Consider the following 144,179-nt stretch of genomic DNA (forward strand, 5'->3'; position numbering starts at 1 on the left):
ATTGTTATTTTATTGTTTACTTTAGTTTATTTAGTATTTAAAAAAATCTTAACTCTTACTTTCTTAAAACTGCATTGCTGGTTAAGGGCTTGTAAGTAAGCATTTCACGGTAAGATCTACACCTGTTGTATTCGGCGCACGTGACAAATAACATTTGATTTGATGTAATCAACGTGGAAAACTAATTGTGTTTTCAAAAAGTAACCAACATTAGGGCATTTTGTCTTTTTTCCACCCAACTTTTAAACTAAATCCAATGACATTGTGAAATGTTTTGTTGATTTCACGTGGAATTCACGTTAGTTGACAACTCAACCAAATGCAAATACAAAACTAAATTTACATTTACATTTAAGTCATTTAGCAGACGCTCTTATCCAGAGCGACTTACAAATTGGTGCATTCACCTTATGATATCCAGTGGAACAACCACTTTGCAATAGTGCATCTAAATCTTTTAAGGGGGGGGGGGGGGATAGAAGGATTACTTTATCCTATCCTAGGTATTCCTTAAAGAGGTGGGGTTTCAGGTGTCTCCGGAAGGTGGTGATTGACTCCGCTGTCCTGGCGTCGTGAGGGAGCTTGTTCCACCATTGGGGTGCCAGAGCAGCGAACAGTTTTGACTGGGCTGAGCGGGAACTGTGCTTCCTCAGAGGTAGGGGGGCCAGCAGGCCAGAGGTGGATGAACGCAGTGCCCTTGTTTGGGTGTAGGGCCTGATCAGAGCCTGAATGTATGGAGGTGCCGTTCCCTTCACAGCTCCGTAGGCAATCACCATGGTCTTGTAGCGGATGCGAGCTTCAACTGGAAGCCAGTGGAGAGAGCGGAGAAGCGGGGTGACGTGAGAGAACTTGGGAAGGTTGAACACCAGACTGTAAATGTTGATCTGATGTCTGTCGCCGGTGGGACATGTATCCTTTTGGTATAAAGATTGCAGCACACGCTAATAATGACCACTAGATGACACTGTAGCACTGTGTTAACGGAGCATGTCATTGTAATTGTTTCTAGATGGCCCTGACTTGAAACGGATCCGTTCATGTAAAATAAAAACTGTGAAAAAATGGTGACTGCAGGACAGGGTACCAAAGGTAACATGGTATATACACCATTGTGTATATCATTAATCTAGTAGAAGTACTAGCAAGGATGGTGGATAAATTAAGATGTCTTACTACCATTGAAAAAAATTGTCACAATTCCGGTCTGCTAAAGGTGGCTCTCCTATAGGCACCAACGTGATAGCAGCTGGGTCTGGTCTGCTTAGACTGTATATGAACCAGACTGTATATGTCCATTTGGGACATCTCTTCTTTGTATTTTGACTGACCCGCATGCATACATGACTGTCCAGCCTGGTCTCATAGACCAGACGTAACATAGTAAATGGAAATCCGAAACACTCCATTGAGCATGATACAGTATGTTAAGTTTAGTTTGGTTACATAAGACAGAAGGTTAAGGCAAAAAGAAAGTAGAGTGGTTGGTCGGGGAGGATAGGTAGGCACGTAACCCGAACGTCTAGCAACCCAAATGTTACGTTTTTTTTTATCTCATCATAGACAACTTTAACATTATATCTAATTAGCAACTTTGGAACTACTTACTACTTTTTATCTACATTGCAACTACTTAGCATGATAGCTAACCCTTCCCCTAACCTTTTAACCTAACTCATAACCATAACCTTGATCTTAACCCTAACCCTAGCTAATTTTAGCCACCTAGCTAAAGTCAGCCACAACAAATTGGAATTAGTAACATATTGTAAGAATCGCAATTCGTAACATATCATTTGAACTATGTCTAACATATCATAGAAAAGGATGATGGACATCCGCAAATGAATACATACCATATGAAATGTAAGATTTGTACTACCCTGGATTTACATTTACTATGTTACGTCTAGCCCTGAATCCAGGTTGTACTGTCTGGCAAGTACTGGTCAAATCAACAATGAAAGATGTTCAGATTCAACACTATCTCAGTGTATCTTCCCCTCTGAACTGGTACCTCAGAGTGGAACCAGATTTTCGGTTGATTCACAACAGTCAACAAAATAGGGCAAAGAACTTACTTACCTTTTGTGAAAGTATATAAACACATCAGTTTGATAGGTATAGTTTAAAAAAAAAAATGAAAATTCTTCAGACTTCTACTTTGACTAAATCTAGACATCCACGATGAAAAAAACACTTTCTTTCTACCATGCATGTAGAAAAGCTTGAATCCCAATGATTGAATGATATGACAATTGTTAAGGGTTGTTTACCAGTGCATTTCCAGGCTGCTCCCTTGTTTTTCATTTCATTCTGTGGAGCGGAAAAACAGGGAAGGTGCCACAATGGGATGGCATACCAGCCATTCACACCTCCCAGCCTGTTTGTCAACCATCAGGCTGAAAGTACTATCTTTCTGCCTGTTGTTTCAGCTAGCAGATGGGGGGATAAAATAGTGAGAACGACCCTGAGAATCACTAATTAAGCTCCACCCAAGAAATCAATCATTGACCAGACCAGTGCACTGACTCAAACACAGAAGTGATCTGACATCATTCAGTTGTGGCTGCTTTGTGTGATGTATTGTTGTCTCTACCTTCTTGCCCTGTGTGCTGTTGTCTGTGCCCAATAATGTTTGTACTGTGTTTTGTGCTGCTACCATGTTGTTGTCATTTTGTGTTGCTACCATGCTGTGTTGTCATGTGTTTCTGCCTTGCTATGTTGTTGTCTTTAGGTCTCTCTTTATGTAGTGTTGTGTTGTCTCTCTTGTTGTGATGTGTGATTTGTCCTACATTTATATTGTATTTATTTATTTTCACTACATCCAAAATACTTTGTGATAAATTATCATATCTAAATCTGAAATGTCATAGATTACAAATTGCAAGAGTAGATCACTCTGGCGTCAATGTTAACAGAATGTGTAATTTAGGCGATTTAACACACAAGCTATGTTTCAAGTGAGAATTAGGCAGGTTTGATGCTGAAAAGGAAAGGGAATTCTTTGCAAAAAAAAAGGTAGTGTGTTACATGGCAAAAAAAGTAATTAACTACTGAAAACACTACAAAGATTTGATTTTAGTTCAACTACCACCAAGCTACAGCAAAATATAGTTCAATTACTAGTTGAACTAGATGTATTTCACTACTCCCCAACACTGTTAAATAGTTACTCTTTGAAAAAGCTTTAGTGAACCGTGTCTGTTCCAAGAACACTCTGAACCCTGAGTGTTCTACTCCTTGGAGTAACCTTCTGAGGGAAGCACCCACTTCTATTCCGATGCTAATCATCATTCTTAGATGCTGCCTTCCTTTTGAGAGCATGAATGCATTATTACACAGCTGTTTTAGAAGCCTGGACACATTTGTACAAACCGTGCAGCACTACATATATTTAATGTAATTTGAGTATCAATTAGTTCTAAATTAGAATTAGAGTTTGAGCCCATGTTTCAGACACATGGCTGGTTTTGGGGATCCAGGTTAAGTCTATTCCCGTACTTAAAATCACTTTCAATAGAGATTCTCCATTGGGCATGCTTTTTAGGAGTAGGTTTAATTTGCACTTGAGGCTTTTCAATTTGACAGGCACACTGTTTGTGCTGGCATTAGGACAGAACCATGTTTAAAATACAGGGTTGTCAAAACAACACATAGAGCAGGGTCGACCAAACTGGGGCCTGCGGGTGTTTGGTTTGGCCCGCTAAGTAAAAAAAATATTTAGGAATTCAGTTGGAGTCTCAATTTACTGTTAAAAGTTAGAAATTAGAATACACAAGTTGCAATTTCGAAATGTTCCACTTATTATGTCAGTCACTGGCAGTCACTCAATGTCAGCTAACATGTCAGCTAACATTTTCTAGATTGCCAGGTAAGGTAGTCTAGCCAGTTATCTAAAATGTTTTGCTTGTGAGGTTGCTGGGCCACCCCAACCAAATCTCACTTAGGGTCTCTGTGATGAGGCAGCCTTAGACTGGCTTCATCACCATTTTAAAAGGTCTTTAAAATGTATTTCAATATTACCTAAAAATGTGTGTGGTTGTGTGGTTTGGACAAAGTGCACTATCTACACGTTTAGGTGTTCCTGATCTTAATTGTTTGCTACCGAGTTGGTTGCGCAGGTGGAAGCTAGGTGTGGTGAGTTACATAATTAGCGTGTAGTTCACCCATGTGTTATGTTCTATTTGATGTACTGTAGCTCTGTATTTTTAAACTAAAGTATGACTAAATATGGCAATTTAAACTAATGAATGCAATTAACTTAAATCATGTTTTCCACAGTGTTACCTGGTCTAATTAATAAATGTAAGTTATTCTAATCAAATGCTCATTCTCATTGGTTAATAAGTGTGGGTAGGGTTGAGGAAAAAAGGGATGAATGCTGTCCTTTTCTCTCAGCTCAGGGTTGAATATCATTTTACAATGTGCTCCACAGGACGTTTGTTGTGTCCTGTATGCACAGCAGAGGAGGCTGGTGGGAGGAGCTATAGGAGGATGGGCTAATTGTAATGGCTGGAATGGAATTAATGGAACGGTATAAAACATATGGAAACCACACAGTTGACTCCGCTCCATTAATTCCAATCCAGCCATTACAATGAGCCTGTCCTCCCATAGCTCCTCCCACCGGCCTCCTCTGACTACAGGCAGTTGATATCTGCTGTCCTGGTATACTCTCTTTAGTCCCAGTAAGGAGATAGTTAGGCTCTGTCTAGAACTGCAAAAGGGTTAGGCCTAGTCTTAGCTACAGTAGGAACCCTATTGAGAGGCTAGTCTTTAGACTCACCGTCATCTGTCATTTTTGTGAGTTTTCGCATCCTGAATGTTGGTGCTATGGACAACTGTTTTCGAGACAAGCCATGTTTCCTGAAATCCTGCATCTGCAATACATTGTTTTTGTACAATCATGGGTCCTCCTTCTTCCCACCTATCACCTCCCTTGGCCACTCTGGGTCTGCTATGCTACAGGCGCTTCTGCCTGATGAGCTTCCCTGATGAACATAGAGCACTGCAAAGTACAGTAGGTGTGGAGTAGGAAAAACATTGGTACAATGACAGTAGGCCTAATATTTCCATTCCAGCTATTTTATTATACACAGCCACAAACAGTCAGTTAATGCAAGGGAGCTGAGGGACCAAATAAATAAAGTTAGAAGGCCTACTAGCCCACGTTTTATTAGGTATTCAATCAAGTTATAACATTTATGCCATAATGCTAATTGTTCATGGTATACATAGAATGTGAAAGGAAGGAGAGAGGGTCTGCTCAACAAATGCAAGTTAGGAAAATAATTTTCCATAGCCATGAACTGGCGAGCCATATTGTACCTTCCCTTGTATTTCCACACTACTCTGCTTGCGTTGTCAGTTGTCAAGGGGGATGTTGCCAAGGATGGCTTGCCAGTCGTGATGGAGAGAGCTTCCCTAGCAACCACTTCCCCTGCTGGCCAAATCATCATGTAACAGGGCTCATCCACCGAATGCTTTGGTGACTCAGAGACGTCTTCCTCTTGAGTGAGCGCTGTGAACTGAGGGTGGGGTGCGAGCATACAACTTCAGCAGCAAGGCCTATCCATTTGTCAAGTCCTGAGAAAGCACAAAGGACAGCTTGTTCTCTGTTGGAAGCCTGATTAGATCATTAACGACACAGCGATGGCCACCTCAAGTTGGCCAGAATATCCCCCAAATATGTCAGTGTGTGGTGCATAGGCCTACTGACCTGATATGCTGTAGACGTGAGGTTGCGGCAACATCGTGGCAAGATAACAATGAAAATGTCTTTGTAGTTTGGAGATTAAATAAATTCCCAATATACTATATGATCTTGTGTCTTAAACAACTACCCACAATAATTTTTCCGAAATGATCTAATGTTTAGCCTAGTGTTACTTGAATTCAAATTTTCTTTCTTTCAAACATTTTATTTTACATTTTCAATACATTACAAATACTAATCTGATAATAATCTTCATAAGAGCTGAAGGTAGAAGTTGCATGAGTGACCACAGATCTACAATCAGATACCATCTCCAGGTCCTAACGAAACTTCTCTGCCTTCTCCAAATGGAAAACGGACCTTAGAACAGAGTCTACTCTGTATAGAGGCAATATCCCACTTTCCACTGGCTCGCCCATATTTTACGCATGCGCAGCAGCTTGCTTTTGCTGTCGCAGTGGCAGCCACTACGCTGGTAACCAAAATATAAACTTTGTCAAGAGAAGACCTGCAGTTATAACAAATATAAGGGTCGTGTCGATGCTGGAAATGTATGTTGTCCGCTTGCATGGATTACTGCAGTTTTGTCAAGGAAACGTTTCAATCAATCCAATACGCACCACGTGGTTTGGGTTTGTCCAATTGGAGCAACGCTTTGATACTCGAAAGCGTGCCCTTTGTTCAGGATTTCGCCAAGTTATCAACAATATGGTCGAATTAACTTTTATACAGCAACATGTGGACAAAGAATATGATTTGTAACGGCAAGATGACAATTTCTGGATACGTCAATATCTTTTTTTCCTGGGGTAGTGAGTGTGTAGCCTAGACATTTTTTGGCAAACGTTTTGCCATGAGCTTATTCATCACATGACTTCCCTTCCCCCACCCCGAGAATGATGAAGAAGTCGGACATGTTTGAGGGAAATGTGTTGAAAAAAAAAAGTGTCGTGATGGAGGACAAGGAGAATTTTGAAGTAAAGTTTTTACTTTGCATAATGGATTTACAAAATGAGATTTTTAATAGTTAAGTTTTATGTAACCCTGGGAGTCAATTAGCAAACTATTTTTGTTGGTATTTACTCAAGATTAAGACAAATATTAATGTATGGTTTAATTCAAGTTTCGTTGTATTTAGAAGCTTTCAAATGTATACTTTTTGTCCGTATATATTGAAAATGGCGAGGATTTAGTGGCGTGACATTGAAGAGAACGTGTAACCTTGGTGTGGGGGATGGGTATTATCGTTTGGGAACCATTTTGTAGAGCTTTTAAAACTACTTTTACGAGTTTCTTTTTGTCGAAGGTTGGCATTGTGCTGATAATCCAGTATACTCTAGTTTGTTGGACTTGGTCGAATGAGTTTCTTGGTATGATAGGAACTGGTTGGGGATTTAGTTGTATAAGTTAAATGTAGATATAACAAACGTTAGCTGGTTTGGGTTTTCTCTGGACAGCTACTGTTGAAGATTTGAAGCTTTATAGTTATGATTTAGTTGAAATGTTCAAATCGTGAATGCGGCCTACTTGGGTGTTATTGAAGATGAGCAACTTTGCGCTAAAATTCTTAACAGTTGCGACCTTTGCTTGAAGGGCCTTTTAAAAGTAAATCTTATCTCATTTGATAACCATTTCAGCAAGAGTTGAGAGAATTGCTGTGTCATTCCATGGAGGGCAATTTCCTTTGCATTTAAAACCTCAGCTTCAGTGTGAGTTAAGCTATTTTGTCCAAATGTTGCGCTATTAATAGTATGTCAGGCCATGGTTGAGTTCTTACATTAGTAGGCCTCGGATAATGGTAGCCTTTCTTGTCAGAAATGATTCCTGGTAAAATATGTAGTTAGGTCAGACAGCACGCTGTTTGGAACTAGGCGTTATGATCATCGCCCTTTTTGATCCAACGCAGGGAGTGGTATTACTTGTACATTTTGTGACACCATCTCATGTATGCACAGTCAAGCTCGTGTACACTTCAAGATGGCGCTCCGTAAACACAACCAAAATGCGGCTACTCGAAAAGAAATGTTTTTAAGCGCTCGGCCTACATTTGGCATCTGATAGATACGTGCGACCGAACTCGCTAACCAATGGCTTGCTTTCTGTTCACTCTGGAAGTTCGCGCTAGAGGTTCAGCGACCAATCATTATCGTTGCCTTGCCCACGCTGACGTAATGTAATTTGATAAGCGAAAGGGCGGGTTGTTGGATGTCGCATTTCGTAATAGACTACGTAAAATAACCAATCAATGTACACATTTGGAGTGCTGGGAGGTCTAGCCAGTAATATTGCGAATGTAGTTTGATTGATAATAACATTATGCGAATAGGTTGGATGGGAAGCATATAGGAAAACAAATGGTGTTTGGAGGTGTGGTTACTCTGGTTGACATGTTCAACTGCGAATAGAAAACCATAGGGCGTAGTCTTATATTCCGTATCCAATAGAATGCATGGTTGGTCTATAAATTGTCGGGCATAGACGAGAGATGCCATTTCGCTGAAGCAGTGATCAGTTGGATTCGGTGGGGGCTGGAGGAAAGGACGGGCAAAACAGGAACTTGAATATTGGTATTTAAACAGAATCCGGATCCATCGCGATGGAGACGGCCATAAACCCGCCCCATGACAGGTACCGATCGGGCTAATTGAATTTAAGTTTGCGATCTGAAAGCATATTGTTGCATTAGGAATAGTATTCACTTATAAACAGATGCTTTCTGATTACCGACATGTTCACCGAAAGTGTTAAACCAAGACTGCTCAGTCGGCATAGAGCGTTTGTATAATTTTGCAACAAAAAACAATATTGGACAATTGTCAGGATGTGACCACTGTCAATCTGCAAAATATGACAATCATTATTTGGGACGCCTGTCGTTTAAATCGTACTGCACCGACGCCATCTTCCCAGCGTCTCGAGCAGCTAGTCCTTGCGGTAGTAGGATTGCCTAGCCCATCTGGCATGATAACAAGCGAACTAACGTTAGTTGGTGATATCGCTAAACTGGATTTACACGAGCATAACTGTCTATCGCTCTTTATTTTCTCTTCCTGTTGGTTAACTAACTGTTAATGGCTGGGTGAATGTTGGCATGTTAGCGAAGTTCTTTCACATTGTGATTGTTTGGTGGGCATATTATTGCTCGGTAACTGGCACCGCTAAGTTTGCGGTGTTAGTTAGCTAGCTAATTTACGGCTAGGCTACTAACTAGCAGACGGTCATTGCTCACCGGGAAGTCTACTCTGGTAGTTAGCTATTTTCCGTTAACTCGAAGTTGGCAAACTAAAGGATATAAGAATATAGTATAGCCATGATTGTTTTCCTTACGTTAGCCATTGAAAGCTCGTCTCGTCGAGTGAAAGCTAAGAAAGTTAACTGAGCTGTTTTCGTAGTCGCATAACAGTAAGTTACTTGCTAATGTAGCTACCTACTGCATCACCAATGTATTTGAGTAGAACTAACGTAGCGGTGACTCTGGTTTGGTAGACGAGGTGAGCTGGGTTGGTAACTAACTACTGGTTTGAAATATTTGGCGAGTCTCGTTCTCCTGTTTTTGGATGGAGAGGGATATATTTGGCGAACAGGGTGGTAAACGTCACATGTCATGGCTGCATCACGGTTATGGATAGTGCTGATCATTTAGCCGTCATATAATTTCAGCCTAACTCCGGGGCATTGCAATGGTTTTTAATCAGCATGTGCAAGTCAAGTATCTAACTGTTGGATGGGAATAGTTTCCCATCAGGTCCTAGCAATGGCCTCACAATCCACTCACTACCTTTCCAGTCACCAAACCTTGAAAATATTAAGACATCTACTTTCTTTTGTAACCATTCAAGTAAAATGTACATTAGATAATGTTGTGGTTAGTACAGACTTCCCTTTCCCAAACATTACTTTTTTAAAGGAGATGTAGCTCATGTTGATGTTTTTGTTGCTGACAAGTGTCAGTGATGTAAGTGTTTTATGTATTTGAAAGTAATAAAGTACACTAAATGTCAAATGTCTTTTCCTACTTGTATCATTTGAATACCAGCTGATATTAAGCTATGAGTAGAAGGGAGGGGATATCTGTGACTTGGATTGTCACGGTCATCATAGGCTACAAAACCCATGTCTTCATTCAAGAAACTCTGAAACAGTCTTCATTTTGTAGAGTTGGTAATGGAGCAAGTCACTACAGCATGGCTTCCACGTAGGTTATGTAATGGGCACTGTCTGCATCAGTTATTTGTTTGTGTTCGTGTGAAGGTAAGTTACAGGTGAATATAAAATTCTGGTTGAGTAGTCTCTGGTGTTCACTTATGAGGAAGATGCAGCTCTACTGATCTAGTCTGAGTGAAGGGGACATGTAGACGCAGCCTACAGTATAGAGTGGTTGGTAATGGGCTTTTTGATATGAACTTTTTCAAAATTGGTCAGTTCATCTTGAGGACCAAGCCCTGTTCGCTATCTTATGTAAGCACAACAAGACATGTCACCCAGTTGCATCACTGGAACATTTTCCATATTATTTTAGATTGTCCGTATAGAGGAAGTTAATTCCTGATAGCAATTATGAAGAGACCAAGAGTATTTGGCCATAAGTGGCTTCTAATTGCCGAGAAACAGTGCACCTTTCAATACACATAGTTAATGTTCACAAGGCATGGAATATGAATACAAGCTTTTTGCACAGTTTCACTAGTCTATAAAAACTCAGTTATGGTGTATGTAAATAAATCAGCTCATTTTTGTCAATGGGGCATTTGAACAGGGTTAGGTAGGGTCACTTGTGATCTGAGTGAATTGATCACTGCACTCTTGAGCCCCTCCATTTATGATTCTGGTTAAAACACGTGTTGTATCTATCACAATGCTAGATGCACAAACCACAATTGACTGTGGACTTGTACTTTGTTGGTGGGGGGTAGGTTCTAGTTACCATGTTTTATAATGTTAGCTTCGTTGCCAGGGAGACGAGAAATGGGCAGTTAAACGCATGGAGGTGTTGTCTTCCCCCATTTCTATAACATTGCTCCCCTCTAAGCGTCTGGGTGTTTAATGGCAGGACTACGGGATCATATCACCAGTATAATGGTCACTGCATTCCATTAAATCCACCGTTTCATTTAACAGGCTGTTTGTATGTAACATGTTATACTCATACCGAACATAAAGTGACATAACTGTTGCTGTGTATGTCCAGCCATCCTCTTATCACAGTTTCAACAGATAACACTGTTTCCATTGAGACCACTTACCCACAGATATTATCAGCCAGGGGCACTAAACCACAGCCAACAGAAAGGTTTCAACAGTCAAAGGGTTCATGGTGTAACAATGCAAACTACCGCTCAAAGCTAAATATACCCTTACATCCTTGTCGTGGTGTATTGCGTAAGCTTTTTGGCTACTTGGTGAACCTCACAAATGCCTGCCCGATGCCAGCTGTCTAAGAACTCCTGAAACCACACCCATATATATATATAATATTTCCTACAGCCTGTGAGTACTGGTAGTCTGGCTAGTACTTTAGTTTCTGTCAATGCCGATGAGGCAGTTGTGACTCAAAGCTCAATTGAAACGGAATCATGGTGAGAGAAGGCATTAGTCGCTGTTGACTGGATATTTTTTGCTAACCTGTCCTCATTTAAGATGTTTCGAGTGGGCTAGCTAAGTAGAAGGCTTGTTCAATGAGGGCTGCAGCGTCATCCTAATACCTTGTCCTTTCTCCACCTCCCCATTTTTCTTTGTGCCCCATTGCTCTATGCTTATTCCCTCCTCCCTTTCCGTCAACAGCTCCCTGGGCGGGGTCGACGTAGGCCTGCATGGCATCATGGCGATGGAGCATGGCCCGCCGGGCCCCGGAAAGCGCATCCGGAAACCATCATTGCTGTTCGAGGGATTCGAGGGCCCGCCGTTGCTCCCCCACGGGCAAGCTCCCCCCTCTGGGTCACCACGGCCCCTAGTGCACGACACGAACCGGCAGGGCCGCGCCACCAACCAGCTGCAGTTCCTCCAGAGAGCCATGATGAAGTACCTGTGGAGGCATCACTTCGCATGGCCCTTCCATGAGCCTGTGGACGCCTCCAAGCTCAGCCTGCCTGTGAGTGTCCCTGCAAGCCACTGTTCCAGAGAGGCCAGTCACATTGTACCTTAGCCAAACTCTGACGGACAGCGGATATTTCTCGATAGATAATCAAATAGTGTTATTTAATCCTATTTGCCCATTAGGATGTCACAGTTTTCAGAAGTAAATAGAACTAAGGTATTTCGAATATTTTTATGTTAGGTTGGGAACTTCTCAAAGTTTTCTAAAAGCCTTTCTTCCAAGCTTACAGACAATACAGCGCTGAATAGGCGTGGAGAGCTCTGTTTATTTATTATTAGCACGGCAGTGTTAAGTCAACGTGCTCCTCTCTGCCTCAGGACTATCACAAGATCATCAAACAGCCCATGGACATGGGGACCATCAAGCGCCGCCTGGAGAACAACTACTACCGCAGCGCCAGCGAGTGCATGCAGGACTTCAACACCATGTTCACCAACTGCTACATCTACAATAAGGTGTGTGTATGTGAGACACAAATGCTGTAACCACAGTTAACATTTTCCCTGTCATAAATGAGCCATTGACCAACTGAGGCTACTGGCTGGACACTAGAGGGAGTCAAAACGCCATTTGCGTTTAAAAGCTCGACATCGTATTATCTATTTATATTTGACGTCTCTGGAAACTGTCAGAGATACGGCACTAATAAACCCAGTCTTATAAACTGTCTAAAGATATCATCTTTTCTGATGGAGATGACGCTGATCTCACATCCTATTTTGAGAAGTTATGTGCCCTACATGTAATCTCCAGCCGGGTAACGCTTTTCCATGGTGACTGTCTCCCAGCCAACAGATGATATTGTTCTGATGGCCCAGTCCCTGGAGAAAGCTTTCCTTCAGAAGGTTGCCCAGATGCCCCAGGAGGAGATAGAACTGCCCCCTCCACCACCACGAGGCAAACCGGGCAAGCCAGGCAGAGGACGCAGGGCCACAGGTGAGCACCAGGGGAGCATGGAGGGGTGGGGGTTTGTGTGATTCTGTTTGTGTGTGGTTAATGAATGTGTGTGATTCTGTTTGTGTGTGGTTAATGAATGTGTGTGATTCTGTTTGTGTGTGGTTAATGAATGTGTGTGATTCTGTTTGTGTGTGGTTAATGAATGTGTGTGATTCTGTTTGTGTGTGGTTAATGAATGTGTGTGATTCTGTTTGTGTGTGGTTAATGAATGTGTGTGATTCTGTTTGTGTGTGGTTAATGAATGTGTGTGATTCTGTTTGTGTGTGGTTAATGAATGTGTGTGATTCTGTTTGTGTGTGGTTAATGAATGTGTGTGATTCTGTTTGTGTGTGGTTAATGAATGTGTGTGATTCTGTTTGTGTGTGGTTAATGAATGTGTGTGATTCTGTTTGTGTGTGGTTAATGAATGTGTGTGATTCTGTTTGTGTGTGGTTAATGAATGTGTGTGATTCTGTTTGTGTGTGGTTAATGAATGTGTGTGATTCTGTTTGTGTGTGGTTAATGAATGTGTGTGATTCTGTTTGTGTGTGGTTAATGAATGTGTGTGATTCTGTTTGTGTGTGGTTAATGAATGTGTGTGATTCTGTTTGTGTGTGGTTAATGAATGTGTGTGATTCTGTTTGTGTGTGGTTAATGAATGTGTGTGATTATGTTTGTGTGTGGTTAATGAATGTGTGTGATTATGTTTGTGTGTGGTTAATGAATGTGTGTGATTCTGTTTGTGTGTGGTTATGTTTGTGTGTGGTTAATGAATGTGTGTGATTCTGTTTGTGTGTGGTTAATGAATGTGTGTGATTCTGTTTGTGTGTGGTTAATGAATGTGTGTGATTATGTTTGTGTGTGGTTAATGAATGTGTGTGATTATGTTTGTGTGTGGTTAATGAATGTGTGTGATTCTGTTTGTGTGGTTGTTTTGGGGAAATGTGTTTGATATTGGCTCTCTCTGTCAGATAATGTGAATATGAATAATATCTACGTGTATATCTATCTACATATCAATCTATATATCATATAATATGCCATTTAGCAGATGTTTTTATCTAAAGCGATCTAGTGATGCATACATTGTTGTTATGGGCGTCTCTATCGGGAGTCAAACCCACAATCCTTGATGTTACAAGCGCCAGGTTTTACCAACTCAGCGACACAGGACCACATGAATACGTGTGAACTCCCATGCGTAACTACCTTTTCCCCTTCATTTGCCTCAGTACCAGGAGGAGTGACGACTGCTCACCAGGTCCCGGCAGTGTCCCAGTCCGCATACTCTCCCCCCACGCCGGACACCCCAGAGTCGCTGCTCTCCACCCCCCCACAGACGCTCCTGGCCAAGAGCCTACCTCTCACCCTCCACAGTACTCCTGCTATGCTAGGCTTATCCCCCACACAGCCCACAGCCAAGGTGCAGTGTTCACTTACCCCCTAAACTACAAAGTTGTTATACAATTTACCTGATGGCCATGCAAATGTTTGTGCTACTTTAGAGCACCTACTGCAACAATGTTAGCAGGAAATTGGCGACATCATCTGACATCGTCTTTTCTTTTTGTGTGTTTTTAAAGAAATATATTTATTTTCTTGGCCTGTTATCCAAAATGGTAAGCTTTCAGCCAATGACTAGAGCTCCTGTGTCTCTTGTCTCCCAACAGAAAAAGGGAGTGAAGCGGAAAGCAGACACCACCACCCCCACCACCATGGCCATGCCCATCACCGTTGGCGTTGGCGGGATTGGCATGGGCATGGCCGGCGGGCCCGACTCCCCGTTGACACTCACCTCGCTGGGGGTAGGCCATGGCTTGGGGCTCGGCATGGGTATTGGTATGGGCCGCGGCAGAGGCACGGCGGGCACCAAAGCACCTGCAGGGAGACGGGGAGTCAGTGGGCGCCCTATCAAGCCCCCGAAAAAGGACCTGCCGGATTCTGTGCAGCTCCAGCCGGTGCGGCGCGGCAAACTGGGCCAGCAGCTCCGGTACTGCAACGGGATTCTCAAAGAGCTGCTGTCCAAGAAGCACGCAGCGTACGCCTGGCCCTTTTACAAACCAGTGGACGCCTCCATGCTGGGCCTACACGACTACCACGACATCATCAAGCAGCCCATGGACCTCAGCACCATCAAGGTACATGCCTCACCACCACAGGAGGCCGGTGGCACCTTATTGGGGAGGACGGGCTCGTGGTAAGGACTGGAGCGGAATCAGTGGAACGGAATCAAATACATCAAACATGATTTCCAGGTGTTTGATTCCGTTCCATTTGCTCTGTTCTGGCCATGGCTATGAGCCGTCCTCCCCTCAGCAGCCTCCTGTGCTCCACCACACAGCCTGTTTGTAATCCTCACACAATGGACCCTAGGTAAGGGCTGTATATCAGAGCTGCATCAAGCACCGTGAAGGTAGACGGTCAGTAAATCTGTGATATTAACCTCCTTCACTCTCCCTCTGCAGAGGAAAATGGACAGTCGAGAGTACCGGGATGCCCAGCAGTTTGCCGGCGACGTGAGGATAATGTACTCTAACTGCTACAAGTACAACCCTCCAGACCATGACGTGGTAGCCATGGCACGCAAACTACAGGTACGGGTCAACACATTTTAACCTCTTGGGGCTAGGTGGGACGCTAGCGTGCCACCCGTGGTGCACTCCATCAACAGCAGGTGCATTTCAAGAGCGGCAAATTTGAATCCAAATAAATGTCAAAATTCAAATTTTTCAAAAATACAACTATTTTACACCATTTGAAAGATAAACATCTCCTTAATCTAACCACGTTTTACGATTTCAAAAAGGTTTTACGGCGAAAGCATAAATTTAGAGTATGTTAGGACAGTACATTTACAAGAGTTGTGTGTAATGTTTTGTCAAGTCAAAGACAGGGTCACCAAAACCATAAAACCAGCTAAAATGATGCACTAACCTTTTACAATCTCCATCAGATGACACTCCTAGGACATTATGTTAGACAATGCATGCATTTTTAGTTCTATCAAGTTCATATTTATATCCAAAAACAGCGTTTTACTATGGCATTGATGTTGAGGAAATCGTTTCCCTCCAATAACCGGCAGTCAAGTCAGCGTCACAAATTAAATAATTAAAATTAGAAAACATTGGTAAAATATTATATTGTCATTTAAAGAATTATAGATGTACATCTCTTGAACGCAATCAACTTGCCAGATTTAAAAATAACCTTACTGGGAAATCACACTTTGCAATAATCTGAGCACTGCGCCCAGAAAAATACGCGTTGCGATACAGACTAGACGTCATGTTGGGGAGATCTAAAATCGAAAATACTATGTAAATAATCCATTACCTTTGATTCTCTTCATCAGATGTCACTTCCAGGTATCACAGGTCCATAACGAATGTAGTTTTGTTCAAAAAAGCTCATCATTTATGTCCAAAAATCTCCGTCTCGTTAGCACATGATGTAAGCCAGCCGGACTTCTCGTCATGAACGAGGGGAAAAAATATATTTCCGTTCGTTCAAACATGTCAAACGTTGTATAGCATAAATCATTAGGGCCTTTTTTAACCAGAACATGAATAATATTCAAGGTGGACGAATGCATACTCTTTTATAACGTATTGGAACGAGGGTACCCAACATGAACTCGCGCGCCAGGTGTCTAATGGGACATCATCGTTCCATGGCTCTTGTTCGGTCAGATCTCCCTCCAGAAGACTCAAAACACTTTGTAAAGGCTGGAGACATCTAGTGGAAGCAATAGGAAGTGCCAAAATATTCCTAAGCCCCTGTGTTTTTCAATGGGATAGGTTTAAAGTCAATACAACACATCAGGTATCCACTTCCTGTCAGAAAATGTCTCAGGGTTTTGCCTGCCAAATGAGTTCTGTTATACTCACAGACACCATTCAAACAGTTTTAGAAACTTTAGAGTGTTTTCTATCCATATATAATAAGTATATGCATATTCTAGTTACTGGGTAGGATTAGTAACCAGATTAAATCGGGTACATTTTTTTTATCCAGACGTGCAAATGCTGCCCCCTAGACCCAACAGGTTAAGCATGGAGATGTCTTTTCTTGGCTGCGTTTCTATGCCTTTGAGCAGTAGTATCGTACAGCTGATATCTTCCTCTCTCGCCAGGACGTCTTTGAGTTCTGCTTTGCCAAGATGCCCGACGAGCCTGCGGCCCCTCCCGCTTCCATGGGTGGGCACTCCTCATCTTCATCTTCCTCCTCGTCCTCGTCTGAGAGTGACCCCAGCAGCGAGAGCGACAGCAGCCCCAGCTCGGACAGCGAGGAGGAGCGAGCACACCGCCTGGCCGAGCTGCAGGAACAGGTGTGTACACAGGTAGACTGACCCAGCCCTGCGCCCACCGCAACACCACAAACATACGCGCACACATCAACATTCAGACTACGTTACATCACAAAGTTCCATTACATTTTAGTGATTTAGCAGACGCTCTTATCCAGAGCGACTTACTGTTAGTGCGCTCGTCTTAAACCAGCTAGATGAGACAACCACATATCTGTTGTAGTAATACATTTTTCTTCAATAATGTAGTTGTCAGAAAAATCAAGAAAGTGCAGGTAATTAAAAAAAAGATCCACAGTGTGTATATATATATATATATTTCACTTTTTAAATACAAAATGATTTATGTAAACCTGAGCTGGAAGTGTTTGCCACAACAGTCACTGACCGTGTCCTCTCCATGGTCCCATCAGCTGAAAGCAGTTCATGAGCAATTGGCAGCCCTCTCCCAGGGCCCCGTCGTCAAGCCTAAGAGGAAGAAAGAGAAGAAGGACAAGAAGAAGAAGAAGAGGCCCGAGAAGCATCGGGGAAGCCGGATACCAGTTGAAGAGGATATACCCATTCGGCCGGCTAAAATGCCCAAGGTCACCAAGACGCCGAAGATGACGAAGACACCCAAGAGCAGCAAAGGAGGCTCCACACAGGGCAAGAGGAGCACTGGCAAGAAGAGCAACAAGAGCAAGTGAGTTCCCTCTACTGGCAAGTGGTGTCTAGCGATTTTAACATCTGTCATAATATGATTTATTTACTCCATACTATAACCATTCCCAAAAACTATTCCTGACAAAAGCAAACTGTTTACCTTCAGGCTTGAATCATTAAATCACACTCTCACGCTCAGGTCCTCCAAGAAGTCTCAGGCGGTGACGCTCAGCATGCACCAGATGAGCGCCGCCGCCATGCTCCCCCACTACGACTCCGAGGAGGAAGACGAGGTGTCGCCCATGAGCTACGACGAGAAGCGCCAGCTCAGCCTGGACATCAACAAGCTGCCCGGGGAGAAGCTGGGCCGCGTGGTTCACATCATCCAGGCGCGCGAGCCTTCGCTGCGCGACACCAACCCAGAGGAGATCGAGATCGACTTTGAGACGCTCAAGCCGTCCACGCTGCGCGAGCTGGAACGTTACGTCATGACCTGCCTCCGCAAGAAGCCTCGCAAACCCTACGGTGAGGGAGCTTTCCTGTGTAGCGCCGGACCTTTCCCCCCCAAATGTTCTCTGGTCCCTAAGTGTCCAGGATGGGCGCAACCATAGGGCTTTCATGTCACAATTTCACTCAAATGTCATACAAATTTCATGGGTTTCACTGGGTAGCATCATAGTGACTTAGTCTCTGTTTATTGGATCAGTTGGTGAATGCAGACATTGCATCATCTAACCCCCTGGTCTCCTCTCTGTTAGTAGGGAAGAAAGGTGGAGCAGGGAAGTCCCGGGAGGAGCTGGCTCTGGAGAAGCAGTTGGAACTGGAGCAGAGGCTGCTGGATGTCAGCGGGCAGCTCAACTCTGGCAAGAAGCCTCAGAAAACCAAAGGTGAGTCAGAATACATCTGCGTCAGTGTCCAAAGAATAGACACAGCAGACATGGCAACTACCCTGAACAAAAATAGAAACGCAACATGTAAAGCGTCGGTCCCATGTTTCACGAGCTGAAATGGAAGATCCCAGAACTGTTCCATAAGCACAAAAAGCTTATCTCTTAAATGTTGTACACAAATGTGTTTTTGCATTCCTGTTAGTGAGGATTTCTCCTTTGCCAAGATAATCCATCCATTTGACAGGTGTGGCATATCAAGAAACCGATTAAACAGCATGATCATTACACAGGTGCACCTTGTGCTGGGGACAATAAAAGGCCACTCTAAAATGTGCAATTTGTCACACAACACAATGCCACAGATGTCTCAAGTTTTTAGACCCCGTGCGTTTGGTATGCTGACTGCAGGAATGTCCATCAGAGCTGTTGCCAGAGAATTGAATGTTCATTTCTCAACCATAAAGCCGCCTTCAACGTCATTTTAGAGAATTTACCGCAGACCACGTGTATGGCGTCTTGTGGGCGAGCGGTTTGCTGATGTCAACGTTGTGAACAGAGTGCCCCATTGTGACTGGTGGGGTTATGGTATGGACGGGCATAAGCTGTTGACAACGAACACAATTGCATTTTATCGGTGGGAATTTGAATGCACAGAGATACCGTGACGAGATCCTGAGGCCATTGTCATGCCATTCATCTGCCGCCATCACCTCATGTTTCAGCATGATAATGCAAGGAGCCTTGTTGCAAGGATCTGTACACAATTCCTGGAAGCTGAAAATGTCCTAGTTCTTCCATGGCCTGCATACTCACCAGACATGTTTGGGATGCTCACTGCATGAGGCAGATGTTGGTCACACCAGATATTGTCTGGTGTTCTGATTTTGTTTTTTGAAGGTGTCTGACCAACAGATGCATATCTATCTGTATATAAGTCATGCAATCCATTGATTAGGGCCTAATGAATTCATTTAAATTGCCTGATTTCCTTATATGAACTTTATCTTTAAAATCTTTGAAATTGTTGCGTTTTATATTTTTGTTCAGTATACTTTCAGAGCATTCACAGAGATGTGGAACTACAAGCCAAAATTTATTTAAAATACATGTTCTCTTATGTATGGCCCTATCCACCTTCATAGTGGAAGAGGTCAGCTCAGGCCTGTGTAAAATGTGTGGGTTGTCTTAACGTTATATTCCAAGTGTTTGACCCTGTGTGTATCGGTGTCTCTCTCTCAGCAGAGAAGCCCAGTGCAGTGGAGCCCCACGCCGTAGCGTCTCGCCTCAGCGCCAGCAGCTCTAGCTCAGACTCTTCCTCCTCTTCTTCCTCGTCCTCCTCTGACACCAGTGACTCGGACTGAAAGCTCCAGAGGGATGGGCATTGAGCCAATGAACCCCAGACAGGACAGAGCAGGACTGCCAACAGAGCTGCAGGCGGGTCAGACTATAGTCAGAACTGACCCGGAATTAAAAAAGATAGAGATGTGTTGAGAGAATCCAGTTCCAACAGAAGTGGATGGAGAGAGACTTTTTTTCATTGCCCTAGAAACCTAGAGGGTTGACATAGATGATGCGCCGTCTCATAGGAAAAAGAGCCGATGGCAGGATCTCTACTGGCTCTAGAAAGATGGCAGGATCTCTACTGGCTCTAGAAAGATGGCAGGATCTCTACTGGCTCTAGAAAGATGGCAGGATCTCTACTGGCTCTAGAAAGATGGCAGGATCTCTACTGGCTCTAGAAAGATGGCAGGATCTCTACTGGCTCTAGAAAGATGGCAGGATATCTACTGGCTCTAGAAAGATGGCAGGATCTCTACTGACTCTAGAAAAATGGCAGGATCCCTACTGGCTCTAGAAAGATGGCAGGATCTCAAGATGGCAGGATCTCTACTGGCTCTAGAAAGATGGCAGGATCTCTACTGGCTCTAGAAAGATGGCAGGATCTCAAGATGGCAGGATCCCTACTGGCTCTAGAAAGATGGCAGGATCTCTACTGGCTCTAGAAAGATGGCAGGATCTCAAGATGGCAGGATCCCTACTGGCTCTAGAAAGATGGCAGGATCTCAAGATGGCAGGATCTCTACTGGCTCTAGAAAGATGGCAGGATCTCAAGATGGCAGGATCTCTACTGGCTCTAGAAAGATGGCAGGATCTCAAGATGGCAGGATCTCTACTGGCTCTAGAAAGATGGCAGGATCCCTACTGGCTCTAGAAAGCGAGGAGGATAGATAGTCCAGAACTCTGGGATCATCTCGTACTATGTCTTTCTCTCCATGCTTTGTGTATATACTATGTACAAATATATAAATATCTATTTTTCTTTTATAAAGAAGAATTTTAAGGAATCCCCAAATGTGGGGATAAAGTAAAGGTGTGGACAGGCTGTCTTTAGATTAACTGTTTTATGACAAGGAATTAGAAGGAAAAGTGTGTGTGTGTGAGAGAGAGAGAGAGTGGCACGGCCTCGCACAGTAAACACAGCCCTGCTTAGTTTCTCATCTTGTTGATGCAGGCGTTTGAAATAATTCTGCATTGTAAAGCACCTTGGTTCAGTATACATGAAGAAACTGAAGAGCATCAAGACTGCAACATACGCATGTACTTCTACAGCTTGAGAGCGTTGTCCGTGGTACACAAATGGTTTACGTGAACTAACTTTTTTCCGACGTTTCACTCTGTAAATGACCTGTTTCTATCTTGTGACCAATCTGCAAATAAATTGTGAGGACATCTCTCCACTCAGCATTACCCACACCCACAACTAGATTCTTCCCTCGTTTTGTTCACTGTCAATTGGATATGTCCAGGATGTGTCAAGTGAAGTCTACAGACTACTGAAATGGCCACATCTCTTTTGCAAGACATTTTAACTTGCATGAGTAATGCACAATGATTAGATTTTGAGAGTTAATTTTATCGGTGGGAAAAATATATTTTTGTAGATGGTATCTTAGTAAGGTTCAGTGGGGTGGTTACATGCCGTCCTTCTGTCCCCCAGGTCTGATTCCCGTAGCGTTGCAATAACAAAGTTTTATGGCACAAAACCACACTATTTATTTTAACAACTTGGCCTTTTAACATTTTGACAGCTGAATATTTTTTTTTGTCTTCAATTTAGCTAAATCTGATTTGGGAAGAAGATTGTAGTGACCATTTCTTTGCTCGTAGTGCGTTTAGCAGAAGTGGTATATGTATTATTTGATATTCTGAGGTACTGAACTGATTTTTTCATTTAGTTCAAGATTTTTTATATATATATAATTGAGAATTTTGATTTTGTACGTGTAATCAGTTATTTATTTGAGTGGACACTGAGACCAAATCCTTCTTGCGTTTACTTGGAAGTCAATGGAGAAAGTTGGATATTGGTAATAATGACAAACTACTCAAACAAAAATGTGTACAGCTGTAAGGAGACAAGGCACGGTTGAAAAAAGTTTACATTTTACAGTCACAACTTTGGAGCATGTTTCTACAACTATGAGGTTTGTTTTGTTCTTAGTTATGTTCTTTCACCCCCTACAATTGTGAGGCGGTTGTTTCTTGCTCTGTTTATTTTCAAAGAAAAAAAAAAAACGTAACTGTCCGACTACAAATAAAGAGAGAGAGGTCTTTAACACTCACTCTGTGTCTGTTTTGAGCAATAAAGTGGGCCCATGAAATGATTCAAAAGGAGGATGATAAGCTGTTTTATTAGTGGCAATTATTTTCAACAGTCAAGTTCTTGCCGTGGCGACATTGATCACTAGATGGCAGCAGTCAGTGCAAAAACCAATGTGTTCTGGCCTAATTCTCATGTCTGAGAGCAGAAGACCCAAGTGAAGGTACATTACATGGCCAAATGAGTGGATTCAGCTATTTCAGCCACACCCGTTGCTGACCAGTGTATAAAACCATGCGTTCTCCATAGCCATAGACTGAAGGGCTCAGTGACTTTTAACATGGCACAATCATAGGATGCCACCTTTCCAACAAGTCAGTTTGTAAAATGTATGCCCTGCTAGAGCAGTCCTGGTCAACTGGACTGTTATTGTGAAGTGGAAACGTCTAGGAGCAACAACGGCTTAGCCGCGAAGTGGTAGGCCACAAGCTCACAGAACGGGACCTTCGAGTCCTGACGCACGTAGCGTGTAAAAATCGTCTGTCCTCGATTGCAACACTACCGAGTTCCAAACTGTTCGTCGGGAGCTTCATGGAATAGATTTCCTTGGTCGAGCAGCCGTACACAAGCCAAAGATCACCATGCAGTATGCCAAGCATCGGCTGGAGTGGTGTAAAGCTCTCCGCCATTGGACTCTGGAGCAGTGGAAATGTGTTGTTCTATGGAGTGATGAATCACGCTTAACCATCTGGCAGTCTGACGGACGAATCTGGGTTTGGCGGATGCCAGGAGAATGCTACATGCACGAATACATAGTGCCAACTGTAAAGTTTTGTGGAGGAGGATTAATGGTCTGGGGCTGTTTTCATGGTTCGGGGTAGGCCCCTTAGTTCCAGTGAAGGGAAATCTTAACCCTACAGCATACAATGACATTAGACGATTCTGTGCTCCCAACTTTGTGGCAACAGTTTGAAGAAGGCCCTGACCTGTTTCAGCATTACAATGCCCCGTGCACCAAAAGAGGTCCATACAGGTCCAAATGGTTTGTCGAGATCGGTGTGGAAGAAATTGACTGGCCTGCACAGAGCCCTGACCTCAACCCCATCTAATACCTTTGGGATGAATTGGAACGTCGACTGCGAGCCAGGCCTAATTGCCCATCCTCACCAATGCTCTTGTGGCTGAATGGAAGCAGCAATGTTCCAACATCGAGTGGAAAGCCTTCCCAGAAGAGTGGAGGCTGTTATAGCAGAAAAGAGGGGACCAACATTTTAGTCATTTAGCAGATGCTTTTATCCAGAGCAACTTACAGTAGTGAATGCATACATTTCATGCATTTTTTTTGGACTGGCCCCCCATGGGAATTGAACCCACAACCCTGGCGTTGCACACACTATGCTGGTGTTGCAAACACCATGCTCTACCAACTGAGCCACAGGGAATGCCCATGGTTTTGGAATGAGATGTTTGACAAGCATGTCCACATACATTTAGTGTATGTCTGGCAGTTTCATTAAGGGCACATGTTTGAGTACATGGGCTATAGTAAATGTTGGCAGAACCCCCTATAGGCCATTTGGTGCCATTTCTGACCAAGTTACTCATGGCCTCTTGTTTCTGTGTACTGAATTAGAAAAAAAGTTACCAATCTATGCTTGAGTTATTTGAACATGTCAAGAAAAAATCAACAAGAACAATTCAGACAATAACAATAGGTGTTCACATATTCGCATTAAATATCAGAAAATATTTGCGGACCATTTGCATTATCCCTGTGAACCGCGGGCCACAGGTTGAAAACCACTGATATATGGTTGGCCTATTGAAGTTACATTGCTTTGTCTGAATGTTTGTGCCTAGGTTAAAATATAGGATTATTTCTGTATTACCTGCTGCAATTAAAGTATCAAGAGCAATATTAATGGTGTATTTTTGTAGGCTCTAACTCCGCCATGGCTGGTTGGCCAAAGTCTAAGGGGATATGAATGGGGTTTTTGGAAGATTTTGGGATAAACTCCCGATAAATAAGGTCTGTGGTAAAGACAGGCTTAGGAGATCTCATATGTTTTATTCCATGAGATTTTTGTGTTTTTGAAGCATTTATGTCATCAAAACAAGCACATAAAGCACATGAAAGGTAATGTTAACAGTGACTGATATTATCTCATAGAACATAACGTATAATATCTCCTGAGCTTTTGTTCTCCTAACCCCATTCTTTCCCCATTCATTTCCCCATAAGAATGGCTGAACGAAACAGAGGAAACTCATTTCCCTTTTTTAGCACTACAATATGAGGACTCGTACTACAAGCTGACGAGTCACAGAGATGAGAGGAAAGATGGCGGAAGCTGATGTGGATTGTGAATCTAATGGCGGTAGAATCAAGGAGAATTGGAATATTGTAAAAAATGATGGAAAACGGAGCAAAGTAGTGTACAGTGATGAGAATGTCCCAACGTGTCTTGTAGGATCGGATTACCAATCTTGAAGAATCCCTTACATAAAAAGATTGCAGTTTTGAAACTGCAGTAAAAGTGCAGTAACTACAGTCACCTGTGGTATTTTGGACGCAGTAATTGCAGAATAACTGCAATTATACTGCAACATTTCTGAACTAAAAAAACGGTGTTATATTGGATGCAGTATTTGCTGCATACTGCAGTTATACTGTATTATACTGCAGTTATACTGCACTCTGACTGCAATCTTTTTTCGTAAGGGATCCATTTGAGATATCCAAACTGGTGGAGGGAGTGCTGGGTAAAGTGAAGGCTGTAAGGATCACGAGAGAAGCGGGCTTGTTTAGATTCTTTGTACTTCAGAAGGAACGTGTGTTGCATCTCACCCGATTTGAGAAGTTTGACGTTTCGTGTGTGCCTCTTCGGTACAGGGCACCCCTCAATGGGGTAATATCTGGCGGCTCGTGGGAAGTCGGTGTTGAAAGATATTCCAGGAGGTATTGATGCACGTCGGATGAATCGTGTGGTGAATTATTAAAAAGTGAAGAGTATCTGTTCTTGTGTTTTTTTGATAGGGAGTCTCTCCCTGCTCAAGTACAGTTAGGATATATGAACTACAGAGTCAGAGCATTTATCTCAAGACTAATGCAGTGTGATCACTATAAAGCTTTTGGACATGTTTCAAGTGTTTGCAGAACAGAGAAGCCGAGATGTCCAAGTTGTGGATAAGATCATGTCATGTTTTAAAAGTGAGGAAAATGTGACATGTTGCAATTGTGGTGAGAACCATGAAGCCACGTCTTTGGAATGCCCAACCAGGGTAAAAGAGAACGAGGTGGTCAAAGTCAGGTGCTGTCCAGAGCATTTCATATGCAGCAGCTGTTAAAAGTGTTGAGGGTTTGAACAGTGCTCCTGAAGAGTCCATGGTGGTGGTTAGGCCTTCACTGCAGGCTGCAGGGGTTGCCTTTCACCAGCAGGATCCTGATATTTTAAAGGTTAAGAAGGTGGACTTTGTGGCCTTTATAACTATGGTGATTAATGGCACTGCCAAGATGGTGAGCATGTCCAGGAAGATGTATCTCATTGTGGATGTGGCTGTTCCTGGGGCTGAAAGATTTCTCAGTGGTAGAGTTGCATGGAGTGTTGTCACAAGCAGTACCACCCTCTGAGGCCCTAGAGCCTGAGAAGGGAGATATGGAGATTTGGTTTGGATTTGTCAGTGTACTATTTTTATTTGGGTGGATTAAGTTCGTTTTCCGTATCACATATGGGTGTTCTTTTTACCTTGTTTTTCAACCCATCCAGTTAGTGGCGGCAAAATACACCCTTTTCGGTTGTAGTTCGCCACAAAACCAACCGAAGAAGAAGAGGAGCCACAGAAATGATCGCGGACAAAACCTGTCCTGTGGCTCCCTCTCCTGGATCAAGAGAGAACGACTCAATCTTCATGCCGGCCACCACACGGCTCATATCAAGGTTGACAGTTATCACGGGTTAGTGTCGTCTTTCACGCCTCGTCGGCCTTTTTATGCACATAAATACATATGTAAAGTAGGTAAATATAACTGCAGTTCCCTGTAGGGAATTAGTAGGGTAGAGGTGCTTATCTAGGCGTACTATCTTGTGGTTGTTGTAGCTAAACCTGGGCTAACGTTAGTTGTTGGGCATCAATCGTTTTATTTCGTTGCAGTGCAAGATTGTAGCTGACGTTCTTTGTAACATTATAACATTGTTTAAACTATGCTACATCACTGTTACAGTGTATCATCTTGCAGACATGTTTGAGCATGTTTGCTTTGAAAATGTTTTTTCTTTCTTTCTGTCCTGTGGTAATTCAATAGCAACACAGCAAACTGATTTAGACGGCTAATGAAACCTTAATGACAATATCCCGTTTAAGTTAACTTTAACATACACTCTCATTTTCTTTATAGTAGGCCATTTTTATTGGACAAAAATGCAGTTGTCTTCACCTTTACCAGATGAGACGGCTGTGTCCCTCTCATTGGGTCAAAGGTGAAGACAACAATTTTACCCTACAAGAACCTTCACTCAGGTGACATAAAGCAAGCTAGAAAGAATGCATCAGCCCCTTTATTATAGACCTAATTTACAGAATTTCCAAGTTAGTTGCATAAAGCTGATTGCCGGCCTACATTTTTGCACTACTCATTGTCTCCAGGAGGGGGCAGCGAGATTGTCTAAACCATATGACAGCAATTTGCCTCTGAGGGTGCCACAGTGGTGGTCTCAGTCATCAGCGAGGAGTCAGCCAATCAGCCCTGGGCAGCCTGAACCATGGCCACAAAGGGCAGGACCACATCACTGCTGTTGTGGATGTTTCATCAAGGGAGAGTGTAGAGAAGCTACTCACAATACAGGTGATTAATTAATGTGCAGGCACACAAACTAATTCAGTGTGTGTGTATAGTGTAATTTAAAGTCAATATCTTAAACCCTATGCTGGCGGGGAGGTCCTGGGGGAGGTCCTGGGCTGGCGTGGTTACGCTGTGAGGCCGGTTGGATATAGTGCCAAATTCTCAAAAACAACGTTGGCCTCCAACGGTAGAGAAATTGACATTCAATCATCTGGACGCTGCTCTGGTGAACATTCCTGCAGTCAGCATGTAAATTGCTCACATTGTGTTGTGTGAGCCTTTTATTGTCCCCAGCACAAGGTGCACCTGTGTAATGATCATGCAGTTTAATCAGCTTCTTGATATGCCACACTTGTCAGGTGGATGGATTATCTTGGCAAAGGAGAAATGCTCACTAATAGAAATGTAAACAAATTTGTGCACAAAATGTAAGAGAAATTTGCTTCTTGTACGTATGGAAAATGTCTGGGATCTTTTATTTCAGCTCATGAAACATGGGACCATTTTACATGTTGCGTTTATATTTCTGTTCAGTATATATTAGTGGAACAAAAGCAGCAAAGTTTTTCCTCTATTTAGGTTCAGTTATGTTGATACACCGAAATCAGAGAGTTAAAATAAATAGTGTTTCTTACCCTCGTATTCTACAAATCCTTCTATCTTTCCCCCAATCTCTCAGGCTACATTTCTCCTGACTCAGGCTGTTGGAAAGGCTCTGGTTGCCAGTGGAGCTCCTAAACGCTCCGTCATTACTGTGGGCAAGGCAAGTCTGACATTTTAACTATTGGCCCTCCAGGCATAGGTTATTAACTTTCAACAGACTTACATTCATTCTTGCCATTCTTTAATTTTCTCTTTGTGTTTCTGCCTGTTACCAGGTGGGCAATATTGAACAGGCAAACTACTCTGCTTCCAAAGTAGTTGTGGAGGGCCTGACCAGAACTGCAGCCAACTAGCTGAGCAGGTGAGGCACACCTTGGTTGTGTTCATTAGGGCAAACCGTAACAAAATGTTTTGAAACAAAAATGTGCATTTCATATTAAGTTGAGATGCTACTTACCCTTTTTGGCCAGTTTTCTTCTGTGTAGTGCCTACTGAACACAACCCTGAATTTGATTTCAACACCCCAAAATTGTCCCATTCACCAATAGAGAGAAGATAAATAGGCTATAAACATTCTGTAGTGAGCAGAGCCCGGTTTCCCGATAGTGATGGAACTTAGGCTTACGAGTGTTTTAGCAATCCATCGCTCCGACGGCTGAAGATGAAACATGCGTTTCCCAACACCAGGCCGAAATAAAGTTTGCTAAGTACGTTGTTGGAGCATGTGTCCATCTGATAGGATGGAAGAAAAGCAGCGCTGCTCTCGGATCAGATTTCTCCATTCAAATCTTACCTTAACATTAGAATTAGTCCACAATACTGACGATGGATCAGCTCCTAGAGATATATTATCACCTTTATGGCTGCAAATATTCAGGTGGCTTATTGTAATGCTTACACTATAATAACTTAATCACAGATTCCGCACATGTTGTAACCATCATGAAATTATAGACAATGGAGCCTGCAATTAGCAAAATAGAACTCAATTGATTAAAATATATAGGCCTATGTAGCCTTTCAGCCTACTGTATGTTTTTTTTAATGCCGTCATCTCGGTTTTCATTTGAAGCATCTTTTATCCTTTGCTTTTTTGTAACAATTGCAAAGACATTGCTTTGTATTTGTAGCCAACTCCGTTCTGAAGTTATTGGCGGTCACAGTGAGACAAATAAACCGCTTGATTGTATGTTTAGCGGAGATCTTCTGTGTTAAAAGTGACTCAGAAGGGGGCAAAGAAGGCATCCGACGACCACTTATCTGTTCTATGAGATGTCTGAGGCAGTCGGTAGATAACAGGTGTTTTAGAGTGCAACTTCAGTAACGATTGTTTTGGGAAACAGCTCGGAGATTTAACGATGCTCCTATGAAGGTTCTAATGACCTTAGTCTTAAGATGTGTTTGAGGAACCGGGCCCAGGGTGGGTTGAAGTATGGGATGTGTTTGGGGAACCGGGTCCAGGGTGGGTTGAAGTATGGGATGTGTTTGGGGAACTGGGTCCAGGGTGGGTTGAAGTATGGGATGTGTTTGGGGAACTGGGTCCAGGGTGGATTGAAGTATGGGATGTGTTTGGGGAACCGGGCCCAGGGTGGGTTGAAGTATGGGATGTGTTTGGGGAACCGGGTCCAGGGTGGGTTGAAGTATGGGATGTGTTTGGGGAACCGGGTCCAGGGTGGGTTGAAGTATGGGATGTGTTTGGGGAACCGGGTCCAGGGTGGATTGAAGTATGGGATGTGTTTGGGGAACCGGGCCCAGGGTGGGTTGAAGTATGGGATGTGTTTGGGGAACCGGGTCCAGGGTGGGTTGAAGTATGGGATGTGTTTGGGGAACCGGGTCCAGGGTGGGTTGAAGTATGGGATGTGTTTGGGGAACTGGGTCCAGGGTGGATTGAAGTATGGGATGTGTTTGGGGAACTGGGTCCAGGGTGGATTGAAGTATGGGATGTGTTTGGGGAACCGGGTCCAGGGTGGGTTGAAGTATGGGATGTGTTTGGGGAACTGGGTCCAGGGTGGATTGAAGTATGGGATGTGTTTGGGGAACCGGGTCCAGGTTGGATTGAAGTATGGGATGTGTTTGGGGAACTGGGTCCAGGGTGGATTGAAGTATGGGATGTGTTTGGGGAACTGGGTCCAGGGTGGATTGAAGTATGGGATGTGTTTGGGGAACTGGGTCCAGGGTGGGTTGAAGTATGGGATGTGTTTGGGGAACCGGGTCCAGGGTGGGTTGAAGTATGGGATGTGTTTGGGGAACTGGGTCCAGGGTGGATTGAAGTATGGGATGTGTTTGGGGAACCGGGTCCAGGTTGGATATGATCTATAACTGCTCTCTTTCTCCAGATTTGGGATCCGGTGTAACTGTGTTTACCAGGGTTCATAACCACACCCATGACTGATAAAGTGCCTGAGAAAGTAATCAGTCAGCTACGACTGAGTTCCCATTTCATATCAGATATAGAAAGTTACCCCCTGAAATGTTTTTTTTTGTATAGAAGTGTGTATTTAACTTGCTGTGTTTTGTTTTGTGTCTGCAGCTTACGTCCATGGTGCCACTGGAAAGGATGGGAGAGCCTGCAGGTAGGAATACTATATACACAACCCTCTATGCTATAGATCCGCCGTGGCGGAGATCTTTGTGGGCTATACTCGGCCTTGTCTTAGGACGGTAAGTTGGTGGTTGGAGACATCCCTCTAGTGGTGTGGGGGCTGTGCTTTGGCAAAGTGGGTGGGGTTATATCCTGCCTTTTTGGCCCTGTCCGGGGGTATCATCGGATGGGGCCACAGTGTCTTCTGATCCCTCCTGTCTCAGCCTCCAGTATTTATGCTGCAGTAGTTTATGTGTCGGGGGGCTAGGGTCAGTCTGTTACATCTGGAGTATTTCTTTTGTCTTATCCGGTGTCCTGTGTGAATTTAAATATCCTCTCTCTAATTCTCTCTTTCTTTCTTTCTCTCGGAGGACCTGAGCCCTAGGACCATGCCTCAGGACTACCTGGTATGATGACTCCTTGCTGTTCCCAGTCCACCTGGCCGTGCTGCTGCTCCAGTTTCAACTGTTCTGCCTGCGGCTATGGAACCCTGACCTGTTCACCGGACGTGCTTGTTGCACGCTCGACAACTACTATGATTATTATTATTTGACCATGCTGGTCATTTATGAACATTTTAACATCTTGACCATGTTCTGTTATAATATCCACCCGGCACAGCCAGAAGAGGACTGGCCACCCCTCATAGCCTGGTTCCTCTCTAGGTTTCTTCCTAGGTTTTTAGCCTTTCTAGGGAGTTTTTCCTAGGGAGTTTTTCCTAGCCACCGTGCTTCTTTCACATGCATTGCTTGCTGTTTGGGGTTTTAGGCTGGGTTTCTGTACAGCACTTTGAGATATCAGCTGATGTACGAAGGGCTATATAAATACATTTGATTTGATTTTGATTTGATTTGATTTAACAATGCAGAACTCGGTACCTTTTATAGTCAAGCTGTAAGACCTAACCCTTATCCCTCTCTGTGTATAGAGGAAGCTGATGGGTCCTAATGCATATTTCCAGTAGAGGACTCTCAATACATCACTGGAACCAGTATTGAAGTAACAGGTAATGGACCCACCTGAAAAACATTATAACGATTCATATTTAACAGGAAATGCCTTTTACATTACCCGCTGCTGTCCTGTTAACATTTTTTTTTTCTCATCTTCAGAGGCCTTTTCATTGACTGAGACAACTTTCCATCATCCTCATGAAGATCCCATCTAGGTCCAGTAATTGTATATTTATTCAACGTTCACACTGTGCCTTCGCGTGTGAAAATACAACTGATTGGGGATCAATCTTGTTTTGTAAATCTAGTCAATATCTACAGTGTAAATGGGATTGTGCAATACATTAAAACCCGTGTAACTTTTGTTGTGGCGAGAGTTGACGAGACAGAGTTGAGTGGTTTCCCCAATGTAACCGAGTTACGTCTCACAACCCTCTGCATTTACGTACAGATACTATCATTTCGCTAGGGAAACTTATACCAGTCATTACTAACACGGTTGGATTTAGATGTTTGAAAACAGGAAAGACTGACGTCACGCATACAAAGACACACGAATACAGTATGAATACAGTATGAATACAGTATGCACACAGAGAAAATGCGTTGGCATGTGGTTTAATTGGAGACGTTGAACAGAAAACAACAAGCCAAGAACAAACCAAGACAGTGAAACTAAAGCAAAACAAAAACTAACAGAAAACAGAGAAGGAAAACAACACTGAGCAGTGGACGGTAGAGGGGAAAAGGGTAGGGAGAGGGAGCCAGCCATGGGGGGGGGGGGGGGGGGGCTGGTGAGGTGATATATATAGTGGAAATAAGGTTGGGATCTGACTGATTCTGTGGTAGGTGGTAAGTTCACTGGAGATGTGGTTTTATTCAGCTGTCTGAGCTGCTGTATGCAGAATGAAGAGAGAAATCAAATAATTACTAGCTATTGTGTTGCTCTGGGTAACATGCAACACCAGCCAGTTGAGAGAGGATGAAACAGAGGGACGAGGAAAAAACACAAGGGAGTCAAGAAGCTATTTTTAAAAAGATGATATATTACAGAAACAAAACATTTAAAATTACTTACATTATAAAATAATACTTTTTGTATTTTCAGCACCATATTTTGTTGAAATATTTGTTTGTCTTTAACAAAAAAACAAACCAATCGATGTATTTTTCTCTCGAGAATCACCTCAGGTTTTAGTTTGTCAATCCCCCTTTCTCTGCAATATCAAAAGAAAAACAAACCAAAACACCCATAATGATATACAACCCCATAGCCACATTACATTACTTCTAAACAAAATCTTTTTAATATTTGCCCACGTGGTTGCTAGAATTTTCCATCCCTCCCGCTAGCTGTCCCCTGCCCGCTGTATTCTCACAACCGTAGAATCCTGGTGTCTGTTTGTCGCCCTCGCCATACTCCTGCAGCACAGCTCAGCCAAGCAGTGGCAAACCACAATGGAGAGTCACCATTTACTCATTACAATAGAAGCAATCATAACAGCACAGTACAGTCGATGAATGCTAAATGCTTACAATGAGATATGGCCACATATGTTCGTCGTCCCCCCCCCCCCCCCCCCCCCCACCAGAACTGTTGACATTCATAGACCAAGGGGGATGGGCACAGATAACTCGGTTTAGTGTTAGTTTAATATGTATTTAATTGTTTTAACCGTCAAGTGAGAACTACAGGAAATAAATACAAAATGAAATACCACATTCGACTGTCATATTTGGTTTGTCGTTGCTTGAAGCACCCTGTTTGTTTTCAATAAATACAATAGAATATCACTCTGTCTGTACAAATGGATTCGATTGCACATTTCCAGTAAGGAGAACTGGTGACGACATCGTGTGGCTGTGATGGAGACAAACTTGAATTATTCATGCTGAATATATTAACGCTTTGGTATAATTAGCACCTTGCCACAGTTTTTGAAAGCATGCATTTATTCACCGCTGTAAGAGAGAACGTTTGGTCGTCATCTATTAAGCTCATATACATATTTAACCCTGATACCTTCCCTGCTTGAAAAGAGACGGAATGTCACAGATCCTGGAATGTAACCCTGTGTTCTACATAAAACAATAATGAAATCCCAGGCATCACACCTGTAAGTACTGGACTGGTTTGATGGCATTCTGGCCTATTCGCTTGTCTAGGAACTACAGTTCTGGCCTGTCTATGACAGTTGTAACAATGATTGCAAATAAATGTTCCATACATCAAGTTCAGTACAATTTACAAGGTTAATGGCTTTTGATTCATTGGTCCTTGGAGAAGGCATAGACGCCCTTCCGTCCCATTGCATGCAACATTATTGGCCCATAAATAATAAACAGCCATACAGTTCAGCGACAGTACGTTGCTGTTAGGACTATATTATTACAGTATTGAGTAAAGAGCTGTTCGTAGTCACGCCTTAGGTTAAAGCCGCGTTAAAGCTAGAGATCTCACGGCTCTACTTCCACTCCATCTCCACAAAGCACCGTAAAGTTTCTATTCATCCGCCTGTATTATATTTGACCTGCTTTAGGATAACTGTGCTGTTAGGCTGGTATAGTGTGATATCGTGGTTTGTTTGGTGTAGAATTTCACTGTGGAGATGATGAAGAGAAAATTCACTTAGCTAGATAACACGGACGTACAGTAGACTTCCCTGGTCGTCTCTGATCCGTCAGGCCTTCGTGGAACTCCCATTCCTTCATTGGTTTCCCCTTAATGCGGCGAGGCAGAAAATGAGGCGTAGGATGGGGTGGGGCTTGGATGCAGGAGAGGTACGAGTGTGTGGTGAAGGCGAAGCAGAGAGGTAGAGTGGCCGAGACAACTCGATAGAGAGACAGCGGGAAGGAGAGAGGAGTGAGAGGGGGGTCCGCGACGGGGGGCTCTGGCGTGTACGGAAGGAGGAGAAGGGTCTTTGACCCAGCCGTTCGTTGGAAAAGAACACTGTTTTATTCTGTTGACGGTCTGAACGCCATCTCTCATTCTTGCAATCGATCTTTGGTCTCCTCTTCGCGAGAATGTTTGTGTTCTACTTTTCTCTTGTCGTCCATTTCTATTTGGGAGATGTTTTCCCCTGGGCATGTACTTGAGTGAGTGCATGTCCGTTTCACAACAGTATTTGTGTGTGTGTGTTTGTGTATGTGAGTGAGCTTGATATCTTGAAATAAATGTATAAATTACTGGGCATGTGCTGTATATTGCCATGTCAATGTAAATGTGTCAATGTTTGTGTTAAGTGCATGAGTGTGTGTGTGTGTGTGTGACAGAGTGTGTGTGCATGACAGAGTGTGCGTGCATCAGTGTAAGTGTATATTCTATATGTGTTTGTGTTTCTCATTTGTCTGTACGGTGTTTTAGCCCTGGAAACAGACAGGTCCCACTTCAAAGCCAAATTTCTGGTTGTTCTCCCCAAAGTCTGTGATCTTGAGGTCCCGCAGAGGTAGCTGCTCCACCTGGGGCGTGTTCACCTCCACCACTGTGCTGTCGAAGCCCTTACGATACTGCAGACAGACAGAAGCAGAGAGACAGGTGAGATCACTACATCTGAGGTAAGGGTATCTGCCTAGGATTCGATATTACACTTTTATTGTGTGTAATGGAAAAATACAGTTCCATTGTAATACTTTTGTATGGGCATTTGTTCTTATTGACTGCTGAGATGAAACATATTAAGTTAGCCTATATCAGATTGAAAATAAAGCAACATTTAGTGAATTCTGGCAAATGTTCCTTTAAAAAAAAACTAAGGGGGGAGGGGGAATATACCCCCAGACACCCTATATAATCTCAGGTTTCTTAGTTTATTTTTGATATACTCGAGGTACACATTCATAACTTGAACGTCCGCACACAGACAGGTGAGTAAGCTAGAGAGATTACTTTTGGTTCCCATGACTCCGCGGAAAACACTGGCGATTGTTACTGAGTGGACCACACTGTTTAAATAAACCAATTCAATGAGACTCACAGAGCAGCCGTCGACCAGGGCCTTGATGTATGGGCTTGTCTCGTAGCTGAGGTCCTCATCGTTGGCACCCTGGAAGTGCAGCGCCCTCTTGTGGCCGTTATTGGCCGTGCGGTCGGCCCAGGCCACGGAGCGGTGGCAGTGGTAGGTGAAGTTCTGGCGGGCCTGGACACTCAGCAGCCGCAGGAAGCCCAACTGGACCACGCCGATCGGCTCGCCATTAGAGTCCACGTACGAAAGCTGGGGGGAAAGAGGATGTCCCATGAGATATAAACTCTGATGAAGCTGGTAGAGGTGAACTCTGTTATAAGCAGAGAGTTGGATATGTCCGCCTGACATTAAATAAACACTTTCCTTAGGGACAGAGCGTTATGATAATGCTTTGATCATTTTTCTGATTGACCTTTATCTTTACGCATTTGTTGATATCCAGGTCAAACTTTGCACACATATGGACCATAATGAATGTCCCTCTGGGATTCTGTACGGTGGTGTAATGAACCCATACTAACCTTGCTGCCAGTTGCAAACTCACTGTACCAGGAGCCTGGTTTCTCCGTGGTCCAAGAGTTGAGCTTTACCTAGGGGAGAAATAGAGACAATTAGATGTATAGATGTTTAACCACGGCTACTTCAGGGTAGAGTTGGTGTGTACATTATTGACTGATGAGCTCAGTCTCTTCTCACCGTGTCCACGGTCTTACTGGGGTACAGACACGTCTCCCCACCGGCGGTGAAGTTGCAGAACACCTTGAGAGAGTCGCGAGAGCAACCCTGGTTGGGGTCGATCCAGTACTCTCCTACAGGGGGAGCAGAGAGATAAGGCACGATTTAAACACCAAGAAATTAAAATGCTTTCAAAGGTGGGGGGGGGGGATTAGCTTTAATATTGCAGATAGATTTTAAAAGAATTGTATATGTTAGCTTAGTAGAAACCCAGCCCCGGCCCTTAGACTTTAGTTAAAAGTGAACCTCATAAATGTCTTTGTAAGAGTTCCCCTGTGTAAAGTCAGAATTGCCACATTTTTGTGAATAGTTTGACGCCTGAAAGCGTCGTACCGTCTTTGAGCTCTGGCTGGCTGAGTTTGAGGTCCTGGCAGGTGCGTGCGGGGCTGCCCTTGGTGCCCAGAGGGAAGCGCATGGTCTCGATCTCCTGTCTCAGCGAGTTCAGTGAGCCGAAGATCTCCTCCATGCCCTCCCTGCCTGTCAGGAACTCTGGGCCTGTGGCGTCGGCCGCAGCCGACTCTGCGTCTGTCTCAGACAGCATCTGGCTTGCGTCGATGGAGCGCTTGGACTTCTTGGAGATTTGGATGGGCATTGGCTGGATGACTTCGCCTGGAGGACCCTGATTGGAGGAGGATCACAGAGAAAGATTATTATTGGTTGATAATGATTAATGAGATTCATAGGTTTAGGTTTCATTGAACTTATTTTTGTAAATGTATAAAAAAACAAAAACCAGAAATATCTTATTTGCATAAGTATTCAGGCCCTTTGCTATGAAACTTGACATTGAGCTCAGGTGCATCCTGTTTCCATTGATCATCATTGAGATGTTTCTACAACTTGATTGGAGTCTATCTATGATAAATTCAATTGATTGGACATGATTTGGAAAGGCACACACGTGTCTATATAAGGTCCCACAGTTGACAGTGCATGTCAGAGCAAAAACCAAGTGAGGTCGAGGGAATTGTCCGTTGATCTCCGAGACAGGATTGTGTCGAGGCACAGATCTGGGGGAAAATTTCTGCAGCATTGAAGCTCCCCAAGAACACAGTGGCCTCCATCATTCTTAAATGGAAGAAGTTTTGAACCACCAAGACTCTTCCTAGAACTGGCAGCCCAGCCAAACTGAGCAATCGGGGGAGAAGGGTCTTCGTCAGGGAGGTGACCAAGAACCCGATGGTCAATCTGACAGAGCTCCAGAGTTCCTCTGTAGAGATGGGAGAACCTTCCAGAAGGACAACCATCTCTGCAGCACTCAACCAATCAGGCCTTTATGGTAGAATGGCCAGACGGAAGCCATTCCTCAGTAAAAAGCACATGACAACCTGCTTTGAGTTTGACTCTCAGACCATGAGAAACAAGATTCTCTGGTCGGATGAAACCAAGATTAAACTCTTTGGCCTGAATGCCAAGCGTCACGTCTGGAGGAAACCTGGCACCATGAAGCATGGTGGTTGCAGCATCATGCTGTGTGGATGTTTTTCAGCGGCAGGGACTGGAAGACTAGTCAGGATTGGGGGAAAGATGAATGGAGAAAAGTACAGAAAGATCCTTGATAAAAACCTGCTCCAGAGCGTTCAGGACCTCAGACTGGGGTGAAGGTTCACCTTCCAACAGGACAACAAACCTAAACACACAGCCAAGACAACGCAGGACTGACTTGGGGACAAGTCTCTGAATATCCTTGAGTGGCCCAGCCAGAGCCAGAACCCGATCAAACGCTAGAGAGACCTGAAAATAGCTGTGCAGCGACGCTCCCCATCCAACCTAACAGAGCTTGAGAGGATCTGCAGAGAAGAATGGGAGAAACTCCCCAAATACAGGTGTGCCAAGCTTGTGGCGTCATACCCAAGAAGACTCGAGGCTGTAATCGCTGCCGAAGGTGCTTCGACAAAATACTGAATAAAGGTTCTGAATACTTATGTAAATGTGATTTATTGATTTTAATGCATTTGCAAAAAACATTTTTTTTACGTTTTTGCTCTGTTATGATGGTGTATTGTGTGTAAATTGATGAGGGAAAAAAAACAATTTAATACATTTTAGAAGAAGGTTGTAACGGTACAAAATGTGGAAAAAGTCAAGGGGTCTGAATACTTTCCGAATGCACTTTAGATATATGCTATGCTCTGAAATGATGTAAGCAACTGCACATAGATCTAGACTGGACTAAACTGAAAAATGGGGGTCAAATACAAGTATTTAATTGGTTTCATGGAGTAAACTGATTTCGCAAAGGATGGGTACTCACTGGAGGTCCAGGGGGTCCTGAGACACCCTTCTCTCCCTTGGGACCAGCTCCTCCCTGGAACACAGAGACAGGAGGCATTAGAGATTAAACAATACACCGCACATGGAACTCAATACACCGTACATGGAACTCAATACACTGTACATGGAACTCAATACACTGTACATGGAACTCAATACACCGTACATGGAACTCAATACACCGTACATGGAACTCAATACACCGTACATGGAACTCAATACACCGCACATGGAACTCAATACACTGTACATGGAACTCAATACACCGTACATGGAACTCAATACACTGTACATGGGACTCAATACACTGCACATGGAACTCAATACACCGTACATGGAACTCAATACACTGTGCATGGGACTCAATACACCGTACATGGAACTCAATACACTGCACATGGGACTCAATACACTGCACATGGAACTCAATACACTGCACATGGGACTCAATACACCGCACATGGGACTCAATACACTGTACATGGGACTCAATACACTGCACATGGGACTAAATACACTGCACATGGGACTCAATACACTGCACATGGGACTCAATACACTGCACATGGGACTAAATACACTGCACATGGGACTCAATACACTGCACATGGGACTCAATACACATTATAATATTGAAGCCGATATTACACTACAAAGAGTGTTTGAGGAAGGGATTCTACTCACTGTAGCACCCTTAGCTCCCTTCACACCTTCAGGACCCTGTGGAAGAGGAACAGGAAATGAATGATTATCATTCAATAGAAGATAAGTATTACCATTATAAAACCATTGAAAAAAGGAGAATCTAATTACTAGTGACATAAGAGTTATGTAAAGTATAAAAGTCATGGATGCGTTCATGCTGAAATCTTTCTATGTTACAGGTTATGTTTTGAGAATACCACAATGTTGATAGAGGATGTTACATGATATACTGATGAAAGAACCAGGATGTAGAACTGGTACTCACGGGCATACCAGCAGGGCCACCAGGACCGATAGGCCCAGTGCCTCCAGAAACACCCTAAAAACACAGTTAACACACAACAAATTCATCAGCATTGAACTGTTTGTTGAAGGGTGACATAGAATACAAATCAAATCCAATTTTATTTGTCAATTGAGCCGAACCTTACCATGAAATGCTTACTTACAAGCCCCTAACCAACAATGCAGATCAAGAAATAGAGTTAAGAAAATATTGACTAAATAAACTAAAAGTAAAAAAACGAACACAATAGAATTACAGAACAATAACGAGGCTATGTGTGGGGGTACTGGTTAGTCGAGGTAATTTGTACATGTAGGTAGTGGTAAAGTGACTATGCATTGATAATAAACAGCGAGTAGCAGCAGTGTAAAAACAAAGTGGGGTGGGGGTCAATGTAAATAGTCTGGGTGGCCATTTGATTAATTGTTCAGTAGTCTTATGGCTTGGGGGTAGAAGCTGTTAAGGAGCATTTTGGACCTAGACTTGGCGCTCTGGTACCGCTTGCCGTGCGGTAGCAGAGAGAACAGTCCATGACTTGGGTGACTGGAGTCTTTGACAATTTTTTTAATCCTTCCTCTGACACCGCCTGGTATATAGGTCCTGGATGGCAGGAGGCTTGGCCCCAGTGATGTACTAGGCCATACGCAATACCCCTTGTAGCGCATTACAGTCGGATGCCGAGCAGTTGCCATACCAGGCGGTGATGCAACCGGTCAGGTTGCTCTCGATGGTGCAGCTGTAGAACTTTTTGAGGATCTGGGGACCCATGCCAAATATTTTTAGTCTCCTGAGGGGGAAAAGGTGTTGTCGTGCCCTCTTCACAACTGTCTTGGTGTGTTTGGACTATGATAGTTTGTTGATGATGTGGACCCCAAGGAACTTTAAACATTTGACCCGCTCCACTACAGCCCCGTCGATGTAAATGGGGGCCTGTTCGGCCCTCCTTTTCCTGTAGTCCACGATCATCTCCTTTGTCTTGCTCACATTGAGGGAGAGCTTGTTGTCCTGGCACCACACTGCCAGGTCTCTGACCTCCTCCCTATAGGCTGTCTCATCGTTGTCGGTGATCAGGCCTACCACTGTTGTATCATCAGCAAACTTAATGGTGTTGGAGTCATGCCTGGGAATGCAGTCGTTGGTGAACAGAGAGTACAGGAGGGGACTGAGCACGCACCCGAGGGGCCCCCATCTTGAGGATCAGGGTGGCAGATGTATTGTTGCCTACCCTTACCACATTTTTATTTATTTATTTTACTTAACCTTTATTTAACTAGGCAAGTCAGTTAAGAACAAATTCTTATTTACAATGACAGCCTACCCCGGCCAAACCCTAATCCGGATGACGCTGGGCCAATTGTGCGCCGCCCAACTTGTGGGTGGCCCGTCAGGAAGTCCAGGATCCAGTTACAGAGGGAGATGTTTAGTCCCAGGGTCCTTAGCTTAGTGATGAGCTTTGTGGGCACTATGGTGTTGAACGTTGAGCTGTAGTCAATGACTAGCATTCTCACATAGGTGTTCCTTTTATCCAGGTGGGAAAGGGCAGTGTGGAGTGCGACGATTGAGATTGTGTCATCTGTGGATCTGTTGGGGCGGTATGCGAATTGGAGTGGGTCTAAGGTTTCCGGGATGATGGTGTTGATGTGAGCCATGACCAGCCTTTCAAAGCACTTCATGGCTACAGACGTGAGTGCTACGGGTCGGTAGACATTTAGGCAGGTTACCTTTGCATTCTTGGGCGCAGGGACTATGGTGGTCTGCTTGAAACGTGGGTATTACAGACTCGGTCAGGGAGAAGTTGAAAATGTCAGTGAAGACACTTGACAGTTGGTCTGCGCATGCTTTGAGTACAAGCCCTGGTAATCCGTATGGCGCCGCGGCCTTGTGAATGTTGACCTGTTTAAAGGTCTTGCTCACATCGGCTATGGAAAGCGTGATCACACATGTTCAATAGGGATGTGTCATACTGACAGAATAACATTATTTCCTGTGTGTGTGTGTGTGTGTGTGTGTGTGTGTGTGTGTGTGTGTGTGTGTGTGTGTGTGTGTGTGTGTGTGTGTGTGTGTGTGTGTGTGTGTGTGTGTGTGTGTGTGTGTGTGTGTGTGTGTGTGTGTGTGTGTGTGTGTGTGTAAAGCCTTAGAGAAAATATACGGTATCTTTACATTTTAGTCATTTAGCAGACGCTCTTAGAGTGACTTAAAGGAGCAATGAGGGTTAAGTGCCTTGCTCAAGGGCACATCGACAGATTTTGGACCTAGTCGGCTTGGGATTCGAACCCGCGACCTTTCTTTCAAAGCTCTATAATGTCAGCTAAGGAGAGACAGGTGTCACTCACAGTCTCTCCCTTGGATCCGTGTGTCCCCTGTGGCCCTGGCAGTCCCCTGTCTCCCTTCTCTCCCTGCTCTCCGGTGGGCCCAATCAGACCAATCAGACCCGAGTGGCCCTTCTCTCCCTTGTCACCGCCCTCGCCGCGCAGTCCTGGCAAACCTGGCGGTCCCTTGAAGAGAGAGAGAGAGATGGTACTGCAGTTTTATAGATTAAGGAAGTGGGTATATTCACACATCAATATAGCCCTGTATGCCAATAGATCAACACAGTGTGGAAGATACAATCTATTATAGATATATCCATGTACATATCAGTGTCTTATCTCACCAGCGGTCCGGGAGGTCCCTTCTGGCCGGAAAGGCCCGGAGAACCTTGCTCGCCCTTGAAGAGATCATCAGAAACAAGTTAGTGACAAACGCATCAAACAGCTCCGTTACACTGGGGTTAAGCTCATGGTAGTAGTGAGCAGCCTAAATTAGGCCCTATAGAGCAGACAGACAGACAGACAGACAGACAGACAGACAGACAGACAGACAGACAGACAGACAGACAGACAGACAGACAGACAGACAGACAGACAGACAGACAGACAGACAGACAGACAGACAGACAGACAGACAGACAGACAGACAGACAGACAGACAGACAGACAGACAGACAGACAGACAGACAGACAGACAGACAGACAGACAGACAGACAGACAGACAGACAGACAGACAGACAGACAGACAGACAGACAGACAGACTCTAGAGCAGTAGACTGAACCACAGACTGAATAGCCCAGTCTGTCCATGGAAGAGTGGGCTCATCTCCCTCACCACTGATCCAGGGAGTCCTCTCAGACCCTCAGTTCCTGGTTTGCCTGGTTGACCCTGAGGTCCGACGGGACCTGTCTTTCCTGGAGGTCCGTTGGCACCTGGATCTCCCTGGAAAAAAGAGAGCAAAAAAAAACATCAGACATTGATAAACTCCAATATTCCAAATCCCCAATGTGTTGTTGTGAGCGGAGCAAATGAATATATTTGGAAAATGATTGACAGCAGAGAGAGCTGTGTACATTTGGTTTCAGGTCTGACCGGCACGGCCTGTGACTCATTATCACTAGGATAGATAACGATCCACAGGGTTAACTGCCAGTGCCAACACATTGAACGATGACCTTTGAACTCTCACCTTAGTTCCCTTCTCTCCCTGTCGTCCCTCTGGTCCTCTCGTTCCAGCAAGACCCTAGGAAAGAAGCGATGTGTAATATTATCAACGTTATAACGTTTTTATGATTGGTTATAGGCCACCTGTAGCATCTATCAAACATAATACATTGAAAACCAACAGATATGACTGTGGATGATAGTTGCGGTTTGGCCTGGTGCGGTGAACGATCTTACCCTCTTTCCTGGTCCACCAGGAGGTCCGTTCTCACCAGTGGGTCCAGGAGATCCCTACAGCAGAGAGCGTGAGCATGATTAGAACACTTCAGTGACCTGTAATGTGGTCAATATTAACTATAAAGAACTGAACCAAAATATACATACTGGTAGCTGTTTATTTGAAGTTGCATAATAATCTATATTCTAGACAGGCCCTAAGGGCGATCTGTTAGGAAGGACATTAACTATAATCTTGCAGTGCCATCTTGTGTTTCAACAAGTGCTTCAAGGATGGAAAATACACTTATCTAGTAGGGCTTTAACTGAGATGGTTTAGATTTGGGATTTGCATACTGAGGGCCACAATGGCCCCTAAACTCTGATCCCATTACATTGCTTGAGTTTGAATTCTTTTGGGAACATCTTAAAGAGGATGTGCTTCGCATTACAAACGCTACTCTTGAATGCTGCAGGGAGCCATTTTGCATCGGAGCGATCGTGAACAGACAATATATGACCCAATAACATCCGATTCATCAAAGCACTTGATGAAAGGGGAGTCCTGGAAGAGCCCATGCGGTAACTATAGCAACAGTGAAGGAATGAAATAGGTGTTGGAGTACTAGGCCACCTACAGCTTGTCCTTGTTCACCGTCCTCTCCTCTCTCTCCCTTTGCTCCGTCCTGACCCTAAAGAAGACAGAGTTATCAGAGATATGCTAATTGCTAGGACGGTGTAAAAATAGATACTTCTTGGGGTTTGTTAATAGAACAAGACACTCATTCATAGAACCACCAGCCGTGTGAAACGCTATGAACACACAAATTGGAATATCTGTTTCACCACAACGAAACAGATCAAATGAAACGTGTGTGATGAGCGTTTAGATACTCACTCTGGGACCGAGTTCACCAGGGGGACCGGGGTCGCCAGGGAAACCAACAGGGCCCTAGGAGAGAGACACAATGGCATAAAGTCAGACACAAAAACATTTAGTGTGGTCAGTACATGTTGTATTACTAGATTTATCTGTTGAGTATATTTGACGTACAGGGTTTCCCTTGGGTCCGTCGTCTCCAGGGCCTCCTCTTCCACCAGCAGGGCCAGAAGTACCAGGTTGTCCCGCCTCTCCCTTGTCACCGCGCTCTCCACGTGGGCCCTGCCATTGGACAACAACACTGTCACTCGCAGTACAATGCATCCATGTATAGAAACAAATACGTGCGTATGGGACAATACAGTAGAACCAAACGAGACAGAGTAATGATCTATGTCTCACCTTCTTTCCTGGCTCTCCTCCGATTCCAGGTGGTCCAGCTTCGCCAGGCTCTCCCTGTCAACACAATGTTTTCAGTTCTCAGAACATGCACACACAAACGCATATTCTAACGATTACAACGGAAAATGTAAATCAAGTTAATGTGAATTTATGTATACCTTATCTCCCAGGTTTCCAGGGTTACCCACACCACCAGGGGGACCTTGAGGACCCTGAATAAAAAAACAAATAAACATAATTGCATCAATAATATCAAAACAACAAGAGTCATACCCATAATAACATATATGACTTGAAATCAACAGGGAGACTACAGTAGGTCTTCATGTGGGATGGCTTCATAATACCACCAGTAGCATAAAAACTCCATTACAATGAAATAATTTAATACGATTATTCTACGGCGAGGAGAAACTTCTGGAAAGTTTTGAGAGAAGATTGGTACTCACGTCAGCGCCGCTTGAACCAGCAGGGCCACGGGGTCCTGGGGGGCCAGGTGGACCCTAAAGAGACAGATAGGATGAGAATAGCAATATCCTAGTGTGATTCATGCTAACAATACCTCTTCCTGAACTATTACGATTGGCTTCATAATGATGAGATCCAATCATCTGTTGGGTTGCTCCAATTTGTCGTCGACACTCACCATTGGTCCGACATCTCCCGTCTCTCCCTTCTCTCCTGATGGGCCTGGCAATCCCTACAAGATACATTCACGGTTAGAGATGCCATTGACCTATTGAGTCACAATCACAAGACTATTGTAATGAGGCTAAAATCATATAGTCACAACAGAAATCCGTCATCATACCTGCAGTCCAATGGGACCTGGGGCCCCTGGGAATCCTCTTGATCCTTCATCTCCCTTGGCCCCAAATGGCCCCTGCTGACCTCTGGCTCCTAGTTCTCCATCAGCTCCCTGCACAATGGAAACAGAGAGAGGAATGGTGAAGGCAACACCACCGAGGGGCACCATGCTATGAATTCCTATGTGTCCGATGCAATACTGATAATACACTGTCTGTTGATGGAGTTTCTACTTACAGCAGCGCCGGGTTGACCGAGTGGACCCATTGGTCCTGGTGGACCGGGAGGACCCTGTTGACACACAATGTTTCATCGTGAGCAAATGGCATCACTGTACTTTAGCAGAGACAATCATACTTACAGTATGTTGTTCAGACACAATAGATTTAAGGAACAGACAGTAAAATAATGGCGGTAATGTCTCTCACATGCTCTCCTTTGCCGCCCTTCGCTCCCTTCTGGCCGTGCTCTCCAACCTCACCCTGTAATCCCAAAAATCCACCAGAAAAGCTTTTGTTAAGAGATGTTTGAAATGAGCATTGTGATATCGTTTCACGTGGTAAACACAGCAATTAGAATATGTGATGGAGATATCACGGTGGTTACTGGCCTTGTCTCCGTCCTCTCCTGGAACTCCGATGGATCCGGCAGCACCTGGCAGACCCACTGGGCCCTGGACACCGTCACGACCAGCCGGGCCGATCGGACCTTTCTCACCCTGAGAGGGAAGGTGGTGGGGGAGAGAACATGTATGAAACATAGAGAATAGAGAAGAACAATGACTCGGTCTGAAATCACAGCTCTGTACATTGGATATGTTTTGTAAAAGTACTCACAGGCACGCCCTTCTCTCCTGATGGTCCTGGAGGCCCCTGGGGGCCAGGTCTTCCTGGGGGTCCGATGGGGCCTCCACTGCCTCCCTGCCCTCTCTCACCTGGGGATCCCTGCACAGGTATGATTACAGACATGATTAAAGCCAAGGTGACGTGGACGTCAACAAATACTGTACATGACATTATTTCCCATATTTTCACAACGATTCATTTCAGATGTAATTATTGTCAGACGTACAGCTGTTCCTGGAGGTCCTGCTGGGCCTTCGCTTCCTTTCAGTCCGCCGCCTCCCTAAAGACCAGACAGGAACATGTTAAAACACTAAATGTGCAATCTATATACAATATGACATCTCACCCTGGGACATAGAGAATAGGGTATCAGACGCAGAAAGTGTATTGGGTCAGACTGCTAACCGGGGTGCCAGGCATTCCTCTCTCTCCGGGGAAGCCTCTCAGTCCTGGGGGTCCATCTTTGCCGGGGCCGCCTGGGGGACCAGGGTCTCCCTTAGTTCCCTCCTTGCCAGAGGGTCCGGAGAGTCCTTGCTCGCCTGGTGGTCCTGGAGGCCCGGGGTGACCGCGCTCGCCCAGGGGGCCTGTCTCTCCTGAGGGACCCTGGGACAATGAAGAGGAGTAATGAAGATGGAATGAAGATGGAATGTATGGAAGTGAATGGTGTAGGTGAATCCATACATTGGACAAAATCCATACATTGGACAACGTTAATAAAGAAATGTTGCATTAATCTTACTTGAGGTCCAACAACACCTGGAGGTCCGGGTGGCCCAGTCTTTCCTTGGAATCCCTGTGGAAAAGAAAACAAATCAATTGGGCCTTGAATAGAGCCTTGTGTAACCCCTAATGCAATCAGCTTAGGTAAACGTGTTTATCGCGTGAGGAAGTAACGGTAGATCAACTTTTTTTTTAAAGAACACAATTGAGCAAAAGACGTGGCACTGTTTATGAGATTCACATATTCCTGCTAGCTTGTACCCCACATGGCCGCATGTTCCAGACAAGAAAATATACTTACAACTTCTCCTCTCTGTCCAGGGTGTCCGGGCAGTCCATCCTTTCCTGGTGGTCCCTGGGTAGGATATAGAAAGGGTTAAGGGAAAGAAGGCACTTACAGTTTCAAACTATACATCTTATATAATAAATAGCCTTACGGGAGGTCCCTTTGGCCCAGGGAAACCGTTTGCTCCTTGAGGTCCGGGCAGTCCCTGAAAGATACAATGGGAGGAGGACAGGTATAAGTGTCACAACAACATGTATGCTAGTGGCACGATAAAGTGTCTACCAGTAAACAAATAAATGATAGCTCAGACAACCTACCCTCTCTCCTGGTGGACCAGATGGGCCGTCACTTCCTGATGTACCCTAGTAAAAAGAAAGAGATAGAAGGCCAGAATTATTACCATCGATGCAGCTAACCAATATTACAGCCTTGTTATGACATGTGACTTCCCTGGTGGCCTGTAGGTGAACTGACAGTGCTGTTGAGCATTATCCTCCATAAATCTCCTTTGTCATAATTGTCAGTGATTGATGTATTGTTGATATTGTATTGTAGATATTGTATTAAAGATATTGTCTTACTTTGGCTCCTGGTTTGCCAGTAGATCCTCTCGGTCCTCTCTGACCTCTGGGGCCCTATTGGAGAGAGTTGGAGAATCAATTAGGAATAATAAGGGCATTTGGTTGAGTGGTTCTGATCCACTTCTAGTTGGTTCATCTCAGTAAACTAACCAAACTGTTGTTTGCTCCTTATCCAATACGAGCCCTGGTGTAATCAGTGGTGGATGAGCTATAAAGAGAGACTTTGATAATCAACAGTGTTATAGATAAGTGGAATTGAGTGGAGTAGAGTTGAACTGTACCGTTGGTCCTCTTTGTCCTCTGGGTCCCAACTTTCCAATCAGACCCTGAAGAAACACAGACTCCGTAAGACAGACACACAGGCAACATCAGCGTCAACTTCAGTGCAGTTGACTTCATACATGGATTACATCATGCATAGTTCATAGCGTGACAATTTGATTGACAGCAGAACAGAGTTATAATTTCCGTCGTTAGCAACCTTACCCTTGTTCCTTTCTCGCCGTTGGTTCCAGGGAATCCTGGGAAACCGAGGGAGCCCTGAAAACACATGAAGCATTGGTTAACCCAGCTTCCATATTGTCAGTCCCTTTAATAAGCTAACATGTAATTGTTACCTGCAAACTATTAGAAGGAAACCAGGGTTGTCGTTACCTTAGGTCCAAGTCTTCCAGGATAGCCAGGAAGTCCAGGAACACCAAGTTTACCCTGCAATCAGATATTCTTATCAATGACCCAATGACAAACCAATCAAAATGATAAAAACTAGCCAACCAGATAGATGTGTTATGAGATACTTTCAAACAGTGTTCTTTTAATCAAGATAAACCAACTTCTGTTATACGGAATATGAACCCTCCTCTCACCTTCTCTCCGACCAGGCCGATGGGTCCGAGCTCGCCAGGGGGGCCAACACGGCCCTTTGGCCCCTCAGGACCGTCCTCTCCCCTGGGGCCAGGCACTCCACCTTCTCCCTGTCAGCAGGAACACACATGGAAACAATCAACACGGGTACAGAAAACACATGCGCATCAATTAAAGGCAAATCAATCCATAAACTTAAAATTGTAATTAAATTGTATGCAAATAACCACAAGGTAAAAAACATGCCAAATAACTGTACAAAATGTAACATGACCTTGCAAAACAAGACATAATACTTGAATACAATTATTTAGAGGAATCATTCAAAAAACAAAATGAATCTTACTCTCTCCCCCTTGACACCAAAGTCTCCTTTGATTCCAGGGAAGCCATCTTCTCCCTAAAAAAGACAACTGCGGTTAAGCTAAAGGTTTTATATTTATGGTCAATCAAGTGTTTCGTATGTGGCGACTCAAATGCACCAATTCAAATAAAGTCTTTCTGTGAACTCTTACAACATAAAGAATGATGAAAAATGTTGGTGAAATAATATGAAAAGTACTAAAAGCAGTATCAATATCTTCTCATGTTTAGGTCGGAGAGAGAGACAAATAACTTGACACCTGTGTGGCTTTGCTGTCTGAAAGTGTTCCACAGTACTCCCCCTAGTGGTCCTAAACTAAAAGTACTGGGGCTGATATCTGAAACTACAATTACTTTGTTGTTCACAAAATAAATGTTTTTGGGCTGAGAGACTTAACTTTACAACATTTCTAAAGGTACGTCCATCAATCCAACCCAAATACTACCATAAATGTTTAAGAGGTGTTAGCCTACGGCATTGCTGTCATCTTGACAAAAGACCAACATTGTACATCACTTTTAAGACGCCAGCATCAGTTCTCAAAGTGAGGCTACTTCTTTGACTCTTAATCGATGTAGTTCTGTCCTTGAGCTGTTCTTTTCTATTAATGTTCTGTACTACCCAGGAAGAGTAGCTGCTGCTTTCACAACAGCTAACGGGGATCCTAATAAAACACCAAATACCAAAATAAAATAGGATGTTTTATTGTCACATATACTATTCGCCAATCATTGATACACTGGATGAGGTCACCTACCTTCTCTCCTTTGTGACCCTTCAGTCCACGGATACCTTGAGTTCCCTGCAATTACAACACGATTAGGTCAGTCATTAATCAGGCATTATCATCACAAATTAATAGCAATTAATGATGATTTTAGCCACAACACTAATCTCACCTTAATGCCACGAGGGCCAGGATAGCCAATAGTTCCCTGAGGACCGTTGGGACCCTGTATAAAGATAGGAGCGAGGGTTAATGATGCACTACCTCACACAAGATACAACGTGTAAGACACAACAATTAGGCAGCCATCTTGCATACGACACGGTGGGGATTTTGGTGGGGAGGTTGACTACATTCTATAAATTCTGTGCAGGAGAAAGATGACTGGAGGAACTCACCTGGTTTCCTTTGGTGCCAACAGGTCCCTCCTTTCCTGGGTGACCCTGTGAGGGGAAGAGAGTAGCAGAGGTCAAGAGAGGCATGAGGGCAACTTCAATTCAACATGTGCTGATCACTTATTCTTACCACTGTGCTCCAGGAAAATGCAATAAAGTGCTTTACCTTTTTGACCAGTGACATTCTGTGCAATGCATTTAGGTCATCTCATGTTAAAACAACTGCAGATCAGCAGTAATGTTTTCATTGTTCTATTATAACATACAGTAGGGATGAGTCCAATATAAACCAGTGAGATTGTGACTTACAGGGGGGCCGTCGGCTCCGGACATGCCTGGCAGACCGGGTTTTCCTGTTGGGCCCTGGGAGAGAAGACGAGAGGAAAGTCATGAGCTTACCGGCTTACTGACGACAATACTGATAACAACATTATCATCAACTAAGAAACAAAGTATACGATACACCTTCAAAATGAGATATTTGTTCTCCTTAATCATAAATTCATATTCTGAATATGACGCGTCATGGCGCTTCACTACTTGTGACATGTTATGGAGACAAAAGTCAAGCCTGTCAGACACTGAATCTCTTTATGGAGGTTCATAACATAGTAATTACACACACCACGGTCATGGATCACTTTGTTCTTTTACCTTCTCTCCTGGGGGCCCATGGGCTCCCTGTGGTCCTGGCATTCCCTGAAACAATCACATGTCATACGGTCAGATCTGGTCAGAGATCAGATTGGGGCAATACCACAGATTACAGTTGTAATCCCACATCATTGTAAGGAGGAGAAAATGAGAATAGTATATCCAGTTATTTTCAAGTGTTTCAATTGGCTAAAATCTGTCCCCAATAACGTGGCCCCTGTTCTGTGGCGTCTCTCACCTGTGTTCCTGAGGTACCCTGCTGCCCTGGGGGGCCTGGCTCTCCTTGGGGACCCTGAGAGAGAAAAGGGGAGCGAGGAGGAAGAGAGAATAGATGGTTTGAGACTTTAAGAATCATTTGCTCTCAATGGGAATACATCAATATGTCCACCGAGGACAAAAGGACGGAAAAACATTCACGGTCACTGACCAGATTTCCTTTAGGACCGTGGGGCCCGTCGTTTCCACGCACACCCTGAGAGAGGAAAAAGAAAATAACACATTGAATAAATAGAAAAGATTGCTAGTTATCAATTCAGGGTAAACAACACACATGACCTTAAATGGCCTGCTACAAAATGACTATCTAGATGTGTACTAGTGATAAGAACATGATCCTATACTGGAGGGCCTTTTTAGGGAGTGGCATGAGGGTGATGCGGTGTACTGACACTGTTCCACTGTGGTTCCTGGTCATATAGTTGCCTACTTTAAGGGTTCTTAGTACTTCCAGGGGTAGTATGAGGGTAAAGGAGTCATTCTGGGAGATAGTGAAACTATCCCAGTGCAGGGTTTGCTTGGTCATGGTAATGTTTTAGGGGGCACTGTCATTGGCATAATTTTGCATAATTGTTGCTTATTTTAACCTAAAAAAAAAAGGCTTAATACTAGTAATTGATCTTATTTCAAGATATTTACCTTAATACGACGATTAATATAAAATATATTTTGTTTTATCTTGAAATAAGATACATTACTTGTATTAAGCCTTTTGTAGGTTAAAATAAGCAAAATGATCTACCAATGATGTTAGATAATTTAGTTTGTTACAAAAAAAATGAAAATAACACAAATGTTAAGTTAATTATCACTCAATATAAGACATTTAGGCTTGCTTAGATTTGACTTTTTGCTGTGTAGCTTCACAGCCAAGTGGATTTTGAGTGAAACTGACATTCCAGTGTGGTGCACCAATGTGTGTACTCACAGGAGGTCCGGGGATTCCGTTCGGACCTTTAGGACCGAGCAAACCACGAGGTCCCTAAAAACAAAAGCAAATCAAAACACTAACACAGAGAGAAGGAGCCTGGAACGGGTCAATAACAAGCAAGCTAAAACATCTAGTCGCTATAAACAACATAATACACCAAAAAATGGAAAGGTGATGGTAGTGAGGAAGGAGCCAATGTCAACGGTAGCGTCAGAAATACACTCACTGGTTCACCTGGAAGTCCTCTGGGTCCGATGTCTCCGTCGTCTCCCTGGGAACAACAGACACAGACAGACAACGGTGAATGACAGAGACAGAATGTGAGGAAGGAGGAAGGAGTTTGACAGATAAACGGGATCACGTTAAAAGACTATGGGGGGAAATGAAGGTAAACTCAGTGTGTGAAGTTCTAGGTTAAGTGACCACTGTAGTTCTGGCTGATAGACTCATAGTTCATGGGACTGATAGGTCAATGTCTGATGTTTGTCTGATGTTTGGCCAAACTACTTACCCTCTCTCCATCCTCTCCAGGACCTCCTTGGGGTCCCAATCCTCCGGTATCACCCTGGAACGGTGGAACAGAGAGGGAGGGAAAACAATTAAAACAACAGCATGCTTAACCACACTTCTATTTCACTCTGTTTCCTTTGATTTAATTGGACAGGATCCTCCTTCCTGGTTCATAATCTTGAGTCACAATAGATCCAGACCGAGTCGGTTGGTTTTCCCAATCGATTTCCTTTCGTTTGATAATCAACCTCTCTTTGATGAGTCCTCTACTATATTTCTCTGGTGGTGTGCTGTGTTGACCTTTGACCTTGAACTCACCCTGTGTCCTTTGTCCCCAGGCAATCCAGGCAGGCCATCGAAACCGCGGTCACCCTGCGCGAGACAGACACATCGTGTAAGGTGGAGGAGAAAACGGATTAGAACACAGTAGCAACAACACAGTACTGCGGCACGTTCGAGATGCAGTTGGAAGTCTGAGCATCGCATTAAATCCACACTGAGAATGGAAAAAATAGAAATGAGACCTGAACAATGTTTAAAAAGCAGCACACATGCAAAGTGCCGACCATACAGACAGTTTCAGAGAAATACGTGATCATAGAACAGAATTGGGAAGAAAAGACACAAATGATGTTTACAACAAAACTAGCAGCTGAGAGCTTACCTTAGGCCCACCCTCTCCTGGCATGCCTCTGGCTCCATCAGCTCCAGCACGACCCTGAGGAGAGAGGGAACTACAGCGTTCACATCTTTTGTCACAGAATCTAATCTGCATGGCTGGAGACATAGCATACCACTTAGCGTGAAGTAATGTATTGGCATGCATACAAGCAGTACTGCTCGTATCAACATTGGAACTTAGTCATAGAGTGCATCCGAAATGGCACCTTATTCCCTATATAGTGCACTACTTTTGACTAGGGCGCATACGGAAAAGGTTGCCATTTCGGACGCATCCATAAAGACAGTCACGGGGATCAGATGGCGCTCACTTACCCTTCTTCCTGATTTGCCGGGAGGTCCGCTCAAACCCTGTGGTCCTCTGGGGCCCTGAAGAACAAAATAGATGTCTGTGATGAATGCCTGTCTGAATTGAGTATCAATAATAAACACATACAGAGAAATAGTCTCTACTACTACATTTCAGTTGAGGGAAAACAACCGTCTCTTTAGAACTGACCAGCACTACAGTGGTGTAAAGGAACCTGTATAAAGCCAGTCTGTGGTCAGAGCCAGACATAGGGAAAGAGGTCCACAGACGTGGTTCTGGGATATCTCTTTACCTGAGGTCCAGGATCCCCACCTTCACCCTTCAGCCCAGGACTTCCAGGGGTACCCTGAGATAGAACAGAAACAATCATTATTGCGGAGGAACACACAGACGTCAATCAAATAGCCCAGCCTCTCTGTTTCCATCTCCTTGACGATCTGGGGACCATCCATACATGGTCGATATTCTGATACATCGTCAGATTGTGAATGAAGGAAATGCGATGGAGGAAGGGTGACGGTACACACCAGGGGTCCTGTGCGTCCAGTGTAACCCATTGGTCCGGGTGGTCCCTTCAGAGCCAGCTAAGAGACAGGAGAAACAACAAGATGTCAGCACTTACCCATTACTCAGACCATTTTTGAACACACGCTGAAGGACAACATAAGAACACTGCCCGAAAGAGATTGCGTTCAACCTGCATGTTGTCCGGATGTTGTGTTTGTTAAATCATTTGGGGGTGTTTCGTCGAGCGCGCTAAAGCTGTGTGATAAACCAGTGGGACGGACAGTGTTAAACTCTCATCACTCACCCTGGCCTGAGACAGAATGGCCTGAGCCTGGGCCTCCTGCGCTGAGACCCCGGGACCCTTGTCACCTCCACTGCTTCCGAAACGGAACTACAGAGAGGGAAAAAACGCTCACCAAACACATCATCTTCAACCCATTGTCCTAATAGGAGGAGCTACAACATACCGAGGGTTGATGAGAGAAAGCAGAAAGTGAGAGAAGGAGAGGGACAGAAACAGAGGTCAATAGGTAATGTAAGGGTGGGTCTTAGAGACGATTGACAGGAGGGCACTCACGGGCAGCATGACGGACGTTCCAGGAGGGCCTGGCACACCATCGGCACCAGCGATACCAGCCTTTCCAGGGAGGCCCTACAGGAGGAGATACCAGCACAGTCAGCCTCCACAACAAGACAACTACATCTCAACCATAGACAAACCGGACAGAAAATACAACTTCATCAGAACCACAGATATAAACATGAGATTAAGACTCACCCTCTCACCAGGATCACCGACAGAGCCAGGAGGGCCAGATGGGCCATTAGGTCCGGGGAGACCCTAAGGGAGAAGAAGAGGATGGTGGGATGAGTACGGTAAATAAAGGTATTCTATTCTGTGAAACACATTTCAGTAGAAAGAGGCGGGTGAAATGCACTTACTGCCTGTCCCTCTGGTCCTGGAGGTCCCTCAATCAACATACCCTGTGAAGAATGCAAAAGAATTGAGAGTGTGAGATAGCGGTAGCATTTCAATGTTAGACGTTGCTAATTCTTTCCATAGAAATCCCAATGGAACGCTAAACTGCTTCTTGTGAAGCTTATGTTGACTACTGACTGTTGTGGTGCCCCCTGTAGATGAGGAGGTCACAGTGCACAGGAGTAGCTATAATAACTGAAAGACAACATGAATGGCAACTCACAGGCTCAAGGACAGCAGGCTCTCCCTTCTCTCCTTTTACGGCACTCACTGAGGCCTGAGGAAAACACACATGTAACCCACAATACAGCACAGTCAATGCATATGCTTACAGACCCGACACACACACTCAACCAAGAGCTTTGGTCAAACCTGTCGGCGTGACGTGCAGCCAACAGGGTGAGGTAGAAATAATCACAGAGGTGGGAAATAGTCATAAAAGCAACAACGTGAAAACAGTTGATTCACACGTGAACCGAAAGGTAGCTCAAAATTGTTCTATGGCGCGGCCTTGGAGAAATGAGGTGTTGTAGCGTTTGTTTGTAAAAGCAAGGGGACTATTTAACGGGTTGACCATTTCTCAATGGCATCGTTACATAGGACATTTTGTAGCTCCTTATCAAACTGAAGAAATGAATGGATCATAATCAAGTTACAGGAAACATACCTGCAAATGGTGCATGCTGGGTTGATAATACCAACAGTGCAGACAGAATATATACCGTGGTCTTTACTACTAAAGGCAAAACGAACAGAGTGGGTTTGAATCATAAAATGATTGCCGACAATATTGCTATTTACAAGGTTGTAGAAGCAATAAAGCTCACCTGTTTTTATGTCTGAAGTATTGTAATCGTAAGAGTAGTCTAAAGACACCACAGTGTCTAAGTGTAGAAACAAATCAAGTAAGTAAGTCCAGCCCCTGGTTGGGCGACCCAACTTTTAACAACTCTCCTCACTAAAAAGTCTTCAGGGCATCCTTCCCTCAGGGCGACCTATGACCTCAAGCTTAATAGCAAGTCCAAATCAAGCCATACACATAGACAGGCATTAAAAACAAATGAGATCCGAGCCAGATCATTTGCTGCGCCTTTAGTGCCTCTTTGTGTATGCATTCTACGTAGAGTATACACCCAGTATACACAAATCATATTTCAATTCCTGTTAGGATTGAAATGAAGATTTAGTGGAAGCGGAGTGACTTACGCCTCCCTCGTCTGTCACAGCGGACAGGGCGGGGCCCATGTAGCCGTCGCTCTCTCCCTCGGGCAGGGGCTCGTTGTAGTCCTTGTAGGAATAGTCGTATTCCTTCATGCCCAGGTCTCCAGTCACATACTCCTCAGTAAAGGCCTCAGCCTCACCCTCTGCCTTGGCCAACTCTACCTCCTCTGCCACCAACGTTCCCTCCACCTGGGGCAGAGCGATGACGGAATGGAGGTGCCGAAAGAGAGAAAAAGAGAAAAAGAGAGAAGGGAGAGGAAGAGAAAGAGAGGAAGATGAAAAGGATGATAGAAAAGAAATCGAAGGTATTGATGAAAAGTAAAGTGACAGTAATGTCAATAGAAGGAAAAGGATGACAGTGAATGACAGACGAAGAAGCAGAGAGATACCGGGAGAAAAGGAGACGGCAGAGAGCGTGGTAAGTCTTACCTTTTGCGAAAGACATACACTGACAAAGGGACATAGAGCATAGTGACACCTGGTGGACATCAAAAGAACAGCCAGTTCTTCAGGTAATTTCCTCACCAAAGCATGGAAAGCATAAGGCTTCATGAATTCATTAAGGGCCTTCTGGTCTTTCTGAGGCCATCATCTCTTACACATGTACGCATACTTGTGTTTATTCTTAGGCTTATAATAATGCCATGTTTCCACCAAAGCTTATATGGTTTTTCACCAGCTTGTGTGTTTGTGTCTAATGATTGAGTTACAGAAAAGAAAGTAGAATAATTGTGGGCTAGCAATACCCTAATACAGTGAGGGAAAAAAGTATTTGAACCCCTGCTGATTTTGTACGTTTGCCCAGTGACAAAGAAATGATCAGTCTATAATTTTAAAGGTAGGTTTATTTGAACAGTGAGAGACAGAATAACAACAAAAAAATCCTGAAAAACGCATGTCAAAAATGTTATAAATTGATTTGCATTTTAATGAGGGAAATAAGTATTTGACCCCCTCTCAATCAGAAAGATTTCTGGCTCCCAGGTGTCTTCTATACAGGTAACAAGCTGAGATTAGGAGCACACTCTTAAAGGGAGTGCTCCTAATCTCAGTTTGTTACCTGTATAAAAGACACCTGTCCACAGAAGCAATCCAATCAGATTCCAAACTCTCCACCATGGCCAAGACCAAAGAGCTCTCCAAGGATGTCAGGGACAAGATTGTAGACCTACACAAGGCTGGAATGGGCTACAAGACCATCGCCAAGCAGCTTGGTGAGGTGACAACAGTTGGTGCGATTATTCTCAAATAGATGAAACACGAAAGAACTGTCAATCTCCCTCGGCCTGGGGCTCCATACAAGGTCTCACCTCGTGGAGTTGCAATAATCATGAGAACGGTGAGGAATCAGCCCAGAACTACACGGGAGGATCTTGTCACTGATCTCAAGGCAGCTGGGACCATAGTCACCAAGAAAACAATTGGTAACACACTATGCTGTGAAGGACTGAAATCCTGCAGTGCCCGCAAGGTCCCCCTGCTCAAGAAAGCACATATACATGCCCGTCTGAAGTTTGCCAATGAACATCTGAATGATTCAGAGGACAACTAAGTGAAAATGTTGTGGTCAGATGAGACCAAAATGGAGCTCTTTGGCATCAACTCAACTCGCCGTGTTTGGAGGAAGAGGAATGCTGCCTATGACCCCAAGAACACCATCTCCACCGTCAAACATGGAGGTGGAAACATTATGCTTTGGGGGTGTTTTTCTGCTAAGGGGACAGGACAACTTCACCGCATCAAAGGGACGATGGACGGGGCCATGTACCGTCAAATCTTGGGTGAGAACCTCCTTCCCTCAGCCAGGGCATTGAAAATGGGTCGTGCATGGGTATTCCAGCATGACAATGACCCAAAACATACGGCCAAGGCAACAAAGGAGTGGCTCAAGAAGAAGCACTTTAAGGTACTGGAGTGGCCTAGCCAGTCTCCAGACCTTAATCCCATAGAAAATCTGTGGAGGGAGCTGAAGGTTCGAGTTGCCAAACGTCAGCCTCGAAACCTTAATGACTTAATGAAGATCTGCAAACAGGAGTGGGACAAAATCCCTCCTGAGATGTGTGCAAACCTGGTGGCCAACTACAAGAAACGTCTGACCTCTGTGATCGCCAACAAGGGTTTTGCCACCAAGTACTAAGTCATGTTTTGCAGAGGGGTCAAATACTTATTTCCCTCATTAACCTGTCTGGGCTAGGGGGCAGTATTTTTCACGGCCGGATGAAAAACGTACCCAATTTAAACAGGTTACTACTCTGGCCCAGAAACTAGAATATGCATATTATTAGTAGATTTGGATAGGAAACACTCTGAAGTTTCTTAAACTGTTTGAATGGTGTCTGTGAGTATAACAGAACTCATATGGCAGGCAAAAACCTGAGAAAAAGTCAACCAGGAAGTGGAGGATCTGAGAATTGTAGTTCTTCTTTCTAGTCCCTTTTGAAACTACAGTATCTGTGGGGTTACGTTGCACTTCCTAAGGCTTCCATTGGCTGTCAAAAGCCTTCAGAAAGTTGTTTCAGCCTTCTCCTGTTACTGGGCAGATAATAGGAGCTCAGTTACTGAGTGGACTGTCTGTGGACAAAGGGATTGGATATGCGCGGTGTGCGCCGTTCCTTCTTTTCCTCCTTGAATGAATACGCTATTGTCCGGTTGGAATATTATCGCAATTTTACGTAAAAAATATCATAAAGATTGATTTTAAACAGCGTTTGACATGCTTCTAAGTACGGTAATGGAACATTTTGACCCTTCGTCTCTGGTACCGCGCTCGCGCGTTATGTCTTTGGATAGTGCTCTGAACGCACGAACAAAACTGAGGTATTTGGACATAAATATGTATTATTTTGAACAAAAACAACATTTCTTGTGGAAGTAGCAGTCCTGGGAGTACATTCTGACGAAGATCAGCAAAGGTAAGAGAATATTTCTAATACTAATTCTGAGTTTAGGTTGCCCCGAACTTGGCGGGTGTCTGTATAGCTCGCTGTGATGGCTGAGCTATGTACTCAGAATATTGAAAAATGTGCTTTCTCCGTAAAGCTATTTTAAAATCTGACAAAGCGGTTGCATCCAGGAGTAGTCTATCTAGAATTCTTTAAATAATTGTTATATATTTTGTCAACGTTTATGATGAGTATTTTTGTAAATTGATGTGCACATTCACCGGAAGTTTTGGTGGGAATACATTTTCTGAACATCACGCGCCAATGTAAAATGCTGTTTTTGGATATAAATATGAACTTTATCGAACAAAACATACATGTATTGTGTAACATAATGTCCTAGGAGTGTCATCTGATGAAGATCGTCAAAGGTTAGTGCTTCATTTAGCTGTGTTTTGGGTTTTATTGACATGTCCTTGCTTGGAAAATGGCTGTGTGATTATTTTTGTCCATGTACTCTCCTAACATAATCTAATGTTTTGCTTTCGCTGTAAAGCCTTTTTGAAATCGGACAATGTGGTTACATCAAGGAGAAGTGTATCTTTAAAATGGTGTAAAATAGTTGTATGTTTGAGAAAATAGAATTATGACATTTTGTTGTTTTTGAATTTGCCGCCCTGATATTTCACTGGCTGTGGCCCGCAGGTGGGACACAGCCAAATCATTTTTTAACATTTTTGACATGCGTTTTTCTGGATTTTTTTGTTGTTATTCTGTCTCTCACTGTTCAAGTAAACCTACCATTAAAATTATAGACTGATCATTTCTTTGTCAGTGGGCAAACGTACAAAATCAGCAGGGGATCAAATACTTTTTTCCCTCACTGTAGGTCATACAGGATAATAGTTTAGTTTATAAGACTCATTGACACAAACACACAAGAGTGAGGTGAAGCACCCCACTTTGTGAAAACAAAAGCTGCTGCTATTTTGCAAAGCTATTAATACGTAATTTTTTTCTATTCAACTTACCACTGCTGGTTATGTAAAACATTTTGTAAAAGGTCCGACATTGGTTATATAGATAAAAATGACTGAATAGAATGTTGGCTATTGAAATAAAGTAACCTATTTATTTCTCAACAGAAAAAAGATCAACAAAAAAAATCAAATTCAACTGCCATTTTTTCAATGATTTACCATTTCTTCTTTGAAGATAACAATAAAACAAATATTCCTATAAAATAAAGAGGACATACAACAGAACTGTGAGGAAAGAGTCACACATTCAGACTGATAGGGCTGAGGATAGCCACTATAATTCACTCTCAAAATGCAGTTAGATATGCTGTCAAACAAGAATGCATGATATCCATTCCTTTGTTGTGTATATCAAATATTCTTATGCGACTCCCATTTTCTCAAGATTTTTGTTCTCATTTCAAGACCAAATGTGTTATCAAATAGAATCTTGATATGAGAACTAAAAATGATCTTGGGTTAAGGGAAAATGAGAGCCACATGAAAATGTTTGATAGGCCAAAATGGATGTGGTGCATTCCTCTTTGAAAAAGTGTGGCATGTCTCGTAGCAATGGTGGCAATTTTTGGTTAGGATTGTTAAAGTACGTGACAACTTGATACACTACTTTGTTAAACTACTGGATGGCTGGGCTCACCTCCACATAGAAATTACTAGGAAGTATATAATAGTATCTAATAATGAATATGTGTATTAACTTTTGCTGGGGAGTCTTTGGAACTAGTGTGATATCGATGGCCTTCTCCCACTGTTTCGCTACGTGCGGTTTACCTGGCCAGTGGTCGCTTCTTGTCCAATCACCTCACTCTCTGGCTGTAGGACCGCCTCCTCATAATAATAATCCGACTCTGTAGGGGTGTGGCCAGCCTCAGAATTTGCAGTTTCTACATCCTGATTGGTCAGTTCAAGAAGAGGTGGGGGGGGGGACCAAGTTGGAGGTAGGCAGGTTTGAATGAGAAAGGGTGGTTAGTTTAAAGATGGTCAGGATCATGACTGATGTGTTTAAATAAAGGATGAGACACATTACAGGGGATGCTTGTCAGGTAAAAAGACAAACAACGAGTTTTGCCAACGAGTTCTCTGGCAAAACATGTTTTCAAAGTGTAGAAAATTCACTTTGAGTTATAAAGACATTTTAGCAGTTAAGAAATCTTGACGACTATAAATGTTGCCATCCGCAAGATTTAGGAAATCATCGCGATCAACTGTCCATGCTAAAATGTCTTTCTTGAATTCCCTGAACAATTTGGACTGTAAAAAGAAAGCCACAATGTCATGTTAGGTTCATTAAGCCAAGTCTGCTCTTCTGCTGATGTCAGAAGGTTACAGAAGGCCTAAACTTGTCAAATCCTGGTGAGAATCGATGATCACTGTTATTAGTAGTGGATGCATATTTTGTTTGGTATCCTCTGTGAAATGGGACAGACTTTAACCGAAGACACGGGAAAAAGTTTGTACCACATAAAGCAGCCTCACAGAACAAGTTCAACTATTTCCAGAGTTATTCGCAATAACTAAATACTTACTCGTTTTCAATCAGTGCACACTTATCTGAGAATTGTAATACATATGGTTTTGACATTTCACCTTTTTTGTTGAGAAACCATCTTAGCGCTTCATTACATTAACATACTCACCCATGTTAATAGTAACTGAGTCAGAGGTGTACACTGAATGAAGTTGAACTGACACCTAAGCATGTTTAGCGTGCTTCGTTTCTGTGAGACTGCTTCATTCATATTTCATTCAAATATGATCAGGACAAGGACCAGTCTTTGAGAGAACACACGTTTTGAGAGAAGAAAAGACAGAGGGAAATGGGAAACATGTTGTTGTGCGGTCTGCAGACTGTGTGGGTACATATGTTTTCTGTCTTCAATTTTCTGTGTAAGAAAGACATGCACACAGCTCATTCACTTGATTAGTGCACCACTCGTTATTATTTAATGATAAAAAAATTCAAAAATTCAAAAAAGACAACAGGCCTTGTGTGAACGTTGAGAACAGATTCTGAGTTTCAGGAGCTTTGAAGGGGAGTTTGTAAGGAAACGGAGAAAAGACTGTACAGATAGCCATGCTTCAATATGACAGTCTGTTACACCGCTATATCATATAGGTTCTCACCATCATATAGATATATAAACGGAAGAGAGGGTCCAGGTTGGTATGGGCCAACTTCCTTTCTGAGGTCCAGGTTGTCCACGACCTAGGTTTTTACACTAAATTCTATAGTGGTTGGTGGTTCAGTTGAAAAAGCATTGCAGTCACAAAACTGTCAAACTGTGCAGTTTTAGCTTTATAGATGGTAAATCCAAGATTTGTAAATGATATGCATAATTTAGGCAACAAGTATAAATCAGTTAGTTGTTATATAGATATGAATATGAAACAAATAAGTCACAGCTTTTTAGTATTACTGTAATCTATGTAAGTAATATACCCATGGTGAAGGTATGTATCGTTGTATAAAAAAATATTCTCTGCGCACCAAATGTATCTAAAAAAAAAAGTCTAAACTCTTACACCTAAAACTTGCCTCTAAAACTATTATCCATTTTAAGCAGACACTACAAGTCTGCTTGTTGAACGGACATTTGCAGTAAAATCTGGATGGAGAACGACCTGGTTCCCAGAAAGGATAGCTGGAAGATACAGCTCTGGACTGCCACCACGGGCTCTTTGTTTGTACCTGTTGATAACCGTTGCCCTGTTTCTTCTTTGGTTTTTCCGGCACAGGGACGACGGTGCCACTGAGTGCAGTCTTGCCAAAGGGAGGCATTTTTTTGGTCATCGATTTGATGTTATTTACATCAAGCACCACCTTGGTTTTCTCTGGCAGCTCTTTCTTTGGTGCAGGTTTGAGGAAGGGAGGAACTTTGATGACGACTGGCTCCATTGGTTTGGCTTTAGTGATCTCGGTTTTTGCTTCCTTAACTTTAGTGACCTCAGTTTTTACTACTTTAACTTTGACTCCAGTTTCTGGTTTTGCTGGTTTCACTTTGCTGACCACAGTTTTTTGTATTTTAACTTTAGTGATTTTTTTTTCTGGCCAGGCTTTATTGGTTTCAGGTTTTGCTGCTTCTACACCATTGCCATTAGCTTTTTTGTAACTGCCGCTTTTTCCATTACCATTAACTTTCTTATCCTCAGCAGTTTTACCGCTGCCATTAACTTTGGCCTCACCTTTTACTTTCTTCTCAACTACAGGTTTGGCATTGCCATTGACCTTGAAATTACCATTTACTTTCTTCTCAACTACAGGTTTGGCATTGCCATTGACCTTGAAATTACCATTTACTTTCTTCTCAACTACAGGTTTGGCATTGCCATTGACCTTGAAATTACCATTTACTTTCTTCTCAACTACAGGTTTGCCATTGACTTTTTTTTCACCGCCATTTTTTGTGGCAGGTGTGGGCTTGACCACTGGTGTGACTGCAGTGGGTTTGATCTTGGCCAGGAGGACTTCAATTGCAGTTGGTTTGGCTTTGGCTTGTTTGGCCGGGGAAGGCTTGGCTTTGGTGGGCTTGGCGGCAGCAGGGTTGGTTTTAGCTAGTTTGGCTGTGGCAGGTGCGGCAGCTTTGGCCTCAAGCTTGGCAATCTCTGCTTTCGCAGGTTTGGATGGGGCAGGTTTTGCCGCCTTAACTACTACAGGTTTTGCCGCCTTAACTACTACAGGTTTTGCAGCCTTAACTACTACAGGTTTATCTGCCTTAACTACTACAGGTTTATCTGCCTTAACTACTACAGGTTTATCTGCCTTAACCACTACAGGTTTTGCAGCCTTAACTACTACAGGTTTATCTGCCTTAACCACTACAGGTTTGCGTTTGTCAGCATTGCCATTGGCATCCTTCTGTTGTTTATGCATATTGGTTGTGTTGTGTTGTAGTTTGTGAGGGTGGGTGGGTGTTGAGAGAGGAGAGGTAGAGAGATACATTGGGGGTGGGAGGGGATGAAGGAACAAGGGACGGATAGATGGAGAGAGAAAGACAAGGGTGGATGTTTTGAGACACAGTGATTTAAAGATGGCTTAGGCTTGGGTGATTTACTGAGACTGTTCTGGCATTACTGGATACAGCAGAAAGTGGGCACCTATAAAAAAATACTTTGTGTCAATGTAGCACAGGAAAGATGGGAAGTAAGCATTTTATAGCCAATTAAGACCTTGACTAATCGGAACAAGGTAGGAATGTAGTTATTTGCCAATGACAAGACTCAAATTACAACAGGGGTCAGTGTAGAATGATCTTTTGGCAGTCAATTTAATATAGTGTGTAGCCTAATACTCAGCACGTACAGTGCAATGGATGCTGATCTCTCCAGTAATGCCATTCTCCATATTAAAAAAGCAGCATATCTGTGCTAATGAAAACTGGAACCTGTGGCTGGCGGAGGCACTGGGGATATAAGGGTCAGGTAAAGCTGTAGCCAAGGACACACTGAGAAGCCTCTGATGCACTGAGCCGTCCAACTGCAAGAGAGCTGTGAGCTCATAGCCACAGAGAAGCAGCAGCACTGCGCAAAAGTTAGTTTTCCTGGGGCGTGATCTGATATCTTAACTGGATGAAGGAAATACACAGATGGGAACAGATATATTCAAATTAAAGGCAAATACAAAAATATGTACAGTTTGTATGCATATATGTAGAGAATAGCTCGTTGGACATGCTATGGGAAACATGTATGTTACACATAATGAGGTAATGACAACAAAGTGATAAAATATCATAAAAAAGGGACATTAACAAACACAGGTATTTAGACAGGCAGTGAAACCGAGACACAGAGAGATTTACAGACAACTGGGCTGACAGGGGAATGTTTAGACAGACTCATTGTTAACTTATATTGACCAAAAGACAGGTAGACCGATAACACAGTCAAATATGTGGACGCATGCAGTGACCTTTATACATACGAAAAGCAGAAATGCAGTTGTTAATCCCTTAATGAATCAGGCATGCCAATGATATGTTAATGCAGACACACCTGATGCACAGCAGCCCTTTCTCACCCACTGCTGTCTGAGTTGAATCATCTTAAACTGAGACTCAGACTCAGTGGTATGACGTGATCACTGAGTCTACCTTTAATGCTTATTTTGGCACAAAACATGTACTGCAATAAGTTGTTATTTCCAAGTTGAGGGTAATAATCATATGAGCAATTGCAAAAAATTATATCAAAATATATCGCCCATTGTTTTGTATTCATTCATTTTCCTTCCTTCTCTTGACAGTTGGTCCGGCCCAGTGTGGCCAGAGAATAAGGGCGAGAGGGGCAGTGTGGCCAGAGAATAAGGAAGAGAGGGGCAGTGTGGCCAGAGAATAAGGGAGAGAGGGGCAGTGTGGCCAGAGAATAAGGGAGAGAGGGGCAGTGTGGCCAGAGAATAAGGGAGAGAGGGGCAGTGTGGCCAGAGAATAAGGGAGAGAGGGGCAGTGTGGCCAGAGAATAAGGAAGAGAGGGGCAGTGTGGCCAGAGAATAAGGGAGAGAGGGGCAGTGTGGCCAGAGAATAAGGGAGAGAGGGGCAGTGTGGCCAGAGTATAAGGGAGAGAGGGGCAGTGTGGCCAGAGAATAAGGAAGAGAGGGGCAGTGTGGCCAGAGAATAAGGAAGAGAGGGGCAGTGTGGCCAGAGAATAAGGGAGAGAGGGGCAGTGTGGCCAGAGAATAAGGAAGAGAGGGGCAGTGTGGCCAGAGAATAAGGAAGAGAGGGGCAGTGGGGCCAGAGAATAAGGGAGAGAGGGGCAGTGGGGCCAGAGAATAAGGGAGAGAGGGGCAGTGTGGCCAGAGAATAAGGAAGAGAGGGGCAGTGTGGCCAGAGAATAAGGAAGAGAGGGGCAGTGTGGCCAGAGAATAAGGGAGAGAGGGGCAGTGTGGCCAGAGAATAAGGGAGAGAGGGGCAGTGTGGCCAGAGAATAAGGAAGAGAGGGGCAGTGTGGCCAGAGAATAAGGGAGAGAGGGGCAGTGTGGCCAGAGAATAAGGGAGAGAGGGGCAGTGTGGCCAGAGAATAAGGGAGAGAGGGGCAGTGTGGCCAGAGAATAAGGGAGAGAGGGGCAGTGTGTGTGCTGTACCTGAACCCCCAGTGCCCCACGTTGTAAACATACCTACACATCCTCATATATACCACAATGACAACATGTAAATGACATTCCTGCAACATGAATAACACAATGTTAATTCAATGTGATAGATGAGGTGAAACGAGATTATGTAAGAGGATGAGTGGTCATGTGAATGACATCATGAGAAGGGCAGTATTACAGAGGAGAAATAGAGTGACAGGGAGAGAGGCATGGCAACCTAAACTTTCACAATGCTATAAGGGATTTCTTACAGTAAGAAATCCCTCTCATTGCAAAACATGTACAAAATGATGTACAAAAATGATGTCATTCTATTTTCATGTACTGAGCCTGAAATGTATATTTGCCTTCATACCTCTTTCTCTGTGCCTCTACCTCTCCCTCCTTTCCTTGTATTTTGATTCTCTTTCTCCCTCTTTACCTGTTGAGTGGGGCCCCCTGGTTGGGGGGAGGGGGAGGTGGACGGAGGGGGGGGGGGGGGTGGACGGGGGGGGTGGACGGAGGGGAGGGGGGGTTATGTTGTTTCCCCATAATAATAGAGATAATCATGGTCATCTTGCTCCTCATCAAAGTACTGAGAGAGATGGGGGTGTTGGCAAGAGGGTCATATAGGCAGAGGAATGGAGGCAGTGGAATGAAGGACAGGAGGGGCGAAGGGAGAGAAAGGTAGAGGGGGTGGAGAGGAATGCATGAAAGGAGAGAGTGAGGGGGGAAATACGGTGGGGATGAGTGCATTGATTGGAAAAGTAAATAAAAGCAATGTTTTCCGATTCATTAGGACTCAATGTGTCGATTATGTCTGGAGCGCTTGTAATGGAGACACATGGAGGGTCTAGATGAATGAGAAAACAAGCGCAATGAATAAAACCACACAGCACTCATTTCAGCAGCATTTCTAAAACTTCTGTGATTGGTGCATCCGAAGCGATACTTTCTCCATAGTCATGAAATGAGATGACGAAGAGTAGAGAAGCAGTCTGATTGTATCATCCTCTTTCCCCAACCTCTCTGTCTTCCATTTTGTTCTAAAAAAGCATTTTATTCAAGTTTAGTTCAAATCAACTCTGATTCAATTCTTGTGTGTCTTTGTTGCAATAAGTCTTGCATCAGGATTTCAACAAACCCAAACAAATTCAAAACTAAATTTGACACGACTTGACTTTTGCTCAGTTTCTCATCAGTTTGCCTGTATTACTGAAGGACAACATCATGGTTTTTATTGTGTATGGTTTGTAGTGGTAAACAAAGGTCTCTCCTTTCATTTAATTCCCTCAGAACACACGTAGGTGAGGTGGAAAGTGGATAGATACAAATTCACAATGCGAGAGGATAGAACAGCACTTTGATGACTTCCTGGAGCTGTCGATGTCTGGGGATGATGAGGCCTCACTGCCTTTAGTGAGCAGAGGAGTTTGCCTGGACATGCCACCATGTCAGTGAATATTGGGTTTAGGATGGCGGTATTGTACTGCAATATGCTATAATGTGTTCTGTTGCCTTAACTTGTATGGGACGAAGTTGTTTTATGCTGTGGTTGTGATGCTTGAAGTAGCAGGACTGCATAAATAGACTGTAGTGAAGTGAGCTGCGTTGATAGTGAGTGGTACTACATAAATCTGCTGTGACTTAGAGGTGTAATGGTGAATCCTAATTCACTTCCAGGTTACTGTTCAGTGTATGTGGCGTTTTGCTGTGCTACTCACGTGTGTGTTGGGGTCCTGGGACTGGGTTTTGGGTAGAGGGGAGTCACAGTCGGGGCTGTAGTGTTCACAGAAGTCATAAGCAGCCTGAGGGTTGGATGCGATCAGCAGCTGTTGGATATCACCCTGTGAGGGAATTAGAGAACAAACAGAAAACCTCGTTGAAACGCAAAGGAATTGAACTGGAATCAGTTCCTGAGCTGAAAGCAGACCCGCTGCTTTCGAAGACATCAGGGATGTGTTTGTTGGACAAACAAGAAGAAGATAAAGACGAATGAAGACTGTTACTTATCCTGTCAATGTGAGCGGTTCAGCTTGGTAAGGACATAACATGGTAGCCTGTTTAGTGAAGCAGATTGAACATGTCAATAAAAATGCTACCACTACAACAGACGTTAACGGTAACCGTGTCCCGGTAGCCTTCACATCCCAGCCCCCTTTCCTTCAAGACCGCAAACCTGTAACAACTTGATAGGTCAAAGTAGGAAGTAAGACCCATCTTACGTTTTTCTCCCTACCAGTTCTCAGGAAGGAGAGGACATGAGAAAAGGAAGCAATCTAATCATATTGGGACATGTATATCTCTATGGCATTAGTGTCATGTATACTGAGTGTACAAAACATTAGGAACGCGTGCTCTTTCCATGACAGACTGACTAGGTGAATCCGGGTGAAAGCTATGATCTCTTATTGATGTCACTTGTTAAAACCACTTCAATCAGTGTAGATGAAGGGGAGGAGAGAGGTTAAATAAGGATTTTTAATTCTTGAGACAATTGAGACATGGATTGTGTATGTGTGCCATTCAGAAGGTTAATGGGCAAGACAAAATATTTAAGTGCCTTTATATGGGTATGGTAGTAGGTGCCAGGCGCACCATTTTGTGGCAAGAACTGCAACGCTGCTGGGTTTTTCATACTCAACAGTTTCCCATGTGTATCAAGAATGGTCCACCACCCAAAGGACATCCAGCCAACTTGACACAACTGTGGGAAGCATTGGAGTCAACATGGGCCAGCATCCTTGTGGAACGCTTTCGACACCTTGTAGACTCCGTGACCTGACGAATTGAGGCTGTTCTGAGGGCAACTCAAGGGGGTGCAACTCAATATTGTTCCTAATGTTTTGTACACTCAGTGTTTAGCTCTATGGCACTGGTGACTAGTGCCTGAATATGTGACCTCTGACCTGGAAGACCTCCTCGTCCAGCAGGCGTGCTCCGAACACGGTGATGCCCTTGGTGTCCACCACGGGGCTTTTGCTGCGGGGCAGGGCCCTGGTCATGCGCTTCTTACAATCCAGGAGCAGAGTGACGTTCTTCTTCGACACGGAGATAGCGATGCGGTGCCACCTACAGGCAGGGAGGAGGTAAAGCACAACTGTGTAATGTGTTGGAGGGGGTTGCTTAAAGGAAACTCCAATGTACACAGTTTAAGGTGTGTGTGTGTGTGTGTGTGTGTGTGTGTGTGTGTGTGTATATATATATATATATATATATATATATATATATATATATATATATATATAAGACTTATGGGACTTCACACGATTGAAACCTGTTCTGGGCCAGGGGTTTTCAAACCTCTCCTCTCTGGGACCCCTGGCCCATCCACACATTTAAACTATACCAGAGCTAACATACCAAAGTTCAACTTGTCAACTAATTAACAAGCCAATGATAAGTTGAATCAGTGACTGAGCTCAGGGCTACAACAAAATTGTGAAATGTCTGGGAGTCCGTGAGGAGAGGTTTGAAAACCACTATTCTGGGACACTGAGGCAAAATGAGTCAAATCTCAGAACAAGACTACAAAATCTGACTGATGAAGATGTTCAGATGATGTAATGTGTATGAAACAAAAACAACCATGCATGGAAACACTGAAAACTCCAGTACACATGGAAACACTGACACAGACACACACAGACACAGACACACCCCACACACACACAGACACACCCCCCACACACACACACACACCCCACACACACACAAACACAGAACCGCAGGACGCGTTGTTACTGACTTGCCGTCGGCCAGGTTGACGCCGCTGAAGAGGGGGTAGTCCTCGGGCGCTGGCTTGCCGGTCTGGTCCTCGTACAGGAAGACAGGGGAGCGTCCCAGCTCCACACCCAGCTGCTGGACACCCTGCTCACTGTAGATGGACAACAGGAAGGCCTGGAGGCCCGCATGGGCCTTGACCAGAGCCATGATGGAGAAGTTCTCCGGGAAACGACCTGGAGGAGATGGGGGAGGAGGAGGCATGAAGAGAAGAAAAGAGGAGAAATAAAGAAGAAAGGGGAGAAAGGGAGGCATTGGGAGAAGAAGGATATTAGATACAGCGGATGGGCAGATGGTTAATGAGATGTGATGAAATTCAAATGAAAATTAGAGTTAGGGCTGTCTAAGAGTAGACAGTTGCATGTTTAATTTGAAAAATCGAGAAACCAGACAAACAAAAAATGAGCTTAAATGAGCGTTTTGACTTTTCAGGATATCTTTCAACCACTGAAGTGCTACTTTACAATCCTAACGCGCTTCAGGGTCTCAGACGGTAGTTAGTTGGTTCTTAATGTGTTCAGGCTCTTCCAAAGGCATTTACATTTCACATGCTCTTGCATGAAATAATTATATGCCTAACGCAAAAGCAATCTAGCACTAAAGCTGCAAAGTTATGGTCCAACTAACCTCCTTAAGGTAATTGTAAGATGAAAATAAACCCTAAAACTGAACAACAATGATAAGAAACACACACAAAAAGAAAGAGACACAAATAGCAATCGTGACACATTACAAAAAATAAATTCACAGAATGCACGAGGCAGGAATTGTACGCCCCAGTCTGTTTCCATTGTTTCAGCAATCCATCCTATTTACAGGTTATGTCGACCACATCTTTCCAAGTCAACCTGAGGGATGAGGTATGTTGTAGCTTTAGTTCATTTGAGGCCTGGGCCGTGTTCATTAGCGCACGCATCGGAAGACATTATACATGTTTTGCAACGGAAAACGAAAATGAACGTTTCTTATTGGGAAAGTACAGGCAGTCCATCACTGTTTCAGTTTGTTTTAATCCGTTTGGTGCCTAATGTACACGACCCAGTTTGACATGGATATAGAGGTACCTGAGAAGAGTTGATTGGTGGGGGCAGAGATCTGGGCCTTCTTGGAGATGCGGTAGGCGTGGTCAGCGGTGCCGGCACGGCGGGAGGTGCAGAAGCCTGGAACCTTCCGCACCCCCTCGGGGAGAGAGGGCAGCTGCAGCATCCGTAACACATCCACTGGATCTGAGGAGAGACGGCGAGCGAGAGAGGTTTAATCAACTGAAAAACTGCATGGAGTTATGGTCGTGAGCCTTGGCTACATCTTCATGGATGGACTCCATCATAGAGTAGTTTTGACATTGAAACCAATAGATGTTACATATCACAATAGTTTCTGTATAGACCTTGGTCTGAGACCCACCACCATGGACAATAACCCTTCCAGTTAGATTTGTAGATTCAATATTAGGCCTGTCTCCTAAAGTTACACTCAAAGTATCATAGACATAATTATTGCTGATAAACTTTTACGGTAATAGAAAGTCCCCATGCCAAGTCCACCGTCTTTTACACTCCATCTAACCCCAGGAACAGCCTCCTCTGTTCGACCAGTGTCTGTCAAGCAAACATAACAAGCACCATACATGTGATAGCGCTGAGTCACGGAGGTCTGTGCAAACAGAATACACCGACCGCTGACATCACCGCCAATCTCACATCCTGCCTCCAGACCAGGTATGACTGTCTGTCAATCTGAAGGCCAAAGAAACGCAAGCCTGTTGAGGCGAGGTGCTGGCTAGCGGAGTGGAACACTTGAAAAGGAAAGGCAGAGCCGCACACTCTAGGAGCTCAAGATGCAATAATTGAATAACCGACGTTTCGACAGGCATGCTGTCTTCATCTGGGTATAATGACTGTCCCTCATACGTTGCTTAGTTGAACCAATGGGATGACTCCTCAGGGCAGGTTTCCCAGGCCCACATTAAACCTACTTTTGTGCAAAAAAAAAAAAACACTTTCAAATGGGGATTCTCAATTGAGAGTGCATTTTAGCTAAGATCTGGGTCCAGGAAACTGGTCTGTTCTGCCCAAGTAAGACTTGGGTTGGATAAGATGTGGAATGCTATAGCTTTACTCAATCAAACCAGGAAACAGAGTTTCTGCGATAAGTCAAACAACTTCTTGAGATGCAAGAAGGCATGCTTGAATTCATGTACTCAACAAAGCAAGTATTACTTCAAACGTGCTCTATTACCGAGCAGGATGAATCATTTTGACTCCACCCAGTTACCAATTTAGCCGGGAATGGGGCCCTTGGTTAGTTCAGGAATGTGACAAAGTTCCTGGACAGAGAGCCGTGTACAGCCTAAGGAAGTCAGGTACTTCCATCTTTCTTTACTATGTTTCAGTGGAGGGACTTTTCTCAAAGTTGTATTATTTTTCAGAGTTGGTCTTGGCTGCCCTGTCTGTGTTCGAGATGCTAGGTGGATTTTTCTATGCTGTTAGTGGGGTGGCAACGTTGAATTTATCGTGCACCCTGCAGTGACACTAGTCCTAATATCCTTATGATGCCAGTCAAGCGTTTTAAAGGCAGGAATTATGGGAATGACTGAATTACCGCAGACCTTTAATATGAATTCAAATGACATCTTTGCTTTAATGTCGCCATTACAATGAAAAAACAGTAAGCCACATTTATTCGTTATTCCCAGCCACTTTAATAAACAGCACTTTTGACATGAAAGAGAAAAGCAATCATAGGAATGAATCTTTTGATTACCTGAAAAATCACAGTCATATGTAACGATATGGTACGATTATTCCCATAGGAAAGTCTGTACTCTGTACTGTAGTGTAAATACCACTGAATTAGAACATACGGTATTAAATCATTTTTAGCACAATGATCCAATCCAGGCTCATTGTGTTTAGGTGACACCCAGAGTTAACAACCAGTTTGAAGGCCTCAGGAGACGATATTTATGGGGAACTCTCAAATGGTGCGTTAATATTGACTCAGAGAGTCGGGACCACAGTCTATTACCAGCACACTAACTCTGAGAGACAGAGAGAGGGAAGAGGACGGGTCAAGGGTCTATGAGAGAGGGGAATTCTTTGTAAACAGAGAGAGAGAGAGAGAGAGAGAGAGGGGGATATTGTAATGCCCCATCAGCTCTCCAAAACAGTAACTGGGAGAACGAGACAGGGGGGAGAGAGGGAGAGGAAGAGAGAGAAGGGGGTAGAAACAGGGAGAGAGAGAGCGAGAAAGAGACACACAGAGAGAGAGAGAGAGAGAGAGAGAGAGAGAGAGAGAGAGAGAGAGAGAGGACGTGAGGGACGAGAGCGAAAGAAAGGAAGAGAGAGGGAGAAGGAGAGAAACTGCAGACAGCACAGCCCTGTGATGCTGGATACAGTATCAGTTTCCACCGCAGGATCACATACACAATGAGCACCTCTGTTTCGGCCCGCTCACAGCTGCCCTGCTCAATGAGCCCTTCCTGCCAGGAGGTCTTGGGAGAGGAGGACGAACGAATATAACGACAAACACACACCCACATAAAAAGAAACATACACGCGGGACAAATATGGAACCAGCCGGGGTTAGACAAGCCACCTCTCTCTCTTTGCCCACTTTCTTTCTCCTCTCTCCCTCTCCTTTAAGTCACACATTTGGTCACAGAGTCGAGACCACCCTGTACACAGTGTCTTTAAAGGGGAGTACCGGGTGTGTGAAAGGAGTGAACGCCCTGTACTGTAAATGATAATCATTCTATTATCCCTCACGTTGCTTTATTCACAGCAACCCAGTAGTGAGCTACAGTAATGACGAAATCACATTAACCAATCACATAGAAATTGAACTAGGCTATGGATTTATGTATTTCATCTATGTATTTCATGCAAATAGCCTACATACAGTAAGTAGTATGTTCCATCCATTATCCACCAGGATGTTAGACGTTTATATGTAGGCCTTATTAAGCCCAATCAAAACAATCCTAAATGTAAGACCATTGGAACATGTAGTGTAACGTAATGTAAACAAACAGGAGAGGCACAGCTGCTTTAATGTAATTCACTTTATTGACCACTAGATGGGGCCAGGTCAGACGCAGAACTCTCCCGACAGCTGTCAGAACAGGAGTCTGTTCAGGAGGGTCCAACGTTACCGAACGCTCAGATAGAAAAGTACTGAGTAGAGCAGATGTGATTGTCTGTCTGGTAGAATGAGGTCTCCTGTTAGCTCTATTCATTACATTTCTATCTGCACTTCCCTGGTTTATTTCACCCACAAGTCTTTCCAAATGTATAATTACCTTTAATATACAAATGATATATTGGGGCCGAAAAGCAATCTATGCTTTGATAGGATGGCATAAAACTCTGATGGGTAAAGCCTACTGTTTCATTGCATTCATGACAGAATGCATACTGTACATACACCACACACACTGAGTCACACACACACTAAGTCACACACACAAAAGTAAAACCAATCAATGCCATCCATATCTGATCACAGTTTAAACACTGATTCCATACATCCAGGCCAGTACATATTTGACCATAAAACAGCTGACTGACCCAAAATCAACCGAGTGAAACAAACAACCCTGTTGTCCAAACACAAACTGTCCAAACACAGAGACTGTAGACAGACACTGTTGGAGGAGACTAGGTGACTTGACACACACACTAAACAGAGTGCTGTGAGACCACCGCAGACCAGAGCCGTCGCGCTCCAGATGACCCTATAGACTGGTGCACTGGTGCCCATTAAAACCGCAGAGCTTTTGTAACACTGTCCAACGTTAAACAAGGAGAATGAGAATCAGTGCTGAGGAGCGTTCTTCACTTCACCCCGTGGGTAACCTCGCGTTTCCCGCCTCCACCCTCGCACCTTTCACTATTTCTTCAGGGGCATCCTTGTACAGCGGCGCCAAATGCCAGACAGACACACCACCTGACACCTTGACCCCTTCATCTCTCACCTCTCACCTCTCACCTTCACACAAAGTTGACATTGTTAGAGAGAGACAGAGAGAAAAACAGAGAGCGGGACAACAGGAAAGTGTTGCAGACAGGATGGAATGAGAAGGAGACTAAAACAGGAAGTGAGAAGGGCTAAAACATAGAGGAGATGGAAGATGATTGGAGAACACACAACACTTAAAAAAAGGCATGAATCCAGACCAAAGCCAAGTTTATCCTCATTTTCCTCTCTTTCGTTCCCTCTCTCTCTCTCTCTCTCTCTCTCTCTCTCTCTCTCTCTGCAATAGTAAGGCATGTGTTCAGCTCAGACTGGAGGCCTATAATTTACATCATCATTCTCTATAGTTATAATGTATTTATAATCCTCCATGTATACAGACAGAAAATCCATTATAACCACCCACACTATAAAAAGGAGTTATCGAGGCATATGATATATATATATTTATATACAATTAGGACTTAATATGAAAGAATGCACAACTTCAAAGTGAGGTAAAATGTTTGGAAGGGTTGCCTGGGGTAAATACAAGAGACTATTGAAGATTGACGAGCTCAACCTCAAGCTGAGGAACTTCGAACGACTTCTAACCATCAAACCATTCCACAAAACCGCAGATGAAACCTTGCCATATCATACAACGTAAGAATGCACTTGTCGTTTGACATGTACATACAGAGCTCAGTAAAAACGACGTTTTCAAAACGCCTAGCTAACACGCCTCAATGTCCAGTCCTAACATGGTTGTGAACATCTCCGAACGTGTTTTGATTGACAGAGACATCCCAAGACACCAGATCACATGATCACACAATCTATCGTAGTCCCTGACTACAGCTCAGGCCTAACCTCGTAACAGTTGCATTTTCTGTTGTTGTCCGAGACCTGCAGCCTCAAAAACATCAGGCAGAGTAGAAGACCACAATGGTTAAATGTGCACAGGTCAATGCTGTAGAAAACCCACAGGAGAGCACTCATTCTCCTATGCAAGGGATTGTACCCTCAAGCAATGATAAGTGAATGGTAGGATAAGACAAGCAGGACAGTATGGTGGACAGCGGTGAATCCCAGTTCATTCTTTACATTATAAAGTCAATGAGGAGGTGGGATAGCTACAGCCTGGTTAAACCAGACTGAGTGCTACGTTCACTAATGTTTTACTTAGAGTGTAGTGTTTAGTCTGGTTTAACCAGGCTAGGAAGATTTAAACCTAACCATTGCCCTATGCTACAAAAGTAAGCCTATCCCCGATTGGCAGTTCTACTGCAGAGTGCCAACGTGGACCGTGAGGCATGTGGTTCAGTTCAGTCAGTGACTCAGTTGGGCCGTGGATAGGACTAGCCATAAGGGAGGATACGTGGACCACAAGGTCTCGATAGGACCACTAGGCCATAATGTGAGAGGCCTTGGTGCCCTACTAAAACGTACAGCCCAAACAGCCAGCGGCAAATAAAGAATCTTAACTGAGGCATAGCTGGAAGGCTAAGATAGTGCACGTCTTGTTGGCAGTTAGGCCTAGTATCCAACAGAAGCACAAGCAATGATCTACCTCAGGGGGTAACAAGTTAGTGCCCTTCCATGTTAAACACATGGCTTAAATAGTCCCACATCGTAACCAGGTGCTCCACAACTCTGTTTTACATGTAGGCCTAAATGTCTAAATCCAATGCCTTATACAGATATACAACAAACTGTGTTGGCACTTTTTAATGCAGCATAGCTGCCATGCAGCTTCACAGCCCTCTTGCACAACCAAGGAGTCTGACTGGAAAACAGTGAAATCAAACCAGACCGAGGCCTAAGCAAAGTATTCCCGAAGAGCTTCCAGCCTATTCGCCACTGAGCCTAGGAATGGTGGCTAAGTCAGGCTCGTTAAATAGTGCTGTGGAACGATGCAGATTACAGAACAATAAGGTGTCATCGTCATTGTTTATGGAGGCACTTGGCGACGGTCCATCCGAGTCTGGAAATACCCTTCAGAAAATCACCTAACATTCTGAAATCTTTATAGGTGAGCACTACCTTGAATTGGAACATCATTTGAGGTGGGGAGATGATGGCAGGCGATGGTTTTTCATCTCTAAATGGCCCACTGTGTTATAAGAAGGGGGGCAGGGGTTGCATAGACCATACAAGCAGCCAAAGAGCCGTCCGACTCTCTTGCGCCGGGGGCTCTGCGACCATACAATGTTGAAATCATTGGTCTCTAAAACACTTACCGTGCTCATAAAACGAAGAGAATTCTAGATGACTAGGACCATAAATGATAACTTCAGTTCAGTTCCTGAGTAAGACTGCAATAACAGAATGCTATTTATATGCTATTTATAGTCTTACATCTCATGCATGTCCACTCATGGACAGCTGATGCCTTCAAATGTATAAAATATTGCCTGTCTGAAATAATGGATACAAATCTACACGCAAAAGCACCCATCTAAGTTTCCGGACACGCCTACACACACTTCCTACAACCAGGAAAATGACAGTGACTGGTTTACCAGGAATAGGAGGCCTAGACTGACAGTGTATGATTATGCTTTGGCATGTCAATTTTCAGAAAAACGCTTGAAGATGCTTAACTATCTCTCTCGCAAAACCCAAATCACCCCCTCAAAAGCAGAGCGCTGAAAGAGCCTCTAGTCTGACGGGGCTCTAGTCTGACGGGGCTCTAGTCTGACGGGCTTCTGCGGTTAGTCTGAAACGTGACTATGACATTTATGGTTGGCAGCGACATGAACTGGTTAGGTCCTTTTTAACACTGCAAGATTTCAGATTTACAGCTTTACATGGTTGATACGCAGTTGGGGCCTTCGGTTGTTTGACATCTACGGTACGGCCGCAGTCTGGGCCAAGCCCTGAGTCCAAGCCCTGCAGAGTGGGATGTGGGAAACCGGGGGTGTCGGTTCATGACCCATCGTGGATGCTTGGATGCCCCTTTGGTTTTCCTTTGTCTTAATGGTTCTTGACCCACCATACACCACTCCTCAGCTCTCATGATAAGTGAATGGAGGAGACGGACACCTCTCATGATAAGTGAATGGAGGAGACGGACACCTCTCATGATAAGTGAATGGAGGAGACGGACACCTCTCATGATAAGTGAATGGAGGAGAGGGACACCTCTCATGGTACACTAACACTAGGCCCTTGTGACTGAACAGTATCTGCTATCTAGTGTGCTGGTCTGATGAGCTCTCCATCACTGTTGCTAACTGTTGGAGGCAGCTAAAGTGGCTATGGTACTGCTCAACTTTAGAGACAACATGCAACAGGACAAAAGCAGCACGCATGCCAAGGCGAAGGAGAGAAAGAGGGGAAGAGAGTGAGTGAGTGAGTGAGTGAGTGAGTGAGTGAGGAGAGAGAGAGAGAGAGAGAGAGAGAGAGAGAGAGAGAGAGAGAGAGAGAGTGAGTGAGAGAGAGAGGTGGAGGGAGCGAGAGAGAGGACAATAAATATGGGAATAATCCATCCCACAGGACATGTGAAAAAAGACAAGACAAGGGAAAATCACAGGGACATCAGTTCAGGCATCCAGTTCACATAGATACATACTCACACTTACATACACCCAAAAGCATGCCTGTGGCATAGGCTGAGGACAAATAGCCAGGGCCCTACTGCTCGGCCACACAGTGGCTCTATTCACTACCTCTGTGACTGCTAGGGGGAGAACGAGTGAGAGAGCACAGGGGAAAGAGGGTGTAAGTGAGGGGGGGGTGTTTTGGTTAGAATAAGTGAGACGGTTCTTTGAAATGAGGTTAAGGAATATCCATGTTAAGAAAATATTGCCGACCTATTTTGTTCATTTACAAAACCCTGCTTTCATTCCTTTGACCCTCTGTGTGTGTCATGCTATAATATGCACACTCTCTTTTTCCCAGCGGGATGAGAACAAAACGTAGGGGCAGACATTCTGAGGGAGCCACAGCACAGTCCGTCTCTAATTCAAGCTTTCATTGCCTGGGTGGGGACCTGTTTAGTCTTTAGTGTGTAGCCCATATCCACATGCCATCTGTGAACGTCATAAACCAAGGAGCTATCACGCTGTAGCACGGGCAGTAGCAGGGGTTTGAAGGAACGTTTAGATACTGTCTTGTCGTACTGATGTGCGCAAGTTCAACTACGGAAATAAGCTAATATTTAATGGATTCATATACTGCTCGTTAAGTATGAACTATAATATAGAGAAATCACTTCTGAACTTTAAAATGATCTGATGCATTTTTGCAAGCTCAAAAACGTGCATAACGTCAGAAAAACAGTCCAAGGTGTCAGTCACAGAGGCGCACATTCATTTTAAAGGGGCACTTCCACACCCGAAATGGAACAATCCATAGGTTTATACACAAACATAACTGTTAAAGCGAACATACACTCGGAGACACTTATACGTTCACTCTCCATACCCCCCTCTCTCTCTCTTCGACTCGCTCTCGCAGAAGCGCACACCCCCGTATAATAACCTATTCATAAAAAGCAAAAATGTTCAGACTTCCTCGTCCAAAACACATACAGGAGTCAGACGACGGGGAAATGCAATCGGCTCTGCAATCTGAAATAGGAACTCGAGCCAAAGAACACAGAAGAGCGTACAAATGTTTTATAAACCCCCATCCATACACACTAGCATCTATTCCCACCCTAGAACGCCTAGGACATTAAAGCATAATTAACCAAAACCGCCGAATAAAGTCGCATTCATTCAATGTCGCACCCGAAGAGAACAACAAAGTATTTTGGAAGTATAGCTTATAATAATATATTACATTGTCAATATCTTGCAAGAGGTTTACCATGCAGGCACTACAAGCAGTGCTCTTTTTACGTGGGCCTCATACATTTGGGATAAAGCTCAATATGCAATTGCTATATAAAACTGTAGGGTATTATTGTTATGTTATAATACAATTATATGAGTGCCTATGGTATTAGTATAATAAGGTGTAATATTAAATGGTTCAATTGTAGGCCTATTCATATTGGCCAAGTGTGTCATTAGTTACCAATGTTCAACTAAATAAATAAATAATTAAAAAAAAAAGTTTAATCCTATAGAAGTCATATTTAACTAAGAGCATAGCTTGTAGAGTTGAGGGAATGAATGGTACCACTGTGTTAAAAATAATGTGAAAGATCCAAATGCGCATGTTATAATCTAGTGGTCAGTCACGGAATTACCATCCTGCCTTGAAGACATTCTTTGACACCAAATTCTTCGAAAAACAATTATGCATTGACGCTGTTGAAACTTAAAATAAAACGTTATCCATATATAAATTAAAAATCTTATAATCATAATGACAATTGATTATAAAAGCGTGATTGTTAATTGTCTAATTAAAATTATTGATCGGCTATTATCAATTAGGCTATTATTAAGCACAAACTTCTGTTCGCTTTAAACTGTTCCTTGTTAAAAATCATCATATACATCAATAATATGATTCAATCATGATACAGTAACTTCATAAAAACAATGGTAGCTATTTTTTTGAAACGACAAAAAAACAATAGAGGCGACCAATGTTAAACAATGGCAGTTAAAGGCTTTCACAAGTAGGCCTTAAGACAGGATGGAACACAAAAAAACCTGTCTCTATTGTCACAGTACTAACATCCATTCCTAGTGCAAAACCCTCCTCACGAAACAAGAGGGTGATGAGAGGTGACGGTGATGGGCAGGGGCGGGTGCACGGGGTGAACTGGTAAACATCTAATCAAGTCCCCATAAAATGTCCACAGTCATTACTCTGACATTGCCACTGTATAGCCACGTACGCACAGGCCTACATCCAGTAGCAAGAAATATACAGGTAAAGAGAACGATAAATCAGACGTGAACTCTCTCGGTAAAGTATCTCTGTATAACTCTGGCTGCTAAACGCACCGTCCTATCCTATGGCCCCGTCTGGAATGAACGCGCGTCCATGCGTAATGGCGCACGAGCTCCAAAACGTCACTTAATTCATCTAACAAAGCCATTTTCTTTTACAACTATTGTCAAATGTAGACGAAAACATTACATTCACAACTTCCACAGAAATCGTCTAAATATCTGGAATGGTTGAGCCGTTGGGTTAACTGCAATGGCGAACTGACTGACACCTGTCAGGGCAGCGCCTTTCACCACGGCCTCTTGAGGAAGGAGAGATACAAACCCATGAAAACGTCAAAATATTATTTCAGTAGAACATTAAATGAATTAGAAACCCTGTTCCCTGTACTGTTTTGGAGTAATGTAGGCTAGCAGTAAAGCACCACGGGTCACCTATAAACCTAGGCTACAATCGTTGGAAATACTGTCAAGCAACATTACTTTTCGAAAGCAAATACGCACGGTGCGTATTTTGTCAGTGCTTGACAATTCTGAGATTTGGTACAATTTACATCGCATTTCAGACAAATATTTAGCTGCAAAGTCTCACTGGAACGCTCAGCGTAATTCTTCAAAAGAAAAGGCATCTTACCTGCTCGAGCCACGGGTAGTTGGCACAGCGCGACCACCAGAGTTACCAAGGCAAAAGAGGAAAGGTCCACGCGCCATGGTCTCCGCTTCTTCCGAAAAGGGCAATCTCGAATATCCATTGTTTTGTAGTTGTTTGAGGCTGGACTATAAGTTCGGATATGTTAAAATTAGATATCCTCTCTCACAGAAAGTCAGTGGAAGAGAATTTCGACTGGACCTTCTGTGAGGCAAAGAAAATACGTATTTTACTTCTTCTTAACGCTTATTTAATAAGTTACCTATATCTACTTATGCTATGTACAACATTTAAAAAGTAAAAGGGGTACGATCAATAAATATTTGATGTTATATTCCAAGTGCTAAAGCCCCATTGAGTCAGCGGAGTGGATATGAGTGCCCACAGCGGAGAGAGCAGAGAGAGACCTGAATTCACTCCCTCTCCTTTCTCTCTCGTTCTCTCTCCCCCTTCCTACTTTCTCCCACGAAAAGTGAGAGAGCGCGTGTGTGCGTGCGGAGAGAGTGAGTGAATGACTGAGTGGCAGAAGGGAAGGAGGGAGGGAGAGATTGTGAGCAATTACGCGCGCGGCAGACGTGTGAGAAAAATTTAGAGTTGCGAGAGGAAGAGAGCATGCGATAAATGGAACGTTTATAATAAATATTCACCCCTTACTAGGCTATGTTTCTATTGCATGTGGGGTAATATTATTGCCTAAGGGAACCATGCATAATCCTGAATGTAAACGTGTCACAGTCTTCTTATTAGGGGCACCTTCTCATTTCCATCCTTGTCTTAGTATCCGTGGCACTGTGTTGCGCTCTTTCCAGGCATATGCTCGCTTTTTAAAATATGAGCGTCTGTCTGTCTGTCAAACTGATTTTTTTTCTGTCCCTGTATATCCCAATAAAAGAGCTGGACCGTGTAAATCTGTATAGGAGATGCCGCAGCCAATCAGTTCGCCGTCCGAACTCGCAAACGAATGTAATCCACGCCCATATTAAAATACCCCGGAGCGTTCCCGTGCTCCTTTAAGGTCTGATTGGTCAGTCCCACGTGGCGTCAGAAGCTACCCAGGTGCGACAGTAAGGACGTTTATTTTAGAGCAGGCACATTTCTCATGATCATAACCTGAATGTATCAATTTTCATTCCCGTAGCTGTTTTATGACACGGGGGTTTACATGAGTGGGCTAGACTTGACAGGGTTAGGGTTCAGATGTTGTGGTCAGTTCCTTTTTATTAAAAACAGAAATTGAATAGCAATCGATCCGCTGAATTGACCACTTGAAGTCTACAGGTAGGTATAATGTCTTAGTTATGAGGCATTAATGACCCCTTTGTAACGTCTTATAACAATCTCATAATGAGCAGGACTAAATAACAGAAGTTTGAGACATTGAAAAGGGTATGCATAAAAATACATAACATACTACAAATCTTGTTATAAGACATTATAAAGGCTCATACATGATTATAAGAAGTTATACATCTGTCTGGATGATTTAAGTAAAGTGTTATCTAATATCATTATATACAGTGCCTTCAGAAAGTATTCAGACCCCTTGACTTTTTCCACATTTTGTTATGTTACAGCCTTGTTCTAAAATTGATAATAAAAATAAAAAAACTCAGCAATCTACACACAATACCCCATAATGACGAAGCAAAAACAGGTTTTTAGACATTTTTGCAAATGTCTAAACAATAAAAAACAGAAATACCTTATTTACACAAGTATTCAGACCCTTTGCTATGAGACTCAAAATTGAACTCAGGTGCATCCTGTTTCCATTGACCATCCTTGAGATGTTTCTACAACTTGATTGGAGTCCACCTGTGGTAAATTTAATTGATTGGACATGATTTGGAAAGGAACACACCTGTCTATATAAGGTCCCACAGTTGACAGTGCATGTCAGAGCAAAAATCAAGCCATGAGGTCGAAGGAATTGTCCGTAGAGCTCAGAGACAGGATCGTGTCGAGGCACAGATCTGGGCAAGGGTACCAAAAACTGTCTGCAGTATTGAAGGTCCCCAAGAACACAATGATCTCTATCACTCTTAAATGGAAGAAGTTTGGAACCACCAAGACTCTTCCTAGAGCTGGCCACCCGGCTAAACTGAGAAATCGGGGGAGAAGGGCCTTGGTCAGGGAGGTGACCAAGAACCAAATGGTCACTCTGACAGAGCTCTAGAGTTCCTCTGTGGAGATGGGAAAACCTTCCAGAAGGACAACCATCTCTGCAGCACTCCACCAATCAGGCCTTTGTGGTGGCCAGATGAAAGCCATTTCTCAGTAAAAGGCACAGGACCTAAAGGAACCTAAAGACTCTCAGACCATGAGAAACAAAATTCTTTGGTCTGATGAAACCAAGATTGAACTCTGACCTGAATGCCAAGCATCACGTCTGGAGTAAACCTGGCACCATCCCTACGGTGAAGCATGTTGGTGGCAGTACCATGCTGTCGGGATGTTTTTCAGGAGACTAGTCAGGATCGAGGAAAAGATGAACGGAGCAAAGTACAGAGATCCTTAATGAAAACCTGCTCCATAGCGCTCACATACCTCAGACTGGGGAGAAGGTTCACCTTACAACAGGACAACAACCCTAAGCACACAGCCAAGACAATGTAGGAGTGACTTCGGGACAAGTCTCTGAATGTCCTTGAGTGGCCCAGCCAGAGCCCGGACTTGAACCCGATCGAATGTCTCTGGAGAGACCTAAAAATAGCTGTGCAGCAACGCTCCCCATCCAACCTAACAGAGTTTGAGAGGATCTGCTGAGAAGAATGTGATAAATTCCCCAAATACTGGTGTGCCAAGCTTGTAGTGTCATACCAGAGAAGACTCGAGGCTGTAATCGCTGCCAAAGGTGTTTCAACAAAGTCCTGAGTAAAGGGTCTGAATACTTATGCAAATGTGATATTAAAGTTTTAAATATTTTGAAATGAGCAAAAATGTTTTTTTGTTGTTGTTTTTTTTAACTGTTTTTGCTTTGTCATTATGGGTATTGTGTGTAGATTAAGGAAAAAATGGAATTTAATTCATTTTAGAATAAGGCTGTAACATAACAAAATGTGGAAAAAGTCAGTGTCTGAACACTTTCCAAAGGCAATGTATCTTTTAAAGTCCTTTTCTGATTGCCTCTGATGTTAGTGTTCCCATGTTTCTTCTTAGGCAGGGTAGTGAAAACTGAATCAGAAAATAGGGCTGCCAACAACAACATTTTCTGTCAATTTCCACACTCGTTTTCAGGAGTTGATCGTCAGATGAATTGACAGCTACAATGGGAAGTATTTTGTGCAAGTCATGGATGGGAATTATTAAGTACTCAAACTCAAGTCCATTATATCCTCTATTTCAAAGGTATCATAAGAATAGCTGTACCTGTGTGGCTCTTTGCTTTGTGACTTGCTAACACAGCGAAACAACCAGTGTTTAGTCCGTTTTTTTTCAAAAGCAGACTGAAGAGCCAGAAGGCAATCATTCAGTATAATCATCTTTTGATGTTCTTTCTTTGCCTCTTGCTCTTTCTCATTCCCTTTCATTTCTCCCTATATTTTTTACTTGGATTCTCTGAAGGCAAAAAAAGTTTGTATTTTGTGGTATTTTGACCATCCCTCCCCTCAGTCTCAATCGCTTTTTGTGTCTCGACTGCACATATAGATGCCCGTCTGCAGTTCAGAAGACTAAGTAAGGGATCATTTAGAAGTAAAAAGAACTAAGGTCCTTTTTTAGGGTCCCGCACCTTGGCACTGTCCAGGCTTTTGCATGAAAGGCCACTTAGGAAAATCATGCTTCCTTTCATAAGAAACTATAGGGATAAGTATACAAAAATATAATGAAAGGAATAATTAACCAGCAATTGTTGCATCCACCAATTATGAATCAGGGATTATATGGCAACAGCGCTCAGGCAATATTTATAGCTACCAGCAAGACTACTATTGGACAACCAAAAGAGACAACCAGAACTCATACACTACATGACCAAAAGTATGTGGACACCTGCTCGTCAAACATCTCATTCCAAAATCATGGGTAGTAATATGGAGTTGGTCCCCCCTTTGCTGCTATAAACAGCCTCCACTCTTCTGGGAAGGCTTTCCACAAGAGCATTAGTGAGGTCGAGCACTGATGTTGGCCGATTAGGCCTGGCTCGCAGTCGGCGTTCCAATTCATCCCAAAGGTGTTCGATGCTGTTGAGGTCAGGGCTCTGTGCAGACCAGTCGAAATTTTCCACACTGATCTCGACAAACCATTTCTGTCGTAATGGAACTTGCTTTGTGCACAGGGGCATTATCATGCTGAAACAGGAAAGGGCCTTCCCGAAACTGTTGCCACAAAGTTGGAAGCACAGAATTGTGTAGAATGTCATTTTATGCTGTAGCGTTAAGATTTCCCTTCACTGTAACAAAGGGGCCTAGCCCGAACCATGAAAAACAGCCCCAGATCAATATCCCTCCTCCACCAAACTTTACAGTTGGCACTATGCATTGGGACAGGTAGCGTTCTCCCGGCATCCACCAAACCCAATATCGTCCGTCGGACTGCCAGATGGTGAAGCGTGATTCATCACTCCAGAGAACGCGTTTCCACTGCTCCGGAGTCCAATGGCGGCGAGCTTTACACCACTCCAGCCGACGCTTGGCATTGAGCATGGTGATCTTAGGCTTGTGTGTGGCTGCTCGACCATGGAAACCAACTTCATGAAGCTCTCGACGAACAGTTCTTGTGATGATGTTGCTTCCAGAGGCAGTTTGGAACTCGGTAGTGAGTGTTGCAATCGAGGACAGATGATTTTTATACGCTACACGATTCAGCACTCGGCGGTCCCTTTCTGTGAGCTTGTGTGGCCTACCACTTTGCGGCTGAGCTGTTGTTGCGCCTAGATGTTTCCACTTCACAATAACAGCACTTATAGTTGACTGGGGCAGCTCTAGCAGGGCAGAAATTTGACAAACTGACTTGATGGAAAGGTGGCATCTTATGACGGTCACTGAGCTCTTCAGAAAGGCCGTTCTAATACCAATGTTTGTCTATGGAGATTGCATGGCGGTGTGCTCGATTTTATACACTTGTCAGCAAAGTGTGTGGCTGAAATAGCCAAATCCAATCATTTGAAGGGGTGTCCACATACTTTTGTAAATATAGTGTATATCGATTGAAAAAAAACCGTTGGAATCTCTGTTGTTGGCCAACTGAGCAAACACAATGGGGTAAACGCAATTGAAAATATTTCAGAATGAGAATTTTATGGTTTTATTTTGGACCGTAGAACACATTGGACACTCTGTGGGCCAAATGTTTTTGCCCGTAAGGTCAGAGCTGCCGCAGGCTGTAAAAAGAGACACCCTTGGTATGTGTTTGTGCCGTGCCTGTGCACTGTAACCTTAGGTTGTTTCCATATTAAAGGCCCAGTGCAGTCAAAATTCTGTTTTCCTGTGTTTTATATCATATTGTACAATAGCTGATGAAAATAACACCGTAAAAGTGGGAAAACATTTGATCTGTGTTATTTCTTGATAACCTCTACACAGGAGCTTCTAATCAGCAGGTTTGCATGGGTGGGAGTTTCAGCTTTCCATGGTGACATCACCATGCGGTAAATTGGTTAATAGACTAATGACAAAGAGAGTTCCAAACCTCTCTGCCAATAACAGCTAGTTTTCAGTTTTCCCCTTCCCAATTCCTAGCAAAATTCTTGCTTGAGAAATATTTTCTTGCTAAAAAGCTATTATTGCCCATTTTAATAGAAATGTATTACAGTAAGATATTTAATTGTTACCCAGAAATGATTTGATATTGATAGAAAAATGTCTGCATTGGTCCTTTAAAATGACTATAATCCCAGTTTTTGTTGAACCTGTGGTTCCCAGATAAACAGTGGCAGGGAAAGGAGAGGGGTGGGCAGAAAAGGACAGATAAGAATGATGATTGGATGAAAGAGTGAAGGGGAAATGATGTGTTGTGCCAAGCATAGGCCAAGCAAGAATATCTTTGAACATCTTTGATTATGAACAGCAAAAATACGTTTCCTAACATTGAAGAGAATACACTGGGCATTCACACACTCATAGCAATGGTAGTCATAAGCACAACCAGGTGAATATGTATCACTTTAGGAATGTGCCACAGCTTATGAACGTACCAAAATGGGCAAAATGACTGACTTCACTCACCCCGAATAAGTTTTTGGCACAATGTGAAGGAGAGATTTTACCATGAGAATTGACTGTAAAAGCATTATTACACTGTACAATCTGCTGATAAAACAGGCAGATGCTCTTACTAAATCTGGGCAGCAGGTTTTAGGGTTAAGTCTGAACTACCAATTACGGAATTTACCTTGAATGTCAGCCTCTTTAAATTAATAAAGCCTAGTAATTTGCCGGCAGTAATTTTAGGGTTAAGACAAAGACCGCAAGGCTCTGTGGTTCATCGTGGTCAGGGTTGGCCTCCCACGTGCCAGATTTTCAACACTCAGCTAGTGAGAACCAATTATATTTCATTGGCTATGATGATGTCACTTGATTTACTGACGGGCTTCTGCGTTGCTGTGCCAAATAATAATAAACCAAAAGAGAGCTGGCCGGGGGAGTTGAGGGGGGGTGCAAAAGAATAGCAACGAGTGCCGTAGAGACAGACACAGCAAGTGCTTGTGGGTAGCCTGGCTATTTTCAAAACTGGAACCTTGTAATTACAATAAAGCGACCATATTATATTGTTGACTTCCTTGAAAAGTCTGTATTTTACTGGGCAGGGCTGCAAACCCGAGCACACACACCCTACTCGCCACATAACACAAAAATAGATCAGAGAGGGGGTGGGAGGAAATGGGGCGAGGGAGGGGTTGGGGTATTAATGTAGGATGTTAGCACAGAGTGAATGTGTGTGTGTGTGTGTGTGTGTGTGTGTGTGTGGTGTGTGTGTATGTGTGTGTGTGTGTGTGTGTGTTTGACACATGCATGGCCTGGGCACACTGATAGAGGTGATGCAGGTAAAGAAGAAGGAATTGAACGAGAGAATGGGTCACTGATGACCGTGAACACGCCCAACTAACCACATGCACTCGAAATAGGCATTCAGAGGAGAGAGAGAGAGAGAAAAGAGAGCAAGAGGGAGGGAATAGAGGGGCAGAGAGAGACAGGCCTACACAGAGAGAGGGTATGCATAGGTGGGTGTATTTATGTATGTGTGGGGTGGGTGTCTGTGAGGTCTGGAGTTTCTATGCCACCCTGTGTATGCCACCCTGTGTATGATGGCTGTGTATGATGGCTGTGTATGATGGCTGTGTGTGCATGGAGTGGTGGATCTGTCGATATCAATGGATGCTGCTTAGCGTTGGATTTTAGTAGGCCAATACTGGGCAGCAGGTAGTCTGGCGGTTAGAGCGTTGGGCCAGTAACTGAAAGGTCGCTGGTTTGAATACCCAAGCTGACAAGGTGAAAAATCAGTCGATGTGCCCTTGAGCAAGGCACCTAACCTTCATTTGCTCCAGGGGCGCCCTACTACTATGGCTGACCCGGTAAAACAACCCATTTTGACTGCACCTGTCTGGTGTATGTGGCAATAGAACATATTGTTTCACTGAGTGTGATGGCCTCTATAGGCATGTCTTTACAATGGGTTAATACGTGTGCGTTGAAATACTTCAAGCCATGGAAAGGTACAGGCAGGAAAAATCATAGGAATGAATAGTGAAGGACGGAAGGGGGTACAGAGGCATGCAGAGGGAGAGGGGGAATGAATGAGGGCCATTGATGAAGCGAGAGAGAGAGAGAGGAGAGAGAGAGAGAGAGAGAGAGAGAGAGAGAGAGAGAGAGAGCGGGATCAAACAGTATTTACACAGGGAGATTCTAGAAAAAAAATGGGAGGTGGGGAGGGGAGGGGCAGTCGACCAGGGGGTTCACTTCAGCTGACCTACTGTCCAACAACATGACTAAACTGTGTATTTTGGAATCAGTAAACCTACAATGGTTTCGTGTTAGAATCATTTAAACAACCCATTCCTTCAATCACCTCACTGTTAAAAGGGACAGTTCACTTTTTTAAAGTTGTATCTTATTCTATGTCCAGACCGAAACACAAGCTGTAGAAGATTCCAGATGAAATATGCCATAAACCACACCCTCATGAAATTAGGTAGCATCCTTCTCCATTATGGCTTTAAGGTGATTGGTGTATTTTGCAGCATTCCTTGAGAATATACACTATATATACAAAGAGTATGTGGACACGCCTTCAATTTAGTGGATTCGGCTATTTCAGCCACACCCGTTGCTGACAGGTGAATAAAATTGAACACAGTCATGCAATCTCCATAGACAAACATTGGCAGTAGAATGACCTTACTGAAGAGCTCAGTGACTTTCAACGTGGCACCTTCATAAGATGCCACCTTTCCAACAAGTCAGTTTGTCATATCTCTGCCCTGCTAGAGCTGCCCCGGTCAACTGTAAGTGCTGTTATTATGAAGTGGAAATGTCTAGGAGCAACAATGGCTCAGCTGCGAACTGGTAGGCCTTACAAGCTCACAGAACGGGACCACCGAGTGATGAAGCGTGTAGCGTGTAAAAATCGCCTGTCCTCGGTTGCAACACCCACTACCGAGTTCCAAACTGCCTCTGGAAGCAACGTCAGAACAAGAACTGTTTGTCGGGAGCTTAATGAAATGGGTTTCCATGGCCAAGTAGCCGCACACAAGCCTAAGATCAACATGCTCAATGCCAAGTGTCGGCTGGATTGGTGTAAAGCTCGCCACCATTGGACTCTGGAGCAGCGGAAACGCGTTCTCTGGAGTGATGAATCACGCTTCACAATGTATGCAGATGATACAGTGATATATGTGCATGCAAAGACCAAACAACAAGCTGCACAAGAACTCACTATGGTAATGGTCAAGGTTACAAAGTGGCTCAGTGACTCGTGTTTGCATCTCAATGTGAAAAAAACTGTTTGCATGTTCTTCACAAAGAGGGCAACTGATGCTACTGAGCCAGATGTCTGTGTGTCAGCGGAGAAGCTCCAGGTGGTATCTGATTTTAAATACCTTGGCATCATACTTGATTCCAACCTCTCTTTTAAAAAGCAGGTGAAAAAGGTAATTCAAATAACCAAATTCAACCCAGCTAATTTCCAATTTATACGAAATTGTTTGACTACAGAGGTAGCAAAACTGTACTTCAAATCGATGATACTCCCCCACTTAACATACTGCTTGACTAGTTGGGCCCAAGCTTGCTGTACAACATTAAAACCTATTCAGTCTGTCTATAAACAGTCTCTCAAAGTGCTCGATAGGAAGCCCAATAGCCATCATCACTGTTACATCCTCAGAAAGCATGAGCTCCTGAGTTGGGAAAATCTTGTGCAATACACCGACGCATGTCTTGTATTCAAGATCCTAAATGGCCTGGCTCCCCCTCCACTCAGTATTTTTGTTAAACAGAAAACCCAAACATATGGCAGCAGATCCACAAGGTCTGCCATGAGAGGTGACTGTATAGTTCCCTTAAGAAAAAGCACCTTTAGTAAATCCACTTTCTCTGTAAGAGCTTCCCATGTCTGGAATACACTGCCATCAGACACACATAACTGCACCACATATCACACTTTCACAAATTGCATGAAGACATGGCTAAAGGACAATCAGATGTGTGAACATGATCACTAGCTGTGTATTGCCACTTTCCATGTTGTCTGTTGTCTGTAGCTTGTGAGGTGTGGAAACACTTTGTTGCTTTTATGGATTTTGTCTTGTTGCTTTTTGTTCTATGTTGCTCTGTCTGTATGCTACATCTTGCTTGTCCTATGTTGCTCTGTCTGTATGCTATGTCTTGCTTGTCCTATGTTACTCTGCGTGTGTTCACTGTTCAATGATTGTCTATATTGTAATTGTTTTTCATAACCTGCCCAGGGACTGCGGTTGAAAATTAGCTGGCTGGCTAAAACCAGCACTTTTACTTAAACGTTGATTAATGTGCACTGTCCCTGTAAATATAAAATAAACTCAATCAATCAATCAATCAATCCAGCAGTCTGACAGACGAATCTGGGTTTGGTGGATGCCAGGAAAACGCTACCTGCCCCAATGCATAGTGTCAACTGTAAAGTTTGGTGGAGGAGGGATAATGGTCTGGGGCTGTTTTTCATGGTTCGGGCTTGGCCCCTTTGTTCCAATGAAGAGAAATCTTAACGCTACAGCATACAATGACATTCTAGACAATTCTGTGCTTCCAACTTTGTGGCAACAGTTTGGGGAAGGCCCTTTCCTGTTTCAGCATGACAATGCCCCCATGCACAAAGCACGGTCCATACAGAAATGGTTTGTTGAAATTGGTGTGGAAGAACTCGACTGGCCTGCACAGAGCCCAGACCTCAACTCCATCGAACACCTTTGGGATGGACAGAACGTCGACTGCGAGCCTGGCCTAATCGCCCAACATCAGTGCCAGACCTCACTAATGCTCTTGCGGCTGAACGGAAGCAAGTCCCCGCAGCAATGTTCCAACATCTAGTGGAAAGCCTTCCCAGAAGAGTGGAGGCTGTTATAGCAGCAAAAGGGAGACCAACTCCATATTAATGCCCATGATTTTGAAATGAGATGTTCAATAAGCAGGTGTCCACATACATTTGGTCATGTAGTGTAGGTGCAAGTGTTTCGCAATCAAGTGCCATCTCGCCTGGGGAGGCAGAGTTTTAATTTAGGAGCCTGGCGGTGAACAGCAAATGACCCACTCAGAACTGATGGAAAAACTGGCAAGGCACTAAGGTTTCAGTGCCTTGCTCAAGGGCACGTTGACAGATTTTTCACCTTGTCAGCTAAGGCATTCGAACCAGCAACCTTTCGGTTACTGGCCCAACACTCTAACCGCTAGGCTACCAGCCGCGCCCAGCTCTCATGCGCTGCTTGCATAATTCAGGTGTTTAAGAAGTGGCAAAACCACTGTACCACTGTCAGGTATATACAAATAAGCATATTATGGACTTGATCTGACGCTCATCTGAGTCTACTCAACATACAAACAGCGAACCATGTATACTGAACAAAAATATAAACACAACATGCAACAATTTCAAAGATTTTACCGAGTTACAGTTCATATAAGGAAATCAGTCAATTGAAATGAATCCATTAGGCCCTAATCTATGGATTTCACATGACTGGGAATACAGATATGTATCTGTTGGTCACAGATACCTTGAAAAAAAAAGATAGGGGCGTGGATCAGAAAACCAGTCAGTATCTGGTGTGACCACTATTTGCCTCATGCAGCGCGACACATCTTCACATAGAGTTGATCAGGCTGCTGATTATGGCCTGTGGAATGTTGTCTCACTCCTCTACAATGGTGTGCGAAGTTTCTGGATATTGGCGGGATCTGGAACACGCTGTTGTATAGGATCTCGTCACGGTATCTCTGTGCATTCAAATTAACATCGATAAAATGCAATTGTGTTCGTTGTCCGTAGGTTATGCCTGCCCATACCATAACCCCACCGCCACCATGGGGCACTCTGTTCACAACATTGACATCAGAAAACAGTTTGCAGTTGTTAGGCCGGTTAGACGTACTGCCAAGTTCTATAAAAGGACGTTGGAGGTGGTTTATGATAGAGAAATGAACATTCAATTCTCTGGCAACAGCTCTGGTGGACATTCCTGCAGTCAGCATGCCAATTGCACTCTCCCTCAAAACTTGAGACATCTGTGGCATTGTGTTGTGTGACAAAACTGCACATTTTAGAGTGGCCTTTTATTGTCTCCAGCACAAGGTGCACCTGTGTAATGATCATGCTGTTTAATCAGCTTCTTGATATGCCACACCTGTCAGGTGGATGGTTTATCTTGTGTTTATATTTGTATTCAGTAAAGAATAGATGTGACCTTTTTTGTCCCGAAGTTACCCCATTGTTTATTATGATAGTCTAGCTGAGTATATCTTTATGCCTTTGTGTATGTAACAAAGATCACACACGACAGCCACTAAGATCTATTTGTTTATTTATTATAAATCTGTGATGAATATATTATACATCTGACCAGATTTCTCTTGTACACATAATGATTCAGATATTGATTCATTAACTTGTGTCTTAAGGACCTCAGTTCGTGACCCCTGCTCTACAGAGTCCATTCGCAAGGTCAGCGGGAGCAGGTAGAGCACAGCGTCATGCTAACGTCAAAATGACCCACCTAACCTTCCCTCTATCCACAGAAGCCAGCTGATCGCTGAAGTTCCGGCCTGGCTGCTGTTTCATACCCTCACCACCAGCAACAAATGGAATAGTTTACATACTTGCAACCTCTCATCTTTCATCCTGCACAATGGAAACCCCTACAACAGGATTGTTTTTCAGTACAGCATCATTTAATTCTAAAACGCTACATTCATGTTGTGAATATGGAAGGGTCTCCCGTGCTACAAAATGTAAGTCTACACCAATGACAACACAAACGACACAAATGACAAAAGCAAAGTAACGACATAGCTATCAAATGCCACACCCAGGCATGAACATAAATGACTCAGAATTAGGCCCTATCTCCAGTCACCAAATAGCTACCCGGAATATCAGCATTGACCCTTTCTGCACAACAGTTTTTGACTAATCACATACACTGCTGCTACTGATTACTATCTATCCTGTTGCGTAGTCACTCTATTCCTAGTTAGAGTGCATTCAGAAAGTATTCATACCCCTTGACTTATTCCATATTTTGTTGTGTTACAGGCTGAATTCAAAACTGATAAAATGTATTATTTTCCTCACCCATCTACACAAAATACCCCATAATGACAAAGTGAAAACATGTTTTTAGACATTTTTGCAAATGTATTGAAAATGAAACAGAAATATCTAATTTACATAAGTATTCACACCCCTTTGCTATGACACTCCAAATTGAGCTCAGGTGCATCCAATTTCCTTTGATCATCCTTGAGATGTCATTACAACTTGATGAGTCCACCTGTGTCTCATTCAATTGTTTGGACATTATTTTAAAAGAAACACACCTGTCTTTATAAGGTCCCACAGTTGTCAGCTCATGTCAGAGCAGAAACTACACCATGAGGTCCAAGGAACTGTCTGTAGATCTCTGAGATTTATGAGGAGGCATATATCTGCAAAAGGGTATAAAACAACTTCTAGAGTGTTGAAAGTTTCTCAAAAGCACAATGGTCTCCATCATTGGGAAAAAACCAAGCCATGAGTTCTAAGGAATTGTCTGTTGAGCTCTGAGACAAGATTGTGCGGAGGCACATATCTGGGGAAGGGTAGCAAAAAAATTCTGCAGCATTGAAGATCCCCAAGAACACAATGACCTCTATCATTCTTAAATTGAAGAAGTTTGGAACCACCAAGACTCTTCCTAGAGCTGGCCACCCGGCTAAACTGAGCAACCGGCCAAGAACGACCTTGATCAAGCAGGTGATCAAGAAACCAATGACCACTCTGACCGAACTACAGTTTCTTGGCTGAGATGGGAGAACTTGCCAGATGGACAGCAGTCTCTACAGCACTTCACTAATCTGTGCTTTATGGGAGAGTGGCCAGATGAAAGCCACTTCTGAGAAAAAGGCACATGACAGCACGTCTGGAGTTTGCAAAAAAAGACACATGAAAGACTGAGAGCATAAGGTAAAAGGTAAAAGACTCTGTGGTCTGATGAAACACCCGTCTAGCACCATCCCTACTGTGAAGCATGATGGTGGCAGCATCATGCTATGGGGATGCTTTTCAGCGGCAGGGACTGGGAGACTGGTAAGGATAGAGGGAACAATGAATGGAGCGAAATACAGGCAAATCCTTGATGAGAACCTGCTAAGAGAGTGCAAACAACCTTAGACTGGGGCGAAGATTTAGTTCCAGCAGGACAATGACCCCAATCATACAGCCAAATCAATGCTGGAATGGCTTCAGAACAAGAATGTGAAATTCCTTGAGTGGGTCAGCCAAAGCCCAGAGTTAAATCCCATATAAAATCTGTGGAAAGACTTGAAGATTGCTGTTCACTGCCGCTCCCCATCTAACTTAACAGAGCTTGAGTGAATCTGCAAGGAAGAATGGGAGAAAATCCCCAAATCAAGATGTGCTAAGCTGATACAGACATACCCAAGACGACTCAAAGCTGTAATTGCTGCTAAAGGGGCTTCTATAAAGTATTGACTCAGGGGTGTGAATACTTGTGTAACTGAGACATTTCTGTCTTTTATTTTCAATACATTTGCAAAAATGTATATTGTGTGTAGATGGGTGAGAGAAAAAATGTATTTAACTATAACAAAATGTAGAATAATTCAAGGGGTATGAATACTATCTGAAGGTACTGTATGTGTACATTTGTACCTCAATTACCTTATGCCCCTGCACATTGACTCAGCACTGGTACCCCGTGTACCTAGTCACGTTATCGTACTTATTGTGCATTTATTATTAATTGTATTACGGGTTATTACTTTCCTATTATTTCTCTACTTTTTTTCTCTCTGCATTGTTGGGAAGGACCCGTAAGTAAGCATTTCACTGTTAGTCTATACCTGTTGTTTACGAAGCATGTGCCGAATAACATTTTATTTGTGTATGCTGGGACAATAATCAAGGAAACAACTGAGGGCCACAGTTTCCAGGAACGGGTACAAGGCCTGTGTTAAGTCTACCTGAGACACTGTAAAGGTCCACCATACTCAAGAGTGGACCACTATGGTTCTGTTCCCACTGAGGTCAATGAGGTACTTCCCAATGGGACTGGTCAATATGGAATGCGATAGGGGAGGAGAGGGAATGTACCACTGGGGTGTTGAGGGAGGGGGTGGGGTGGCAGGGGAAAGGCAGGGAAAACAGAAGGGCCTTTTGTGAGACAGGGCGCAGCAGAGACGGGCCCAGTGGTACAGTAGAACCTTGGAGGAAGGGGAGTGTAGAGGAGGAGAGTGACGAGAACTGCGGAGTCTTCATCTCGTACAGCCTTAACCAAGACCAGCTGTCCACTGGAAGTGTTAATGATTATTCAGGTGAACAACATATATTGTAGGCACAATATGCCACATATTAAACAGCCTGATAAATTCACTTTAAGGGTCATTCCACCCACAGTCTACTGCTTAATAACTTAACAGTGTTTCCCAAAGTGTCGGAGTGGGGGGGGGGGGGGGGGGGGGGCAAATGTTAAATAGTCTTCAATTCCCCCTTCACACATGATTTGAGGCTATACGGTCAAATTAGAATTAAAAAATATTGGCAAAACAGGGACAACAAAGCAACTGTGAACAACGGATGAAATAGTATACAAAAACACGATAAAATATGAGGAGACCGGTGCAATTCCCACAGAAAAAAAGCAAATGTACTCAGCACCACAAGCAGCCAAAGTTCGTTGGTTTCAACACTCCATTCAAATCTAAATGAGATTCCACCTCCACATTCAGTTTTGATCCTGCAAGGCCTGTTGGCAGCATTTTGACCAATTAAACCATCAGATATCATTATTTTATTAATTATAATAGGAAGCCGCAGAGACGGGCCCAGTGATCATGCTCTAGAAACAACCCCCAGTCCTTGTTTAGGATTGGTTAGGTGTAAGCAATATTACGAGGGCAAGGTGGAACAACTACCATATTTCTTATAAATGACCTATACATTTCTTTCTTTCTAGATAAGTGTTTCCCAAACTCGGTCCTCGGGACCCAAAGGGGTGTACGTTTAGTTTTTTGCCCTAGTAATACACAGCTGATTAAAATAATTCAAGTTTGATGATTAGTTGATTATTTGAATCAGCTGTGTAGTGCTAGGGCAAAAAATGTAAATGTGCACCAAGTTTGAGAAACACTGATCTTCATGAAGTCCCTGGAGGCTATGGGTTGTTTTTGGACTGGGACTTATCTAGCTCTTAATAAGTGGCCAAGGACAGGAATGTTTCCTTACAATCAATGCATTTTGACGATTGGAGTCCCTCAGGGCTCAGTGCTTGGTTCCTTGTTGTGCTCTGTTCACATTCCTATGGTCACGTCATCAATGTTTCTTACAAAATAATAACCAATCAGCAACCAGGCAGAGCCTGACTGTGTGATACTAGTCACGGCACCACAGTAATAGATTATGTCCCATCCCTGGCCCCACCTGGGCACGAACTCAGGACCTTCTGCACAACAATTCTTCACACTCACGAAGCAGCGGTCTAACCAATCATTCTACCAAAGCCATGGTTTTGGTTGAGCAAGAGCGACACTACTTCAAGTCTCAGACAGGGTGATGTCCCCGCTTAATGCTCGCTCTGGTGCTCAGCTAAACTGCTAGCAATACTACATCTGCTACACATACCTTCATAGCCTCAACCGAGCGTTTCATACCACAAAGGCCTATCCACATTCAAATAACTCTCCAATGCAAAGAACCTGAGCTTGATCTTGGACAACTACATTTCAGGGGATATCATTGACTTGATGTCATTCACATTCTTTCACTACAAAATCAATACAATTTGACCAATCCTGACACAAACAGTACTCCTTCTGACTGGACCACTAACAAAACCCATTTTACCTTTGGAGCTAATCCAGCTGCTGCCAGTCTGGTCCTGACAAGTCCTGCCTCCCGGTTCCAGTTTGCCTCAGAGTAAAGCTATCTACAGTCCTGCACACAGTGATCCGATCTTACAACCTAGAAAGACCAAAGTATTAAAAAAATGAATTGAAGTGTACTGAAATAAATGGGTAACACAATGAAGCCACTTTAATGAATAAGACATTCATAATCATCACTCATTCCCTAATAGAATGTAAACTATACGTATCTTATGAGCGCTTTGTCATTAAAGTTACCAAACAGCAGGCAAATGACTGGCCTATAGAATATCTCCTCAGTGATCCAAAGTGGTGAAACCCACAGTAACAAGAAATAGAGATTGGGTATAGTTAATCAGGTCAGGGAAAGAGCACAATAAAAACAACCCCAAAATTAAAGGAACGTTTGAGGTCAGCAATTCCTCCTAATGTTTGCCTTTGGAAAGCCATCAAAGCAGTTCCTTGCTTCGTCTCTGTTTGATTTTTGTTTGGTAACATCCGGCCTAGGTTAACACACACAGAGCCAGTTAGAAGAATACATAACTATGATGATACAGAATAATAATCCCTCCCTTTCTTCCTTCCTTCCTTCCTGTTTGTCCTCTTCCCTTCCTTTCCCCATTTCCCCTCTGTGACACATTTCATCCCTCTCACATTCACTCCTGGCAAGGATCGATGTACTGATATACTAGTGTTCTTTGCGGTGACAGTGCAATACATGATAGGCCTACATGGCAAAAAAATAGATTTTCTATCTATCTATACTGAAGAAAAATATAAACACAACGTGCAACAATTTGAGTGATTTTACTGACTTACAGTTCACATGAGGAAATCATATTTTATAGGCCAAATTAACATTTAATTCTCTGCCAACAGCTCTGGTGGGCATTCCTGCAGTCGGCATGCCAATTGCACGCTCCCTCAAAACTTTAGACCTCTGTGGCATTATGTTGTGTGACGAAACTGCACGTTTTAGAGGGGCCTTTTATTGTCCCCAGTCCCCAGTGAAATTATCATGCTGTTTAATCAGCTTCCTGATATGCCACACCTGTCAGGTGGATGGATTATCTTGGCAAAGGAGAAATCCTCACTAACAGGGATGTAATCAAATTTGCGCACCACATTTGAGAGAAATAAACTTTTTGTGTCTATAGAACATGGAGTATTTTGTTTTATTTCAGCTCATGAAACATGGGACCAACACTTTACATGTTGTGATTATATTTTTGTTCAGTATAAATCCAAGTCACTAAAGGAAGCCAAAAGCTACTATAAAACCTACTTTACTGCTTCAATTGTGCATTTACATTCTACTTCTGCATCCAACTAAGTGATCAAACAACATCAAAACAACTACAACCTTTATATGGGTATTTCTGTGCAACTGTTATAACAAATGCCTACTGTGTCATACTCCACAGCAATAATGGAGTATTAACAATAAAATACTCCATAATAACAAAGTCATAACTTGTGACAAAATATATTTTTTAAAGGACTATGATTTCAGATCACAGAGCTTGTTTTGAATATAGCAAACAATTTCCCATTACTCATTTTATTTGAAGCTCATTTTGTTTTGGGATTTAGGGATAATGTAAATATGTGTAATTGCCCAAATCTCACAAACATGGAGAAGTGACAGGGTGTTCTGTAACAGACTGACCTACCAACTCTATGAACTCTGACAGTGTAACAGAGACATGCCAGAGACATGCCATCAAACACCCTAAAACACAATCCATACTTGGCCTCATCATCACCTTATAAAGCATAACGCATACAGTACCTTCAGAAAGGATTCACACCCCTTGACTTTTTCCACACATTTCCACACAATCCAGGTGTGCAAAGCTCTTAGAGACTTACCCAGAACGACTCACAGCTGTAATCATTGCCAAAAGTGATTATATCATGGATTGACTCAGGTGTGGGAATACTTACGCAAATGAGCTATTTCTGTATTTAATTTTTTTTGAAATTGCAAACATTTCTAAAAAGTTTTCACTTTATCATTGTTGAGTATTGTCTGTAGATGGTTGAGGAAAAATATATTTTTAATCCATTCTGAATTCAGATTGTAACACAAAAAAGTGTGGAATAAGTCAAGGGGTGTGAATACTTTCTGAAGGCAGTGTACCTTCTCCAGGTCTACCTGCATCTTTCACTTTTGACCTTATATAGTCATATAAAGAAACAGGATGGGACCGAAAGAAGAAAAAAACATGTAGGTTAAGTGACCGATGACTGGATGGAATGAAGGAGGGGTTAATACTGACAGGAGAGGAACGGAGCCAGTGTCTTAAAATCGTTTTATTTACACTAGATGGAAAGGAACATGGGGTGATAACAGAAAAAAAAAGATTTAAAAAGACATAGACAGGCTGATTAAAATAGATTAGAGCATGACCTTCGAACCAAGTTCTTCAGTGATAGCATGTATAACATGCAAATACATGCTTTAATATCTTAAATGTGAGTAAAGTGTTTCTTAATTGCACTGGGATTAAAGCAATCAAACCGTACAGAAATCGGAAGCCTTTCCATATGTGAATATTTGCTGAGTCTAAGTGATCAGTTCACAAGTTCAATAAAGTTCTGTCTGCATGCAGCTAGGTGTGGGAGTTCTTTAACCACACATTGCCCACCAAACAAAAACATTTGATTTAATACTCAGCAATAATATTCATTTCGAGAAATCAAACATTTGAGGCATGAGAGTTTAAAAAGAACATGGAATTTTGTCCCTGCATAAAGGCCCCATTATGCCACCCCTAACACATAGGGGAACTGGACAAGGAGGAGATGAGGGAGATGGTTGGGAGGAGAGGAACAGGATTGGGGAGGGACTGGGAGTTGGAAATGAAAAATGTTAAAAAGACCCTGAGAGAGGTGAAGAAGAAGTTGCAAAAGAGGCCCCCACAGTGTGCAGCTGAGAGCAAGGTAGATGTAAAGTAGAGGGAGAAGCAGATTGATTCATTTTTATATATTTTAAATGTAACCTTTATTTAACTAGGCAAGTCGGTTAGGAACAAATTCTTATTTACAATGACAGCCTACACCGGCCAAACCCGGACGACGCTGGGCAATTGTGCGCTGCCATATGGGCGATGAGTCCCATAGGTACAGCCTGAGGAATGATTCACTGGACTTAACAGCCTTGTATACATTTCCATCATGCAATTATTTCAGCCAATGCATGTCAAATGTGACTAAACATGAGTCAGAGATACATGGAGGTTCACACATAGGCCTACAATACAATTGATCCACTGCTTGACATCAAGCTCATCATGTCTCTGTATCAGGAGGTCAAGGTACGTACTCCCTCTGCTGGACACAATTGGAACAACAGACGCAACTTCCTCGGCGTTACTGTGCATCTTTGTTGTCGGTACTGAGTACTACTGACTTGAGGACAGGTTCCACTTCAATCAGAATCCAATGACTCACAATAAAGCTGTACATCTGTATTGCTTGTGTAACGTAACGTTTGACTCGGTATAGTGCAGAAATAACGCGAAAATTACGTAAGTACAGAGCAAAAGTAATGTTTACAATTTCAGTCATAGCTGCTGTATGACAAAGTACTCTATTTTGGTATTTTATTGGGATCCCCATTAGCTGTTGCGAAAGCCGAAGCTACTCTTCCTGGTGCCCACACTAGACTTGACTCCATAGCCTAAGACGTTTACACTAACCTACCGCCATTTTTCATTAGGCTACTGGTTGTTACACTGACCAAGCCTGCAAAACGTGACTTTGAACAAGACATGTTTGAAACTATAATTTATTTTTTAAATGGGGAATTCAATTATAATACGGTAGATACATCTGAAGAGAGGCTGTAGCCTCAATAACTGTGGACGATTACTGAATATGAGTTGTAGAAAGTTGGCAGGCTGTATAGGTGGTCTGTGATTTAAGTTCGGCATTTTACCGACTCTAAAATGTTATGTCCGTGGGCCCAAATCCTCGGGTTATTGTGAATATCCTTCTAGAAGGCTTTTGTAATTGAGGGAAAAGGCACAATGTTGACCGAGAAGAAAATCAAACCAATGAGTCAAAATTGAGGGAGGAGACAGGGGTGGGGGGAGATAACAGAAAATAAAACTTGTACAGAGAAGCGGTCATTACCAAACAGCGATGAGAGAAGGACGGACACACTTTCCGCGGCCGGGGTAGAAAGGACACAGGTCGGCGCTCCCTCTGGTGGATTCATCGCTAAACTACAGCGCCACTGGGCACTCGAGGCCCTGGGGTCCTGCTGGACTGAGGACCATACCATCCCATTTCTTGACACGGGGGAGGCCAATCAAGAGATTCCATTTATTAGACAAGTAGTTACTTTCTCTAAGAAGCCTGTTGAAAATGCTTAAACTGATTCAAAACAAATCAGAACATCAGAACGTATAATTGATCTACAGTTGAAGTCAGAAGTTTACATACACCTTAGCCAAATACATTTAAACTCAGTTTTTCACATTTCCTGACATTTAATCAGAGTAAAAAGTCCCTGTTTTAGGTCAGTTAGGATCACCAGTTTATTTTAAGAATGTGAAACGTCAGAATAATTGTAGAGAGAATTATTTATTTCAGCTTTTATTTCTTTCATCACATTCCCAGTGTGTCATAAGTTTACATACACTCAATTAGTATTTGGTAGCATTGCCTTTAAATTGTTTAACTTGGGTCAAAGGTTTCAGGTAGCCTTCCACAAGCTTCCCACAATAAGTTGGGTGAATTTTGGCCCATTCCTCCTGACAGAGCTGGTGTAACTGAGTCAGGTTTGTAGGCCTCCTTGCTCGCACGCACTTTTTCAGTTCTGCCCACAAATTTTCTATGGGATTGAGGTCAGGGCTTTGTGATGGACACAGTGGCGGTTCTAGACCATTTCACCTGGGGGGGCCAAGCTGGGGCCAGTTGTACTGTTAGAGGGGCCAGTTACACTAGACGTTATTGTCATATCGTTTTCTTCACTGCATTGCAGGCATTAGCAGGTAAAAGACCATGTTCATAATCATTAGTGTTCCACGTTGCCACTGTCTAATAACGGATGTAAAAAAAGAACGATAACTAATTTTTGCTATGTAAAAATTATTTCATACTCCACATTTAGGGGGGCCACAAGGGGGTCCAAAATTGTTGTCACAGGGGCACTGCCCCCCCCCCCCAGAACCGACCCTGGATGGCCACTCCAATACCTTGACTTTGTTGTCCTTAAGCCATTTTGCCACAACTTTGGAAGTATGTTTTGGGGTCATTGTCCATTTGGAAGACCCATTTGTGACCAAGCTTTAACTTCTTGACTGATGTCTTCAGTTGTTGCTTCAATATATCCACATAATTTTCCTACCTCATGATGCCATCTATTTTGTGAAGTGCACCAGTCCCTCCTGCAGCAAAGCACCTCCACAACATGATGCTGCCACCTCCGTGCTTCACGGTTGGGATGGTGTTCTTCGGCTTGCAAGCCTCCCCCTTTTTCCTCCAAACAGAACGATGGTCATTATGGCCGAACAGTTATATTTTTGTTTCATCAGACAAGAGGACAATTCTCCAAAAAGTACGATCTTTGTCCCCACATGCAGTTGCAAACCGCAGTCTGGCTTTTTTATGGCGGTTTTGGAGCAGTCTTCCTTGCTGAGCGGCCTTTCAGGTTATGTCGTTAAAGGACTCATTTTACTGTGGATATATACTTTTGTACCTGTTTCTCCAGCATCTTCACAAGGCCCTTTGATGTTGTTCTCGGATTGATTTGCACTTTTCGCACCAAAGTACGTTCATCTCTAGGAGACAGAACGCATATCCTTCCTGAGCGGTATGATGGCTGCATATGCTGGTCCCATGGTGTTTATACTTACGTACTATTGTTTGTACAGATGAACGTGGCACCTTCAGGTGTTTGGAAATTGCTCCCAAGGATGAACCAGACTTGTGGAGGTCTACAATTTGTTTTCTGAGGTCTTGGCTGATTTCTTTTGATTTTCCCATGATGTCAAGCAAGGAGGCACGGAGTTTGAAGGTAGGCCTTGAAATACATCCACAGGCACACCTCCAATTGACTCAAATGATGTCAATTAGCCTATCAGAAGCTTCTAAAGCATGACATCATTTTCTGGAATTTTCCAAACTGTTTAAAGGCACAGTCAACTTAGTGTATGTAAACTTCTGACCCACTGGAATTGTGATACAGTGAATTCTAAGTGAAATAATCTGTCTGTAAACAATTGTTGGAAAAATTGCTTGTGTCATGCACAAAGTAGATGTCCTAACCGACTTGCCAAAGCTATAGTTTGTTAACAAGAAATTTGAGGAGTGGTGGAAAAACAAGTTAATGACTCCAACCTAAGTGTATGTAAACTTCCGACTTCAACTGTAAATCAAAATGTTGAATCCAATAGTGCATGGTTGTCAAGCTTCCAACAAGTCAAATGTTCCACATTGTTCTTTGAATGCTTATTTTGAAACATACACTGAAAAGCATGGACAGACAAAATCCACCAAGACAGGAATGGTACAGTATTAAAACCTTTACTCGGACATGATACAACAGAAACAGATTCCAAATTAAATGACAAAAAAATGACTTTCCTTCCCCAAAACACACAACAGTCAATCATTTCCACATGTATGCTGGAGTCAGAGATAAAAACATGACAAAAAAAAATAGACATGAGAAAAAGGAAACTGAAGCTCCCATGTGATATAACAGTTCCTGCATGTGTTTAATAGTCCTGAATACAGACAGATGAATAGCGCGGTCAAAGGAAAGAGTCAAGCACAACAAAGAAGCAGTGTATTTTGGCGGGAATCAACGACAGGAAATCTCGAGATCTAACGAAAACAGCTTTTCTTGATCAACAAAACAACTCTGATCAAGTGAAAGTCTACCATCCTAAGCACTTATCCCAGTTTGCACGCATTCTCCTCTGAGCATGTTGAGGTGGCCCTCCCCTCAAGTTCATCTGCATAATGGGACACTATGCAGAGACGTGACTTCAGCGCGCACCTTTGGGATCTATGCATTGGCTCCAATTTTTTTCTCAGCTTAAGCCAAGGTTTGCTGGCAGTGTCCAATGCATATTTTTCTACGTTAACACACTCCTGTTTGCGCTGGACACGGAAGACAAAACCGTGATCCAAATAGCCAAATTATCGGTGCACGTTCCTAGCTTGTAACTCTGCCCTCTTGGGCCACTTAAAGAAAAGCACCAATGCACAGTATAATCACCATAGGGACCACCCCGACTAGTGCCCTCCCCCTTGCTGTGGCACCTTTCTTATAAAGGGGAGTTCTTTAGTGACAAAGCACAACACTCTGAATACTCAACAGTCAGCCACGGGGCCTCAGCGTGGCACAGCATCAACGCTGGCCTTCACACCTGTTTGGCAGTGTTACGTCATCACAGGGGTGGCACCAACCAACCGCATGGGGTGTTTTGATCATTATAGAGTTGACCTTTGCACCAGGGTGCCTATTAAATAAGTATTGCATCCCGCTAGATACCAACACATAACAGCTTCACAGGCTGCAAAAGTTGAAGCGTTTTTTTTTTTTTTTTTTAAGGAAGTGATTTCATAAGTGTGAAGATAAATGAACGTAATCAAAAGGTCCAGGCGTCTGCCTTGAGTGCACGCGGTCACGAGGGACACGCATCTTTGGGCCGCACGCCGGCGGTCTGTCTCCAAGGGCGAAGACCGCCGCAGCACTGCCATCAAGTAATACCAAAGGGACACTGCACTCGGTTGGCAAGGGAAGAGAAGGGCCCGGGCAACGTGTCCGCAAATTTACGCCCCACTTCGCTTGCGCCCATGCTCTTCTGTGCATCTTTCTGTGTTGTTGAAAACCTCTCTCCATGCTGCAGCACACCCAAGCTTGCTGGTATAACCAGACCAAGACTTCATTGTACACAGTGGGCATAGTGACATATCAACACAGGCACATAAACATAGTGTACAGGCAGTTCAAAAAAATCTTCTTCTGATGAACTGTCTGCCTGAACAACCTGAAAATGCTTAGCTTATAGAACCTGTAGAATTCTTATAGGGCTGTTATACGTATACGAAGTAATCTCTGCTCACAGCTAAACTGAATTTTATAGGACAAGACACAGCATAACAAGGGATTCACTTTAAAATGCACTGTTACAGCACTAGAAGAGGCAAGTGAGTCATTTTGACTAAATATGACATTTAAATATCTCTGCCATTTTTAAAGTCATGCCTCCCTCAGTCTGACTTTTCCTAAATATGTCTATTTAACACACGCATGTTAGCATTTTGTGTTATAAGCAGTTTTAAAAAGAGGATATATATTTTTCGGAGCGACAAGTGACCTTTTCAAATCCTCCTACGGAGTCACATGCAGGTAAGACTGATTTCTATATAGTATCCAAAATTGGCTCTATTTCAAAATATCACTTTTCCAATAATGACCTCTGTTCCATGAGCTCTACACTTGAGCATGATAAAACATATAGCCTACAGTAACAAACTAATGAAAATGCTATTTTGTTCTTTGAAATAATATTTTTTTTGGCATTCTGTTACCTAAGACCTTCATAAACACAAGCAAAATATTATTTTCCCAATAGCATATATGAAATTAATTTATTAGACTGTTAGAATGTTGGAGTCAAAGACTTCGTTTTGGCTTGAAGAGGGGTCCCTCAAGGCCAGGCTTTTCTAGTGTTAAGAAATGGGAGATTGAAATGCGTTCACATTCAACTGAGGAAGCTCCCCCCAAAAAACGAGGGAATTACACGGGGGGTTGTTGCCAACATCGTGGTTCACACTGGGGATACACAGATAAGATACTCTACCCTGTGGGACTAAATTCGTTAAGACTGATCTCGAGTTCTACTCATTCATTTTATTCTGCAGAGACTGATTCCGAATTCGATTCAGAGCTCTGAAATCGGGATGCAACAACAAGCGACGCAGCTCTTCTCTACATTCGCAATCTGGACACTGAGGAACAGAGCGTGTATATTCACATGTATAGACGTACATAAACCCGACGGGCATGTAAATGGTCTACAGTGCTCCCACGGCCTGTTCACAGGCTTGGAGTAGGACACCCTGTTAGACAGGTATCATCCTCCATATCGACATTACATGGGGGAGGTGTTCCTCTCCCGCCAGAAAGGGCTGACTGCAAGTCAATGTAGGGGATCGGCTGAAAAGAGTACGGCCGAGTGGGAATCCTATTCTAAGTAGACCTCAGTTTCAAGAGGGAAAAAAGGTGGAGGGTGTGTACTTGCACACTCTTAGCGTTTTGTTTGTGTACTGCGTTTGCATTGGTGGGAGGAGCTATATGAGGACGGGCTCATTGTAATGGCGGGAATGGAATAAATGGAATGGTACCAAACACATGGAAACAACGTGTTTGACAGCATTCTACTGAACGGGCGGCAGGAAGCCTAGCGGTTAAGATAGTTGGGACAGTAACCGAAAGGTTGCTGGTTCTAATCCCTGAGCCAACTAGGTGAAGAATCTGCCGATGTGCCCTTGAGCAAGGCACTTAACCCTAATTGCTCCTCTAAGTCGCTCTGCTTAAGAGCGTCTTCTAAAATTACTAAAATGTAAATTCCATTCGAGCCATTACAATGAGCCCATCCTCCTACAGCGCCTACCACCAGCCTCCACTGGTGTAAACACGCACATCTATAATTGTAAGACCATGAGTCGTGTAGCACCAAACTTTAGGACAGTTGAACTTCTGTCCAGTAAGCGATACAGCAATCTCTATTCTACATCCTAATTTTTGTTCTGAATGGTAAATAATACCAATCTCCAAATACTTCATAAACGACCCACACATCTAAATCCTTCTATGCACACAATATGGTCTCAATCGTTATGCATCCGCCAATATTGCTCACGTTGTGTGTAACGATGCCCTTTTAATATTTCAGTTCAAAGTTTGTATCTAATGTGTTGACAGCTAGTTCTGTTATGGGGGGGAGCTGAATCGGCCCCTATTGCTTAGCTTTGTGTAAGCAGACCACACAATACAGTCGCGGTAGATGGCTGGCAGGGTCATCGGCTGAAGCCAACCAATCAACTCCACAATAAAACACAAAGTATTGTCACAGGCTGGGCAGGCTAAGGGGGCGGGATCTATCGCCCTGCCCGTGACACAGCAGCCCTATAGAATACCATCGCGTCAAGAGTGACGGAACTACTAGCACAACAACTAGACCTAATAGTCAGTGACAACAAGGTGGGGTTTTCAAGCTTAAAATCCAGTCTATGGGTAAAACCCTTTACAATTATATATATATATATATATATATATATATATTTTTTTTTTACAGTACATATTGAATGTGTACAATATCTGTTCATATTGCTAATCGGGGAATACTTTTTGTTGTGTGCTAATATGCTTGCTAACCCCTGTGTTTTCCCTACTGTATGCACATATTGGGATTGCCCAGTCGCGCTCTAGTGAAGGAGCAGATGTGTCATCTTATTTACATATTGTAGAAGGGGAGTTGTAGGGGGTACACTAGACCACTGGAACAAGATATCTAATGATATCAAGGCTTTCACAGAACGAAGCACGGCCATTAACACCTTGGCTCTTGAGAAGACATATGATGAGAGATGGAGAGATTCGTTGTGGTTGCCCCAGTTTCTTAAAAGCTGGGCAGATAGGTTTCTGCAACAAATGTTTACTTACACAGTAATGTTTCACAGAGTGCAAAAATGACCATTAGCAAAGTAGAGGGTATCAAACAAAAAGAAACATCTACAACAGCACCAATGAACGCAGTGCTCTTGAACAAGGTTGCACTCACTTCCTGTGCCCAATGGCCCTTGTTTGGACTTAGAGAACAAACAGCAACATGCAACAAAGAATACATCTTTACAAGTCAGTTTCTCTTTGAAAGCCTGGTGTGAGCTTTAAGGGCGAACCAAAGTGCCCCCTCCTTGGATTTCAATGCCTTAAAAAGGTCTCATTTTAAGAGTACAGTACTTTAGAATGAATTCAGCGCATTTAAGCATGAATAAAGCATACTATTCAAATCACATTCGGATTGGTGAACTCAGAGGGGCGTGTCTGCCTCTACTGGCTGTGTCCTGACCAATAGAAGTTGGGTGACAGTTGATTGAAATATTACGCACCTGATCATGACGCGTTTGGGTTAAACCCAAGAGTAAAGCCTAAGACGGAGTAAGCCACTCGTCATATCTATGCGCACAGCAATGTATCTGAATAACCTACGAACCCCACAAGAAGCTGAGAGGTCTACCGGATTCGCAGAAGCGTTTACACTCAAAGCTGGAGGCTGCCAACTGAAGGATAACTCATGATAAAACGTGTATATGCCGTTAGAAAGGAGATACTTCAATGTGTCTTAACCTCTACTGTGAAAAAGTGTTTGCTTCTGTGTGTTTGACAGCATATGGTCTTTCGGAGCTGTATAAGCTTGGGGGAGGGGGTTATGGGTGAAGAAGGGGTGGTGGGGTTGGTGTGAGTGGGACATCAAAACCAGCAGACATGGTGAAGCCCCAGAACCAGGGTGCCAGAACTAGAACCCCTGGTGCAAAATGGACCAGGGCAGAACCTGGTTCTTAGGTCAGCTGGTGGGGCGCCTCTAGCATCTCCATGAGAAATGTGTCGATAGGGGTGTCGCCAATCAGCTTGAAGAAGAACAGGTGCTCCAGGCACTTCAGGCCAATGGAGCGCAGCGCTGGCAGCCGGAGGAGGAGCTTAGCGAACCTGGGGCGATGGGGGAGAACGAGTGAGGTCAATCATGGCGGTGACGTGGGAGTATTGTGCGGATAGGTGCTATAGTATGTCTGTGTGTTTCTCTTGTACCTGCCCTGCTGGTCCGGGTATCTCTGTTTACAATAGGACTCCAGCGATGCGTACACTTTCTCCCTCAGCAATTCCACTTCACTTGGGCTGGACAGGCCCTTAGCATCTGAATGCAGGAACAAACACAGGCACTATAGAACCGAGAATAATTTACATGTGATTCTTCCTGACATCATGCTATATCGGGGATGAAATGACTGAAGTCATAAACTGGTCTGAAACGGCTTAAATCGTTAACTTGTCTCAAACCATTATTTGAGCGGATATCATTACCTGGGTTGAAGAGGATGATGGCTCGGAGGCAGCCGAGCTCGGTCTTGTCCATCTGCATGTCTCTCATCTTACTGACCAGCTCAGTGAGAACTCTACAACCAGGGTCGAGGAGGGGGAGGTGTGACAGAGGGACGAGAGAACGGGAGGAGATGGGTTAGCATCTTCTTTAGGGTTTACCACAGTTCCACTCAACGATGCAGCAATTAAATAAAGAAAGTAACAGAAGGGCAGGGGGGCTGGGATACAAGTTTTACATCCTCTTTACACTATGCATTTAAACGTTACACTACAACCACACAATCTATAAATTCCATCCAAGCCCAAACCACACTTTTCTTATTTATAAACTACTGCACGTCGCAAAAATGTTGGGTAATGCAATAATTTAATAAGGACAGAAAGAAGATGAAGGGAAGGAAGTTAGCAGCTGGTGTTTTGTCGACGCTGCGCCAGCGACCAGTCGAGCCTGCACTACGACAGAAAAGAGGAAAAACAGAACACAACACGAGCGGACAAGATACACACGACCCGCTCTTTTACCTGGGCTAATTACAGCACTTTCTTTGCCAGATTCTCTCACTCAACAACTGGGCCAAGAAAAGCGTTTATTTTGTGGCGTTGTTTTGTTTTGTGTTCGTTGTTGATAGGGGAAGGTAGGCGTGTAGTGATGTCATTACCTGTCAAATATGGCTCCAACCTCTGCATTGTGCGCACTCTCCCTGTGTATTCAATTACAATGTGTTATTACAATGTTATTACACAGTTACATTGTTATTACATTGTCCCCCCCTGCGTTGGTTTGGGCCCAGAGGAACAGGTAGGTTAGACTCTACATTGCATTTTGGTGCCCAGTTCCACTTCTGGGACTAACAAGCTACAGGCTCTTGTTGATGGAGACTTGGCCTGATGAAAATGTTTTAGATAGCATTAAAACTATGGGAAGTAAAGCTTGAGGAATGACAAAAATATGCCAAATGTAACACAGCAATAAATAGATCCGAGACATTTGAGCACAGACAAGATTTAAAGGAGAAAACTTTCATATTGGGTCTGATTGAAATAGGGCAAATAGTTATTATTTATTTAATGTTTTTGTTTTTTAATGAACCTTTATTTAACTAGTTCTATACAGTATTACCCAAGACCTCTGCTTATCTTCACTAGCATTGCATTTTAGGCATACTTCATTGTACCCTCGATAATTAGCATATACAAATTTCTGGGTAGGTACGGATCATTTAAAAAAATCCTTCATGTAAATGGTTTAACCAAATCAGCACAAAAGGGTTATGGGTATTAGCATGGGCCAATGACAGTAGAGCAGAGAAGCATAAGCCAATAGAGGAGCGTAATAAATAGTCAAAGGAACAATGCAGTAATATGATCAGGGCAGTTTAATCATCTTAATCAAATCGATTTGGCATAAATCATAAATGAATGAAGGAAAATAATGTTTTTTTTAGGAAACAAAAAAAGACACGTGAGGATAAAAAAATGAGAATTGAGAGATTTCACACAACAACAAAAAAAACATTCAGCGGACCACATTTACGGAAGGATGTCTAGATTGCGATGAATCTGAAACAAAAGCCTGCAACCAGTTAATCCAAGAGATGCTTAAATTCCTGTGGGAATTGGGAGTCTTGCAGTTTACGAACTATTAATAACAATGTAATTACTGTGTAATAAACAATGAATTCACACCATGTGATGTGGCGACCCTATTGAGTTGGGGTGGGCACGCGATGAGCGCAGGATTTTACTCAAGACCGGTGCCATGCCGATGATTAAAGGCAATTTTACGCTACTGAATAAAATACTGACATCTGCCAATGTAAAATGGAATAGATGAATGTGCCCCGTGTGTGTGTGTGTGTGTGGCTGTGTTGGGGGGTGGAGGTATCCTAGTGAAATCAACAGTGACGTCTACAGTACATGAAGCATTAGTCCCCAGCGTTCTGGCACGCTGCATCATTCTAGAGGCAGTCTAAAGGCGTCAGCATGCTTCAGTTCGGCTGGCACCTGGCCAAACTCAGCTAGCCGAACCGAACGAGCGTGCTCGCATACTCCCTTAAAAGACCTTTGCTTGCAAAACGAAAAAAAAAGCGCGCAATAGTACTGTTTGTCCATTTTGAGACACCGTAGCCAGTATACACTTACTCAAAATAATCCAAATGAATCTAAGATAACTAAACTAAAAAAAATCTGTCATTAATCTAGACGTTTTTGCCTGAATAGATGTCAGTCGTGCAATTTTACATCTAAGATGTTTGGTGTATTTTCAATGAAAAAATGTACATGAAAACAAGTCGTCTCTTGTTGAACGACAACAAAGACTTCACTGAAGAATCCCTACTGCTGACCAATGACCAATGAAAGGTCGTAGACTTTGTCTCTGAACTTCGGCTTGCCTCCAGAAAAAATGCTGGGTGCTCGAACAGCCGAAAAAAATCCTCACCGTAGTCCAAAACGAACAAAAACGTCACAAAATGTAATCATAATATAGGCACGAACTCTACCGAAAGTGCTCCATTCTCCCTTTAGTCAGGAAAATTATTCAGCTCATTTCAACAAACTCATCTGGACTCCAAAGAGAAATGGCCATTTAATGAATAATAACAGTAACAGGCATGACCATGACTGAAAATTATGTTCTACAAACACATGTATGGTAAAGTGTTTATATGATGGCGTGTATGATCAAATAAAATAAAACTGCCATTACAAAAACACTAGACATTAAGTGTCGACTGTTTACGGAAAAACCAATGCAGAATGCTTAAAATCATTCAGGGGCACCTTTTTTTTCAATCTTTCTCCCTGCAGTTTTAAGCTTTTATTTGAAAATGAACATGTAAAAGGCTGCTTCACCGAGGTCCATCGCACATGTGTGTGTTACCTGTCGAAGATGGCTCCCACACCGGCACTGTGGGCGCTGTTCCTGTGCACGTGTAGGCCGGTGGCCAATAGGATGCCGTCCTTCACACTGATGGAGCGGTGAGAGAAGGAAGCGATCAGCAGCTCGTTCCAACCTGGAGAGAGACAGGGTCATCAGCCTATCCATGTAGGGCTGTGAACGGCTTGGATTTAATGAGGTCAAAGCTGAGCAGGGCTGTGTTCATTAGGGTGCATGACAAAAAACTTTTTCCAACTAAAACAAAACTAGTTTTATTGGATATGTCCAGGTAGTCCCTCCCTGTTTCAGTTAGCTTTCTTCTGTTTGGTGCCGATGAACATGAAATGGTGAAGGCTTTTTGAGCGTACCGGCACGTAGCAGGATGACCTGGTCGTCCAGGGCCAGCTCAGAGAAGTGGGGGACCCTCTTGGCCCACTCCACCAGGGTAAACAGCTGCTTGTCTGCAGCCTGGCAGATGTTGGTGACTGGGTCGTTGGGCTGGAGAGAAGAACAGAGAGACTGGCTTCAACATAGGGCACACAATAGAGACTGGAGACCTTAGGATCACATTTAAACTAAGCAGGTCATTTATCTCAGAATATATTGTATCACAATAAATTGTTGGCTCAGTCGCACAATCTCTAGACAGTGGAGCAAGAGAAGTTGGTATGTGTGCGTTGCGGGGTCAGACGGTGGGTCACACACACACATTTACCGAGCTGTCCCCGGAGCTCCCGTCTGCATGCAGCTCGGTCTTCTGTTCCACGGCCATCTCGGCCTCCAGGATCTTTTCCACGGGCATCTCCTCGTTGACGGCACTGGTCGACTCCACCTCGCTCTCCCGCTCCTTGTTCCTCTGGCGCTCTTCCTGCACGGCTGCAGGGGCACAGGAAGGGCAGACGGAAGGAGGGGACGAGAGAGTCGGGGAGCGAGAAGGAAAGAGGCACAGGAGGGGAAAGTAGGGAGCAGCAGAGGGAGAAGGATGGAGGGTGAAAAGATAAAGAAAGAGCAGGACAGGGAAGTGAGATGGAGAGGGAGGGAGAGAGCAAATGGGAAGCAAAGTGAAGAAAAAAAGAGAAAGGTGAGAGAGAAAGGAGGGGAAATAAAAAGAAAAGAGCAAGAAAAAAGTTGAGAGAGGAATGTGAAATGAGGAAAGTAAAAAATGACACAGGTAGAGGAAAAGGAGATACACAGATATGTACATTTCCCGGGTTAGTTCAAACGACAAAGCTTTTTTTTTACCTTTCACACCAGGGGTCTCAAACTCAAGGCCTGGGGGCCACATCAGGCTCGCAAGCTGCTTTCCTGTGGCCCCAAGACTGATATCTGATTCCCATCAGCCATCAAGAGAATTTTCCTATTACAATCACCCCACAATAAGGTATATTCCTATGGCACATTATAGGTTATATATATATATCTTTGAAGTCATCCCAAACCACATAAACTGGCACAACAATACCAATCATCTGTGCACCACCATCAGCAAATGCAGGGAAATATGTGAATCAGCCCGACACCACAGTAATATGATGGTAATACGATTTTACACAATGTCAGCGATACTGAGAACAGTAACACTAACTCCACGATAAGCGTTGTGTTGCTATCAGCGTTGTGTCAATGTGATGTTCTACCTGCTACACAGAGCATGTTGTTTTGAGAGCGGAGAGGACCAGAGGGGAAGAACATCTTTCCTCTGTTTTCCCCTACTGTACCTTACCATATTCATCAATTATGCGTAAGTACGATAGGTTTGGTCCAGTTTTTCGCAAGCACTCATTAAACTGTTGGTAGTGGTTGTACTAAATGATCCTCTAATTACACAAGTTGCCTTTGTGAACCTAGCTAGTCAACGTAGCTAGCTAGCTAGAAGTAGTAGCTTCTTGACTTCATAAATCTTAGTAAAATAACCAGTGGAGTATAGTGGAGGCTATTTGCAACCAAAATCAACTTTATTTCTCATTATTCCAATTTACAAGATTGAATGAACGCGGCGTCAAGAATTGAACCTTTGCGATTCCTGAGCTTGGGCGCTGCCATTGGACATGACGCAACGCGAGCACAAGGGTAGTGAAGCAGCTTTCATTGATTTCAAAGGAAGCATTTCCTCAACGGCTGATGGCAATGTTGTACGCCCGATGGCTATAGTATATCAGGGCCTTAAGACTTACATTGCGCCTGGTAATTAGAGTTTTATACCAATACATTCTGCAACATACCTCACCCAGAAATGGACCATCACAACAAAACAACATAAAATATTGTTGTTTTACCTCTTGACCAAATAAAACATTTGAAAAATGCACAAACATTAGAAAAAGGATGATTGTTTCAAAGTCTTGTAGACAAGAGAGCGCCGTCTTCCGTGTGGTATGGTCCATTTCTGAGCACTGACATAAAACTACATAACAAGTACTCTGCACTATTCCCCACCAACTAATTAAATGCCATTCTCCTTACATCTCTGTCGTTCATCTTGGACCACTACAGAAGATGGGAGAGAGAAAACGAGAGGAAACAAGAGGGGAGAGAGAGGGGGACAGGGGTTAGTGTTTACAAGGCTCTCCATCCCCCTCTCTCTACCTCTTTCTCGTTCTTTCCATCCCCTTTGAGTACAATCAATACTCTGCCCTTAGAAATTCATATTACAATACTCAAAAATTATTAAATGCTCTTAGACATCTTTATTATACATAGATTATTTCAGTGGATTTAAAAACAGCAATTGGAAATAGGTTTATAGCAAGTAGGCTATACAATCTTTTCGGCAACAATGTCAAACAGTGTTATTTCAGCAGGGCAACAGGACGGTTGGTGAGTGGGGGTCTTCGGGTTAGGGGACACAAGGGGCCCCATCCCTCTTACTTCTACTTTCTTACTGTAGCAAGTCAGACCCAATTTCAATAAGGATCCTAGCTCTCCCTCACTCTTTCTGTCTTGTCGCAGTCCCGCTCCTCATGTCTCCAATTGCATCCCTCTCGGCCTCTCCCTCCATTTCAAGCCTTACCTGGTGATAGCGTTGCCCTTTAATAAGCCATATTGAATGCTAGTTGAGGACAGCAGACTGCTAGGCTCCCCCCTTACCTTCCCTCTTCATGCCACAGGCCAGGCACTTCTGGTAGCGACAGTACTGGCAGCGGTTGCGCTGGCGTTTGTCCACCAGGCAGTCCTTGTTGTCCCGGCAGGTGTAGCTCAGGTCCTTGCGTACCGTGCGCTTGAAGAAACCCTTGCAGCCCTCGCAGCTGTGCACTCCGTAGTGCTTACCTATAGAGAGAATGACAAGAAAGAGGAATGCAAATTGACAACAATAGAGAGGGAATAGGGGGATAGCAAAAGGAGGGAAGGTTACATCAGTAACAAACACCTTTCAATCGTTCAGGCACTAAGCCTAAAGCGCATAGTTCTTCAGGTGTGATGGCAATGAAAATACATGGAAGTGTTTCGGCCCCTTTTAGTAGAAACTGAACTGGTACAGACAAGGGAGAGATGGAAAAACAATTCGTTACTGTGTTTTAAACATTTTCCGCAGCTTTTTTTTAAACAATTTTGTACACTACGGAAAGGTAACCCCAAATCTAGGGTTATATGACGTTTCCATACCATAAGGCTATAAGTCCATGTAGCCAATGCCATGTTGTGTAGATCCCACTATGCACAGCGGAAATCTATGGGTGTCAAACCCAAATTCATGAGAAACATCCACACCACCTAACTAAATTTCATTCAACGCCTGTACAATTTTGGACAGAACTACCCTTTAATAAACAAAGCATATTGCACTACTGCTTCTCTCTCAACCCCCCCCCCCCCGACCCTAAATCAACCCCCCAGTCAGTCCTATAGATGGAAGAGTATATAGTTCAACTGGTCTTCTTACAGGCTGGGTGGGGTTTTGGCCATATTGCATACGCCATTCAATTAATCTCCGATCTCCACAAGAGCATAGGGTCTAGGGGCCAGTTTGGGATTGGGCCTAGACTTACCGGAGGAGCGGTCACCACAGATGGCACACAGGCGCTTTTGGGAGAGCATGGGGCCCCCTGGGCTGTGGCCTCCCAGCCCGAACGGAGGCTTCACGTCATCCGAGCTGCTGACCGCGTGCAGGCCCGACATGGAAACTGTGGAGTTGATCTGGAGGCAGAGAGAAAGGTGGGAGGGGATAAGGGCAGGAGTGAGAGGGGAGGATGTGTCATGTACTGACAGCACATCGCTCCTTAAGTTTGATTATTTGGAGTCATAGATGCAGAGCTGTCATATTTCAAGAAAAATGACAAAAAACATCAGTACTTTCATGCATCCAACAATCACATACATATTGCCTGCTATCTTTTTGAGTGGGCTGGTTGATCAGTGTTAAAGCCACATTCAGTTACCCGTTCGCACGCCCAGGCATCATTGGTCGGAGAAAAGAGCCTCCCTCGCCCTCAAAGCAATAGAGATTACAGAGCACTTCTCGCCCTCACCAGTTCAACCAGGTTAAGTCTCAAGGCATCCTCATAGCCGGATTAGGACATTTGAGGAGAATCAGAGGCAAAAAGTGAAATGGGGGGAGGGAGGAGAAAGAAAGAGAAAAAGCAAGGGAGGGAGAGGAGGAGAAATAACACTGAAAAGGACCATCTGATGTGAGAGGAGATAGAGGAAATAAAACAACCAATATAGAGAAAGGCAGAGGTGGTAATAGAGGGGGAGGGAGGGGGGGGGGGGTTCTTACCTCTGCACTCCTGGTATACATATTGATCTGTGAAGTAAAAAGAAAGGGATGAAGTAGAGGGCAGGGGAGGAGAGAAAGAGGGATGGATGGGCACACTCAGGGACGGAGAGTACGGGTATTTGTTTGGATATTCACTACTATGCTGCCACTACGAGCCCCTTGGACCAATCATTTTGTGCCGGGAAGAAAAAGAAAAAAATCTACATAAATGTTCGCAAACGCAGATATATTAAATGTAGATTTAAAAACTATACATTGTGCATGTGAATTTATGGATTTTATGTACAGTACTAGTCAAAAGTTTGGACACACCTACTCATTCCAGGGTTTTTCTTTTGTTTTACTATTTTCTACATTGTAAAATAATAGTGAAGACATCAAAACTATGAAATAACACATACAGCCCTCTTCTGTATACCAACCCTAGTTTGTCACAACATAGCTGATTGGCTCAAACGCATGAAGAGGGAAAGAAATTCCACAAATTAACAAGACACACCTGTTAATTGAAATGCATTCCAGGTGACTACCTTGTGAAGATGGTTAAGAGAATGCCAAGAGTGTGCAAAGCTGTCATCAAGGCAAATGGTGGCTATTTGAAGAATCTACAATATAAAACACATTTTGATTTGTTTAACACTTTTTTGGTTACTACATGATTTTTGGATACTACATGATGTGTTATTTCATAGTTTTGATATGTTCACTATTATTCTACAATGTAGAAAATAGTAAAAATAAAGAAAAACCTTTGAATGAGTAGGTGTGTCCAAACTTGACTGGTACTGTATATATTTCATGGAAATATTGCAGAATGTGTTCCCTATTTTCTAGTCATACGCAGGAAGAGGACAGGGAGCGTTTGATCTTTTGATGTGTGGTTTTGAGGGCAACCAATGATTCATCCACTGGCACCCTTGATCTAAAATGTCATAATTTAACCATTACTCAATTAATTTAATATTTGGTGAGGTTTTTAAAGTCAGAACGCATTGAAAGAAAAAGGCCAACATGTTTAATAAAAGTACCCAAATAATGCTGTTTTGTGGTTGATTTCACAGATAAAAAATTAGCTACTTTTAAAATCAATGATTTACAACATTTAGATATGTATGGTTTCACATTTGCCTTTGGTAGTTATCCACAACTTCACTTGACCTATAAGGCTGGGAATTGACAGGGACCTCACGATACGATATTATCACGAGGCTTAGGTGTCGATACGATATGTATTGCGATTCTCGTGATTCTATATGTATTGCGATTCGATACTGTGATTTTATTGCGATTCGATGTTCCAAACATATTGCTCACCATATATGTCTGCTGCATAGGGACAAGAGAGAGACATGATAATACGAGTTTTGATCAGCCATGGAAATAAAAGTGCTGAAAACAAATTGGCTCCCTATTTAAAAGATGATATGGAAAACAAGCTTTGAAGGAAAAATACTAGAGTTTTGATGCAGGTACAGCTAGCTCAAAAATAATATTGCGATATTGCCTAAACGATACCGTTTACCGTCAACAATTATATCCCTATATTTACCTATTCATTTTTCACCTATCACTATTTAACAATAACATACATCACAGTATATTGCACATTTTAGGAGTCGTAAAATAGCAGCCAATTGTTAATTTAGAATAAAAGTGAGCTCAACAAGTGATATTCTTCTCAACCAATCACCAGAGGCTGATGATACTGGCAGATACACACATGTTGACTGCAGCCTATGAAGTCACACTTGGTTCACACTGGCCACTACTGTAAAGCAGCATTTATTGACAATGGCGCCAACTTCCCATCTCTGAATGACCCTGAAAGGTGAAAGATGAGGCAGGAGAAGAGTGGTAGAACAGAACAGTGTTAGCTCCCTGTATGGAACTCAGGGCTCACCTGGGGGCTGCTGATGGGGCCGTAGCCCACCGAGGGTGTCCCGGGCAGACAGGGCGACCCCAGGGAGGAGCTGATGACAGAGAAGGGCGAGCCCATGCTGCTGATGGGGCTGTTGACGGCCGAGGTGACGGGCGGCAGAGAAGTCATGGCGGCAGCTGTGGGGGTCAGGGGTGGTGAGCGCTGGCCCGAGGGAGGGGAGGACACAGAGGAGCTGTCTGGGCTGCGGGAATCTGGTGAGAAACGACAGGGATTATATGCCAGAAAGTGATGACACCCTACATACAACTCAAGTTTAAGAAAAAAAATGAATGATAGTTCCCCTAGCTACAATAAAGTTAGTTCTGTGTGTGCTTACTTTTACAAGGGTCATGCCCAGGGGTGTCAAATGGGTATGGCAGAGTACAACAGTTGCAAACCCTAGATCAACACCAATTTAAAATAGGCCATTAAAATCATTCTAATCCCGATTAAAAGGCAAATACAGTGTAGCGGAATCAGAGAGATGGCTTTAGGATCATGCAGATGGCTCAGAACCGAGGCGGGAAGGCTGCTTTCGCGGCTGGCTGGCTGGCTTTGGGACAGCGCATTAATGCAGCTCCGCAGTGAACAGCGCAACTTTTTTCTCAAAACAGTGCAGAGGTGGTAGATGGTTAGTTAATTGCTGTTTGACATAAGATGAAACTAGAGTTTTTTTTAAGCCGGTGCTGGGCTAGTGTGTAGCAGCTCATTGTTGTAAGACAAGTGTTTGTAGAATGTCCCCTATCTACTAAGGTGAATGAAGTTACAGCAGCCAAGGTGATAATGGCTGGAGACAATTTTGGTTGTTTAAAATTGCATTTAGAGTTTTTAAACTGTGTAGAAATGCAGTAAATGACCCCTTATATAGCACTTGGAATAATTCTGTACAAGCAATAATTTATACCAATAATAACGAATTTGTAAAGTGTATTTCCAAAGTTCAATGCAAACCTTCAGAAAGTATTCACACTCGTTGACCTTTTCCACATTTTGTTGTTACAAAGTTGGATTAAAATCTATAATTGTCATTTTTTGTAAACAATCTACACAAAATACTCTAATGTCAAAGAAAAATGTAGAAAAATGAATTAATATAAATAAATAAAACACTATATCTTGATTAGATAAGTATTCAACACCCTGAGCCGATACATGCTAGAATCACCTTTGTCAGCAATTACAGCTGTGAGTCTTTCTGGGTAAGTCTCTAAAAGCTTTGCACACCTGGACTGTACAATATTTGGCCATTAATCTTTTAAAAAGTATTCAGGCTCTGTCAAGTTGATTGTTAATCATTGCTAGACAACCATTTAAGTCTTGCCATAGATTTAAGCCAATTTAAGTCAAAACTGTAACTAGGCCACTCAGCAACATTCAATGTCGTCTTGGTAAGCAACTCCAGTCTATATATTTGGCCTCGTGTTTTAAGCAATTGTCCTGCTGAAAGATGAATTTGTCTCCAAGTGTCTGGTGGAAAGCAGGCTGAACCAGGTTTTCCTCTAGGATTTATTATTTATCCTAAAAAACGACCTAGTCCTTGCCGATGAAAAACATACCCATAACATTTTTGATTTTATTTTACCTTTATTTAACTAGGCAAGTCATTTAAGAGCAAATTCTTATTTTCAATGACGGCCTACTGGGGAACAGTGGGTTAACTGCCTTGTTCAGGGGCAGAAGGACAGATTTTTACCTTGTCAGCTCGGTGATTTGATCATGCAACCTTTCGGTTACTAGTCCAACGCTCTAACCACTTGGCTACCTGCCGCCCCATGTGGCACCGACCACCATGCTTGAAAATATGAAGAGTGGTACTCAATGGTTGTGCTTCCCCCCCCCCCCCCCAGTATTACTTTAGTGCCTTGTTGCAAACAGGATGCATGTTTTGTGTTAGTATTGTGGCGTAACTACAATGTTGTTGATCAATCCTCCGTTCTCCTATCATAGCCATTCAACTTTGTAACTGATTTAAAAATCATTGTTGGCCTCCTGGTGAAATCTCTGTGCGGTTTTATTCTTCTCTGGCAACTGAGTTAGGAAGGGAGCCTGCATATTTCCAGTGGCTGGGTGTAACGGTACACCATCCAAAGTGTAATTAATAACTGCACCTGGATCAAAAGGAACATTCAATGTCTGTTTTTTTTACCCCATCTACCAATAGGTGCCCTTCTTTGTGAGGCATTGAAAAACCTCCCTGGTCTTTGTGGTTGAATCTGTGCTTGAAATTCACTACTCGACTGAGGGACCTAACAGATAACTGTATGTGTGGGGTACAGCGATGGGGTAGTCATTTAAAAATCATCTTAAAACACTATTATTTCACACAGAGTGAGTCCATGCAACTTATTTGACTTGTTAAGCACATTTTTACTCTTGAACTTACTTAGGCTTGCCATAACAAAAGGGTTGAATACTTGACTCAAGACGTTTGATTTTGTATTAACTTGTAAACATTTCTAAAACCAAATTCCACTGACATTATAGGTTATTGTACGTAGATCAGTGACACAAAATCTAAGTTTAAATACATTTTTAAAATTCAGGCTGTAACACAAAATGTGGAAAAAGTCAAGGGGGGATACTTTCTGAAGGCAATACCAGGCAGAAAAGAAAACAGCAACAATACATCAAAAAGTAGAGGAAAGAAAATTTCAAATCAACCACCACGCATCAAACATTCTAATAGAAAACACAGACTTTAAGCAGACTAAGCGATCAAACATTAAAAGCTAGGTCTTTAGTTCGGTTTTAAACAAGGAAATTCAACCTGTCTCCTTGACATGTGTAGGTCACCCATGCTGCACAGGTTTGTAACTTACGTGAATCATCCTCGAGGGCCTTAAAAGGTGAGCAGCTAGAATCTTACATTTGATGCGGGTTGAATAAAGCAGGGTAGTCCGATTAATTAGTCTGTAATAAGCAATTCATTGGAATATACAGCCTGAAACTAATGACTGCAAAATCATGTAAATGTTCCTTACAAGCCAGAAAGTTTAATAAAATGACATTTGATTTTACTCTACCCATAACCAACTCAGTGGCCTTGTGGTTAGAGTGTCCGCACTGAGATTGGAAGGTTGTGAGTTCAATCTCTGGCCAAGTAATACCAAAGACTGTAAAAATGGGACCTGATGCGTCTCCGCTTGGCACTCAGCATTAAGGGGATAGATTTGGAGTAACAGGCTGACCACACCGCTCGCGGTTAGAATTACAAATCCATGTTATTCAGTTATTGCACCCACACTGCTTGCGAGCGTCTGCGTTGCCAAGGGCTAAAATGGAAGTCATTCCTATTTCTGACGCAGATCACGCTGCAAGTCCTGCCTCTCCCATCTCCTCATTGGTTTATAGAAGCAGGTACCCACGTGCCATCTCCTCATTGCTCCTCATTCCGTGTAAGGCCCAGCGATAGACTAGCGTCCTGTCCAGGGGGTGTACTTGTACATCAAGCTGCCTTGAGCGAAAGAAACAGGAGATAGGCTCCTGCCCTATGAGCTGTTCCGGATCGCACAAGCCAAGCCTACTTACTTACCGGTTGCCCAACACCATGTTGGTCGAAATTTGAAACAAAATATCCACAGGAAAGTATTGTTTAGCTGACTTTTTAAGAACGCCAGTACTGAAGTTTCTATCACCACCTAGCACATGCGCAAAACCATGTAAATACCTGCAGACTTCAGTATGCATGCATGCATCGCATGTTTGCTCATGACCGAAGGCACGTGCACAAGACGGATGTACATGCACGCAACGCAGGCAAACTAACTGAAGTCAAGTTTTATTAGTCGTATGTTCGGGATACACATGGTATACACCGTCCAACGAAATGCTTACTTCTTAACAATACAACAATAAGAAATAATAAAATATAAGAATATGAAAAAGTAAATGGCTCAGTAGAATAGAATAAACATTTAGCATAATTATAATACAGTATTTAGCAATCATAATAAGAGTCATGTAGCAGCAGTTGTGAGGGGTGTGTGTGTGTGTGTGTGTGTGTGTGTGTGTGTGTGTGTGGTGTGTGTGTGTGTGTGTGTGTGTGTGTGCGCGCCAAGGTGCGGAGAGTCAGTGGATGTGGTCAGTTCAGTTCAAGTGTTCAGTAGTCTGATGATGGATGTAGATGGAAACTGTCTGAGCCTTTTGATATCAGACCTCATGCTCCGATACCATCTGCCCGGCGGTAGGGGAGGGAACAGCTCGTGTTTGGGGTGTGATGACCGCTGCAGGCCTTCCTCAGGCACCATTTTGAGTAGATGTCCTGGATAGGTCCCAGTGATGTACTGGTGTCAGCAGGTGTTGACATGGTTTTGAGCATGTGCCAGGTGATAGAAATGTCAACTTCTGTACCGCCGCTCTAAACAGTTGAGTAAACAATACTTTCTTGTGGATATTTTGTGTCAAATTTCGACCTGAAAGTCCAACACCACAGAAAACTAACTAGTAGAGTCATTTCAAAGAATTGTATTAAACATTCTGGCTTGTAAGGAACATTTACACAATTCATTTCAAGGTGTATATACCAATACGTGTGTAGTAATCAGACTAAAAACTGGGGTGAAATGGTTTTTTGGTGTAATTTGTGAGTGCATCCTTGTAGATATAGCCAACTAGGCTATTCAGTTAGGTGGCTTAGTAACTTATGCCATTGCAAATATTGTCAACAAGCATCTCTAATGCACTAACTATAGTTGACCACTGCAGCTGGAACATAAAAACAAAATGCTGAAGTGGCTTGATAGCTAGCGAAATTCATTCGAAAACACCAGTGGCATTCTCTTACCTCTGCTGTCACCCATTACTACCTCCTTGGTGGAAAAGACGTGCTGGGACACCGATAGACGTGCTTCAATCACACTCGGCTATCTAACTCAAGACCGCGGACTCGGGCCCGGGCCAGAGTCGTTTTCGGATGACCAACAACAGGACTGGAAAAAATGGGGGGGAAATTCATGAAATAGACGCAAAAGTCAACATTTGGCATCAGACCAGTGCTTTTGAGAGGCACGTTTTTCATAACATGAGGCATAAGCATCCATTCTCATTTCTTTTTTTGTGTCTGCATTTTGGCCAAGAAGAAGCATGTCGTAAACGACCTAGCTAGCTGACGTTATATTTCTAAAATGACTAGCTACCTAGATTGTGACAAACGCGGAGTCAACAAAATTGTGGCCTATAGACAGTGGAGCCACAGATAGTAGAAGGACGTTTTGTATCAGTTGTGCAGTTAGCTACCATTAGCAACCTAGCTATCTAGCGTAGTCCAACAACCGACCAGAGAGAACTCGCAAAGTGATAGTTGGTCAGTTTGTAAACAATTCAACATTCTAGCTATGCATTACCCCAACAGTAAGATATAACGTTGATGCTAAAACAAACTATGCATCAACAATAATTATACCTAATTACTAACGTTTTTGACAGTGTAGTTTCTTCGCATGAAAAGATGTGGTGGTCAGGCCCCGAGTTCGCATGAAGAGATGTGGTGGTCAGGCCCCGAGTTCTTCCTCTCCTCTCTCCCCACTTTTCCTCGCCGTCAGCCCTCCCTTTCCCTGTACAGCCCTTCTGCCTGTGGCTGACGGAGTAGCTACCGTACCAAAAACAATACAGTTTGAAGAGGTTTCTGCATTACGATGCATTTACATGACACTTCAACATTCTATGGCAGCCATGTTAGCTCCCAATTAACATTACATGGGGAATATTTATTTTTTTAAATAGTATAAAACGGAATGTCTGTAATGAGCATTATGATGCATTTACATGACACTACCACATTAACATTACATGGGGAATATTTAAACAATGTTATGTAACTGAATGTCTTGAATTAGAAAAATATCCCAAATTCTAAAAGTTGGCCCAACTCTAAATACACAGAACCCAAATATAAACACAACACGCAACGATTTTAAAGATGTTACAGTTCATATAAGGAAATCAGTCATTTGAAATAAATTCATTAGTCCCTAATCTATCTGGTGTGATCACCATTGCCTCATGCAGTGTAAGACATCTACTTCACATAGAGTTGATCAGGCTTTTGATTGTGGCCTTTGGAATGTTGTCCCACTCCTCTTCAATGGCTGTGTGAAGTTGCGGGAACTGGATCATGCTGTCGTAAACGTCAATCCAGAGCATCCCAAACATGCTCAATGGTTGCTCAATTGGTGACTGGTGTGTATGCAGGCCATGGAAGAACTGGGACATTTTCAGCTTCCAGGAATTGTGTACAGAATCTTGCGACATGGGGCTGTGCATTATCATGCTGAAACATGAGGTGATGGCGGCAGATGAATGGCATGACAATGGGCCTCAGGATCACGTCATGATATCTCTGTGCATTCAAATTGCCATCGATAAAATGCAATTGTGTTCATTGTCCGTAGCTTATGCCTGGCTATACCATAACCCCACCGCCACCATGGGGCACTCTGTTCAGCAAACCGCTCGCCCACAAGACAACATACACCGTTGAAACCGGGATTAATCTGTGAAGAGCACATTTCTCAAGCGTGCCAGTGTAACCGATGTGAAATGGCTAGTTAGTTAGCGGTGGTGCGCGCTAATAGCGTTTCAATCAGTGACGTCACTCGCTCTGAGATTTGAAGTAGGGTTTCCCCTTTGGCTTTTGTGGCGTGATGGGTAACGATGCTTCGTGGGGTGTCAGTTGTTGATGTGTGCAAGGGTCCCTGGTTCGAGCCCGGGTTGGGGCGAAGAGAGGGACGGAACCTACACTGTTACACCAGTGGCCATCGAAGGTGAGCATTTGCCCACTGAAGTCGGTTACGATGTCGATCTGCAGTCAGGTCAAGACTCTTGTGAGGAAGATGAGCATGCAGATGAACTTCCCCGAGACAGTTTCTGACAGTTTGTACAGAAATTCTTTGGTTGTGCAAACCCACAGTCTCATCAGCTGTCCGGGTGGCTAGTCTCAGACGATCCCACAGGTGAAGAAGCCGGATGTGGAGGTCCTGGGCTGGTGTGGTTATACATGGTCTGCGGTTGGACTTACTTCCAAATTCTCTAAAAAGACGTTGGAAGCAGTTTATGGCAGAGAAATTAACATTCAATTCTCTGGCAACAGCTCTGGTAGACATTCCTGCAGTCGGTATGCTAATTGCACACTCCCTCAAAACTTGAAACATTGTGTTGTGTGACAAAACTGCACATTTTAGAGTGGCACAAGGTGCACCTGTGTAATGATCATGCTGTTTAAACAGCGTCTTGATATGCCACACCTGTCATGTGGATGGATTATCTTGGCAAAGGAGAAATGGTCACTAACAGGGATGTATACAAATTTATGCACAACATTTTAGAGAAATATTTTTGCGAGTTTGTAACATTTCTGGGATCTTTTATTTCAGCTCGTGAAACATGGGACCAACACTTTACGTTTTGCGTTTATATTTCTGTTCAGTGTATATGGCTCTGGGCACCAACGGCTTCTCCAATAGACAGGTTGGCTGATTAGCAACAAAACAGACGGGGTTGGCTTAGATTGTTGACATGTAACTATATTTCGTCTCCAATGTTTATTGAAAACATACATTTGCACAATGAGCACTTATCTCAAACACATCGTTACAGTTGCTAGCTAGCGAATTTGAACAATATTCGCATAGACGTCACGTGACAGTCAAAGCACCTCAAAATAAGACATGGCATCAAGATCAAACTAGAGGGTGACTTTACAAGTAAAGATGCGGGGCTTGCTTTAATTCTTTAAAAGTATTTTTGTGGTAACGGAAAAGTTTTACTATGATATTTCAAGCAAAGCAGTTACATACAGTGCACAAAACATTAGGAACACCTCTTTCCATGACATAGACTGACCAGGTGAATCCAGGTGAAAGCTATGATCCCTTATTGATGTCACTTGTTAAATCCACTTCAATCGGTGTAGATGAAGGGGAGAAGACAGGTTAAAGAAGGCTTTTTAAGCCATGAATTGTATGTGCCATTCAGAGGGTGAATGGGTAAGACAAAAGTTAAGTATCTTTGAATGGGGTATTGTATTAGATGCCAGGTGCACTGGTTTGAGTGTGTCAAGAACTGCAACGCTGATGGGGTTCTCACACTCAGTTTTCCATGTGTATCAAGAACTGTCCACCACCCAAAGGACATCCAGCCAACTTGACACGAATGTAGGAATCGTTGGAGTCAACATGGGCCAGGATCCCTGTAGAACGCTTCCGACACCTTGTAGAATTGAGGTGGTTCTGAGGTAAAAAGGGGGTGCAATTCAATATTAGGATGATGTTCCTGCTGTTTTGTACACTTAGTGTATGTATATTACATATAAGAATACGGCCACACTTATCCTGCGTCTTATGTTTGTGATCGGTTGTTCGTTTCCCCACCAATATCTAGCCTAGGTTGGATTATAAACTGATCAAGTATTGGATTGCTTGTATTTTTCATGTAATCTAATGAGAAACAGGGACCCAGTAAAATAGTGTAAACATTGTAAGGGAATTTTAAATTGTTTAATGAAAAGTCAAGAAAACAAAGTAACAAAAATTCCACCATACTCACTTAATCTCCCACCCACCACTAACATTAGTCCTTTACTTGGTCCCTCTGATTAAAAGCTGATTTCCAAATCAAGCCATTGCACCCAACTATAGGCCAATGTTGACAACTTAAAGCATCTGATAAGACTGTCGATGTAAAGGAATACATTGGAAGGAAACAACCTACTTTACCTAGGCATCATCACAGATGCCTAGGTAAAGCAGCTTACTAAACAATATTGACAATACAAACCATTTCAGATGCATAACAAAAGTCAAGGTAATGGGGGTAACAGCATGGGGTTGGTTTGGAATCAGCCCAGAGATGCAGTCGTATACATACAGAATGGTTCAGAGTGAGGGAGCTCTTTCTAACCACAACAGCTACAGCATTGATTGTCTTTATGACACATAAGGCCTACTGTATTATTCAAGAGTGGAGGGAGAGCAGACACCCATTCGGGAAAAAAAAAGAAAAAAAATAGTACACGTGAATAAAAATGAATAAATGTTACAATTCAACAAAACCTTTGCCGCGGCTTATTAACACTAAACAAAAGTGGAAGAGGGCTCATCATTCAGTTGTTCAAAAGGTAGGTCAAACATTCCTTCCAGACACATTAAGATGAATTAGGGTGGAAGAAATATTTCCCCAATTCCTGTCACTCTGGATAATCGGTTCAGTTTCCAAATGGCTAGTCCACCCCAAATACATTAATTTACTGTACTTCCACATTATGAATGTAATTCACGTGAAGGGCACATTTTAAAGCAATTTATTCACTACTTTAAAGCAAATCATACTCCAATGGTCCTCTAAGCAGAGCTTACACCACTTACCGTTGATTAATAATTCAATTAATATACATTGTCACATACTGGTACAACTCATGATTTACATGCAACTTGAAAGCATCCAACAGTAAGGAAAACAGTTACAAACAAGTAGCGTGGTCAGTAACTGCTGTGTGCTGTAGACATCTAAAGCAGCTTATTCATGTTTCCCAATAAGTCACATTCCGGGAAGCTGATGACATTTCAGGAGCCTCTTGGCCTCATATGTCAAGTATCTAAGATGGCTGCTATTTGGGGACCTGGTTTATGGACTATACATTACAATATTATTCCCTTTTCATTTCATTGGAATGTTCCAGTTGTAGACTAACATACTCCGATCCAAATAAACCCTTAATTTAAAGCCAGGAATATGCCCTAACCACTTAACTGTCTAGTTCAATCTGTGCTCTCTGCAAGTACAATTAAAGGCAAAAGTAAGCATTAAACATATTGGTGTGATTGCAATTCTTGATTTTAGTTTTAACTATAGTTCACGGCAACTTAAATGGACATTGTTTTGGTTAGCCTTTTTATGACCAAAAGGGAATAAACTCTGCAATTATAAATGGACGATGAATTACAACTCCCAAGTCATCTGCGTAGCTTGCCTAAGTCTCGGTTTGATGACCTATCTGACTTAGACATGCTGATGAGGACTTTGTACAGTTCAAATCTTATTGCTCATCATCCTACAGATGGTTTGTGTTGAAAAGCTACTCCCCATTCAAGTCCCCTTTGGAACCTAGTCCAGTCCTGTGAAAGCCCTGTCTGTCACTTATCTTCTCACCCTCTCCTTTAAACTCCATCAGTATCTTTCCCTCCAATCGTATAAATCCATCTTTCTCATTCGGTTTCTGCTCCTCCTCTAAATCCCTCCCTCCCTCTACCTCCCTTTATTTTTGATGACTCACTGTCTCACTCATACTCTGCGATTAGCACCATCATGTAAATTCCAACCAGCATCGCTAGGATCTCCATCACTGATTGGCCCAGACTGGAGCGGCCAACCAGCAGCTCAGGCAGAACCGTCACCGTGGCAATGTACACAAAGCCACCCGCAGTGAATGGTAGGATCCAGGCTGTGGCGGCCGCGCCCACCCCCTCAGCCAATAGGGAGCAGGCTGTGCCGGCAAGAGCCCCCAAGGCTGTCAGCAGCTGTAGACACATAGCCTGATGGGAAAGAGGAAGTTGTCAATGGACATTTCTACCTACAGAGACTTTCTCATACAGGCTGTTGGAACAGAAAAGACACGAATCCTACTGCTGCCACCATGTGTCAATAGGCTTTGTGTTGTCGTCATGACAGATGTTGTACCGAGCATGTTTCAGTACATAGTCAAGAACATTTCCGTTTCCTGTCTGACATCAGTATGTGTAACATCAATCATTATGAAAAGCTGAAGCTTGTGCATTACCTTCTTCTTGGTGCAGCCAGACTGGACCAGGATGGCAAAGTCGCCAATCTCGTGGGGCACCTCATGCAGCAGGATGGTGAGAGTGGTGACTGTGCCTACTGCTGGGCCCACCAGGAACGATGCCCCAATGGCCAGCCCGTCAGTGAAATTGTGTGTGAAGTCAGCAGCCAGGTTCAGGTAGCCAGACACCTTGATATCTATATTGATAGGGACGGCAAACATTCAGCCTGCTGCTCAGACCCTATGGACTCTAGTCTAGAGCACCTGGTTAAATTGTGCTTAGGAGCATTTGTTAACTCTCCATGGTTGAAGTACAAATAAATACATGTAATTGTTGTAAAAATGTCTGAGTGTGCTACATTTACTGTTGTATAAAAGTTCAGTCATCACGAATGCATTAAATCGATTGCTTTAAAAAAATATTCATATATTTGGTACCGTTGATTTTGTTACACGTGCCTGTCCATCGCAGGATTTTTAAGCTCAAATGGCAGACAATTTGGGGCGCTCTATATAAAGGTTGATGGCAGGGCCTCTCGAGTGGAGCAGTGTTCTAAGGTACCGCATCACAGTGCTAGAGGCGTTACTACAGACCCGGGTTAATTCCCGGGCTGTGCCACAACCAGACGTGGCTGGGAGTCCCGTAGGCCAGCGCACAATTCCGGGTTAGAGGAGAGTTTGGCCAGTGGGGCTTTACTTAGCTCATCGCGCTCTAGCGACTCCTTTTGGTGGGCCGGGTGCCTGCAAGGCTGACCCCGGTCGCCAGTGTTTCCTCCGACTCATTGGTGTGGCTGGCTTCCGGGTTAAGCTGGCAGGTGTTAAGAAGCGCGGTTTGGCAGGTCATGTTTCAGAGGACGTATGATTCCACCTTCGCCTCTCTCGAGGCCATTGGGGAGTTGCAGCAATGAGACAACATCAAAAATTGTGGAGAAAAAGGGGATAAAAAATGTATAATAATGAAAAAATAATTGTCATTTCAGTTAATTGCTCACCACTATTGATATCCTATGCAAGGTCTTGATTCGTTGAAGTTAAAGCAAATTATTTGTTTCTGCCCCATTTCAGCAGCCTCCCAGAATCTCGATCCGGCATTCTAGAATTTAGATGACTCAACAAATTCTCTTCTAACCAGTGATGTAAAAATTCTCAGATGTGTGCAGTTTATAAGGTGCTCGTAAAAAAAATAAAAAAATAATCCGATTACTATTCTTGCACATGTTCTTTTTTTAGGATGTTTTATTTAAATTGTTTTCAATATATCAGGAACTGTTGAAGCATATTATTTATTGATTTGGACACATGAACTGCGTTTTGACATTGGGATATTTATCAAATGTCTTGTCAACAGGAAGCCGCGACAGCATCATTTTCAATTGAAGTTTCAGGAATATAAATTGACCTTTGTACATATTTGCAAAGGTATTGCACTTAATCATGTTAAAAACGTCTGAATGAGTCCAAAAACATGCTGTGATCGATTTAATTTGATGTACCAGAAATAAACAAAATGAGTTTGCCCTGCTTAATATTGTGAAGGGAGAGTGGACAATAACCACAACATTGCAATAGTTACATACAGAGAAACTGGCTTGATGGGACGCTGGTAACTGAAATGTTGTCATAAAGTAAATATTCTCATGGAGCAAAAGTGGTTTTGAGATTTTAAAAGAGCCATTTCAGTGAAGGCAAACTGCCCACTAAGAACTTAAGTGGCAATTATTCAACTATCTTACCTGTAGTTTTCTCCTCCACTTCTTTTGGAGTCTTCTCATCTTTGTTCTCTTTTAAATCTTTCTCACCCTCATTCTTCTTTTTTTTCTCCCCGTCACTCTCCTTTGCCTTAGGAGCAGCTGAAAATAGGAAAGAAAATAAAAACGTTGTGCATAACTCTTTGGTTTACTGACCCTGCCTCATTCCAAAAGTAGATGAGTAGCATCAAATCACCCAACCATACAGCAGCTCTCGGCTAGATGAAAATCTCATCAATGGCCAGATTTCAAAATGGACCCAGAGGTCGAGTTACGAAACCAACTCGCTAGCCTAATGATTTGGCTGCATTCACTAGGTCTAGGGGTCCTAGGCCTAGCTAAATGGTCTGCAACCTGATTTAATGTGCAAATTTATGTGAGAGGATAGAGTATGAGGACCATGTTATACGCATGTGCCCAGGAGACAGACACTTTACCTGTTTTCAGGGCCAGCTCCGTCCTGACACCTGAGTCGGCCAGCCCAATCGGATTATCATTAGTTCATGGTGACAAAATAAATATATACAAAAACAAAAAGTACAAAAAGGCCTGAACCAAAAGTAAAGATAACAAAAAAATTCACTGACTGCAGATCCTTCTTATCAAGGCTTCACAAGACTTCTTGGCAGAGCACCTAACCAACCAGCTGCTGCCCCCCGGGGGTGGAGTGCGGTAGTGTAGTGGAATTATGCTCCTAAATCCTAAACTTGGAGCCTTGGTTAAGAGCGTTGGACCAGTAACAAAAAGGTCGCTGGTTCCAATCCCCGAGCCGGCGAGGTGAAAAATGTGTAGATGTGCCCTTAAGCAAGGCACTTAAACCCTTATTGCTCCTGTAAGTCTCTATGGATAAGAGTCTGCTAAATGACTCAAATGTAAACGTAACTACCGAACCTATTCCATAACAATTGACATGCATTACATAGATATAGACAAAGGCCGAAGTGGGCAATAAGCAAAAAAAATGCATTGCATACAGAGGGATCATTTCAAGGCATGTGAGTTATGGTAAAGAAAGCTCATATTGAATGGATGTAGCCTTGAAATAGCAAAATTGTTGTTCAGTTTTTCCCCCACGCTACAAACTCAAATCAAAGTGTACTACCTACCCTGAGAGTGGGAGTGTCCGTGTCCACCCTTCAGGAGGCGAACAAATTTCTCCACCACCAGGAAGGCCACGATTCCACCGAGAACCCACAGCCCTACTGACATCATGTGACCATGGGCGGCACCTACAGGCGTGATAAGGAACACCGTCAGGGACATGCCGTTTGCCAAAATGGGGCCAGACTCAAAAAATAAAGAGTAGAAGAGAGTGAGTCAGTGTCATTCTGAAGCATGCTAAATACTGGTATGTAATGGATAAGCTGGATAATATGGTGATGGTAAATCTAGAGATCACGACAGAGCTGTACCATGTGAGTGGCCATGATACTGTGATTCTTCACTGTTAGAGTGGCCTTGTCCCTCGTCTCCATGGTGAGAGTGAGGCTCTGTGAAAACAAGCAAGAGAGAGAATGAACATGAAAGAAAGACAGACAAAGAAACAGACTGGCATGACTACATCCTTTTAACTATAAACCAATAACAAAAAATGTTTTTGCTCATCTTAGAGCTTAAATTTGCTTCACTGATTATTGCGTAAAGATGAAATCCCAGAATCATACCTAAACATATTGAATAGAATAGATAGGCAATCAATTATTTTCACTTAAGAAATCTACCGTGACAATACTTGGTATACATTCACTAACCCAGGGCGTGAGGGATGAGGTGCAGGAAGGCGTCTCCCAGCAGCCCACCAGAGGCGAAGCTCAGCAGCACCTTCAAGAGGTTCTGGTGCTGGTCTGTATTGGACTGGACCGGGATCAGGAAGAGGATGAGGAAGGGCGCAGCACTGATCAGCAGAGTGGCACCGATGGCCTAACGATAAGAGAGAAACATAGATAGCAGGTCATAAGGGGCCACTTTAATAGTGTGCTTGTGTGTGGTAAAATAATCTCACACTTGATAAGGATGGCTGTGCTGAGTTCCAAGGGTCTCAAACCAATCTAATGAACTTCATCAAATAAAGAAAAGCCATTTCCTGTCTACAAAAGTGCTTGGATTCCAAGCCTTTCAATAATTGAATGCCAAATATACATTCCAGTTTCCGTCCAATTCAATTGACAGTACCTAAATAGTTGACCTCATGAGTTGTACTGACCAGCACATTTAAATATGTTAAAACAGTGTCTAACAAACCTAATCCTGTTGAACATAGCAAATAAAAATGTAAACTTCATAAGAGACATTTCGCTCTGCAGTCAAAACCAACAGAAAGTTATTGGCAGTACACTGCTGTGAGGTTGTCTAGTCCAGTTGTCAAAGCCAAACTAGTCAATAGAACTCTACATCACTTAGCAACAGACTCACTGGCAAAAGGGAAATGTCTGTTGAAAAGTGAAAGCAGTAATTCTGTTTGCTTTTGTACCTACAGTAGTGATCCGTTGAATCTGGAGAGGTAGGTAGCCTATGTTTGCACAGGAAAAGTCAGGAACGAACAGGAGGGATACCGACAGACAAAGATATGACATTTTGCATATGATTTGATTGAAGGTAGGCTATGACCACTAACAGACATCTAAATGTTGCACAGGTTCTGGACAAAAATAATGGATAAAATATCCAGAACAACAGTCATGTCTTGCTCCAAGGTCTCCACTGACAATACCTGCATCCAGAGCTCCACTATGTCCCTCTTCTCTCCCTCCGCCTGCCTCTTCACCCTCTCCCCTCCTTGGGTGTGCCCGTGTCCACTCTCCTCCTTGTGGTCATGTCCGTGGTCATGTGCGTGTCCGTGGTCATGTCCGTGGTCATGTGCGTGTCCGTGGTCATGTGCGTGTCCGTGGTCATGTGCATGATCATGTGCGTGTCCGTGGTCATGTGCGTGTCCGTGGTGCGACTCCTCTGCTGGAGGCAGGTTGGCCTCAGCACTCCACTTGCTCGCCCCCTGGTGCAGCTTCTGACCGCCATGGGAATGACCATGGCAACCGCCACCCCCATGCGAATGTGCATGCCCATGGTCATGAGAGTGACTGTGAGCAACAGTTAGCTGGGCGGCTAGCAACAGCACCGCTCCTGTGAACAGTGTTAGCGCTAGCAGACGTCCATGGGCCATCATCTCACCTGGGACAGACACACAAAGGGAAAATCTATGGTTACAACAGGCTGCTATAGTACAGCAATACTAGCTTCATATAACAATATCTTGTTGTTTTTATATTGTGGGTAGTTACAGTGGATGGCTTTAGCTAGCTAGTTGTGGAGAAGAGAAAAAAATTAGGCTAACTAGCTAGTTAGACAATTAACATTATCAACATTCCATTGACATCCCATCTGCTATACCTAACAGCATTTCCATGATGGCCCTCTGCTAAGGCAATAGGCGTACACTTTTCAAGGGGGGGTATGAGGAGTCAAACACTAAGGAAGAGGGGTAGTGTCCCAAATGGGGTTAGTAGCCTAGCTGAGTAACTAACTTAGCTAGGCCGTGTGATTAAAGTGATGGCTTGAAACATACTGCATGTTAATTGTTGTTGTACCTAACGCCTAGCAAGTTAGCCACTAACTGTTTGGCTAACAGCTAAGTTAGCCACATCAACAATAGCTGCCTATGAATGCGATTAAACGAATGCAGATGTCGCAGTTTAGATTTGCATGCAAAATCAGTTGGCGGGATACTTAACTAGCAAAGTACAATAGCAAACAATGGGTAACGTTACCTAGATAGGTAATTGGAGTTGTTAGCGGTGATGACAACAATGTTGCAGTATAAACGAATTGCCCTAAACTCACCTGTCTGCTGTAATTATGCACGGATAGACAGTCTGCAACGTTGCGGGTCAGTGATAACGGTTTCTCAAATAAGTTATTCCCAACAGAAGATCTCAAAAGTGTCTATTCGTTCTCAGACGTGGCATTTAGTCAAATTTATAGAAACCTCGCGTGATTTCATTCGCTGGCGTAAATAAAGAGTACGTGTCATAATATCGCGATACTTATGTTTTTGAATCTCATCCTGCATAAAAGCAGGATGCGGACTCAAATATAGTGGATGAATGAAGGCGTCCCACTTAGGCCGTATACCATTGAAGTACTGGTCTGCTTAAGGGAGTAGCTCTTCCATAGGCACCAGTGCATTAAGCAGTTGGTTCTGTTCTGCTTCGTTGATTGACTGTGTATGAACCTGAAAAAATTAGGGGGTGGGATCTCTCGCTTCCTCTTCTGTATCTCTCGGGCTACTATTTTCAGGGAAATTATTGCAAAGTTTACTTTGGAAAAGACAACGACCAATAATGTAATTATCTTATTTAGGGGAGGTTTACTTTCAACTGAGAGTGTTGTATTACAGTTTACATGTATTGCTCTCTGAGATTCCACATAAAGACTGGAAAAAATGTACGCCTAATTAAATGAAGCATTCTAGGCTACCTTTCTACACAAGTACTATTAGAAATGGGAATATTTCACAATATCAGGACAGGAATACCGCATTTGATGTTGAAGTTTCCCTATGAAAAGCAATGGAATTCCAATGAACAAAACTTGTATTGAGATGGAATGGAAATACTGTATCATTCTATTCAGGGACCGAGAAAAAAAAGGATTAGGATTACAGTTGAGCCATGCTTACATTCATCTGCCATGTCTCTGCACACTTTCCTCTTGTCCCATGTCCATACCTTGGCTCAACCCTGACACCAGCCATAACCCTAACCATGGCTTCATGTCCATACCACAGGTGGCTGATGAGGGGAGAACAGCTCATAATAACAGAACGGCGCAAATGGAATGGAAACCATGCGTTGGCTGTATTTGATACCATTCCACCAATGCCGCTCCAGCCATTACCACGAGCCCGTTCTCTCCAATTAAGGTGCCACCAACCTCCTGCGGTCCACACCCTGGCTCAACCCAAACCCTAGCAATAACCCTAACCTTAGCCCAGCCTTATGTTCAAACCTAACCCTAATCTTAGTTTGTCATACTTTTATCCTATTTTTCAAAGGTGCGAGAGCTCAGCTCTGCCTGGATCTCCTATTGACAATAGTGCCTTTTGCGTCCCTTTGATATTTCAAGTAGAAATTGTGCACCAATATTGCATTTTAAAAGAGCCTGTTATATTAAATGAAGTGCCCTTTAATATAGACCACATGGAGAATTAAATAAATCACATTTTCTATATGAATAAAGACACGCTAAAGTGCCAAAATCCAGCATTTTGACATGTCCCTCCGTGCACCCTCTGTCACTTAAACCACACATTTGTCCAAGTTCTCACCATCATTGAAAAGCTCTAGTTATTTTGTTGCTTTGACAAAGTCATTTAGTGTAATTAGTGATTCATTTACATCTGTCCCTCATTTTAAGGTCAATCCTGTTACGTGAGCTGAACTCTCTTTTTAGGTGAAACTGTTCCTTTGAAAATATTTTTCAAAAGAAACATTGAACATCTAATAGTCAAATCATGGTGTAAAAACAGGTGAGCTGGTTCTACTGTTTTTGGTGTTTTGTGGTGGAAAACTGAGCTGGTTGAGCATGACATGTCAACCCTGTTACCCATAGATAGACAGACTAGAAATATTCTAACAATTTTTAAAAAACATTGTGAAGCTTGCATTCAATTGCTACTCCCTGTTGCACACAACAAGCTTCCATTCCCCCAATCAAAAGGGGATTTGTGGCTGATTTAAGATGAAATCGTCAACCATGTTATGATCAGCATTTTTTTTAAATGGGAAAACATGATTTTTTTTATCAGTTGAACACGTGCTCTCTATGACAGAATTACAAAAATGTGTGAAATCCAAAGTTTTTTTCATCAAGTTACACTTCTCAAAGGGCACCGAATTGGTGGAATAGCCCAGCTCCAGTTCAATTTAAAAGTCAAATGCAGACAGATTTAAAAAAAAATCTCAATATCAAATGATTTCTGAGTACCTTACTGTGATTGTTTTCAATTAAAATGGCCAAAAAGAAACAAAAATAGCTTCTTAGCAAAGAGCAATTTCTCAAGAAAGAATTTAGATAGGACTGTCTGGGAATGGTCTGAGTGGGGTGGGGAAAACGTACAACTTTTGGCAGAGAGGTTTGGAACTCTTTTTCTTATTGGTCTAATTTACTCATTTATGCCTGGTGATGTCACGAGACAGGCCAAAACTCTATCCCACCAAAACAGGCTGACATTTCAGGTGGTCTTTTCAAACAGCTTTAACACTAAAAGGCCATTATCATAATTTTCACAATTACACAGTATTATTCCAACCTCATAGTGTGGATATATATATATATATAAAACACAGAAAAATATAGTTTTGACTGCACTGGGCCTTTAACCACTGGATACAATATCCCTTAATCTGATATAACACAAGCCTATAGGAATAGAGATACATTTAAAATAAGAGCAACAGATATTGCATTTATAGGAAGTATATCCCATATATTTGTAATTATGTGCATTCCCACCAAGCAGCATTCTGCTTGCTTTATGAAGTTCACACCTTTTCAGATGCTGCTTATTCCATGCAAGGGAACTCGGTTGACCCCTAAACCCAAGGCGGGATGGGAGCCCTATTGTATTGATGCAAATCAGTGGTACCAATTTAACATCCCACAATTCGATTAGACATCTGCATATTGAGCATCTGTCTCCTAAATCTGCCAATACTCCCCCCACTCCCCCCGGGTAGCCCCCACGACCCCAGGGCAGCCTCTGTCCCTGGTTCCTCCCTCCCCCTGACCCTGTCAGACCCTTGCACAATTGTTGACACCGCCCTAGAGACAGAGCAGCCGGAGTTCAAGGTAAATGTTATTTTCTCTGTCTGTCTGCGGCCTGCCCAGTCCTGCCCTTGCTCATAATCATATGCACCGCTCTTTTCACTTTCTCACAGTTTTGTCACCCATTTGACTAGATTTGACTGTCTTGAAAATGAAGCTTTTCAGTCATTTCACCGAAACGTTTTTCTTTTCTAATTTGGACCCCACAAATTGCTTTTCAATGGTGGGAACGATACAAAAGTGTGTCCAACGTTTAAAGCAACATACAACACACAGCATAAGTGGTGGGATTTTATGAAAATTCAACCCTAAAAACATATTTACACAGTATGTAAAACCTTTATACGTTTTAAGACATTACACAAACGATGCAGGGTTTGTGCTAGTGACAGCAGATCACATTGCTTTTCTATTTCTTATGAATAACCTGTAGGAAGCAATGTTAATTTATTTTAACAAAGCAGGAAAAACTAGCTGGCGTTATTTCTTTTTTTTTTTGTAACTCGTTTTCAAAACTTGACAGAATCATGCACCTAAAATTCTACCTTCACATCTTAAAGGTCAACGCAATTACTCACAAACACTAGTCTAATATACTAATTTAATACATGATTTGTATGGTAATCTCTTCAGTTTTAATAGCTGTTAATAGGGGAATTAATATTCAAGTGGTGGGATTTAAAAAAATATATATACAGTACCAGTCAAAAGTTTGGACACACCTACTCATTCAAGGTTTTTATTTAAATGTTATTTAAATCTTTATTTAAATGTTTTTCTACATTGTAGAATAATAGTGACAAGATCAAAACTATGAAATAACACATATGGAATCATGCAGTAACCAAAAAAGTGTTAAACAAATCAAAATAGATTTTAGATTTTAGATTCTTCAAAGTAGCCAGCCTTTGCCTTGATGACAAATTTGCACACTCTTGGAATTCTCTCAACCAGCTTCATGTGGAATGCTTTTCCAACAGTCTTGAAGGAGTTCCCACATATGCTGAGCACCTGTTGGCTGCTTTTCCTTCACTCTGCAGTCCAACTCATCCCAAACCATCTCAATTGGGTTGAGGTCGGGTGATTGTGGAGGCCAGGTCATCTGATGCAGCATTCCATCATTCTCCTTTGTCAAATAGCCCTTACACAGCCTGGAGGTGTGTTTTGGGTCATTGTCCTGTTGAAAAACAAATGATAGTCCCACTAAGTGCAAACCAGATGTGATGGCGTATTTGCTGCATAATGCGGTGGTAGCCATGCTGGTTAAGTGTGCCTTGAATTCTAAATAAAACACTGACAGTGTCACCAGCAAAGCACCCCCACACCATCACACCTCCACCTCCATGCTTCACAGTGGGAACCACACATGTGGAGATCATCCATTCACCTACTCTGCATCTCACAAAGACACGGCAGTTGGAAACAAAAATCGCAAATTTGGACAGATTTCCACCGGTCTAATGTCCATTGCTCGTGTTTCTTGGGCCAAGCAAGTCTTTTCTTCTTACTGGTGTCCTTTAGTAGTGGTTTCTTTGCAGCAATTCGACCATGAAGGCCTCATTCACACAGTCTCCTCTGAATAGTTGTTGTTGTTACTTGAACTCTGTGAAGCATTTATTTGGGCTGTAATCTGAGGTGCTGTTAACTGAAATGAATTTATCCTCTGCAGCAGAGGTAACTCTGGGTCTTCCTTTCCTGTGGCGGTCCTCACGAGAGCCTGGGATGAAGAAGAAATCTTAAAATAATAGTGTGCATTCCAACCAAGTTTAGGAGAGTCTCTGCGAGAGTCTCCCTCTTGAATAAATATTTTGTATAACTTCATGGATGCAGGGGTGTAAAGTAACAAAGTAAAATACTTTGAAGTACTACTTAAGTATTTTTGAGGGTATCTGTACTTTACTTTACTATTAATAATTTTTTGACAACTTTTACTTTTACTCCACTACATTCCCAAAGAAAATATGTACTTTTTACTCAAATACAATGCCTTCAGAAAGTATTCACACCCCTACTTACAGCCTGAATTAAAAATGTATTAAATTTATATTTTTTGTCACTGGCCTACACACAATACCCCATAATGTCAAAGTGGAATTATGTTTTAAGATTTTTTTAAAATAATTAATTAAGAATGAAAAGCTGAAATGTCTTGAGTCAATAAGTATTCTACCCCTTTGTTACGGCAAGCCTATATAAGTTCAGGAGTAAAAATGTGCTTAACAAATCACACAATAAGTTGCATGGACTCACTCTGTGTGCAATAATAGTATTTAACATGATTTTTGAATGACTGCCTCATCTCTGTACCCCACACATAAAATTATCAGTAAGGTTCCTCATTCGAGCAGTGACTTTCAAACACAGATTCAGCCTCAAAGACCTTGGAGATTTTCCAATGCCTCGCAAAGAAGTGCATCTATTGGTAGATGGGTAAAAAAAAGCAAACATTGAATGTCCCTTTGAGCATGTTGAAGTTATTAATTACACTTTGGATGGTGTATTAATACACCCAGTCACTACAAAGATACAGGCGTCCTTCCTAACACAGTTGCCAGAGAGGAAAGGAAACTACATTTACATTTACATTACATTTAAGTCATTTAGCAGACGCTCTTATCCAGAGCGACTTACAAATTGGTGCATTCACCTTATGATATCCAGTGGAACAACCACTTTACAATAGTGCATCTAAATCTTTTAAGGGGGGGGGGGGGTAGAAGGATTACTTTATCCTATCCTAGGTATTCCTTAAAGAGGTGGGGTTTCAGGTGTCTCCGGAAGGTGGTGATTGACTCTGCTGTCCTGGCGTCGTGAGGGAGCTTGTTCCACCATTGGGGTGCCAGAGCAGCGAACAGTTTTGACTGGGCTGAGCGGGAACTGTGCTTCCTCAGAGGTAGGGGGGCCAGCAGGCCAGAGGTGGATGAACGCAGTGCCCTTGTTTGGGTGTAGGGCCTGATCAGAGCCTGAAGGTATGGAGGTGCCGTTCCCTTCACAGCTCCGTAGGCAATCACCATGGTCTTGTAGCGGATGCGAGCTTCAACTGGAAGCCAGTGGAGAAAGCGGAGGAGCGGGGTGACGTGAGAGAACTTGGAAAGGTTGAACACCAGACGGGCTGCGGCGTTCTGGATGAGTTGTAGGGGTTTAATGGCACAGGCAGGGAGCCCAGCCAACAGCGAGTTGCAGTAATCGAGACGGGAGATGACAAGTGCCTGGATTAGGACCTGCGCCGCTTCCTGTGTGAGGCAGGGTCGTACTCTACGAATGTTGTAGAGCATGAACCTACAGGATCGGGTCACCGCCTTGATGTTAGTGGAGAACGACAGTGTGTTGTCCAGGATCACGCCAAGGCGCTTAGCACTCTGGGAGGAGGACACAAGGGAGTTGTTAACCGTGATGGCGAGATCATGGAACGGGCAGTCCTTCCCCGGGAGGAAGAGCAGCTCCGTCTTGCCGAGGTTCAGCTTGAGGTGGTGATCCGTCATCCACACTGATATGTCTGACAGACATGCAGAGATGCGATTCGCTGCCTGGTTATCAGAAGGGGGAAAGGAGAAGATTAATTGTGTGTCGTCTGCATAGCAATGATAGGAGAGACCATGTGAGGATATGACAGAGCCAAGTGACTTGGTATATAGTGAGAATAGGAGAGGGCCTAGAACAGAGCCCTGGGGGACACCAGTGGTGAGAGCGCATGGTGCGGAGACAGATTCTCACCATGCCACCTGGTAGGAGCGACCTGTCAGGTAGGACGCAATCCAAGCGTGGGCCGCGCCGGAGATGCCCAACTCGGAGAGGGTGGAGAGGAGGATCTGATGGTTCACAGTATCAAAGGCAGCAGATAGGTCTAGAAGGATGAGAGCAGAGGAGAGAGAGTTAGCTTTAGCAGTGCGGAGAGCCTCCGTGACACAGAGAAGAGCAGTCTCAGTTGAATGCCCAGTCTTGAAACCTGACTGATTAGGATCAAGAAGATCAAACTACTCAGCGATTTCACCAGGAGGCCAGTTACAGAGTTTAATGGCTATGATAGAAGAAAACTGAGGATGGATCAACAACATTGAACATACACTTAACAAAAATATAAATGCAACATGCAACAATTTCAAAGATTTTACTTAGTTACAGTTCATATAAGGAAATCAGTCAACTGAAATAAATTCATTAGGCCCTAATCTATGGATTTCACATGACTGGGAATGCAGATACACTATATGACCAAAAGTATGTGGAAACCTGCTTGTTGAACATGTCATTCCAAAATCATGGGCATTAATATGGTGTTGGTCCCCCCTTTGCTGCTATAACAGCCTCCACTCTTCTGGGAAGGCTATTCACTAGATGTTAGAACATTGCAGTGGGGACTTGCTTCCATTCAGCCACAAGAGCATTAGTGAGGTCGGGCATTGATGTTGGGCAAAGGCCTAGCTCGCAGTCGGCGTTCCAATTCATCCCAAATGTGTTCGATGAGGCTGAGGTCAGGGCTTTGTGCAGGCCAGTCAAGTTCTTCCACACTGATCTCAACAAACCATTTCTTTATGCACGGGGGCATTGTCATGCTAAAACAGGAAAGGGCCTTCCCCAAACTGTTGCCACAAAATTGGAAGCACAAAATCATCTAGAATGTCATTATACGCTGTAGCGTTAAGATTTCCCTTCACTGGAACTACGGGGCCAAGCACAAACCATGAAAAACAGCCAAAGACCATTATTCCTCCTCCACCAAACTTTACAGTTGGCACTATGCATTGCGGCAGTTAGCATTATCCTGGCATCCGCCAAACACAGATTTGTCCGTCAGACTGCCAGATGGGGAAGCGTGATTCATCACTCCAGAGAGAACTCGTTTCCACTACTCCAGCCGACGCATTGCATATGATGATCTTAGGCTTGTGTGTGGCTGGTAGACCATGGAACCCCATTTCATGAAGCTCCCAAAGAAAAGTTATTCGGCTGACGTTGCTTCCAGAGGCAGTTTGGACCTCGGTAGTGAGTGTTGCAACCAAGGACAGACGATTTTCACGCACTATGCACTTCAGCATTCAATGGTCCTGTTCTATGAACTTGTGTGGCCTACCACTTCGCGGCAGAGCCGTTGTTGCTTCTAGTTGTTTCCACCTCACAATAACAGCACTTAACAGTTGACCAGGGAAGCTCTAGCAGGGCAGAAATTTGACAAACTGACTTGTTGGAAAGGTGGCATCCTCTGACGGTGCCACGTTGAAAGTCACTGAGCTCTTCAGTAAGGCCATTCTACTGCCAATGTTTGTTTATGGGGATTGCGTGGCTGTGTGCTCGATTTTATGCACCTGTCAGACACTAATATGAAGGGATGTCCACATACTTTTGTATATATAGTGTATTTTGAATACACTTCATTAGCCAAGGGGTCGTGAAACGTTCATACAGACGTAAAGGGGAACCATATATATATAATCACCACATTTGGAGTTACAAGGTTTTCATCTGAGAGCAACGATTTAATAATATAAATCAATGTAACTGAAGTGATTTGGTCAAATGTAACTGAGTAAAAAGTAAGTTACTTCTTTCAGAAATTACTTGAGTAAGAGTACAAGTACAGCTCACAGAGAGTAACTACAGAGAGTAGTACTAGTTCCTCCAAGCTCATTACTACCCACCTCTGCCCTCTGGCTAGAAGATTGTTTAGA

The 144,179-nt window shown here is 43.2% G+C and overlaps 4 protein-coding genes across 34 annotated transcripts; 1 reads left to right on the forward strand and 3 right to left on the reverse strand.

Moving 5' to 3' along the window:
- The first annotated feature begins 6,279 nt into the window (after positions 1-6,279).
- brd2 (bromodomain containing 2) lies at positions 6,280-21,348 on the forward strand. 8 transcript variants are annotated; one of them, XM_014177080.3, is made up of 12 exons: positions 6,280-6,693; positions 11,498-11,804; positions 12,128-12,265; positions 12,599-12,746; positions 13,979-14,169; positions 14,417-14,884; positions 15,212-15,340; positions 16,882-17,088; positions 17,469-17,737; positions 17,897-18,222; positions 18,456-18,584; positions 19,827-21,348. In XM_014177080.3, the coding sequence occupies exons 2-12, from the start codon at positions 11,535-11,537 to the stop codon at positions 19,946-19,948; spliced, it is 2,397 nt and encodes a 798-aa protein (XP_014032555.3). In that variant the 5' UTR covers positions 6,280-6,693; positions 11,498-11,534; the 3' UTR covers positions 19,949-21,348. The 8 variants fall into 8 exon arrangements, with proteins under 8 accessions (XP_014032555.3, XP_014032552.3, XP_014032550.3 ...); XM_014177077.3 differs by lacking the exon at positions 6,280-6,693 and adding an exon at positions 6,705-8,344 and having other exon boundaries at positions 19,830-21,348; XM_014177075.3 differs by lacking the exon at positions 6,280-6,693 and adding an exon at positions 6,706-8,344.
- A 10,419-nt stretch (positions 21,349-31,767) lies between these two features.
- Positions 31,768-81,801, reverse strand: LOC106588396 (uncharacterized). 5 transcript variants are annotated; one of them, XM_014177332.3, is made up of 65 exons: positions 80,977-81,801; positions 70,596-70,757; positions 69,497-69,707; positions 68,658-68,820; positions 67,473-67,595; positions 62,371-63,537; positions 60,453-60,572; positions 55,745-55,948; positions 54,762-54,815; positions 54,502-54,543; positions 54,338-54,400; positions 54,137-54,211; positions 53,864-53,950; positions 53,580-53,636; positions 53,345-53,398; positions 53,058-53,111; positions 52,726-52,779; positions 52,380-52,433; positions 52,063-52,116; positions 51,778-51,822; positions 51,549-51,602; positions 50,772-50,816; positions 50,583-50,636; positions 50,345-50,389; positions 50,000-50,053; positions 49,694-49,738; positions 49,468-49,521; positions 49,326-49,370; positions 48,551-48,604; positions 48,207-48,314; positions 47,995-48,048; positions 47,827-47,880; positions 47,622-47,666; positions 47,341-47,394; positions 47,077-47,121; positions 46,911-46,964; positions 46,775-46,828; positions 46,493-46,546; positions 46,159-46,356; positions 45,980-46,033; positions 45,745-45,852; positions 45,519-45,626; positions 45,337-45,390; positions 45,146-45,199; positions 44,913-45,020; positions 44,748-44,801; positions 44,551-44,604; positions 44,260-44,313; positions 44,102-44,155; positions 43,874-43,981; positions 43,718-43,771; positions 43,458-43,511; positions 42,841-42,894; positions 42,629-42,682; positions 42,274-42,381; positions 41,781-41,834; positions 41,461-41,622; positions 39,107-39,160; positions 38,821-38,856; positions 38,117-38,170; positions 36,196-36,481; positions 35,824-35,936; positions 35,649-35,717; positions 35,140-35,376; positions 31,768-34,672 (listed from the first exon to the last, which is right to left on the reverse strand). In XM_014177332.3, the coding sequence occupies exons 1-65, from the start codon at positions 81,092-81,094 to the stop codon at positions 34,526-34,528; spliced, it is 6,477 nt and encodes a 2,158-aa protein (XP_014032807.3). In that variant the 5' UTR covers positions 81,095-81,801; the 3' UTR covers positions 31,768-34,525. The 5 variants fall into 5 exon arrangements, with proteins under 5 accessions (XP_014032807.3, XP_014032810.3, XP_014032811.3 ...); XM_014177335.3 differs by lacking the exon at positions 60,453-60,572; XM_014177336.3 differs by lacking the exon at positions 62,371-63,537 and having other exon boundaries at positions 80,977-81,797.
- Positions 81,802-104,059: 22,258 nt separating this feature from the next.
- Positions 104,060-124,876, reverse strand: LOC106588394 (retinoic acid receptor RXR-beta-A). 20 transcript variants are annotated; one of them, XM_014177319.3, is made up of 14 exons: positions 124,589-124,876; positions 123,959-124,103; positions 119,158-119,387; positions 117,258-117,284; positions 116,530-116,677; positions 115,631-115,810; positions 115,007-115,030; positions 113,253-113,419; positions 112,912-113,041; positions 112,547-112,679; positions 110,325-110,366; positions 109,648-109,739; positions 109,375-109,480; positions 104,060-109,275 (listed from the first exon to the last, which is right to left on the reverse strand). In XM_014177319.3, the coding sequence occupies exons 2-14, from the start codon at positions 123,972-123,974 to the stop codon at positions 109,128-109,130; spliced, it is 1,443 nt and encodes a 480-aa protein (XP_014032794.1). In that variant the 5' UTR covers positions 123,975-124,103; positions 124,589-124,876; the 3' UTR covers positions 104,060-109,127. The 20 variants fall into 20 exon arrangements, with proteins under 20 accessions (XP_014032794.1, XP_082826148.1, XP_014032801.1 ...); XM_082970022.1 differs by lacking the exon at positions 124,589-124,876 and adding an exon at positions 123,331-123,532 and having other exon boundaries at positions 123,959-124,102; XM_014177326.3 differs by lacking the exon at positions 117,258-117,284 and having other exon boundaries at positions 113,259-113,419.
- A 2,769-nt stretch (positions 124,877-127,645) lies between these two features.
- slc39a7 (solute carrier family 39 member 7) lies at positions 127,646-135,707 on the reverse strand. The gene is made up of 8 exons (XM_014177311.3): positions 135,529-135,707; positions 134,405-134,859; positions 133,446-133,614; positions 133,107-133,184; positions 132,801-132,923; positions 131,680-131,796; positions 129,947-130,143; positions 127,646-129,701 (listed from the first exon to the last, which is right to left on the reverse strand). The coding sequence occupies exons 2-8, from the start codon at positions 134,852-134,854 to the stop codon at positions 129,447-129,449; spliced, it is 1,389 nt and encodes a 462-aa protein (XP_014032786.2). The 5' UTR covers positions 134,855-134,859; positions 135,529-135,707; the 3' UTR covers positions 127,646-129,446.
- Between the last annotated feature and the right edge of the window lie 8,472 nt (positions 135,708-144,179).

The sequence above is a fragment of the Salmo salar genome, chromosome 27 (genome assembly GCF_965601325.2).
Source record: "Salmo salar chromosome 27, fSalSal1, whole genome shotgun sequence".
In the NCBI taxonomy this organism is placed as follows: Eukaryota; Metazoa; Chordata; class Actinopteri; order Salmoniformes; family Salmonidae; genus Salmo; species Salmo salar.

What these genes read in the sequence shown, in the direction of transcription:
- brd2 (XM_014177075.3), top strand. Translation starts at nt 8,313, where the DNA reads ATGGAGACGGCCATAAACCCGCCCCATGACAG. An exon ending in CAGAGGACGCAGGGCCACAG is followed by an intron (nt 12,747 to 13,978) that starts GTGAGCACCAGG and finishes CATTTGCCTCAG; the next exon opens with TACCAGGAGGAGTGACGACT. An exon ending in CCACACAGCCCACAGCCAAG is followed by an intron (nt 14,170 to 14,416) that starts GTGCAGTGTTCA and finishes GTCTCCCAACAG; the next exon opens with AAAAAGGGAGTGAAGCGGAA.
- LOC106588396 (XM_014177332.3), bottom strand. Translation starts at nt 81,094, where the DNA reads ATGGATATTCGAGATTGCCCTTTTCGGAAGAAGCGGAGACCATGGCGC. An exon ending in CAGGTCCCATTGGACTGCAG is followed by an intron (nt 44,802 to 44,912) that starts GTATGATGACGG and finishes TGTATCTTGTAG; the next exon opens with GGATTGCCAGGCCCATCAGG. An exon ending in GAGGACTCCCTGGATCAGTG is followed by an intron (nt 41,835 to 42,273) that starts GTGAGGGAGATG and finishes GATCTCTTCAAG; the next exon opens with GGCGAGCAAGGTTCTCCGGG.
- LOC106588394 (XM_014177312.3), bottom strand. Translation starts at nt 124,649, where the DNA reads ATGCGAACTCGGGGCCTGACCACCACATCTTTTCATGCGAAGAAACTA. An exon ending in GCCCCATCAGCAGCCCCCAG is followed by an intron (nt 117,285 to 119,157) that starts GTGAGCCCTGAG and finishes TTTACTTCACAG; the next exon opens with ATCAATATGTATACCAGGAG. An exon ending in GGTCATCCTGCTACGTGCCG is followed by an intron (nt 112,680 to 112,911) that starts GTACGCTCAAAA and finishes GTCTCTCTCCAG; the next exon opens with GTTGGAACGAGCTGCTGATC.
- slc39a7 (XM_014177311.3), bottom strand. Translation starts at nt 134,854, where the DNA reads ATGATGGCCCATGGACGTCTGCTAGCGCTAACACTGTTCACAGGAGCG. An exon ending in GTATCATGGCCACTCACATG is followed by an intron (nt 132,924 to 133,106) that starts GTACAGCTCTGT and finishes TCACGCCTGTAG; the next exon opens with GTGCCGCCCATGGTCACATG. An exon ending in CGGACACTCCCACTCTCAGG is followed by an intron (nt 131,797 to 132,800) that starts GTAGGTAGTACA and finishes TCCTATTTTCAG; the next exon opens with CTGCTCCTAAGGCAAAGGAG.